The sequence below is a fragment of the Canis lupus genome, chromosome 17 (genome assembly GCF_003254725.2).
Source record: "Canis lupus dingo isolate Sandy chromosome 17, ASM325472v2, whole genome shotgun sequence".
Taxonomy (NCBI): Eukaryota; Metazoa; Chordata; class Mammalia; order Carnivora; family Canidae; genus Canis; species Canis lupus.
This window is the reverse complement of record NC_064259.1, coordinates 30,201,860-30,346,038: the sequence shown is the minus strand read 5'-3', so window position 1 is coordinate 30,346,038 and position 144,179 is coordinate 30,201,860. Positions and strand designations below refer to the sequence as shown.

At 40.3% G+C, this 144,179-nt stretch overlaps 2 protein-coding genes, 1 long non-coding RNA gene and 1 other non-coding gene across 12 annotated transcripts in view; 3 read left to right on the top strand and 1 right to left on the bottom strand.

Annotated features, from left to right (window-relative positions):
• The window catches only part of LOC112664510 (uncharacterized), a 17,771-nt gene extending 2,605 nt beyond the window's left edge, over positions 1-15,166 (top strand). Inside the window, exons 2-5 of one of the 3 annotated variants that reach the window (XR_003139777.3) lie at positions 2,850-2,916; positions 3,107-3,228; positions 3,517-3,705; positions 14,417-15,166. This is a non-coding gene — a long non-coding RNA (uncharacterized LOC112664510). Of the gene's footprint in view, positions 1-2,849; positions 2,917-3,106; positions 3,229-3,516; positions 3,706-5,584; positions 12,449-14,416 lie in introns of those variants that run through there. The other 2 variants (XR_003139776.3, XR_003139775.3) reach the window with 2 other exon arrangements.
• An 8,559-nt stretch (positions 15,167-23,725) lies between these two features.
• Positions 23,726-32,011, top strand: LOC112664509 (cytochrome P450 1B1). The gene is made up of 3 exons (XM_025454147.3): positions 23,726-23,860; positions 24,280-25,323; positions 28,200-32,011. The coding sequence occupies exons 2-3, from the start codon at positions 24,281-24,283 to the stop codon at positions 28,786-28,788; spliced, it is 1,632 nt and encodes a 543-aa protein (XP_025309932.1). The 5' UTR covers positions 23,726-23,860; position 24,280; the 3' UTR covers positions 28,789-32,011.
• A 29,777-nt stretch (positions 32,012-61,788) lies between these two features.
• Positions 61,789-129,554, bottom strand: RMDN2 (regulator of microtubule dynamics 2). 7 transcript variants are annotated; one of them, XM_025454153.3, is made up of 12 exons: positions 129,403-129,554; positions 116,146-116,613; positions 93,349-93,523; positions 91,929-92,031; positions 88,147-88,207; positions 81,787-81,862; positions 80,839-80,916; positions 75,651-75,749; positions 70,005-70,058; positions 69,606-69,686; positions 62,104-62,153; positions 61,789-61,998 (listed from the first exon to the last, which is right to left on the bottom strand). In XM_025454153.3, exons 2-12 carry the CDS (start codon positions 116,595-116,597, stop codon positions 61,929-61,931), a joined length of 1,299 nt encoding a protein of 432 aa, XP_025309938.2. In that variant the 5' UTR covers positions 116,598-116,613; positions 129,403-129,554; the 3' UTR covers positions 61,789-61,928. The 7 variants fall into 7 exon arrangements, with proteins under 7 accessions (XP_025309938.2, XP_048951631.1, XP_035556636.1 ...); XM_049095674.1 differs by lacking the exon at positions 129,403-129,554 and adding an exon at positions 126,056-126,212; XM_035700743.2 differs by lacking the exon at positions 129,403-129,554 and adding an exon at positions 124,180-124,222.
• On the top strand, positions 78,535-78,641 carry LOC112665169 (U6 spliceosomal RNA). Its single transcript, XR_003140262.1, has one exon. It is a non-coding gene; the product is annotated as a U6 spliceosomal RNA (small nuclear RNA).
• Positions 129,555-144,179: the final 14,625 nt, after the last annotated feature.

The following is a 144,179-nucleotide window of genomic DNA, read 5'->3' as shown; positions in this document are numbered from 1 at the left end:
AGGCAGAGACATAGGCAGAGGGAGAAGCAGGCTCCATGCACCGGGAGCCTGATGTGGGATTCGATCCCGGGTCTCCAGGATCGCGCCCTGGGCCAAAGGCAGGCGCCAAACCGCTGCGCCACCCAGGGATCCCCGGATATTTTTATTAGATCAGAATATTGAAACAAAATTGTCCTGCACTTAAAAAAATAAAGTTAAATTTTAAATTGCAATTATTCTGAAGCTCTAGGGGAAAAAGAATCTTTTTACTTTCTTTCTCTGTCCCTTGAAATTATAAATCTCATCATGTTTTTGAAATATAAACACAGCCCACAGTCTCCTGAGATTGAAGGAAAAAAAGGGTTGGTGGGGATGGGGGTGGGGACAAGGAAGAGGCCTTTTAATTTTTTTATTTAATTTTAATTTTATTTTTTAAAAAGATTTTATTTATTTATTCATGAGAGACACACAGAGAGGCAGAGACACAGGCAGAGGGAGAAGCAGGCTCCATGCAGAAAGCCCAATGCAGGACTCATCCGGGGACTCCCGGATCACACCCTGAGCTGAAGGCAGGGGCCAAACTGCTGAGCCACCCAGGGATTCCAGAAGAGGCCTTTTTAAAATCCAAACTGCTAAAAAGACTCTCAGGTCCAAATTCTAGCACATCTGAGGCAGGTATGTTCCAAATATCCACTTTAGAAAAAATAAAAAACTTGGGTACTTTCTCTGTGTTTTTGTGATGTAAACTACCTCGCCCCTATCCTTCCTTCTCCAGAATCTAAGAGGCATCCTTTGAAATAGAAACTTCAGGGAGAAGTTTTTCATGGAGTGAGGGGTGGGGTAGGGAAATATCTGGAAATTATATATAATGTTCTCTCCACAAATATTAGTGATAAAGCAAAAGTTGTAAAAGATTTTGTTTGCATCTTGTCTTTGTATTTGTGTGTGTGTGTGTGTGTGTGTGTGTATGAAATACTTTCTTTGTCTCTGGATGGTATTGCTAAAATTAATTTGTGAAAGGTCTCTTTTAGTCGGGTTGAAGGCAAGCACTTATAAGGATCAGGCATTCTAAAACTCGGAAAACTAGAAGCTAACCTAAATGTTTTTCAAGTTCATGTGATGTGGGGAAATGTCTGAAACAAAAGCTAATTTAAAGTTGCTGGCTTAATTGAAACAGACATATCTTTAGAGTTACCAGCATTAAACCTAAAACTTTTATTCTGCTTGTGTTTATTAAAAGTCAGATAGGTTCATGTTGACTCTCTTGCCAAATTTGTCAAGGAAAAAACCAAAAACCTTGGCATAATGGATGACTTTGTCTAAGGCCTCATGAAGCTTTGTGGATAGCCTAAGCATGATTGTTAGGAGTAAGTGAATTAAGTAGATGTCAGTAAGATAAAAAAAAATTTTGGCAAACCTTAAAATAGCTTCTGAAATCTTTGGTACCCTAAAACTTTAAAGTGTTGCTGAGTTAAATGATGACTAAAGTTAAATTCATTGATTATCAGATCATTTCCCAGTAAGATAAAATAATGAACATTAAATACTGAATATAACTTATCTATAACTTATTACAGAGAAACTCAAGATAAATTTGGGTCTATTCATAAACATGTTTTATGCTTTATTGACATATTATACTATGAAAAAACACGTTCTTAGAAATTATGAAATATAGTCATAAATTTGCTCCTCTGAAGAATTGTGGGAAAGCAGACAATTCACAATTTCTTACTACTTAGTTTTTACTAAAATTTAAAGTTTCTAAGCAAGAGGAATTCTAATAAATGTAATTAAGACTACTAGAGATATGGAAGAACTCTATGCAAGGAAAGTAAGATGTGTTTTTTGTAAGGAAAATTACGAAGAAAAAAAAGGTCTCTGTTGAAGGAAAAGAAAATAATTTTGTCCTAAAGTGAGACTGGTTATTTAAAGAAGGAAAACTTAGGGTAAAATCTGAATACAAAAATGAAAGTTGCAGAAGGTTTATAGAGAGACTCTTTGGAAAGGAATTTTGTGCGTGGTTAGTACTGGCTGAGATTAAGATAAATTGAAGCAAGTATATTAAGTTTAATATCAAAAATACACTGATACAAAATTAAAATTTTGTTTTCTCTTTGTGAAAAGGACAAAACTTCCTTAAACTACAGGTTTGCTTTTAAGGAAAAACTGTAAACAAAGGTTTTTCTTTACCTTTTAAGTTATCTGTCTAAAAAACAATGATTCTGTTTTGCCAAAATAATTTCCTAAATTTGCCAGGTCTTTTATTACTTAAGAAAGCTGAGTCTGTTTATTAAAGGAGTTAAATTTTGCTCACAGCCATGTAACCTGTATTTGCCTTTGAAATCTTTTATTGTCATTTTGGTGACATGGATCATTAGATATTGTTTCATAGTGAATTGTGATTTTTTTTTTACATACTTCCCAAAATCAAATCTAAAATGCTATTTTTGACCACAATCTAACTGAACGTTTCCAGAGAGCCCCTGGAACATTTCAAAAGTCAGTTTGTGAGATATTCAAGTAATTAGGCCTATTTGGTGTGTTAAATCACATGGGAAACATTGTCTGATAAGCAGTAATAAAGCCTTTTAGATGACATTTATGTAGATACTCAAATCAGTGTGTGTGTGTGTGTGTGTTTAAATCAGTGTTCTAAAAAAAATATGAAATGCCTAGAAATCTGATGTCTTGATATGTTATTATCTCCACCTGTTGTGGGTCACAACACTAACCAGATATCCTTGTCTATAGCATTGTAATGAAGTATGATCAGATTTTTAACTGTGGCCATTTTTATTGTTTCCTGACGTTATACTTTTACACAGATGCTTTTATAAAAGCTTCCCGCAAATGTGCTTTATCCTTAGGGAGAGTCATGGAAAGAACTCTGAGTACAGGTTTCAGACAAACTCAAGACCATAAAACTGAAACCAGGTAAGAAAAGAAAAAACAAAAATATAAGAAAAAAATTCCAGAACTAGTGAAAAAAAAAAAAAAACCAGACTCAAGGAGAGCAAGAATTAATAATAACATGGGAACTGAATAAACTAAGGAGAATAATTATAATTTTTATCATTTTTTATTTGAAACATTGCTGACTTCTTAAAAATACTGTTTCTTCCAGATTGAAGAAAATTTTTTCTCTTGGGCTAACCTGTAGCAATTTGATAAAATATACCTCTGTGAATAAATTGAAATGCTTCTCTTTTCTCCCTACCTGAATTCGCCAGAATTCAGAAACTCTCAGTGAGTATTCTTTTTTAAGATTTTATTTATTTATTTATTTATTTATTTATTTATTTATTTATTTGAGACACAGAGAGAGAGGCAGAGACACAGGCAGAGGGAGAAGCAGGCTCCATGCAGGGAGCCTGACACGGGACTCAATCCCAGGACTCTGGGATCATGCCCTAAGCCAAAGGTAGACACTCAACCACTAAGCCACCCAGATGTCCCTCAGTGAATATTCTTATATTTTTATTGCAATATATTTATTTGCTTCATTTCAATAAGAATCTGTTCTCGTTGTGACAGGACACAATTGGAAATCTTGGTTATATCACCAAGGCTTGAGTGAAATGGCATATTTGAGAGAGACATGCATAGTCTCAGCTATAAACAGACAGATTTAAGGAACTAGGGTTGACTTTATGGAGCCAAGAAGGCCTCTTCAAAATATCAGCATGGTGCCTTAATTACAGAGTTCCCAGGAGTCTTAACCAGGTGGGTAAAGATCACTTCTTAGCAGGTACAGGAGTTTAGGGTATTTTGGGAACCTCGAGAAGACAGGAATTCACCCAAATCTATAAGTATTGCAGAAGAAGTCAGATGGCAAGTATTTGGCTTGGGTTCTGGCCTCAAGAGGTTATTAAGAGTTCATTCTAGAGATTCCTTATGAAAAGTTCCAGCAAAGCAGAGTTTTAAAAAACCTGTATGGTCAACCACTATTGCTGCACATATGTAAATAATCAGGCCAACTTGTGGAGGTTTTTTTGTTTGTTTGTTTTTGTTTTTGAAGTGAGACTTATTTCGCAAACAAGTTAGTGTTGAGTTGGCTCTCTTTGGTAAAAATGAGGGTGATTATAGAGACAATAGGTTTCCACACACTTTGGTAAATATTAGATTTTGACGCTATTCATTATACACTGGACGAGACCCTGATTTCTTCTAGCATCCTCCCATGCCTGGCTACAACTCTCCAAACATTTTTTTTTAAATTGATTTATGATAGTCACACAGAGAGAGAGAGAGAGGCAGAGACACAGGCAGAGGGAGAAGCAGGCTCCTTGCAGGGAGCCCGACGTGGGATTCGATCCCTGGTCTCCAGGATCGTGCCCTGGGCCAAAGGCAGGGGCCAAACCGCTACGCCACCCAGGGATCCCCCAAACTAACATTTTTGAATGGTCTTCCATCTTTCTGACTTGGAATCATTTGAAAACGAAAACTCCCCTTTTTTTTGCAAAGGCTTGCAAACTTAATATAAATGATCTGATGTAAACTTCCAAGAAATCGCCACAGTGGCCCACGTAGTCTCTGTGCCTGCTGCTGTACGGGCCTCAGAGGATCCCCAGAGACATCTGAGCTCCAAGCCAGGAAAATGTGTCAGACTGCCATGGCCTGCCCTCACTCTACTTCGAGCCTGACATCTAGAAGTCTTCTCAACTGGCTACCCCCAGAACTCAGAGACTGGTTTATAATTTGATCTAATCATTAACCACTGCTTTTCCTCCATTCCCATAGAAATGCCTCTTATTTAACACCTCATTGCTCACTATATAAGGTCTAACTTAGAGAACGCACCTGCACCGGGACCTCCTGAAATGAGTTTAACTAAACTGACCTAATGTCAAGACCGAGTCGAGTGATTCAATGAGACGAGACAATCCACCAGTTCAGCTTTCCATGTGTGAAACTTCAGGAAGTTTCAGGGGATAGAACTGTATGGGCCACAGACAGGCAGCCCCAACACGGGCCACTTTGGCATGAAGGTTATTTTGAGCTGAAGGCAGTTGAGACCCTGTGGGTCCAGAGAAACTCTTTGCCCCTCCCTTAACTATACAGACGAATCTAAATGGGAAATCTTTCCTAGAATGGTTATTACCAGAGATAAAGTTTTATCTGAGTGACCCATCTGTACAGCAGGGCAAACATCTAATTACCAAACATCTGCTCTCTTTCCTACTGCCCCGTGAACTGCATTTCTTCCCTTCCAAATCCCAGACGCCTACCTCTTCTCCTGAGTTCAGGATGACGGATATACCTCATTTTGCCTGTCTTTGGAATTTCCACATCTCTGTGAATTCCCGATTCCTACACTATGGAATGTGATTTTCTCCTGTTAATCTGTTTCATGTTGACTTGATTCCTTTTTTTTTTTTAAGATTTTATCTATGTTTATTTATGTTTTCATGAGAGATGACTCGATCCCAGGATCCTGGGATCACGACCTGAGCCAAAGGCAGACACTCAACCACCCTGGTGACTTGATTCCTAATCTAGCTATAAGGACCTTTGGGGGGAGGGGGGAAGGACCTTTGAGGGGACAGGAATTCTTGCACTCTGATATTAAGGTAAACATCCTCTCCCATTTCACTTTTCTCAGAATCTCCAAGAAGAGGTTTGAAACCCAAAGAATTGCCTCCAGGGCCCCGAGGCCTCAGAGAAAGGCCTGCTTCTCTTGGGGTCACAGATACCCTCGGATTACTACAGTTGGCTCACAGAATTCTAATTCCAATTTCACAGAGTGTTGATAAAACAGACATTTCTCTAATGGCACCTTTAGAGCAGAGGTGCTCGTGGTATCACAATCTTTGCAGGATTGTTGCTGGAGATCGGAGCAGATGCCACACGCCTTCCTGGCATTGCTGGGGGCTTCCCTGTCCCTCATGCATGGCTCTTCTCAGCGTGAAGTATCCCCCTCAGATGCAGAAAAGGAGAACCCCCCGCCCACCATGCTGCTTTTCTCCCAAAGCTGTTCCTGCTGTCCTTCCATTTCTCTGCTCCGTCTGTGGACCTCGCCGCTGGCAGTCCTGCACCCAGGCTGCCAGATGCTGGCCTTGGTTCAGCCCTGTTTCCCCCTCCAGCTCCCGCTCCTATGCTCCTGTCCACCACAGGCCACTGCTACCTTCCTCAGTCCCCTCCTTACCGTTGAAAACCAGTTGGGCCCTGTTCACCATCATTGCTGAGACATCTTAAAAAATAAAACCCCCGACCCTTCCTTTTCTTCTTAGCCAGCATTCCAGGCCAGCCAGGAGGGGAAAGGTCAGCACTGCATTGCTTCTCCCCTCTGGGACCTGAGATTTCATTCACTTCCCCTCCAATCCTGGAATGTTGCCCCCGCAATCTGCACTTGCGGTGGCAAACAGGTTTTATCTGCTTTGTTCCCAAGCATGTATGTAAATTGTCTCAGCCTTTCCTGGCTCTCTCCTTTCTGAGAATGTTTTGTAAAGCTGCACCTCTTAGGTTTATCCCAATTATTAAAGCAAAAGGACACTAACCTGCCATCCATTGAATTCCCAACACAGCGCTCTCCCAGGCACCAGAAACGACGTCTGTTCCTCCTCTGGCTTTTCGTGAGCCTGGGTGAAATGAAATCCCCCCTTTCCTCACCATTAGTGACCTACATGTAACAACCACACAGATTCTTCTGCAGACATCTTTGGTGAGATAACTGACATATTTTAAGAAAAGGACGCCTCCAAGGACACAGTTATATTAGCTCTTCATTCTTTCAATACTTACAATATTTTTACCACTATTTTCAGCTTTTCAATTAAACTGATCCTTTTCTGAAGAAATTGTTCAAAGTTTGCAGCACCCATGATTCATTCTCCCATGAAAGAGCAACAATCAAGGGTAGACTTCAGAGCCTTTTCAGGGGTGGTTGCCACTCTTTATTACAATTTTTGTTTGTTCATTTTCATTGTGAAAAAGCTTTGCTGAAAATAAAATCACTTTTCCAATAGCACAGCTCTTCCTTATCTCTCTACCACTGTGTTTAAAGCACTTCATCCAAACCTTTCTTAATTAGGCTAACTTCAAATCCTTGTTCATTTAAAATTTTTGTTTTAAATCCTCACTCATTTTGAAATGAGAATCAGATTTTCTGCAAAACCTCTATCTAGTAAAAATTAAGGAATTTGTTCTAAATTAGAATTTATATTCACAAGAAAAAGAGAAGCCCATGCAGGGCTTGATGCCTACAAACATGACATTACACCAAAGGCAAGGAAGGTGTTGATGCATGCAGGGGTCCACCTTGGAGAAAGACATTCTTACAAAACATTCTGACAGGAGGACCGACCAGTTGGTTCTAAATAAATGTGGCTAGAGAGGGTAATATGAAGCCCCTCTTATCAAGTGAGGCTAGACCAACCTTTGCCCCCCACTAAGAAGCCAGCTTTCTCCTGCACCCCAAACATTTGCTCCTGGGATCCCAACCAGCCCCCCAAGCCCAAAGCATCTTCCGGTTCACCGGCTTCATCAGTGATCCTTGGGGGGATGGGGATCAGTGCTGCTCAGCCCAGGCTGTGAACTTCTAACCCTCTGAGCATTGTTATCCTACTGTGATAAAATCCACAGGGCTCAACAGTTTAATTCTTCTACGAACACTGAATGTATACCAGGTGCTGGGGGAAGGAGGGGGAAGGAGAGCAGCGAGGCTATGCTGTACAGACAACCAAGTCCCCACTCCGCAGGTCCTAAGGGTCTGGTTAAGCAGAGATGTATTGGACATGAAGCCAAAAATAACATAATAGAATGAAGTCAATGGAATAATAGTGCAAATGCTCAGGGGATTCAGAGGAGAAGACAATTGGTTCCACAACGGGGAGGGGAGCAAAAAAGGGAAGGAGGCTTTTCACAGTAGAGAAAGGGAGGGGGCATTTTTAGCTGAGGGAACAGCCTTGACATGTAGGCTGCATTTAGAGACCATTCTTCGCTGTCTGGCGAGGTTACAGGGGAAATTCAACAACGTGATGGGAATGAGTCGTGATAGAACTTTCACATCAAATCTTGCCATTGGAGGGGTCGGGCTAGTATCCTTCTGGTTTCGTGGGAGCAAGGCATATAAAAGTATTTTTTGAAAACTTTAAAAGAGGATTTGCCTGGCTAGTGAATTCTTTGGAATTATAGAAGAGACTCACAGATAATAATAATAATGATAGTTATAGTAATAATAGCTACTATTAATATTTTGTCGTGATTTAGGGCAGACATCATCTTTTAGAGCTGAAAGAACTTTAAACACCACCTCATCCAACTCGCTTATTTTACAGACAAGGAAACTGATGTCCAGAGAAATTTTGTCTCCAGACCCTGGCCAGTGAGGGGCAAAGCCAGGTTGAGGTACAGACCTCCCCCTTCCTAAACCAGTAAACCAGATTACTTGTCACTAAAAACGTGTCCATCGGCACCGCTCCCGGCTATTTTTCAGAGAAGGAAAAAATGGGTGATTGGAGTTTAAGCGGTTTGCTGGAGTCCTGCAGCCACCGGTGGCTCACGTGGGACTCAAACCCCAGACACAGGGGACAATGAGCCAGCGCCCTCCTATAAGCATTCTTACTGAAATTAAACCCATTCACGAGGGATGAAGCACGAGAAAGAAGAGTGAGTATGGTGATTAGAGCCCAAGAATGCATGTTTCTCCGATCACGACCTGGGTAAGAAATCCAGGGGCTGTGAGGAGTCTGCTTTGCCTCAGCTGCCATGCAGCCTAACCACACACACGCCAAGATGCAGGGAGCTCTCTTTCTTCACCAAAGGGCTTAGCTGCAATATGGTTTAAATTAGACATTTCTTGCCTGAGTAGAGCAAATCACTTAGGTTATATGCTGACAAAAAAGGAACAGTCTGCATGCTTGGAAAGCTTAGGGGGAATTAAATTATGTGCTGTCACTTCAGAGTTGTTCCTCTGTCCTCTCCACCACCATCTCTCAATTGCCTGCAGGAGTCCTGGAGCCTTGCGTGCAAGCTGAGCCATAACCCAAGGCTTAACATAAACTTCGGACTCTCAGGTCATTGGGAAATAACAGGTATATCCGGTTGGGCCTTTTGTGCTTGTCTGCACGCAAATTAAAAGTTCGTGCAAAGCTGAACTCCTCGGAGCCTCTGGTTAGGGAGAAGGGAGGCTGCCTTGGAAGAGAATTCTCACACGATCTCCCTGTTTATTTTTTCAGGGAATGGCAGATAGAGCTTGTTTATGAGAAGTTCGCACCTCTGGGAGCCTGAGCTCAGAAGGGGCGGGATGTGGAGGGGGCCTTGTGCCAGATGGTCCGTGGGGGAGCAGGGCTCTGAAGGACCCCAAGGCAAGGCGTTGAAGGGGTGTAGTTCTCACAGACCTTCAAGGAGGTGGGCTCGGGTGGGTATGCCAATTCCCACAGTTGCCCCGCTGGTGGCAAACAATGGCAAGATGGCTTGTGGGGGCCGAGTTGGGTGGGGAGGGTCATTGGGGGGCTCTGAAAGCACAGCTCTTCCTTATCTCTCTACCACTGTGAGTGTGCTCATACACTCAGAGCTGTCACCTTGGCTCCTCACTGTCCTGTCTTCAATGACCCCAGTATGATTGCAGCCTGGAAGCCTCTGAGAAGGTGGCTGGAGCTGGAAAGGGTGTGCACTCTGCTCCCCTGCTTCATCCAATGGGAAGCAGTAACATTCATGCCTCCTGCCCTCAAACTTTGATTTCTCTCCTTCAGGAGTTTGCCCACTTTGTGTGGCTGGGAGGCAGCAGAGAGTCTGGGCTGGTAGACCTGAATTCAAATTGTAGCTCAGCTACCTCAGGAGTTTTGTGACCTTGGTTGACAACTCTAACTGCTCTCACCTTGCTTTGTTTGTGTAGAAAAGGGATTATGGTTAATGGTTACCTCAAATGGTTGGTTGTGAGGGTTTAATGAAATGATTTCTGTTAAATGCTTGGCACACTGCCTCGCTCCAAGTGCTCAATAAATAGTAATTCGACATTATTGGTAGTATATTATCATTGTTGTCATTGTTAAGATTGGCTGAGCTGCCATCCAAACAGCTGCTGCATTTCAGGCTGTGCCTCAGATGCCCTCCTGGCCTCACAACTGAGCAGGATCCCCTAATCCCGCCCCCCACCCCCCTACTTCTTCCACCATGATCTCCCAGCCACCTGATTCAGACATCCCCTGGGCTCTGGCAGCAGAGATGGGGCACCAGCCTGCCTTACTTGGGAGTCAAGGTTCATTGTCCCAGCCAGACGCCTGGGGATGGTACCTCCGGCATAGCTCAGCAAGGTCGCAACATGATTTGAATGTGTCCACATGTGTCTCTAAGGCTTTCCTCCTCAAACCAATAGCTGAATCATGGCTGCCTCCAAAATTGATCCCCACTCCCACCAACTTCCTATATCAAGACTTTAGCCCCTTAGATATTGCTTGGATGGAGAGACGCTCCAAAGGAAAAAAAAAAATCACACTTTTAAGCTTAGACAGTAGTTCTCAAAGTGTGGTCCAGGGACTCCTTGGGAGTGTGGGTGGTCCCCGAGACCCTGTCAGGGGATCCACAAGTTTAAAATTATGTCGATAGGATAATCTTTGCCTTTCGCTCTCTCCCTCTCTCACCATTACCAGGGGCCTTTCAGGGGTCGCATGACATTTGTGATCTCAACAGACTGAATGCAGAATCAGATAGGAGTATTTATCTGTCTCTGTCAAGTCAGAAATTAAGGAGATTTGTAAAAATGTAAAACAATGCCACTCTCGTTAATATTTTTTGGTTTGGGAAAATATACTTATTTTCTCTAAAACATATTATTTATGTTAACATAAATGTATTAGGTTTGTTCTTTTCCAATGAATAAATATTTTAAACTTTGTTGCATTTTCATTTCTAAAATTGTGAATATTGATAGAACTTAGATTGGACAATAGCTCTTTGATTTCTACAGTAATTTTTTAGAGTATGAAGATGTCCCGAAAACAAAATACTTGAGAAGCACTGAGCTAATAATTTGGCATTGTAGTCTATGAAATCATCCCTTTGCTCACTTACTTCTAAATAAAACCATCGTTTCTGGAGATCTGGGATAGTGTGAATTTTATAGTAATCTCAGTATAATGGATTTGAGTGTAGCAGATCTAGTCATGAAGCCCATGTGGAATTTTCTTTCCAGCTCTCAGCATTTTCCAGCCACTGTTTTAAAGGAAAAATTTCTAAGTTCTCCCAAGACCAGACTGTAAATTATAGAGATTAAATTGTGCAGGGAAGATACCAGGGGTAGGTTCTGCTGCGAGCGGGGGACAGGAGTTGAATTGCATCTGTCACGGGATCCATGACTGCTTTGACTGCTGGAGTCCTGGCCCTCTGGAGGGAGTCATCTCTCCTGGCAGGATGGGTGGAGAGACTTGGGGTCACCCGGGGCCTTAGCAGCCATAATCCTGCCAGAGAGGTCTATACTCAGTGTAGAGTGGGAGGGAGGGGCTTCTGTAAGCTTCAGACCAGAGGCAACAATTAATGGATCTTTCCTGTTGGGGTATGGATGAGCTTTGCAGCCTGCAGACCTGAGTTCAAATCTTGGCCGCCTCTCTTACAATCTGTGTAACACTGGGCAAGTAGTTCACTGTCTCTGAATCTTAATCACCTTGTATGGGAAGTAGGCTAAAACCAGCAATACTTTCAGGATGATTAGGAGAGGTAAATAAAATTGTAGGTGTAACCACAGAAAACAGTTCCTGGCACTGGGGAGTATATTAGCTCCTTTTTTTCATCTGTCCCAACTTGCCTTTGGTGTTAGGCACTCTAAGAGCACAGGGGGCCTAAAGCACAGGCCCTGACATCAGAGAGCAGGATGGTCCCTCCAAGCCGGGCACTCACAGTGGATGTTTACTCCATGTTGAATTCAATGTTATGTGCAACTGGATTTTTACTTCTCTGGTCTGTCTCAGGTATGGTGCTCAGAGCCCAGGAGTAAAAAAAAAAAAAAAAAAAAAAAAAAGAGAAATGGGGGCTCCCGGTAGTCCAGATTCCTCTGGTGTCTTTGCTGGCAGGAATAAATTTCTATTTTGCCCCATGGAGCCTGGTGCTGGAACCTGAGAGCTCAGGTCTCCATCTCATTCTTACTGCATCAGGAAGTCCTTGATGGGATGAGCACTGGGTGTTACACTATATGTTGGCAAATTGAATTTAAATAAAATATTTATTTATTTTTATTTTAAAAAAGATTTTATTTATTCATGAGAGACAGAGAGAGAGAGAGAGAGAGAGAGAGAGAGGCAGAGACATAGGCAGAGAGAGAAGCAGGCTCCATTCAGGGAGTCCGATGTGGGACTGGATCCTGGGACTCCAGGATCACGTCCTGGGCCAAAGGCAGGTGCTCAACCACTGAGCCACCCAGGTGTCCCTACATAAAATATATTTAAAAAATAAATGGGCAGCCCTGGTGCCCATTTTTATATATATTTAAAATATATATATATATATTTTAAAAAAGAACAAATATGAAAATGGAAGGTGGGTTTCATATTACTTGAAAAATATGAACTTGTTCACTGTTAAAATTTGCTTCTTTTTCCTAATAAAGAATTATATTCTAAGATATATATATATATAAAGAAGTCCTTGAAATAGGGAACAGAGAGCTAGGGGCCTGAGGGCACAGCTGGTGGTAAGTGGCCTCACCCACACCTGAACAAACCAGGGAGGATGCCATGCTTTCAAGGCCCAGAAACTGCCAGGCCCCTCCTTCCTTCTGCATCCAAACCCTTAAAATGAACGGGCCACCAGGGACTGACTCAGTGCAATGGGGAAAGGAAAAAATGGAGATTAGTCACCACCAAAGTACAGACTATTGAATTTAACTTTCCATTTTGGATGGGGGAATATTCTGGATGATTTCCTCCCTGGCATTTAAGAAGGCGTAGCCAAGGGCCACCCCACCCTGCCCTGCCTTGTGGTTCTGGCCGGTGAGATGACCTCAGCCTCTTTAGGGTAGTTGTTAGATGTGCCTGGTGCTGGTGCCTTGGGTCTGGGGCCACCCCGTGCTTTCAGCCACACCTGCAAAGGTAAGAAAAGGAGGCTGGAGCCTTGGGGGAGCTGGAGAGCACCGTCTCATTTGTACACATCGCTGGGAGGTCTCTTGAGCTCTCTCCCACTTGCACCATGGAGAGTGATGCCTTCTGGACTTTCCTCCGAGGCCTGAGTGTTATCTCAGGGCTCATTACCCGAGAGGCCCAAAGCACTCAGGAAAGCCACAGTGGGACTGGCCCCCAGCCGAGCTCGGAGGACTGAGCCTGGCTCAGCCTTGCCGGGACTCCTTCAGGAATGGGAAATCCTTGCACCCGAAGACCTGCCTCTGTACTAGGGTCTGGAGGTGAAGCACATCAGAGGTGAGGGGACACGAGGTGAGTGCTTCACAGCTGCTGCCACCTGCCAGCAGGAGGAAAATGCAGATTGGCTCTCATGCTGAGTCTTTCTGCCAAGAGCACCAGTGGAGGGGTGGTCAGCCTCCTAAGGGCAGCAGCAAAAGGATTTGCACAGAATAATGACAATAGCTGACACTGTCTGAGCCCCGGCTGAGGGTCAGGCCCCATTCTAAGAGCCCAACATGTGGTAGCTCAGTCCCTACTGCAACTCTGTGAACCAGGTGCTAATCATTTTACCCATTTAACCCAAGCATAGCCTGGCCCTAGGGAAGTCATTTGCAGCAACTGGAGACACACCACCGTGGGTGGGAGAGCCAGATTCAGACCCTGGCTGGCTCTGTACCGGTGCCTCAGAAACATGAGGAGTGGGTGACTCGGGTCACCTTAGGCTTTCAGAAGCTTGCACGTGGGTAAGGGTGTGTGGCTTTCACATGGAGCCAAGAAGCCCATGTTCCTACCCCTGTGAGCTCCAAGTCCTTGCAGATGTCTGACTTTACTGGAAAGGAGTAAGAATTTATATCTGACCAAAACACACACACACACACACACACACACACACACACACACACGCAGGCTTAGTAGTAGTCATAGTGGTAGTAAACAACAACAATAGTAGTAATAGTAAGGGCTAACGTATTGACAGCTGGCTCTTTGCCATCAACCACACTAACAGGTTTCCTTACCATATCTCAACTAATCTCTAGGAGTGCCCTCTGAGATCATGATCATATTACCTCTTGCACAGAGGAGGAAATGCAGGCTCAGAAGAGTTAAATAACCTAGCCGAGGTCACTGTTTATAAATAAGAAAGTGGGGCCTCACACCCAAAAGTGCCTGCACAACCACCCCCCTCACCCCTCCTGGCTGCTGGATCCAAACTCCTAATGATGGCGGTATGCTGGCTTTACTGTTTTTAATCTCCTCAGGAGGATTAGACAAGCCTGGAAGGCATTTGGGCTTGTGCCCAGGAGCCTGTAAAGAATTGTCATCTCAGAAGAGATATCCAGGCACACCGAGGTCATCTCTCACCCTGGCGTCTGTGGTGTCTTCCACAGGGACGTGGAGCTCTGGAATGTTCCCCCTTTGACGTTTCACCGGCTATAATCTGGGGATTTCCCTCATCTGTCAAGAAAAGGAGACATCCAAACACAAGCACACATATTCTTTAAAATAAGGAAAAGTTCTGAAAGACAAGTAAGATTTTTGTTCTGTTTGTTCTCTTTCTACACTTGCAAAAGCTATATGAAAGCAATCGCTCTTTATAGAAGGAAGAAGATTTGGGCACATACTCCTCAGTATAAAACCCTAGGTTCCTGAGGATACAAACTGGCGCACCTTTCTGGAAAACAAATGGGGTGTAACAAGACCCCTTACAATGCACATGCCCATGGTTTAAACATCTCTACTGAAGAAACACTTGCAAGTGTATATAGAGTTGTGCAGAAAAATAAGTGTCTCCAGTGGAGTCTATAACAAGTGAGGCACAACACGAATGACCATATAAGGGTTGGTTATATATAAATTCTCTTATAGTCATTCTTACAGTAGTTCAGAAGCATGAGGTAGATCTGCACCGTTTCTTGTGGTCACCCAGACAACTATTAAGTGGGGGGGGAAAAGTCCGAGAACACTAATCTACAATCTCATTTGTATTAATCATACATACATATGTACAAACATATGCACGTACATAGACAGAAGGTACATGGTTCCTATGGTTACATCTGAGAAGGGATGGCAGTCTGGACTTTCCTATTTTTCTGCATATTCTTAGATTCTGATTAAATCATTTGCATCAAGAATCTATTTACCTGCTAATGTGTTTTAAGAGTTTATATCTGACTAAAACAGAAAATATACTTTATATATATATATGTGTGTGTGTATATATATATATAAATACATATACATGTATATGTATAATAAGTATATATTATATATATCCCCATATTATTTTCCTGCACCCAGTCTCTGGCCCTCAGGGTCAGCAAGAGTTTAACATGGCCTCCATGATTGGAACACTGTCTTAAAGCCCCAAGATGCATTTAATAGGAATTAATACAAATTAATTGTTTGGGGTTTTTTGTTTTTGTTTTTTAAAGACTTTATTTATTTATTCACGAGAGACACAGAGAGAGGCAGAGACATAGGCAGAAGGAGAAGCAGGCTCCCTGCGGGGAGCCTGATGCAGGACTCAATCCCAGGACCGGGGATCAAGATCTGAGCCAAAGGCAGATGTTCAACCACTAAGTCATCCAGGTGGCCCTGATTCTTAGTTTTGTTATTTTTTAACCAATTGCCTAAGGGCAATTAAAGACTCAGAATGGTATCAAGTCTTTTTTTTTTTTTTTTTTTTGTATCAAGTCTTATAACAAAAGAGAGATGAAGACTGGTTGATAACCAGCTTAGTGTGGGCAAAACAGTGGGATGCAGATTTTTAAACCAGTAGAAAAACTTTCGTTTGCATTAAAAGGAACACTGTGAGTCTGATGGGAAGTAACCATCCCTCTGGGCTGGACAGCATGTCATCTCTGGGGGTATGGTGTTCAGTTTCAGGTACGCACTTAGGCATATTGAAAAATTACATTGTCTAGAAGGCACAGATAAGCTAGAAACAGCTCTAGAAACCAAGTTATTTGAAGAATGACTTGAGGAACTGGGACGTTTCTTGGTTGGTGGAAGGACGGCTCCGTGGCAGCACAATAGCCATCTTCAAGTATACGAAGGGCTGTTACGTGAAGGGGAAATTAGTCTTGGTGTATGTCTCTCCAAAGGGTAGCTCTAAGTTCAGTAGAAGACAAGAACATTCACTCCAGATTCCTTTGTAACTTCTCAGAACTTCTCACTTCTAGAGCTTTCTAACTGAAGCAGTCCACAAACAGGACAGGCCACAGCTAAGAAGTGAATGCTTCCATCTATAGGACAGAAAAATCCTGGTGGGGGTTGATGGTCAAAAAGCCAATGTATAATTATCCAGCCCTCACGTTCCCTTTCGGGAATGGGCAGGGGAGGAATAACCACATAAGTAGCTATTTAACTATCAAATATTTTTTTAAGCCCTGGATGTGACTACAGTTTTTAATCTGAAATTTTGTCCCTTTGTGGAAAGAGGAAAACCTGTTAAGGAATACAGATCTAACCCTAGAAACTAAGAGGTTCATGGAGTAAAAGAAGACTGGAATCTGGATCCTCAACCAAGAATGTATCCCAGATCTGGACGCCATACCAGTCACCACACCTGTGGCTGGACGTTGTGATATAGCTGAACCCAAATGTACACTTTTGTATGTTTGCTGCACTTTACTTGCTCTGCTTTATGCATTTTCTTGGTAACCTGGTAAATATTCATTTTTTAGGAAACTAAAATGAAAAACAATATCCTTCATTTGCCTAGAGATTTTCTCTGCTTAATCAAAGTTAGGACATTTAAGGGGTTCTCTGTTGACCAAAGTGGTGGACAGCATGCTTGGTTCAACTGTTAGAAGGGTGAATTTCAGGAATTGGATGGGTGGTTGTCAAAACTCATGGAATGAATGTACAGAAGCAAGCCTAGACCTTGGCATCCCTTCCCTATCTTTGAATCATCGCTGTCCTGAGTTAGTGATTGTTTCCATCCCGCAAACACAGAGCAGGAGAGTCCTGTTGGGTGGGAGCCTGCATTAATGGATCACCGGGTTATCCATGGATATTTTATTTTTTTCTTTTCTTGGTTGTTCTATCTCCCTGACCCCTTTCCTTACTTTCTTCACTCCTCTTCTCTTTTTTCCTCTGCCCCTAACTCTACTGTTCCTGGAAGAGAGAAACGGTGAGCAGAAGGATGTAGAGAGAAAGGAGACGGTGGTAGCTCGAGAAGGGAGGTCTCGGAGGGAACACAGGTGCTCTGAGGTGAGGCTAGGCCCAAGGAAAGGGGAAGGAGAGAGAACAGGAAGCAGAAAAGGACATTTGCAGAGCAAGGGAAAGAAGAAGGCCGAGGAGGAGGAAGGAAATGGAAGGGAGCAGGAAGAGGCTGATCCGAGGACTGTGCCATTGGCCACTTCTACACGGCTGTGAAGTGAGTCATGTCTTGGAAATGAGAACACAGTGGGACTAGGGCATGGGCTGTTTACACAGTATATTCCTTTTATTTTCAAAAGGAATTGAAGGAGATCAAAGACCCAGATACACTTTAGAACATTCAAAAAGCAAGGATGGCAAGGAGGAGAAGGGGGCAAGTCAGATAGGAAGCTGGGGAAAGCCGTCCCAGCTGAACCCAAACTTCTTCCCAGCCCTGAACCAGGAGCACAGTGTCAGATGAAGGACATGCCAATCTCAGGTTCTTTTCACTGTCCTTTCTCATAAGAGACTCACAAGAGAAGCTGAAGAGACAATGTAAGGTCATAAAATTTCTTTCTCATGCTCCTATTTTCTATTCTTAGTAACTTAAAAAATTTTTTTTTGAGTAACTTTAATTTCAATACAATTTCAGACTTATAGTCACGTTGTGAGAACATCACAAGGAACTCCCATTTACCCAAATTCTCCATTTATGGACATTTTTACCATGTTTGCTTTATCATTTTCATCTCTCTCTCTCTCTCTCTCCTCCATCCCTCCCTTCCTCTCTCTCTCTGTCTTTTTAACTCGAACTATTTGAGAGTATGTTGCAAACACTGATGCCCATTGACTTCTAAATACACAAGAAAATATTCTGGCGGGGAAACTGGAATAATACACTGTAACTTTGTGGCTCTCACTAATACCAGACTATATGGAAATAGCTTAGTGGGCACTCACCTTGGAAAGAGAGGAGAGCTAAGAGACTGGGTCAATAAAATTAGCAAAATCTTCCAAAGCAACTTCTCCCTATGCTTTACATGGAATTGAAAAAGCATCAATTGTTATATCAAGTTTAAAAAATGGAAGGGGAAATGGCTTTGGTAGGTAACACTCCTGGCTCTATCTGCCTCATCTAAGAGCTCTCAGGACCACTACTATTTAATATTAAGGCAGAGAATCCAGAGGATCACTGCCAGTGTGCACAGTGCTCTGTCAATCCTAAAGCACACTTAAAATGTTAACATCTGTGAAAAGAGAATATGTCTTATTGATCAGTGGCATAACTACAAGTGGTAGCCCCCTGCATTTATATTAATGCATAAAATAACAGTGCAGTCCACAAATGAGGACTTCTTAGAAGAAATAAGAAAGTTTTGTTTTTTTCAGCTCTGTGCTTCTTACCCTGTGTATTACCAGGAGGAAGGAAGCAGAAGCAAGTCAGGTGGGGCCAGGGTGTTGGTATTACTTCCTCAGAATCCTCTCAATTCCCAGCATATCATTTGTAGCTTCCTATGGCTCATCCCTCTGCCATCCTCTCAGTCACAGTCACCTTGGTGTATCTCTTGATTTCTGTTTTCCTTCCCACTAGCATGGGTCTGATGACTAATTCTTGTGCATCCCACATGTCAAAAACTTGCCAGGGACTGTTCCTTCTATTCCACTCTCATCTCAGTGCCTGTGCCTATGTGTGCTTGGAGGGGCTTGGAAGAGCACAGCGTTCAGCCACAAAATTGACATTACGCTGGAAGATTATGATAGAGGGAAAGCCCATCAGGAAGATGGACTTCCAGCCTGATGACAGAAGTGCTGATGTTCCTGGCTATGGGCTCCAGGTGTAATGCATCTATCTGATTTGCTGATTTAAAATGATGATGAAAGGGGCACCTGGGTGGCTCAGTCGTTTATGTGTCTGACACTTGGTTTCAGCTCAGGTCATGATCTCAGGGTCATGAGATACCCGAGTCAGGCTCCAGGCTAAGCAGAGTCTGTTTGTCCCTCTCTCTACCCCTCTGCTTCTCCCCTACTTCTCTCAAATAAATAAGTACTTAGAAAAATAAAATGACCATGACGACAATAAGATATCCTTCAGCCCAAAAGGTAGTGATGGGCAAAAGTGAAATACACGAGGACTGAGGCAGATTTTTTTCTTTGGCTTCCTGACATGTTCTCTCTTCCTCACATCTCTCTTTTCCTCGTATCAGACCTAGACCGTTGGCCACAGGGTGTCCTGATGCTGGCTGGGCACGTCAGAGTCTAGTGTCTTGTATAGTGACCCTGGAAGAGAGATATTCTCTTTTTCTTGGGGTGGTTAATTTGAGGCTGCCAATGGCCAGCCTCTCCAGCACACAAGGGAAGTCTCCAGAAGAGATCAGCATAACAGAGACTGGGGAGAGCAGCCCCAGATCTTTCCATCCTGTAAGGTACCACATTATCCTTCCCTGCACATGAGCCAGTGCATTCCTGTTCTGCTTAAACAAGCTTAAGCTGGATTTCTGTTCTTTGGAATCAATACAAAATAAGGTATTTTAAACTTCCACTTTAAACTCTCTCTCTAGCTTAGCTGTTCTTTTGAAAGTTATTTGCACCAAACAATTCATGTTTGGGATTTGGGAGGGCAAAATTCCCATATCCTGTGCTGTTGATTGAAAGGAGATCCCAGGGCCTTAAATACTACTGGCTTTGGTGAGAAGTTGTGTTGATAAGTAAAGAACCTGGTGTGGATTCTCACTATAGGGAGAATCTTGAACTGAGCTGGGGTTCCACAGGGCACACTGGATTTACCCTATGTCTCCATCAAGTACCAGATGGGTCCTCCAACAGAGATCTGTGCCACCAAATCTGAGAGAATCTGAGGTCTGCAAATTCTGAAGAAGTTGTTACCATAGCCAGTTATTTTGGCTTGTCATCATCAATAAGGACCTGTCCTTTTTCATATATATAATGTTTTAAAGATTATTTATTTATTTCTTCATGAAAGACACAGAGAGAGGCAGAGACATTGGCAGAGGGAGAAGTAGCCTTCCTGCGGGGAGCCTGTTGTGGGACCTGATACCAGGACCCCAAGATCATGACCTGAGCCAAAGGCAGACGCTCAACCACTGAGCCACCCAGGTGCCCCAGGACCTGTCTTTTTAACAGTATGGGCGCAACTGGTTACTCTGCATTTTAAACCATGTCCTAGAACAAGAACTGAGCCCATGGTACCATAGCTTGGAGGATATGCTTAAACTATTCACTATGGCAAGAAGGTATGCATCTACTTTGTCTAAAAACTATACAGTATTATTCAGGAATTATTAACAGGAGGTCTTAGGAACAGCCTTGGGTTATACTTTTGAAAATAGTAATTTACTTGGTTTAAAGGCAACTCCCATTTGCTCTGTTTCTGGTAGAGATACTAGGTTAGAGGCTTTGAGATATGCTGATAGCTCAGAATTGGCATAAGCCCATGGACAATTCCAGTCTATTAAATTAAAAGCCTACTGAGAGATTGATGGGTGCAGCAATCTTGAACTTAATTATTAGGCAGGGGTTTTGCTAAAGCTGGACATTGTAAGGTTATGAAACTCATTTCAAAGGATGTATAGGCCAACACAATTCTGGGAAATTCTGGGAAACCAAAGCTTATTCACCCCGTTGCTCAAAAACAACTTTATCATGGATTGGGGTACTCCATTATAATGTACGAAATCATTTTGGGAGAACCTCTCAAAAAGTATTGGAGACTTTTACAAAAAGTATTTTCTGGGACGCCTGGGTGGCTCAGTGGTTGAGCACCTGCCTTGGGCCCAGAGTGTGATCCTGGAGTCCCAGGATCGAGTCCCACCTCAGGCTCCCTGCATGGAGCCTGCTTCTCTCTCTGCCTATGTCTCTGCCCCCCCCCCCCGCCCCGTCTCTCATAAATAAATAAGTAAAATCTTAAAAACAAAAAAGTATTTTCTTATCAGGTCAGGTATTTTGTTGGTTTCAGGCTCTCACAAAGTCTAATTTTCAGACACCTCTTCATGTGTCTTTATTTTTTTATTTTTTTTTGTCTTCATGTGTCTTTAAAATTTAACCACTTGGGGCACCTGGGTGGCTCAGTGGTTGAGTGCCTTCCACTCAGGTCCTTATCCCAGAGTCCTGGGATCAAGTCCTGCATCCAGCTCCGCATAGGGAGCCTGCTTCTCCCCCTGCTTAGGTCTCTGCATCTCTGTCTCTCATGAATAACTAAAATCTTATTTTCTTTAATTAACCACTTATTTCAAGGTCATAGTCCCCAGGTCTCTCTCATCCAATTTTATTGCAAAAGGTGACCACACGATTTCTGCTTTTTGATCCTCAGAGACCCCACTTCTGTAAACAAAAACAACCATTTGAAAAAAATTCTTCCAGCTGATTTATTTATTTTTTTTTTTGAGGCAGGAAGGATGGCATTTGTGCTTTTTTTTAATCTGAGGATTTCCTTCCACAAGAACTTGTACGATGGATCTGAAATGGGACTCAGATTCTGGATTCACCTCTTGATAGCTGGTAAGAGGTGAGGAGAGGTGAAAACCATCAAACATTTCAGTTACTTCCTTGAAAAGAGGAATCATTTAAAATTATATTGTATTTTTTAATTTTTACTTTTTCAGAGAGGGAGGAAAGAAGGGCAGAGGAAGAGAGAGAGAAAAATCTCAAGCAGACTCCATGCCCAGTGGGGAGCCAGACTTGGGGCTACATCTCACAACCCTGAGGTCGTGACCTCAGCCTAAATCAAGAGTCTGAGGCTTAATAGACTGAGCAACCCTGAGCCAGGCGCCCCAAGATTACCTAAGATTATATTGTATGACTGTAATTGTATCATTGCAGTGTGTGTGATCTTGGTTAAGTCACATAACCCCTCTGAACACCAGTTTCCATATCTATTAGCTAAGAAACAACTGAACAATAGAGATTCTCAGCACGAGGAAAACTCAACGCGCAGGACTGTCTCGAGGTCAACGCCCCACTTTTATATGGACGCTTGGGGATCCCGGAGGCCTGGAGATACAAGTCCCTCCTGGTTAGCTACCATCCATCCCACCCTTCCCGGGGCTCGCCCTTTCCCCAGCCTTCCGAGAAGACCTTTTTCTCTGCAGGGGCTTGAAAATACTTTGTGCCAGCCAGTGAGGAAGGGCGCAGCCCGCGGGGGAAGGTGCCGGCCGAGCACGCCCCGCTCCGCATCTCGCGATCCGCCTACCCGCCGCCGAGTCTGGGCGCCCGCCTCTCCGGCCAGCCCGGGTGCGGCCGTGCGTGCGCCGCGGAGGGTGGTGGCGGCTCGCACCCCGCCCTGGGCCGCCGCCGCCGCCGCCCCGGCGTGTCAGGTGCCGTGAGAAGCGCCCAAGGATATGACCAGAGCCGACGACTTTCCAGAAGCCGCGCACGCAAGGCACAGCTCCGCACGCAAGGGGGAGGCGACAGCAGAGGAAACTTTCAACCCCATAAAGTTCAGAGGCGCGAGATCGGCGCCCTCGCCTCCTCCTCCCCCTCGGCCCTCCCCACCGGGGCATCCGAGCGTGCTCCCTCGGCTGCGAGCCCCCGCCTTAGCCCCAGCGTGGTCCCGGGCTCGGGCCGCGGGTCCCCGACGCGGGGCGGGGGGCGGCGCCACCTGGGGGCTGCTGAGCGGGAAACCGCGACCAGCTGCGTCCCGCTGGCGCTGGCCTTTGTGTGCCAAGCGCGGCCGGGGCGCGGGGGCCGGGAGCGGCGTCCTTGGGGACTCTCGGTCTCGCCGCTCGAGGTGGAAGGAGAACCTGGCGCGCCGGGGGGCCTCATCCGAGGGGCCTGTTTGCAAGGAAGTTACAATAAAATAAAACAGCTGGGGATGCTGCGAAGGCAACCGCCACGCAGACGCGGCTTCCCGCGTTCCCCAAACTGACAGGTTCCCTCTCCGGGCCTCGGCGCCCAAGGATCCCGAGCGGGTCCATCTCGGGCAACGGAGCTCAGGCACCGAGAGGGGACGGGGGGTGTCAAGCTCCCCGGGGGGCGCGCTCCCCCCCGACCGGCAGGTTCTGTTCCCAGCGCGCTTCAGGGCAGCAGCGGCTACGATGGGGAGGGACGGATTAGAGTGGTTTTCCGGGAAACGGGAAGTCCGCACTGCCGCTTGCAGCAAAGCCGCCAGCCACCGACCGAGGCCGTCGGGGAGCATCGCGGCCGCCTCGCGTGACCGCGCTAGCGCCGCGACCCGGGTCGGGTCTGAGCCCCCGGCAGCGTCCCGCAGGCCCCGCCCCCGCAAGCCCCGCCCCCGCCAGGTTCCGCCGCCGCCTCCGACGCAGACCTTAAAAGCCGGGGAAGCGGGATGGCGCGTTTTGACTCTGGCGTGACTGCGCGCACACGGGCCACGCCCCTGCGACAGCAGCTGTCAGACGCGCGGGGGTCCTGAGGCTGGGAACCGGCTGCACCGGTCGACCCCCCGTCTCAGCGCGCACTCTGTGTGGAAACCCCCGCTTTGCCGAGGCCCCAGGTGCAGCGGGGCTCGCGGCAAAGGAGGCCGCCTGCTCGGTCCCCATCCCAGTCCCAGCGCCCCTGGCTCGGAGGCTCCAGAGTGGGTGCTCTGGCTCCCGGAGCAGCAGGTGTCCAGGCGAGGCCTCCGATTTCCCGGGGACTTCTGGCCCTCCTCAAAGGCCCCAGCCCTATTACGGAGCCGTCCATCCCGCGCCGCCGGAAACCGCGCCACCTCGCAGGTCAGTCTGTCCGCGGAGCCGCCTTCCCGCGGCCTCGCGGGGCGGGGGTGGTAGGCAGTGAGAGGGGACTGCGCGCCTCCGCCTGGATGCCCTCCGGCCTGCCCCGAAGTGCTGGAACCGTTACACAGCTGGGGGTTGAGGTGGGGACGGAGAGTCCGGGTCACGGAGAGGCGGAAGCATGCTCTTTCCCGTCTCCTCTAGGGGATGGGTTTGGGATGGGAAGAAGCGTCCTCCGCTGCTTCCCCGGAGAGCCCGCCCCGCCCCGCCCCGCCCTGCCCTGCCCTGCCCTGCCCTGCCCTGCGCGCGACCTCCTCGCTTGCCAACGGCTCGGCGTAGCCCGGCGCCAGGGGTAGGGGCGCGGGGCGCCCGCTCCTTTCCCTGCACACCTGAGGGCCACGCCTTCGCCCCTCTCTCTCCAGCATGGCCACCAGCCTCGGGCCCGACGCTCCTCTGCAGCCGAGCGCGCTGTCCGCCCAGCAGACCACGCTCCTGCTGCTGCTGTCGGTGCTGGCCGCGGTGCACGCGGGCCAGTGGCTGCTGAGGCAGCGGCGGCGGCAGCCGGGGTCCGCGCCGCCCGGCCCGTTTGCGTGGCCGCTGATCGGAAACGCCGCGGCGATGGGCCCCGCGCCGCACCTCTCGTTCGCGCGCCTGGCGCGGCGCTACGGCGACGTGTTCCAGATCCGCCTGGGCAGCTGCCGGGTGGTGGTGCTGAACGGCGAGCGCGCCATCCGCCAGGCGCTGGTGCAGCAGGGCGCCGCCTTCGCCGACCGGCCGCGCTTCGCTTCCTTTCGCGTGGTGTCGGGCGGCCGCAGCCTGGCTTTCGGCCAGTACTCCCCGCGCTGGAAGGTGCAGCGGCGCGCGGCGCACAGCACCATGCGGGCCTTCTCCACGCGCCAGCCGCGCAGCCGCCGCGTCCTCGAGGGCCACGTGCTGGCCGAGACGCGCGAGCTGGTGGCGCTGCTGGCGCGCGGCAGCGCGGGCGGCGCCTTCCTGGACCCGCGGCCGCTGACCGTGGTGGCCGTGGCCAACGTCATGAGCGCCGTGTGCTTCGGCTGCCGCTACAGCCACGATGACGCCGAGTTCCGCGAGCTGCTCAGCCACAACGAGGAGTTCGGGCGCACGGTGGGCGCGGGCAGCTTGGTGGACGTGCTGCCCTGGCTGCAGCGCTTCCCCAACCCCGTGCGCACCGCCTTCCGCGAGTTCGAGCAGCTCAACCGCAACTTCAGCAACTTTGTCCTGCGCAAGTTCCTGCGGCACCGCGAAAGCCTGCAGCCCGGGGCCGCCCCCCGCGACATGATGGACGCCTTCATCCTCTCGGCGGGGACCGAGGCGGCGGAGGGCTCGGGCGACGGCGGCGCGCGGTTGGACATGGAGTACGTGCCGGCCACTGTCACCGACATCTTCGGCGCCAGCCAGGACACGCTCTCCATCGCGCTGCAGTGGCTGCTCATCCTTTTCACCAGGTAAAGCCTCGAGGAGGCGCGGGCGGGCCTTCCTTTCCTGCCGGGTAAGGGGTGGGGGGCGGTAGGATATGCTGAGGTCTCCACGCACGCCCAGAGTCTGGGGTTTCGCGCCAGCTCCCCACCTCGCAAAGCTGAGATCGCGGCGCGAAAGCCGGGCTCGGGAAGGAAGGCACAGCGCGGGCCGAGAGCGCGCCCCCGCCCCCCCGGCCTCCACCCAGCGGGGACCCGCCCGCCCGCAGCTTTGATCTTGTGGTTCGCTACCTCTCCAAGTGGGGGACAAAGCTATGAGAGCCCCCTGAAAGGCACGATCTTTTAAGTGCCCGCAGATCAGCCCCGGATCTCTGCCTCCCTGGTACAGCAGGAGCAAAATTGGCACAGTTCCAAAGAAAGGGCAACGGGAAACTTGTTAAGTAAACCCAGCAGCTAGTCGGCTGGGCCGGCCTCGGCGCAGATCGGAGCTGCCAGCCCGGCGCAGGGAGCGCTCGGAGGCCGGCCCCGCCGACCCATACCCGGCACCGGAGCTTTCGGAGGGCGGCCAGAGGCCGGCAGGTTGCGCTGGGCTTAGGGGAGCGCCGCGCTAGTTGCGTTAGAAATCCCCGGGGGAGAGCCGGAGCGGTCGCTTCTCGGAGCGCAGAGCAGCGCCTCGACAGGCGCGCGGGAACCCGGGCAGCGCGAGCGGGCGGACTCCCCTGGCGCTCGGGCCCGCCGCCGAGGCAGCCTAGCCTAGCCCCCCGCGGCGCCCGCCCGGACTAAGGTCGCCGACCCTGGGAAGCTGCGCGCAGGGAGCCAGCGGGTTGCTGGTATAGGGTGCTGCCAGACTCAGAAAATGAAAAATAAAATGTACACAGGGCATATTCTTGCTGAAAGATGAACTATTGTTTACCAGAAATTTAGATTTAACATAGCAGCCTGTTTTTGTCTGGCAACTCTGCTCCAGGAGCAGGTGTCTCACTGTCTTACTTCACTCACGGCAAATGTTGGTTGCCTTGAAAGACCTGAGGTCCTGGTTGTGCCGTTTCTTGGCGCAGAAGGAAGTGGAGGGGGATGCCGAACTTGCTGGCAACCCAGAAATTGGAAGGCAAAGGCTGGTTCTTTTCTTATTAGAATACTGCAACCTATATATATATATATGTCCTTAGATCCTGTGCGACTACTTTCGTAAGTCGAATTTTTGTGTATTTAAAATTGCTTTTCAGTATTAAGAGCATGGAAACCCATATGGGCAATGAGCAGAAATCAAATAAAAACAAGTCGATAATAGATCAGGAAAAAGACATCCTAAAATGATATCAATAGGTCCTTTGCATCCCACCATAAGCTTATCATCTTCTGAAACTTCGTTTTTTTTGTTTGGTTTGTTTTGGTTTTTTCCCCATCAGAAACTGAATTGGGCAGCAAAAGTAAATAAAACAATTTTGGAGTCACTCTATTCAATATAGCTGATGAATACATTTTTCTTCTTTTTAGTGAAAACACAGTACGAAGGAAGTTGGCAAATTACACTGCCCATTTTGGTATGTGTTTAAGCAAAATACAACCATGGCCATTCATTTATGTATTGTCTGTGGCCGCCTTCACAGCACAAGGCAGAGCTGAATAGCTGTGACAGAGGGAGGGTTTGGTTGGCAAAACCTAAATTTTTAGTATCTGGCCTTTCATGGAAAAGTTTGCCGACCCCTGAAATATGATGAAGCATACTTCATGAAGTTCATGAAGCAATTTTTAAAATCACCCATAATTTTATACCATACACGCTTACATTTTTTTCAGAGATGCAATAATTATTTACTTAAAAAAAAAACTTAAGACATTTTCATTTAGTGTAATGGACATTCTCCCATCTTTTAAACTTTATTTTAGTGATTTCTGATGGCCCCCTAGTATTTTTGTCATAATAGCACCATTACGTATAATCGCTTCTTTTAACATTGTTGATTGCATTTTTAAAATTTCGGTGATTGTTGTAGTTACATATTTTTGTACCTGTTGTTTCCTGCACATACGTATCTAGGCGTGGATTACTGGGTTTAGAAAGTGGGGGAGAGTTACCCTTCTGCATCTTGCTTTGTACTCAGATTTTGTTTTCCAAAAGGACAATACTATTTGTATTGCCAACAGTAAAGAAGCATTACAGTTTGTACCGTAATCTTTCTAACATTGGGAATTTCCTTTTAAATTTAAATTTTGAGGATTTGTAGCTTTATCTATCAGGATAACCATTGTGTGCGAGAGCAGTGTGTATGCTAGAATTTATCCCAGGAGATGAGAGAAGAAAAGGGTCTGCTTTTGGGGCTGCTTTTTTGCTTTTCATGGGCCCTGGATGCTTTTGCCTCTTTAGACTGTTTGCCCCTCAGAAGATCTTAGTGACATTTTATTACTACATTGGAATAAAGATAAATATGTCAAATTACATATTAAAACATTTTCTTTAATCTAACAGGGTTTTTTTTGGTGTATGTTCTGATTTTGAAGGAAATGAAAACATTTTCACGAGCCCCTGAAAAATTTTGCAGGTCCTTGGCATGTCTGCTGTGCCTCATGGAGAAGCTGGCCTTGTCTGTTAGGAGCTTTTTCAGGCTAGAAAACTTCAGACTGTTTTTGACTTACGATAGGAAAGAGAGCATTACCCATATGAAACTAATTACGGGAAATATAACTATTGATTTATCCATCCTGTGATTTAGTGAGAAATGAGGAAACTGTTTTGGATTTTTTTTCTTTTTGGGGGTCTGGAAGTACTAACTCATTAATGAAATAATTCATTAATTCAGTATTCATTCAGATAAAGAAAGTGGAATTAAAGTGCCATGTGCTTTCTAGATGAAAGAAGAATCGATTTCCCTTACTTATTTTCTCCTGTGTTAACGACCAAACAGGTATCCACAAGTGCAGGCTCGGGTCCAGGAAGAATTGGATCAAGTCGTGGGTAGAAACCGGCTGCCCTGCCTGGATGACCAGCCCAACCTGCCCTACACCATGGCCTTTCTTTACGAAGGCATGCGTTTCTCCAGCTTTGTGCCCGTCACCATTCCTCATGCCACCACCACCAGTGCCTGTGTCTTAGGCTACCACATTCCCAAGGACACAGTGGTTTTTGTTAACCAGTGGTCTGTGAATCATGACCCAGTGAAGTGGCCTAACCCAGAGGACTTTGATCCAGCCCGGTTCTTGGACAAAGACGGCTTCATTGACAAGGACCTGGCCAGCAGCGTGATGATTTTTTCAGTGGGCAAACGGCGATGCATTGGGGAAGAGCTTTCCAAGATGCAGCTGTTTCTCTTCATTTCCATCCTGGCTCACCAGTGCAATTTCAAGGCCAATCCAGACGAACCCTCAAAAATGGATTTTAATTACGGTCTGACCATTAAACCCAAGGCATTTAGTATCAACGTCACTCTCAGAGAGTCCATGGAGCTCCTTGATAGTGCCGTCCAAAAGTTACAAGCTGAGGAAGACTGCCAGTGAAAAACCAGAAGCATGCTAAAATTTTACAAGTACTCAAGTTTTGGGGGGATAGGGAGTAGAATTTTCTAGCTCCTCTGGGCCACTCTCTCAATTAGCCTCTAAAGTGAGCATGAACCAACTGATCCGCAGGTGATGTGCTTCATGCGTGTGTGCTCAGATGAGCACTGGGCTCCGAAGGAGCTCCTGGAAGAATCAAAGAATGAAAGGATCCAAAGAATTTTTACAGAATATCGAGTTCTGATAATAATGTCTTGAGGGAGCATGTACACACACAAATGACCTAATGAAGAAGAGTTTTGATAACCATGCCTTCGTGTACGGGATCCAAGCTTGATGTTCTGCGTGCTGAAATCTGCTCCAAAGCAAATTGTAGTTAGCCAAGTTTCAGAATATATTGCTGAATATGCAAAGACAAATAATTTCCATGTAAGACATGTGATTGAGGGTAATAAGGGAAAAGGGTAAAGACCAGGAATTCCCCCTTTCTCACCTCTTCAATAAAAAATAGCTTAGTTAGGCTGTAGTTATCTATGGATGGATTTATCTTTTTGCCTACTGATACGCTTTCTTTCTTGGGGGGTAAGTCCTAAAGTCATTTACTCACAAAGAAATTAATGGTGGTTGATTCACTGATTATAGTAGCTGTTCCAGTGATGTATTCTGAATTTTAAAAGTATAAGTTGTTAAATTGTAAAAAAATTCCAAGCCAAAGTCATATCTCTGTTGTTGCCAAAGTACAATGTCAATGATGAGCAAAAAAAAAAAAAAAAAAAAAAAAAAAAAAAAAGATTTAGCAGCCTAGCTAGGCTTTATCTTATATGATTATAATGCACTGATTTCAGTAAGTCTTATAGATTAAAAAAGTCACCAAATACTATTCAATGTATTTACATATATAATTATCCATAAGCAGTATGTATTAGTTATTGTATTATTAAATAGTATTAATTATTTTGGTTAAGAAAAATTTGAATAAGATATGTCTTTCCAAAAGAAAGACCAATCAAAAAGTACAATTCTGGGCTCAAATATGTGAAATGAGCCTATTTTGACATCATGGAAACCAAGATGAAGCAAAATCCATTCTCTCATCTGCAACTTGAATGAGAACTGAAAAATCTCAAAATTGGATCTATAAGATGTATTCCTTATTACTTTACAACATATTTTCTAAAATGATATTCATAATCTAGAATCTTTTTATGAAATCAATGTAGTTACTATAATTCCAACCTCTTGGCATGCTTACATTTTAATTTTAAAACCATTCTGATTGTTGAGTTCCAGTTGAAGTTACTGGAAATCTGACCATTAGCCTATGCAAGGCAGAGAAATTTAACCTGTGTCTGCTTGATGAATAGTGAAAAATGCAATGAATTATCCGGATGTTCTCTTTATTAGAGAACCAGTGGGGGAGGTGGATTCCCATCATAAAAGGCCTAGTTTCTCTTTTAAGTTTTTTAAAAATAGCATTCATGTCTGTGTTTTGGAAAGTCAGAATCAGAAGGTCCAGTTGGGAGACTGTTTTGAAGATTGCATCACATTCCAGTGGAGCTGATCAGATCAGGTGTGCTGCTCAGGATGGCCGGCCCGGGAGCAGTCACTTTGGTAACTGTGAAAACATAAAGCCTGAAGGAAATACGTATGTTCCATTTATGTAAAGAGCCTGAAAACCTTAAAAACAAAAAACAAAAACAACACCACATACTGGAAGATTGCAAAAGTTCAAAGTGAAGGTTGGAGCTTTAACTTTCATTGTATGTGAACTTGCGGAGGAAGGTATACCGTATCCTGAAAGCTTACTGCTTCTTACATTCTATTAAGCTTTTGGAATCTTTTAATTAACATTATAAAGAGAAGAATGTCTGACGTATGTGTGTTGCGGTGGTGAGAAAAAAAAGCAAAAGAAGAAAAGGAAGAAATATGGTTAAGCCTTTCTCCACTCATTCCAAATTAATTCATCTGAAGCACAAAATTTGAAGTATGAACACTTAGAAAAAAGATGATTTGTAGGCCGATGTTAAATCCCAAGTAGACTTTAAAAAAAAAAGATCTATTTTGTAATTTGAAATTCTTTGATTAATAAAAATTTCATATAATTTTAATCAATAAAATCTCATAGCTCTGCCTCTTGAGTATGGAGAACTGTGCCAGTATTTTTAAAGGCACTAAATCCACCTGTAGAAATCAGGCTTACCCAATACCTTAAAATTTTTTGTCACCAGCCATTCCAAAACATGACTACCCCCCACTCCTAAGCAGGGCTGAAATAGTGATTGTTGGCTGCCCTAGCCCACTTACTCTGAGACATATGTGGTACCAAGAGTAATCATGTACCAATCTGGATGCCTCATTAAGTCAACCAAGTCCAGATGTGCTCTAATCTGTGCGAATGTGGGCTCAGTTTGCTTGGCACTTCTAGCAATGGAAAAGCTGTACTTTATAGGAGGAAGTAAGGTGGGCTCTTGGAGGTCACCTAGCTTATTTAATACAACTATTTTATGTTTTATAATCTAGTTAAAGGAAGGATAGCAAAACCAAAAACAAATTAAAATAACCAAACTTGGAGGCCACAATAATCAGGCTACTGGTTTAATCAGAAAACCTTATTTCTTCCAGAGAAAGAAGGTATTTGCTGGTCACTATTGTAGTCAGAATATCTACTCCAGATTATTGTTAATAGTTCAAGTATATCGTTTATTAAATACTTCCTTTATGTATTGAAGCTTTGACTTTGCAAGAAGATTGCTTTTTTTCCAAACAAAAAGATGTCTCAGGTTTGTTTTGTGGGTTATCTGAAAGCTTTTTTTTTTTCTTTTTTTCCTCTGAAAGCTTTCATGTCTCAGAACTTAGCCTTCACCTGTGAAATGCTATTACGGCCTTAATATGTCCTTATTAGATCTATATTAGATCAAATAGTTGCATAGCATTTATATTAATTTTATATTTTTTAGCTATGACACACTGTGATACTCTGGTAGATGCTTATAGATCAATGATAATTTTTTATTTAATCTTTTCTTATTTTTGTATTTTATCATGTGTGCTTTTAATATGTACAGAACAACTATAATACATAGTTGTAACTGAAATACATTTCAGAGGCACAGCGTTAACATGTACCTTTTACTGTTTGATATACCAGATTAAAAACATTTTGTATCTGTAATTACCTGTAACCGGACACCTTTACCAAGATAATAAAAATCACTCTTATAATCTTGTTATGGAATTTTACTTTATGTTGTAGCAAGTATGCTATATCTTTTTCAACATGCATCCATTCATTAATGTATCCATTCTTTTCAACTACCACTTATAAGTGCTTAAATTAAAATGTTGCATTATGAACATTTTATTTGGCCATTTGACATTTTAGGCTGCTTGCTCTTTTTAAAAAATAGGCTTTTAGCATTCAGTTTCCTACCAAATTCCTAGTCTCTATATTTTTGAGTTTATGAGAACCAACACAGAAGTTAAATTTCAGTGGCAAACATCTAGAAAAGTGGGAGTTAATTTTTAATTTTGAAAAATAGACCAGATTGAGATTTTAAAGACTCTGATCTTTTATTACTGCTTCATCCAAAAAAAATGCAGAACACATATTTGTCCCTCAGCAGCACATCAGTCCTTTCTGTTAGTATTTCATTCATTTATTTTTTTTCCTTTTGTCATGAAAACTTCTGTGTGTGTGTGTGTGTGTGTGTGTGTGTGGTGGTTTTGTTGTTTTTCTTTTTTTTTTTTTTTTTTAATTTTTATTTATTTATGATAGTCACAGAGAGAGAGAGAGAGGCAGAGACACAGGCAGAGGGAGAAGCAGGCTCCATGCACCGGGAGCCTGATGTGGGATTCGATCCCGGGTCTCCAGGATCGCGCCCTGGGCCAAAGGCAGGCGCCAAACCACTGCGCCACCCAGGGATCCCTGTTTTTCTTTTTTTTGAAAGCTTTTGTTTTCAGTTTGGTTGCTATACATTTATTCATTCATATTTAAGGTACGTGTGCTTTAATTAATAAATGCAATTCATGTCCAATAAAAGAAAAGAGGAGAGCATTCTGTCCTGTAGTATGTGGAAATATTTTCTGCTGACCTTTTTACCGGGTAAAAGATGTGACTTCACAGAGCCTCTGCTGTGATTCTCCAGGCTCTCACTGCCCCACCTGCACAGATGGCAGGGTGTACGGTGCCAAGGGTTCTTATTGCTTCCAGACCTAAGCTCCCATTACTGTGAAAACAGGAAAAGAAATCATGAAGTACAATTGCACACAGTGTCATTGATACTTCGGCTTGACAACATCACTTCAGCAACTAAAAGGTATGGCTATAAATTGGCTTAAGAGAATACTCACTTGTTTTCCAAATCTGCTAACATAAGATCTTCATAATGGCCGTAAAGTTTAGGATGAGTGAAATAAATTTTCCACAGGAGAAATTTTAACAAAATTATGATTAGGGTCAGGCATTTGCAAAAAACGTCAAGCAGAGTTGAATTCTACACAATCAATCCACTAAAATAGAAGGCGGGAGTGCAGGGCAGAAAATGACTGTAGCTTTAGAAAGAAGACAGCCGTGATTGCTGCAAACGCGCAGGGGTTATTTCTGTAACCTCAAAGCCAGTCCATTTTTCTGCAGCAGTTCGGCTATTAACACCCCCTTATTTTACCTCAGTGACTCACATGCTCTCTGCTTTCCAGTTCTGACCTTCTAGCTCTAATTCTTAGAGAAGGGAAGAAAGAAAAGAATACATTCAGAAGCATTTATTTTTAATGGGAAAGACTGGAGAAAATCCAGTTTAAATAGCTATGGGCAAGCTATAGGCAAACAACAGCTTATGCCTGTAGCTCCTAATCCACTTACAATACAAGCTGTGTGGTCTCCACTGACACTTCCCAACATGTGTCAGGTATGGGGGGAAGAAATGCAACTAGAATATGTTGAGCACTTCTTAGGTTTGAATCACCACGCTAAGCAGAATCGCACCGCAATTCTGTGCAGGAGGCAGTAATGTAATATATAACATGTCACAGTTAGACGTGGCAGTGTCTGGACGCTCCCAGAGATGAACTGACTCCAAAGCCCATTGTCCTCGTGCTGTAGTGTCACCTTCCGACCTGGCTGTGTTTGGGTGGATAGTCTAGTCTGTCTATTTTCAATCCCCATGATCCTTGGGTTTCACAGCAATGCATTTCCTTTGTCTAGGGCACATTCCACACTATAATCAGGGTGTAACTGACATTGTGAAGTGCCAGAAAGACTCACAACATTCCTCTTTCCTGAGGAAAGCGTCCTCACACTGTTCTTACTAAAAAGAAAGAAAAGGAAGGAGGGACAGAGGAAGAAAGAAAAGGAAGAAAAAAAAGAGAGAAGGAAAGAAAAGAAAAGAAAAGAAAGAAAGAAAGAAAGAAGAAAGAAAGAAAGAAAGAAAGAAAGAAAGAAAGAAAGAAAGAAAGAAAGAAAGAAAAGAAAGAAAGAAAAAGAAAGAAAGGAAAGAAAGAAAGAAAAAGATCACACTTTGTTTTGTAATCTTAAAACCCCTATCCTATAAAACTCTTTTTGGGCCAGGGATCCTTGCCTGAGCCAAAGGCCATCCATAGGAAGGAACAGTTGCCTGTGAAGTGGCCTGATTGAAGAATTCTCTCTGATAGGGGTGCACCACACTGGATGTTAGCTCATGTGACCAATCAGAACCTTTCGGGCTCTCAGCGAACTTGAGTAGGGTAAACAGAACCGCCAGAGAAAGTACAAAACCGAGGAATGAATCAGACAGGTGTGTTGACGGGAAGCCTGCCTTTGAAAACAGTTTCCTGGAGCTACTGGAACTGGTATGGGACTACTTGAGATCCCTTTGAGCGATAGGCTAAATAAACTAACTAGCTAAATAAGTATTATACTAAATAAACAACACAATATTGCACAAATTGCACAATATAACAGCACAAACCCAACAGCCACGGAGATGCCCTTAGATCAGAGCTAAGGGTCACTCCACCAGCCTGAAAAATCTTCTAGGCTCTTTAAAAAATTTTTAATTCTGTTTTTTCTTCCTACCTGCCTATTTTTGTTTCTCTCCCTCTTTTGGTGCTAAATGGGTACTTTTTGTTTGCATGTGTTCCAGCAAATTTCGTATTATTGTTTTGTATACATGTGGTTTTAATTTATGCAAGTACTCTATCTCATCCTGTTGCTTCGTCTTCTACTAGTACGATACTTTCAATATTGTCTAATCCCATGGCTTCTCCCCACTGCCTAGTGCTTCCAGGCATTCATCCACCACATTTTCTCTATCCAAGTCTCAGAAATGGGCAACCAAGTGGCCTCTGACTTCATGTATCCCCAAATAATGCTGCAAGGAACACTTTTGTACATGTTCCCTTGTGGACCTGTGAGAAGTCTGTAATATATTCACCATAACCACGATCAGCACTGGTCAGGCCAGCAAGTCTGGGTCTGTGTGATTTAGGGACTGTAAGCATGTTCTCCAGGATGCCACCCAGCCACACTCCTGTCAGCCGTGTGACGGTACCTCTACTATATGTATGCCCCTATCAATATGTGGAATGACCTTATTTTTTTTTTTACATGAAATATACCATTTAGGAAGGTATCATGCATTAAATTGATTTTTTTTAAAGAGACATCTACCGTCATATGTCAATACATCTTGTAGATGTATTTGTAGTTCTATCACCTCTCTTCTCATCCATGGTACGTTTATTAAAAGCCACCGGGTGCCAAATATTTGCTATTGAATGATAGTTTGCATGTAAAATTATGAATGAACAAAGGAGTGAGTTCTATTAAACCTGCTTCTCAACACTAATGACACCATCTTTGCCCTGCCTCCATTCTCAATCCGTGCCCTTAAGTCTGACCAGGTTCCCTTCCCTGCTGTAGGGCTGAGGTTGGTTAAGGTTCTTCTGAAGGTTCTTCTCGAGGTTCTCTCTGACTCACTCTAAGCAACGTAGAAATGCCAACCCTGGGTCTTCCTCCTGTGGTATGAACAGTGGCTTTCAAACATGTTTTACCATAATCCACAGCATGAGCTATGTTTTGTATTATGAATTAGTACGTACCTATTGTGTGTGACTATGTACTCACATACTTATATCAGAATAGTCTTTACCATTGTTTTCTGTGATGTGATCTGTTTTCAGATCTACTTTATTATTTTTCATTAAAAATATGCTGTAATGAGATACCACCACAAACCTTTGATTGAGGCCAAATGATCATGACAAAATGCTAGAGACAATGTGAAGCTCCTAGAGCTTTCAAACATTACTGGTGGGGAGTACATACTGGTACAGTGTGAACCAGCAATCCTACTCCTAGATTTTATCCTAGAGAAATGAAAATTCATTCGCATAAAGGCTTTACATTAATATTTATAGCAGCTTTATTCATAACACCCCAAACCGGAAACAACCTAAGTGTGCTTCCACAGGGGACTGGCTCAACCAACCTTGGTTTATCCATACAAAGGAGTGACACTCAGCAATAAAAAGCAATGAACTCAACTGAGCTACACAATAGCTTGGATGAATTTGGAGGGAATACCACTGAATAAAAGAAGCCATCCTCAAATGGTTATATACTTTGTGAATCCAGTTTTGTAACAGTCTTTTTTTTTTTTTAAATATTTTTTTTCAATTTTTATTTATTTATGATAGTCACAGAGAGAGAGAGAGAGAGAGAGGCAGAGACACAGGCCGAGGGAGAAGCAGGCTCCATGCACCGGGAGCCCGACGTGGGATTCGATCCCGGGTCTCCAAGATCGCGCCCTGGGCAAAAGACAAAAGTAAAGTGATGGAGAGTGGATCACAGGTTGCCAAGGGTTAGGGGCAGGCATATTCTACAGAATATGGTGGAGTTTGGGGGTATTTTCTGATTGTGGCAATATAGTTACACAGAGCTATACGTGTGTTAAAATTTCTAAAATTATACTTTAAAATAGACTGAAAAATATTTTTGAGGGAGAGTTGGTGCAAGTGATCTTATCTTCTATAATTTCTAAAATTATACTTTAAAATAGACTGAAAAATATTTTTGAGGGAGAGTTGGTGCAAGGGAGAGTGGTGAAGTGTGGGTTGGTGGATAGCACAGCAGGTGCTGGCAGACAGAGTAGCACCAACAAAGAAGGTCAAGTCCAGGTGTGCAAACCAGGGTCATGGCCTGTGTTAAGTCCTTGTAGACTGGGGGGAAAGGGTGATGGCAGGCTCTCAGAGCATAATCGGAAAGAAGGACGCTAGTGTTTGTGATGAACAACAGCAGCTAAAAGCCATGAGTTGGAAGCTGCCACTGGGTACAATTTAAATTCAATATCGTTTAAGTGTTCATGGAGCACCTACTGTATGGCAGGCACCGTTCTGGGCACTGCAGATATAACAGCAAGGAAGATACTTGGCTCTGAGTCCTTGAAGCTGATCTTCTGGTGGAGGGGGCATGGAGAGAAATGAAAGAAAGAAGATTTAAGTTAGGAGTAAGTGCCCTGGTGTGGTAAAGACAATTAAACAGTGTAGGGTGTGTGTGTGTGTGTGTGTGTGTGTGTGTGTGTGTGTTGGGGGACTCGAGAATAAGTAGTCAGGGAAGCCCTTCCAAAGGAGGTGGCAAGAAGAAGTAGAATTAAAGACAAGTATCCTCTTCCTCCCACCCTATGTGAAGGAAGTAACCGGCACTGAGCTTTCAGACATAAATTAGTTACCTTAAAAAAAAAAAAACAAAACAAACTAGTTACAACTCATTAAATTGATTCTATGGTCACTAATGAGTCACAGGCCACAGTCAGAAATAAAATAATTTCAGCACACCCAATGACAGATGTGGTAGGCTGGCCCTTAGTCAGTTTTGGCTTTTGGTTTCGCCACATGGCATCCCTCTGGTCCAGACCGTTTCCTGCCTTTGACTCCCAAGCTCATTCCAGATCCTAGTCCTCTGGGAGCATTGAAACAAGTCCTGGAGCATCCCCAGCGAGTAGGCTCTCTATGTATGTAAATATATAGGCGCTGACATGCTTGACAACGATGCTTTGAAAAACACAAGTTAACATGGCCTGCGGATTCTTTAACTTTACAAGCAGTGAAGGATTTCAAATGGATTCTTTGGAGCACTAATGGGTCTTCTGGAATATTTCACAGACGCTACCTCTGGCCCTTGAAGGAAACTTTTATTTTATCTGATTGAAAAGGGTTTCCACCCTAATTTCCGTGGGCTTGCTGAGAAGAGCAAGGAGTCTGTGCCCAGGATCTTGCATCCCCGGTATGGTGCCACACATCTGGCAGAGCTTTCTTTGTGTGCCTTGCTTTGCTGTTGTATCCCGCAGTTCTGGCTGTCGTCGAGGCCCTGGGACACCAGAGCGCGGGTCACACCCAGCTTGAGAGTTTGCACAGCTCCATCGCCCACGCTTGGACAAAGTTGCTGGAGTCCCGTCTGGCTGGCAGGCTCTGTGCTGGTCCTTCTGACGCCTCCTCGGGTGCTCATCCCCCACATTTCACTGTTGCCCCACTTCAGGGAGCCACGGGGGCGCCTCGGTTCTCCTACTGCCTTCCTCTGCAATCATCATTTTATTTATTTTTATTTTTTTAAAGGTTTGTTTTATTCTTTTGAGAGAGGGACAGAGAGCACAAGCAGGGGGAGAGGCAGGCGGCGGGGTGGGGGGGGCGGGGGGGGGGGAAGCAGACTCCCTAATGAGCAGGGAGCCTGACTCAAGGTTCGATCCCGGACCCCGGGATCATGACCTGAGCCGAAGGCAGAAGACGCTTAACCATCTGAGCCACCCAGGCGCCCCAGCAATCCACATTTTAATTTAAGACTCTGCTTCTGCAATTTCCACAGCCTCCGAGCAAATCCTGTTGGCCCTCTGCTTTCCTAGCACTTGGCATTGACGTTGAGGGGAAAAAACGGGGGAAAACATGCTGGACAAAGAGGTGGAAGAACAAGATTTTTTTACTGTTGTGTTTTCCAACGTGGTTTCCAGAAACTCACTGCGGCAAAAAGCTGAGCGAGCCTGCTTGCTACTTAGTTTTAATTTTTAACTTCAGGAGATGGTTCTGGAAAATACATATCAAGGCTTTGTTAACAAAACCCAACGAAAGCTGTCTTCCCTTCACAGGGCCCTACCAGGCTCCTTTTCTTTGTGACTGTGTGGCTGGGGGTTCAGTCCATGATCCAGAGCTGCTACTTGGCTCTGCAGTGTCAGCTCCTTGGGCACTTTCTCTGCCCAACCTGCTCCCTTGCCCCTCTCTCCAGTGAGCTCAGCCCTCAGCTGCTTGAAGAAGCCTACTTTGACCACCCACCAGACACTCTCAGCTCACCTTATCTTACTCTACTTCTCCTGTGTTTCTGTTTTTCTTTTTTTATAGCACATATCTCCTGCTAATGTAACATAAATTTAACTTTCCTTTTATTATGGTTTATTGTCTGTCTCTAAAAGACCTCACTCCACAGAATGTAAGGATGGGTGTCTTTATGTTGCTTGGAAAGTAACATCCAACCATCTTGCTAGGTTTTCTACACAACACCTGTATGATCTGATCACTGCCCTAAATAAACAATCCATTCACGCACACACAAAAATAGTTAATGGATGTCATATAGATCTGTGCTGTCCAATAAGTTAGCCACTAGTCACGTGTGGCTATTTAAATTTAAAGTAATTAAGGTTGAAAAAAATTAAAATTCAGCTCCTCAGTCATACTAGCCATATTTCAGGTGCTCTGTTATCCATGTGTGGCTAGTGGCTGCTGTTGTGGACAGCACAGATATAAAATGGTTCCGTCATAGCAGAAAGTTCTATTGGACAGCACTGCTAGAGATGAATCAGTTTGTCGATCCATTGGATTTTTTTCTTTTATTTGAATGGTAGATATCTATTTAGTGTCTACCTGGAGTAAGGTACCATGATAAGAAATACATGTCACTCAGGAAGAATTCAGAGAACTTGCTTCTTTCAGCAAGTGAGTCTGAAGATAAATATAATATGAAAAGAGATGTGTATCAAAAGCCTTGAGGTAGATACAAATAAAGTACTGCAGGAATTCAAAGGAAGGAGAGTTTATATTTTCCAGGTCAGGGTAGGAAATCAAGGAAGACTTCTTGGAGGAGGGGAGTCTGAAACAGAAAACTGCCCATTATTTCCATTCGAAAGCACAGAACACTCAACACCTTGGGATAATTGGAGGAGAGGACCTGTATATAGTAATAATCTGATGGGAATGTTAACTCCAAACAAGGAGGTTATTTTTCTTTTAAAGATTTTATTTATTTATTCATGAGAGACACAGAGAGAGGTAGAGGGAGAAGCAGAGGGAGAAGCAGGCTCCATGCAGGGAGCCAATGCGGGACTCGATCCCGGGCCTCCAAGATCAGGCCTTGGGCTGAAGGTGACGCTAAATCGCTGAGCGACCAGGGCTGCCCACAAGGAGGTTAACAGTGATAGTTCCCATGGTCTCGAATTCTACTTTTACTTCTCTCTAACCTTTGCCTCGGGACAACGAATCCCCCAGAAACAAAGGCGTCTGGTCTGGATGTCCTCTGCTCCCACAGAGCTGGGAAAAGCAGGTGAAAACTAACACTTGAATGGTTGCTTCCCTGATTCTTCCCTCTGACTGGGAGTTGCAATGCAGGGAGAATTTTCTCCTAAGGCTGCTTCCCCTTGCTGAACAAAGCTTGAAGTCTTGACCTAAAGAGCTACATTGTAGGATGATGAATGATTGAATGTAATTTTTCAGATATCTGAGATTTTCCACCTGGGCTCATTGACCCCCTCCCCTGAGCCCACAGGTACTGGTCCTGTTAGCCTGGCCTTCACTCACAGGTGGAGAATCCCATACTCCTGGTAGAAAATGAACTCAGCGCAAAGGAAAAAGGCATATGAGGAGCACAATTATTTCTACAGAAAATAAATTTCTAAGAGCTGGTATAGCTCTCTAATGCCATTAGTACGATTTGAATACTTCTCAGAGTGCTTATTCTGACATGGCTCAGATAGTGGACTCCACTGGCCACCAGTCATCTAGACAGATACCATCTTGTGTAGTTTACACCAGAAGTCAGCAAACCACAACCCATGGACCAAATCTGGCCCATGGCTTATTTTTTCCCACCTTTTGAGCTGTGACTGGCTTCTATGTTTTTAAATGGTTGGTAAATATCAAAAGAAGTATAGTATTTAGAGACACATGAACATTTTATGAACCTTGGAATTCCGTATCTATAAATAAAGTTATGCTGGAACCAACAACACTCATTTCATTTGTTTGCTTTTTGTCTGTGACTGCTTTCCTTCCACAGAGGCAGAGTTGAGAAGCTGTGACAGAGACCATGAGGCCTACAGAGCCTAAAATCTTTACTGTCAAACCCTTTACAGAAAAAGGTTGCCAATCGGGGTCTTTACCATCAACCTCTCCAGGCACCAGCAGATATTGATCATAACTTCCTCCTGTTCCTCAAATGCTCTATGGCTGACAAAACACTTCCCCATGTACCATTTTCATTTTTTTCATCAATTGTCTTGGGCTCTGGCTTCCTGGGCTGCTGCTGCCTGTCTCACAGACAGACATGAACCCACAAAGCCAACACCCCAGGGGAGCTCATTAGGGAGCAGAAACAGGTGACAGGCATTTTTTTTTTTTTTTTTTTTTTTTTTTTTACCAAGGCAATATTCCAGATTGTCTGAAAATGTAGGCATTTAATCACAGATGAGAGAACACAAGCAGTTACATTCAGGCAACGTTCAGACCTATGCAGTGTAGTGACATCACTAAAACAAAATGAAAAAATACACAGATGAGTTCATTAAAAAAAAAAATAGATTGTGGCTTCAGGACTTGAAGATCTTTCTCGATTATTTTCCTCTCCCCAAACTATTTGGTTTCTGTAAGTTTACATAATTTGAAAGGTTGCCCTTCACAGTTTTAATGCATACCCTGAGATACTGCAGTCAAACAAAATTCTTCCTCTTATATGGTCACAGGGGACACTCTGAAGAGCGTTTTTTAGGAATTCTCCTGTTGTCTTCAGGCAGAGCATAGTATTTTTTAAAAAGATTTTATTTATTTATTCATGAGAGACACAGAGAGAAGCAGAAACACAAGCAGAGGGAGAAGCAGGCTCCATGCAGGGAGCCTGACGCGGGACTTGATCCCAGATCCCAGGATCACGCCCTGAGCCAAAGGCCGACACTCAACCACTGACCCACCCAGGCGTCCCCATGCAGAGCATAGTAAATCAAGTATAATCTTATTTGAATTCAGATAATTTATTCACACCCAATGTATGCTTCTAGCCATTGTTAAGCACTGTTAGCTTTTGTTATAAGAGAAAACTACTATAAAAACACATTTCCTGATTTGGTGATCGTTATTCTCTGTCTGAGGAGACACACTCAAGCACCCCAAATACCGTGGGATGGATGCGGCAACAATTTCTTCTGAAGTGCAGTGGGAATCAAAGTTAGAAAATACCTAATTCTCTTAAGGAATGTGAGGGGATGAGGGTTGGGAATGGCTCTGCAGAGGAGGCTCCATGTGAGCTGGGCCTAGAAAGATGCTTAGGGTAGACCAGAGAGACACAATACTGGGAGAGGGAGGATGAAAAGGTCCTGGATTGGCGCTGAGGTGAGGAAGGGCCCGGTGGTCTGTCTTGTTCCTCCTGGGCCTTCAGTGCTTGTGATGGTGCTGGCGCCTCCCACGTGCTCAGTACATACCCGCCGGCTGAATGAATATGATGTGCTTGGGGTAGTGACAACCCAGATGGAGTGAGGGGTTGTTTGTATGCTTCATAATATGCTATTTGGAAACCATTGCAGAGACCTGATGAGACTGACTTTTTTTTTTTTTAAGATATTTAAAATTTATTCATGAAAGACACACACAGAGGCAGAGACATAGGCAGAGGGAGAAGCAGACTTTCTGTGGGGAGTCTGATGTGGAACTTGATCCCAGGACCTCGGGATCACAATCTGAGCTGAAGGCAGACGCTTAAACGCTGAGCTACGCAGGTGCCCCAAGACTGACTTTTAATTTGACTTTGTATGTGACTTTCATGTGTCAAATCACTCATCTTGCAGCCCCTGGAAACAGCTTGTACTCTCTCTTCAGGAGCATTTTTGAAGCTTTCTTCTGTTCTGGCACATGTGGTAGACATTGTGTATGCATCTGACATTCCTGTGAAACCTCCCCAGCTGCTCAGGACACTTCAGCTAATAGTACTGAGATACCCAAATGTTAACAGTTGGCCAGTAACAGCTACCTGTGGGCTGTTTGGTCTTAGGTAAGACCGGCTGTGCATCTCTGGCAATTGTATTTGGAAGGCATTGTTCTTTCTCTCACTCAAAAAACCTATCATGATTCAAATGAGAAAGTTTTTATTATAGCAATAATCTTAAATCAACTGCTCTCAATCAATCAACCAATCAATCAATCAATTAATTATTTATAGCATGCCAAGGAGGGGGCAGAGGGAGAGAGAGAGAATCCCAAGCAGGCTCCAATGTGGGGTTTGATCTTAAGGCCCTGAGATCATGACTTGAGCTGAAATCAAGAGACAGTGGTTTAACCTAATGAGCTACACAAGTGCCCCTCACTCATTTATTTTTAAGGGACATTATTATTTGTATTTGTTGGTACTTTATTTTATATGAACAAAGTTCTTTCAGTCTTTCGGTGAATTGGGATGTAGTAACAGATTGAGAACCAGTGCTTTGTATTACAAAGAGCCTTGACATTTATAGATTTGGCAGTCGTGGAGTTAGTGACAGAGGATCCATTCGATATAGTGATTTTTCTGAGGCACAAATTTGAATCCCATGGCTAGCGAGACTGGAGGATGGAAATGAATCCATTAGCTAGTGAACCCAGCCCACAGCCCACCTGCTCATGTCAAAATAGTATTAACATTTTCTACTTGACTTTAGAGTCCTGTAATTCTTGGGAACTAATTAAGAAAAAAAGTTTGTAGAAACGTCCCCAGAACAAACAATTGCTGGTGATGACAATAAAAAGAGAAGTCATGAGACAAAGAAGGAACCTCAGGTGGGTTCGTCAGTGCTTGTGGAGAATCATTAAGAATATGAAGGTCACTCAGAATTTCCATTTCCACTTGACTGCATGGTACAGAGGGCATGTAAAACTCTGCTGCCATTCACAAACCCCTCCAGACACATCCCACCTGACCGCGAGGGGTCAGCTCTATCTTCAACACTCCCCAGCAATTTGGTTTTGTTATGAATCTGCATGACCCTGAAGAAAAGGGTTGGCAAATCAAAGATAACATCAAACCAGACTTGGTCTAATTGCATAAATTCCAGGTTGATGAAGCCTGAGCTAATGAGGTTTCATGCCCTGAAGGAAGTCTTAATCCTTGTCACTGGGCTTGGGGATGTCTTTCCTGAAGAGGCTGACTCCCCAGGGCACAGCCAGCCTCCTGAAGTCACGTTCTAACTTGCCCTCCCTCTGCATATCCGATTCTGGCCCTTAAGGGGCCTTTGTGATACTTTCCAGGTAATTCTTCCAGGTGGAAGATTCACAAAAGGAAGGGATTACCCATGAGCCTTCTTTGGATGCTGCTTCTCCTCTCATTTCCTTCTGATACGTAGACATCAGCCATGGTGGGGTGGGGGATGGTTGTCTAAATTGAGTTTAAAGTTGGACGAATATCTCACAGCCAAGAAGCTAGACTCAGATTAAGAACTGCTATTCAATTTCAAAATATGATGCTTCTACTAAGCATGTTGGGAAGAAACCATAAATAACGATCCTAGGCCTAATCTCCCGAAATAAGAACTCGTTTCAGTTTGTTAAACTCAGATCTTTTAAGAAGCAGATTGATTTCGAGAGTGGTTCTAACTTTTTAAGGTCTTTTTGGATCGACTGTTTTTTTGTTTATGTAGATCCTATAGATAACAACACAAATCACAGTAATCCAATAGAATGATAAGTTATACCAATACAGTAGATAAGGTAGTGAATGGTCCTCTGATCTTTCTTTAGGAAATACATGTGGTATTCTTGCAGAGTCATATTTTCTCTTGGTTCCAAGTTCATAATGAGGTGACCAGGAGCTCTATTAGAAATAATTGAACCATGGGGCGATATCCAGGGCCCTTCTGCCCAATTTAGAGACTAGATTGCAACCCCATTGATCAGGGCAGAGGTCCTATGGAGTTTTTAAGACTCCACGAGAACATCTGAGATCTGAAAACAATGTAATGGACTGGTTGTATTGCTTGCTTTTTCAGGAAACATAGAGGAGAATCAGAGAAATTGGGGCTGTATGTGGGGATGTGCGGAAGGAGATGTATGATCAAGGGATGTGTTTTGTCAAAATAGGTAATACTTAGGCAGGTGTGTGTGCTGGCGACAGCAGTCCTACAGGAAGAGGAGAGGAATGAGGCAGGACAGAATGGAGCTGGTTGTAGGAGAGAAGTTCCTGGGAAGGCAGCAGAACACGGGGTGCCCAGCACAGGGGAACACTGGGCCAGGGACAAGGAGTTCATATAAGGTGGGGCTAAGAGCTTTCATCAAATCTTGGATTCAAATCTGGTCTCTGTCAGTGTAGAAATGTGTGAATTTGTGCGAATTAACCTCTAGAAGTGGCCATTCTCTTCATGTGTAGAATGGAGGGAGTAAGATCTCAAATTCAAGTTCCTACCCCTGAGTCATGCATGCATGCGCACAAATCACTCATCTGTGATGAAAAATGACATCCTCAATCTTTCCACAACTCGCCTTCTGGTATTCTCTGTCCTCCCATCCCACATTGGCCTTCCCCCCACTTGAAACCTCTCATTGCTACTGGCCCACTGGGCGCCAGAGGGCCAGAGTCCTCACCTGCCTGGGACACGATTGTGCTGGAAAAGCAGAGAGCCTGGCTGGGAGAAGGCCGTGGCAGGACAGCCCGAGGAGAGGAGGGCAGGCGGGGAAGTGGGGAGGGGGTAAGTGGGGCTCGCTGTGTGTTTGTCCGACACTGCGCTGGGCATGTTCACATTCCTCATCTCATTTAATCCTCACAGCAAGGCCCGATCCCTGGTGTCCGGGGGCAGGTGGTGAAACAGGACCCATTAGGGCCTTAGGAGGGCAGGGCCAACCCCGCATCTGTCCTAACCCCTTGGGAAGCAAACACGGTTCAGCCTCAGCCAATGGACGAGTTTGTAGCGAGGCAGGAAGAGGGGTCTTCCTTGTCTGTCTGCAAACCTGATTCCTTTGTGAGTGGAGGCAGGGCCTTCTGGTTAACAATGGGAGTGAAAGGGATGGTGAATGTTTCCATCAACACAAAAATGATGATCAGAGGAGCAGGGGGTGACTTAGGAGGGTCTGTGCCCTTTAAGTAAAGGAAGTCATGGCTTCGGAGGAAGAAGTGAAAAAACAGGAGTGCCTGAGGATGCTCAGGGAAAACTTTACAGACTGCGTGTCACCTGCCAGCCATGGCCGATCTATGGATTTAGGAATCAGACAGTTTTGAGTTAGAATCACATTTTTGTGACTCACTAGTTCTATGGCCTTAGAAAAGTTTGTTAGCCTCTCTGGACAATAGTTCCAGCACTTTAGAATGGGAACACTCCCAAATGACTAAAACCCTAAAGGACGATCCTAAAATGAAGATTGACTTCTCCAGGACAATTGTATGCATTAAAATTATATATATATATATATATATATATATATATATATATATATGCATATATAATAGCATCTGGTTTTTAATTGTTGCTTTAAAAAATCGTTACTGTATTTTCGTCACTACTTAAAAATTTCAAATCAAGTTTGGGTGCAAAAAAACTGCGCTCCCTGTTTGGCTTCTAGGGGACATACCCGAACCCGAAACACGGGCCTAACCCTTCTAAACCCTTCTAGTGCTGAGGGGAGTAGAACCTCTCAGGGCAGGGCTGGCAAGGGGAATGCCAAGAAATGATGCCCGGTCCTCTGATATGGACTCCAGAATCGGGTCTGGTGAGACCGAAGTGTCTGCCTCTACCTGTCCAAGGTCAGCCTGGTACTCTCAACCCTGTAGGGGTCCAAGAAGCTCCCAGTGCCCCCCAAAAGACTTTTACCAGGTGCCTACTATGTGGCAGGTTTTATTCTAGATGCTGTGGGTACAGAGACTAAAGACGTGTGGTTTCTGTGTGCTTGCACCACAGCTCAGGAAGGTGGAAGGAAGCCACCGACCATGCCCCAAATGTGGAGGCCCTTGCCCTGCAGACCCAGACGGCCCCGCGTGCGGGGAGCAGACAGCGGGCTGTAGCCCTGAGCCACGCAGGAGACAGTTCTGAACTTCCCAGAAAACAGCTTACACAACACGGAGTATCAGTTTTCTCCTTGGCTCCTTCCCCTCTGTACCGAGATAACCGAACCAGTTACACAGAACACTCTGTTTATTTGATTGTTGGGAAAAACCGAAAACACCCCAAGGGAAGGCAGGCCAAAGTGGCTTGTGCAGAGACTGGCAGCTAGTGGTGGCCTTGCTCAGAGGCTCCCTGCCCGCCTGGGGACGAGGCCTGCCTCCCTGCAAGGCTCCCCCCAACAAGGCCAGGCTGAGGCCCTCCAGCGGAAAGTCCCAGAAGGCCTCCTTCTGGGCTTGGGAGACTTCTGCTGGCTAAAAGGAGCCAGTAAGCGCCTTCCATGTTCTAACGGCGGGAAGAAATGGAAAAAAAGGAGAGGAACGACGCAGAACAGAGATGAGACAGAGAGGGAAGGTAGCCAGCGTCCCGGGTGCCAGACTCACAAGCGAGGTCAGAACTACCAGGCTCCAGAGCTCTACAGGCTCACAAAACACTGCAAAGGATTGCATTTCATCTCCCGTTCGAGTTCTCTTTCCCTAACAGCTCTTTCTGGATGCGCTGGCCTGACTCCCCGCTCAGGCCGCGAGGTCTGTCCCACAGCGGGAGTGACTTAGCCTCAGGGAGCTGGTGCTTTCTCACCTGTAAAATGGGCATAAGGACCTCGTGGGGAGAATTAAAGGGCCAAAGTGTGTAAAGCATTTCACCCAGTATCTTCGGTGAGCAACTGGTGAGTTTCCTGCCTTGAGTTTCTTTCAAGCTCTCAGTAGCCAATGGGAAACTGAAAATGCTATCGAACAAAATATATGAATTCAGGAAAGACTCACCAGGATTCTGAACTATTTTCGAGATCCAATTAAGTCAAGAAAACCGACACAGATTCCCCAGCTATGTGTGCAGCATGGTATTGGTAGTACCACCAAGGTCCTCCTCCAGGATTTGCAGACTCCTTGGATGTTGCCAGGCCCTTCTCCTGGGCTGCTGGGCAGTGAGCTCGTTGCCCGGCCTGTCTCTGTAGATACTCACTCAACAGCCAGAATCTAGAGGAGTAGTCAACAAGCACTTACCACATTCTTTTTGTTTTTTCAAGAATTTATTTATTTATTCATGAGCAACACAGAGCGGGGGGGTGGGGGGGGCGGAGGGCAGAGACACAGGCAGAAGGAGAAGTAGGCTCCATGCAGGGAGCCTGACATGGGACTCGATCCTGGGTCTCCAGGCGGCGCTAAACCGCTGAGCCACCCAGGCTGCCCCATTGACCACATTCTTACGTACGTGGGGGCCACTTTAGTTACATGACAGGATTCTAAGGATTAAAAGCAACATGGAAACATCTAGGAGAGATGTGAATAACCGGCAGAGGCTCTGTCTCCACAGGAAGGAAGCTGAGAAATCCTCTCCATTTCAGTATGTCAATTATTTTACTTGCGTTTATTCGATCTTTCTCACAAAATCTTGCATCATACGGATTTTTAGCACCATTTTATGAATGAGGAAACTAAAGCTCACAGAGCTTAAGTCACTCATGCAACTTTGTGCACGGATCAAGAGCCAGGTCGGGATCTGAGTCTGATTCTGAACACAGTGCTTGTTTCTTTTTTATATCATGCCACCTTTCCCTGGAAGCCTAAGTTTAGGGGAAATAAATGAACTCTAGGGATAAAGCAGCATGTTCTTTGCTCTGCAACCCTTCCTACTCTTTCTCTGGAAATAGATAATGAAGCCACCAGGACCCCCAAGGTAGCCGTGGCCAACAGCACAGTGGATTTGGGGCCTAGTTGCTTCTCATCAGACTTTTGCATATCTGCCAGGTCCGTACAGCACATCATCTCTGGCTCTGATGTTTCCCCACAGGAACCCGAGAGTCTGTCTCTGTATGTGTTATCAGACCAGCTAAAGAGTTACACATGTCAGCGCAGAAAAAGAGAGCTTTGATGTTGGCTCCGCGTCCAGGAAAGCCTCACTGCTCCCCTGCTCTGGCTTGAGCTCTGCGTCTTTCATCAAGTTCCGCAAGACGCCTCGCTGCCTGCCAAGACGAAGGCAAATGAAGCAGGACGCTCACAGGGTGAACGCTCCTCCCTGGGACCTGCCTTTGGACGGGGTGCTGATTATTCCATGGCTCCCAACCTTAACTTCCTTTGGGGGAGAGTATCTGAATTCTTGCTGGGTCTACATAGCCCATGGCTCCTTTAGAAATAAAAGGTGACAACAGTGAGAAGAGTGCATGTTCCAAGCAAGGCTCAACTCAAAGTGAACACCTGCCTCTGACCAGAATTTGCAACGTGTACTCACATTTGTCATTTCCATGCCCTTCTTAGGGGAACCCTATAGCTGGTCATAGCAGGAAGAAGTATCCCCAACAATGTGTACTTGGCTTGCTAATCACCCTGAGCCATGCCTCTGGGCCCCTGGTAAGAGTGTCCTGCAGGTGATGAATGTTCCTGGGTGACACCTCAGATTACTCTGTGATGAGATCTCCATGGTTCTCCATCACCGGCACCTCTTTCCTTATCCTCAAGTTGGGCCTATCAACAAGGGTCCTCTGGGTGTGTGCCCAGTGAGGCTCTTTTCCCACTTGTCCTCATTCCCTCTGAATCTTGAATTCCTTCCTGGTTGGTATACTTTTCCCTGCTGTGGTATTCAGGGCGAACGAGTGTCTGAACTTCACTGACCGGTTATTGCGTGTCACTCCAGACGCAGTGGTGCAAGCCTGGAATGTGATGATCCCTGTGACACCTGCGATGCCCAAAGTGCAGCTGTGAACAACTGTGCCACGGGAGGACGGATTTCAGGATGCTGCTGCTTCCAGCTGGGAAACAAGTTTACTGTCTTTTCCACCCATCTTTCTTCTCCATCTTTCCCACTCCCTTTTTCTCCCAAGGGCTCATTTACTATAAAATCCATTTTATGTGCCCCCTTTATTGTATATTAAATTTGCATGTGTATCTGGGTGTATTTACAGCCTTTCTGTTTCACTGATCAGTTCCTGTATTCATTCAAAATACTGCTTTAATGTGTGGAGCTTAATAACACATTTTTTCCTATCTTGTAGGTATGCTTGCCCTTCCTTTCTCAACCTTTCAGAGTCTCCACAGCTCCTCTTGCTGTTGTTTTTCCATTTGAATCTTAAGACACAAAAAGATCTTGTTGGGAATTTTAATGGGAATTGCTAAATTTGTAGATTAACTGAGGAAGCTTTGGTAACTTTAGGATGCCGTCCTTGTAGTCAAAATACAGCAAGTCTTTCTACTTGTTCAAACCTTTGAGGTCCTTCGATTTCTGCTTGTCCATCAAGCACGGTTCCTACATTTATTCCTAGAGATTTGAGTCTGTCTTGTGGTTATTGTACATAAGGCCTGACCTGCCATTACATCCTTGAACCAGCTACTTGTATTTGTGATGGTTGTTGATCTCTACACATTGGCTTGTTATTGCATGAGTCTTAGCAAACTCTCTCTGTTTGAAAGTAGTTTTTCAGTTACTCCTCTCAGGTCTTTTGTGTATACAGGCTGACTTACCTAAGTAATGATATTTATTATACTCTGTTAATATATTACTTCCAAATGGACTCTGTAATTTAAAAATTTGTCTTTTTAAATTAGAGCTAGCACCAGGGCATATTCAGTTGGTTAAGTGTCCAACTCTTGATTTCTGCCTCTGGTCATGATCTTGGGGTTGTAAGATTGAGTCCTGCATCGGGCTCTGCACTCAGCCTGGAGTCTGCTTGAGATTCTCTCTCCTTCCTCCTTCTGCCTCTCCCCCTGCTCATGCTCTAGAAATAAATAAATAAATAAATAAATAAATAAATAAATAAATATCAATCTTTAAAAAATTCAAGCTAGTATCTCTAGAACAATATTAAATAATAGTAGTGATAATGTCATCTTTGTCTTGTCCCTGACTTCAGAACAAATGTCTCTCAACTCTGTGTTAGCAGCATGATGAACTCAGATAAATATCTTTTATCATTTTAAGAAAGTATCTTCTTATTTCTATTTTGTTAGGAATTTCTTTTATACCCAAGAAAGGAGGCAATCCTAAACTTTGAAAAGTTCTATATATGTGTATATTTTATCATGAATATTTTAAGAGTTTCAATATTTATAATTTATAAATAAATGAATATAAATACGTTGGAGGATGCCAACTTTTAAAAACTGAATCAAGAACGCAATTGAAAAAGCTTGAAGATCAATGGGCTTACAAGATTGTATAAAATTACTTACATTAAAATATTAACATTTACCATATACAATTTAGCTTTTTGTTTTTAAATACAGAAGGCCCTTGAGGATCTTGAATGCTGTAGGCTCATCATTTTGGATATTGGTTATCTTATCAGTTGATAGAGGATTGGCTAATCAAGCATCAGTCATTAGAAGGCCTTAGTTCACCTCTGAAAAAGTCTAATTTCTGTGGCCCTCTGAATGTCCTCTTCTACATAAGATGGTTTCAGTGAAGCAGCAATATGCTTGGTTTCCCCAGCCACACTGCCGTTGTAGAGGCACCATAATATGACAGAGGAGAGATAAAGGGTGGGCCTGCCTCTCTGAAGCATGCCTTGGATAAATAGAGTGTCCTGGTGGAAAGATGCTCTTTCTGGCAGAGGCAAGGTGGTGACACACCTATGGGCAGACCACTCAAAGAATGGGAATGAACCAGACCTCATAAAGACTCATTGCTTCAGCACAGTGGGACTTCCTGTTGGGGCCACTGCCAGAAGTTTTTTTGAGTAGAAGATTCTGACAAGTAAAGAAACACAAGTATTCTCTGTAGTCATAAAAAAGGAAAAAATGGCTAGAGGGATAAACATCTCAACCAACAAATTCTTTTTATGGGATGTCTGGCTTTCTGCAAATTTTTACTGAACCAAGACATGTGTTCTTTTTAAATTAATACATGCAGTGCAAAAACTCAAAACAATATGCTGATTTATTCCATAAAGATAATTCCCAGGCTAACTGTGGTTTGTTTTACATTGTCAACAAGAGTAGGGAATTGGGGGAGGAATCTTGTAAAGTCCTGGAGATGAAAAGTTTGGGTCCACATGGAATGACTACTCTATAATCTAGAGTAAGTTCAACCTCAGCCTCCTTCCTTCCCTTCATGTTCCTCCCTCCCTTTCTCCCTCCCCAATTTTCTCTCTCACTCCTTCCCTTCCCCCACCTCTCTCTATGTAACAAGCATATATGTTGAACATTGCAAATTTAATTTAACTTTACAAGTACTCATTGAGCACCATGGGAACACAGAAGCAAGATAAGATGGAGTGCCTTTTAATCTACTTAAGGAGGGGAATACATGTGCGTATAGGGGTGATAACAATTCAAAGAAATACAGATTTGAATAGCAGAATAAGAAGCATGGACTGTGTTGCAAGAGGTCAGAAAACTCATGACTGGCTGATGGGATTGTACCAGTGGGGGTTCCTGTAAGTATAGCAGAAAGTATAGCAGAGCAAGCAGGGGAAGAGGGACATATGATTTATCTTCCTTCTCCCAGTATTGTTCCAATGTCACAGGCTCAATCTACCTGCTAAAGTTTCTATACATGGGGCTTCTGAAGATCTGTTTTGATGACCTCATCTTGCGATGAGGGGGCAAATCAGAGCTCCTGTCAGCTTTCTTATGTGCTGCCAGTGTTAAGGCAAGAAGGAAAAAGTAACAACCTACCAGCAAGTGACAAGGATGCTTTTGGCTGTCAGGATGCTTTTTGGCTGATTATTGAATTTAGTGCCATCTGCTGGTCAGAACAATTGAGTCAAGGAAGAAAATGCCCAATGAGCACATGAAAAGATGCTCAGCCATTAGGGAAGTGCAAATTAAATCCACAATGCAATGCCGCCTTACATCCATTAGAATGGCTAAAATTAAAAACAGGCTAACAGTGCCAAGTATTGGTGAGGATATGGAACTCTCATGCATTTCTGATGGGAATGCAAAAGGATGCTGCCATTGGAAAAGCAGTATGACAGTTTCTTGTAAAGCTAACATATGCTTACCAGGTACTGACAATTCCATACCTAGGCTTTGGTCTCCACCTTCCAAATAAAAACGTGTCCTTGAAAGACTAGTATATGAATGTTCACATCAGCTTCATTCATAATAACCCCCAACTGCCAACAACCTCAAATATGTGAATTGATAAGCTATTTTTTTAAAAAGATTTTATTTATTTTTTCATGAGAGACACAGAGAGAGGCAGAGACATAAGCAGAGGGAGAAGCAGGCTCCATGCAGGGAGCTCAATGTGGGACTCAAACCAGGGACTCCAGTATCAATGCCTTTGGGCCAAAGGCAGACGCTCAACTGCTGAGCTACCCAGGTGTCCCTGATAAGCTATTTATGACACTCCAGTTATATGATATTACACAGCTATAAAATAGAATGAACTATTGATATACGCAATACCATGGATGAATCTCGAAAGTATGCTCAGAGTAAGAATGATTCCATTTATGTGATATTCTAAAAAACAATTAACCTGTAGTGCTAGACAGCAGATTTATGGTTGCCTGAGGATGGGGTGGGGGCCGGAGATTGAGTGGGAAGGGACAACAAGGGAACCTTCTGGAGTGATGTGCATATTTTATATCTTGATTGTGGTAAGGCTTAAACTGGTGTATAAATTTGCCCCACCTCATCACACTGTACACTTAAAATGAATGCATTTGGTTGTATGTAACGTATACCTCAATAAAGCTGATGTAAGAAGAAAAGGACCCCTCCTCTGATGAATGGGCTTGCGGGACAGGTGAACCCCAGTGAGAGATAGCATTCACTTCTGAGAAATGCCTGGGGGGTAATGGGACAGTGAACATCTCACCCCCACATCTGCTACGGGGCTGTACAAGGATTGAGACTGAGTGGTAGGCTGGCAGCCACGGCACACAATCTCCTTGGTTGGATATGTCTTTTGAGACCCAACTCAATTAATTGGCTCCTCTCTTGAATCTTGAACAAGAAACTTAAGTTGGGGTCTAGCTAACTGTGGTTAAAAAAAGCATTTCCCCTGGGCCCTGTGCATTCTGCAGAGGGTCCCTGCCCAGAGCATTTCCAGTCGGAAACAAGGTGAGAGATCAGAAGGAGACAGGCAGCTTTTGCATCTGTGCCCCTCACAAGTTATCCTCTCTGTAAAGAAAACTGGGTGTTAACAGGACATTGCTGAGTTTGGGAAAATCCAAATAAACTTCTTCACCCTTGAATTTTTTTGGCCAACTCAGTGAGTCACATTGGAACAGTCTAGATGTGGGGAGGGGAGATTTGCAACTGTGAGATTGATCATAATCTCCACTAAGTACATTTTGAAATGTAAATTATAGTTATGGAAAGTGAAGATTCACATAATTACATCAGAATTAAAAGGGAAACAAAGTATGAGCAGCATCTTGCAGAAAAATTACCACAACCAGATGTATGTAAATTGTTCCCTGAGTAGAATAAGGCATCTCTCCAGGACATTCCCATGAATTTCTGTTATATGGACACTGAGCTCCCTACCCAAAGCCCATCTTAATTACTATTTTCCTTTCCAATGAACCATTTCTCCCACTGTGGGAGATATGTGTGTGTCCTTGCTAAATTAACAATTACACGAATTTCCAGAAGTCTATCTTTGTAAGATAGACTACCATAAGCACTTTTCAGTAAAAAAACAAAAATAAAAACAAAAACAAGGGAAAATGAAAGAGTTCCTAAACACATTGAATATAAAATGGTTTAAAGCTGATTATGTGGATCTGAATATGATTTCTTCCCTCACTGCACATGGCAGGGCTGGGAGTCAGGGGACCTGGGGCCCGTCTCCACTCTCTCATTAGCTGGGTCCATGATCTCCAGCATGTCTAACCTTGTTCCGGTTTCTTCTTGGTCAAGATGCCACCATGTCCTACCAATCTCAGCAATTAAAGAGTTTGCAAGGAAATGTTACATCTAGTGCTAATACTCTGAAAAAGTGGAAGTCTGATATGAATATAAAGCAGAGATTTTTTTGCATTTAAAAGACAACTTTTAAAATGTTATAAACATATGTGCCATCACTATATGTACGTGTTATAGGATCAATCCCCAAAGCAATAAAAATCTTGTTTTCAAATTTTCCAATCTGTTAGCAACAAGCATAAGGGCTAAGTGTTCTCCACGAGCAGTGCTCACTCTCACTGGGTTGTTAGGAACAGTCCTCTGTCGCTGCTCTAAATCAGTTTAAGTTCAACACTGGGGTATTGCAGGAGTTATTTTATTACTAAGCCAATAGACTGCAAAGTGAAGTCTAGAAATGGAATATGAATTAAAACTTGAAAAAGAAAAAGAAAGCGATTGGGTCATAGAAACGCCATAATGATAAGACTAATATATGATCCATATTCCATTTAATGCAGGTCTAGTAAAAAATAAAATGGAATGTCCAGGATCTGTGTTGTTTTGGGGGGAGTAAGAGAGTACTAGGAATTTGAAGTCAAGGGCTGGTCTTGGCATTGCCTCAAGCTTACGGCCTCTGGCCAGTCCCTGAGCTGCAGGGCTGCTCCATTTCCTGCCCTGCTCTGCCTCCTGCCCTCTGCTTGCTCCCTGTCCCATCATCTCCGAGGGCAGAAATGACCCTACATTTTCTCTTTTAGGAACCCTAGGAACTGTGAAGCGCTTTTGTATTTCTTGCGTTGGTTTAGGTGAACACATGTTAACTCAGTATATACTGCTAGACAGGCAAGTGAGTAATCCATGGTCCTTGCCCTTGCCTTGCAGGAGATCTGATGGAAGACACAGGAAGTGCCTTGCTATTTTGAGGAAGGAGAGAGCATATTGAGTTATGTGCATTGGGAAGGTTTTATGGTAGAGCTTCCATCACTTGAGCCAGGCCTGGGGGGGTGGGCGGGGGGGAGATGTGCACAATGTGAGGCTAGATGGCAGGACCCTGAGAACATGACCTGAGCTGAAATCAAGAGTTGGATACTCAACCGACTGAACCACCCTGGCTCCCCTGACTGGGACTTTTTAAAAATGAGAACAGCCAATGTTGGGTTCCAGATGAATTCCATACACACTATGGTGGGACTAGTCTACCTCACTGGAAGTGGCTGGCCAACCAGGGCTCTGCTAACAGCACAGTTAAGTGACATTAATAATTCCTAATGCTGTTTCTACTTGCAATTTATAGCAGATTCTTTTCCCAGTCAGGTTTCTCAATTTTAAATTAGTTGAGTTGGGTAAATATAAAGTATTCAAGAAGGAAGAAAGGTATAATTTAATTCTTCATATGCAAACTTTGCCAAAGCTTAATAATGCTATTTAAAAACAAACACAAATTATCTGAGTTGTAACCAAAGTCTAATTAAATAATTTCATAGTACAATTGCTCAACTTGTTTTATATTATAGAATGGAATGGGTACATCTGAACATCATAGAAACTTGTTTTAAAAGCAATTTAATATGTTTGCATTTGTGGTATACAAAATAATGGTTTAGAGGACTGGAAAGTGCTCCAGAATTACAACTCCTTGAAGTTACAATTTCTGTTTGAAACAGAACATGAACATGAACAAAATGACCTAATTTTTTTTTAAAAGATTTTATTTATTTATTCATGAGAGACACAGAGAGAGAGAGAGAGGCAGAGACATAGGCAGAAGGAGAAGCAGGCTCCCCACGGAGAGTCTGATGTAGGACTTGATCCTGGGATCCGGGATCACACCCTGAGTCAAAGGCAGATGCTCAACCACTGAGCCACTAGGCATCCCAGACCCAATAGTTTTCAAGTTATTGGACAGTAAGAAAGAAGGACAGTAATCAGTCCCTGAGAGATTATAACAAACAAGATAAGCCCTACAATTGCTTGGGATCCCTGCCTTGAGAGACTTGCCAGGCAACAGTGAAAAAAGCAGAGCCTGAAAGGAGTCTCACAATCTCCTTAAGGAGCCAAATTGATCAACAAAGTCCCAATCAAAATCCTTGCTAGATTTTTTTTTTGAAATTTTAAAAACTGATTCTAAAATTCATATGGAAATGCAAAGAATCTAGAATGGACAAAACAAATTTGAGAAGAAATAAAGCTGGAGGAATAACAATATCTGACTTCAAGAGAATATAAAACTACAGTAATCAATACTGTCATATTGGCATTAATATTGATAAATAGATTGATGGAAAAAATAGAAAGTACATACATATATGGAAAATGATTTTTGACAAAGGTGAAAAGGCAATTCTGTGGAGGAACTATAGTCTACAACAGATGGTACTAGAAAATTGTATATCCGTATTCACAATGAATGAACTTTGATCCATACCTCACACCATATGCAAAAATTAACCCAGAATGGATCCCACATTTAAATGTAAAACCTCAAATAAAAAATTTTTAGAAGAAAATATAGGAGAAAATTTTTATAATCTTGAATTAGGCAAGAGTGTTTAGATATAACACCAAAACAACATACATGAAAGTATAAATTGATGCATCGAAATAAAAAACTTTTGTTCTGTCAAAGACACTGTTAAGGAAATTAAAAGACAAGCCACAAAGAGAAAACATTGGCAAACTGCATATCTAATAAAGGACTTTTCTCATACCGGATATATACAGAACTCTCAAAATTCAATAAAAAAGAAAACCAGTATCTCAATTAAAATAATGGATAAAAAATTTGAATAGATACTTCACGAGAGATAATACAAATGGCAAATAAGCACATGAAAAAATGCTCATTGTAATTTGCCATTAGGGAAATGAGAATTAAAACCAAATTAAAAAAATGCAAATTAGATATTCCTACACATGTAGAGCCATAGCTAAAATTATGGAGAATGACCATACCAAGTATTGTTAAGAAGGTGGAGGAAGTGGAACGCTCATTCATTGCTGGTGGGAATAAAAAAAGGGATAATCACTTTGGAAAACAGTTTGACCACTTTTTAAAAAATTTAACCATAGATCTATCACATGATCCAGCCATTCTACTCTTCATGTATTTATCCAAGAGAAATGAAAGCATGTGTTCATTTGAAGAATTTATGTGAATATTCATAGATTTGTTTGTAATAATCAAATACTGGGAACTCCCCAAATGTTCATCAACAGATGAATGGAGAGAAACAACTGTGGTATATCTATGCAATAAAATATCCCCAGCAATAAAAAAGAATGAACTCAGTATACACTATGAGATGAACAAATCTCAAAATAATTTTGTTGAGTGAAAGAAATCAGACAAAAAAAGAGAGAACATAATGTATAATTCCAATTATATAAAAGTCTAGAAAATGCCATCTCTGGTGACAGAAAGCAGGTCAGTGGTTGTTTGGGGATAGGAGGTGCAGGAAGAGGCAGGAGGGAGAGGTTGCAAAAGGGTCTGAAGAATCTTTTGGGGATGATGGAAATGTCTGGGGGTAATGGTCTCAGGGAAACATGTATATCAAAACATCAAGTTATACACCTTAAGTATGTGCATTTGGTATGCCAATTATACTTCAATAAAGCTATTTTGAAAAGTTATCACTTGACTTTAGCCACTGAGAGCAAAATCCTGGTTTGGGAGCTGCAAGTCACAGAACCTCAAGACATTAAGTATACTTGGTTCTAACATGTAACGTCTTTAACTGTAAAATAAAATATTCCTGTTAACTGCCCAACAATAGGCCATAAAGGCTCTACGGAGGTTCTCCCTCCACACAAATCGAATGGAACAAGTCATTGAAAGCAGGTTTCACCATCTCCTCTCTCCCTCCTTCCTTATCTTGGGAAAGGAGATGATGGGAATACGAAAATAATATAAGGCAAGATACACAATAGGTTGTTGGAAATTTATGCGACATTAGAAAATGAGTATCAGTATCCAAAAAATAAATACAAGGAAAAAAATTTTTTTGCTCTCTTCTTTTCCTTCTTTCCTTACCATCTCTCTCTACCCCCATGCTCCCTCTGCCCCCCACTACCCTGGCCCCGTTTGCAGGCAGGATTGCACAGTTCAGACTACAGCGTGGACTGGAGCAGACTACCCAAGTTCAAATCTAATTAGATGCCCTATCTGTTAATAGGGTAACACTGAAGGTTCCTTTTTATTGGGCCACTGTGAGGATTAAATGAGCTAATGTAGGGAAAGCACTTAAAAAGGTAGAACCACGGGTTAACCCCATGCAAGCGTTACCATTCTCAGAGCCCCTAATCTACAACAGACACGTTGGGCTCCAATCAGTTAAATATAAAAAACCCTGGGCTCAGAGAAGACGGAGGAGGGCACAAGGTCCCTGACCCCTTCCCTGTTAATTTTGCACCAGAGCTTAGACTTATTTACAAGGGAAGTGAGAAGGCTGGTCTAGAAGACTGTCTCTGTGGTTCCATCCAGCTGTTAACACTGCTCCTTAGAATTCAAAATTACACAAATATTATCAAACGAAAAGCCTTTTGACCACTGTAAGGCACAATGGGGTCTTTTTCATGTTCCAGTGAAGGTCATTCATTATTTAGTAAGAAAGGTAACTAACCTTGCAAATTAAATGGACAGGACAGTTGCTAAAGTTTTAGCAGAACACTGACTTCTTTAATGTGTTATGAGAAATTTTAACACACAGTTTATTATCTTCCAAAATCAAATATATTCGAAATTCTGGATCAGATCTTCTCCTTTTCAAAGCTGAGCATGAAGTCTCTTGAAAGTTTAGGAGTTTATGTACTTTGCAGTAGATGGCACACCACTAGGTTGGCTTCAGTGACCTCTCCCACCCCCCAAATCATTTCAGAAGTGTTCTGTAGCCATTGGCTTCTCCCAGGTCAGCAGCGGGAGTGGCGAGTGGAGTAACCATAGAAAGAAAGCTACAGTCAGTTCATAGGACTCACTTCATGAGAAATTCACTGGAGTAAGTGTAACAATCCACATATAGTGCTGCCATCTGAGAAAACCACTCTGCTTTTAAAAGGGGGCAGATTTAATGTGGAGGCTGTCTTCAGTTGTGACCTCGCCAGCAGGGCTTTAATGTTAATTTGAAGGGGGATCCAGTATAACCATGAGGAGGAGGGAGATTTCCTCTGCTAACATCCTACTGAAGAAATTGTCAAGTGTGTCAGGAATTCCTAATGCTTTAAAGAGTCAAGTAACTTTCAGGAATGTTACACTCCCAATGGGGCATGTCCTTATCCAAAAACTGGATCACTCAACCCAGGGACATCAGTCTGTCTGCTGAAGACATATTGACTACAGGGACCAAACAGGAATTTTGTTTAAACAGAGATGGATTAGATGGTCCTCATAATTCCCGGCAGAAGTCTTTGCATTGCTCTTTGCTGGGATGAGCTGCTCCCACAACATGGCTGATTTTGTCTTTTGCTGGTAGTGACAATCACCTGCCTCAACTGGCCCATTCTTTTAGCTGTTTAGAGAAAACCAGAGGCATCTATAGCCTTGTGGACACTATGTATCTGTGCAAAGACCTGCCAGACTCCTGTCCTTCTAGCCAGTAGGGTCAACATTAGACCTGTTGTCAAGAGTTTGGGCCAGAAGCAGTTAAACTGATTCGGGTACCTTGATGGGTCATTGTAAACGACCAGAGGGAGGAATTAGCTTAGTTTGATTAAATGCCATCTCTAGGTCAGGGCTTGAAATTTTGAGTGTATCAATGTATGTGTGTGCCCCTGTATTTGGGATAGAAAACAGGAAATTCAAGTTTTGATCTGATTTCCAGGATGAGGTTGGTTAAAGTGTAGTGAGGAATCTTTATAGATCATTGCTAGTTAAGTTCAATGAAAAAATCCTTTTAGTTTATTAATCAGAGAGTGAGACAAACCATCATAGGAAACAAACTGAGGGTTGCTGGGGAGAGAGAGGTGGGGGGATGGGATAACTGGGTGATAGCTGTTAAGGAGGGCACGTGATGTAAGGAGCACTGGGTATTATAAGACTGATGAGTCATTGATCTCTACCTCTGAAACCAATAATACATTATATGTTCATTAATTGAATTCAAATAAAATTTTAAAAAATTTAATTATCCATTACAATGGATAATTAAAGTGTTATTTTGGTAGTGAAAAAAATGGGAGATACAAGAAATAAAACCTAACTCCACAGAAATATGAACTGCTACCAGATTAGTATCTTTCCAATAGACTGTTTTTCTGCAAATATTTTCATATAGTTGAGATGTTTTGTATACACTATTTTGCCTTGTACTTGCACTTAACATGCTTTGTGCATTTCACAATTTTTGGAATTTTTTCAATGTCAAAATAATACCCTGTTGTAATTATTTATATTTTAATATGGTAAACTGCTTTTCTATTGTTCCACATAGTGTTTTGCTAAAATAAATAATGCTGTTATAAACATTTGTGCATAAATAATTATACTCTTTCTCTTTAGAGCTATTTCATTGAAATCACCTTACAAGATTAAAGAGTTAATACATTTTTAAGGCTCAGGATACATTTTACCAAATATTTGTGTCAAAATACCCTTCTGCCAGCTGTGGTGGAGAATGTTTCAAGTCATGGCATCATTATTAGCACTGAACATTTCTTGAAAGAAAAAAAAATTCTTGCTAATTTGATGACAAATCAGTATCCTACTGTAATTTTATTCTCATTTCTGAGTACTAGTTACAATATATTTACTCTTTTGTTTTTCTTCTTCTATCAATGACTTGTTCATGACCTTTGCCTATTTTTCCCATTTTTCATACATAGTAATGAAATTTTGTTTTAAAAAGTCTCCACTGAAGCAGAAATAAAAGAATCGCTAGGGGTCATTTTATTGAATTGATTTAAATATTTTATTTAAAGAAATATTCTGAAGACTATGTTTATTGATAGGAAAAATATAATCATACATGTTTAAAGATAATTTTGTACTGACATTACGGGAAGTTGATTTCTTCAAATAACATGATTAGTTTTGTCTACTTGTGGAATGCATTCTGAAGAAATGTGATTTTACCTTCAAATCTGAGCACATCATCCTTACATCAAAAAAGAAAAAAGGATAATAAAAAAACACAACTTGGATTAGTTTGAATTTTAGTAGACCACATCTGATTTGTTGAAGAGTAAGTTCTTTTATTTACCTCTTCAAGGAAGTGCTTATTTTTTTCACTTCTTTCTGTGCATCTTTATCCTATAAAAAAATACAAATACATAATGAAATTTCACACATTAATCCTGCTACTCTGGGTACTTGGAAACAATTTTTGGTGGAGTGAGGTGATACATTCTAAAGGACCATTAAAAAGAAATTACATATTTCTTAGAACCAGGCATGATTCAGATCTCTGAGAACACATATAATGTGGAGAGCTATTTCTAGGCTCTTCCTCTACCAGGTTTGGAGTGGTGGGATACAGGAAAAAGAGAGCCTTCCCTGTAGGCTGACATGCTGGATCTTACTAGTGTGTTAATGGTAACACTATTTTCTTCTTCAACTGTATCATGTGCAAGAAGTCCTAACCCTACTAGGAGAGCTTGAAGAAATGTGAGATTCCACTGCAAGATCCAGACTAGCAAATACGCATTTCATTACTGACTTTATCAAGTAGTTTATATTTAAGATGAGAAACCAAGTATATTTTATAGTACTCCACATGTATTGTTATTCCTTTAAAACAAGAGTGGAGGTTGGAAACAGTGGCGATAAATTCAGATGACAGGGAACTCCTCTACACTTTTGCATTTGACATTTATTGAGAGGCGCCTGTGTCAGTAGGTTAAACATCTGCCTTCAGCTCAGGTCATGATCTTGGGGTCCTGGGATTGAACCCCACATCAGGCTCCCTGCTCAGCGGGAGTCTGCTTCTCTCTCCCCCTCTGCTCCTCTCCCTTGATTGTGTGCTCTCCCTCTCCCTCTCGCTCCCTCCTCCCCCTCAAATAAATAATCTTTAGAATTTTTCAAAAAAAAAAATACCCCTTGGTCTTTTCCCCTGCCTTTAGGAAAAAGGTACACAAGGCTCTCATCTCTTCTCTCCCTCTAGTACTCAATGTTTCAGCCATATTGTACATTTGGTTCAATGCTTTTAGGCATATTTCTCAATTCCAAGCCTTTGCTTTTAGTGTCTTATAAAGTAGGGCCTGTAAAAAAAATTTTAAAAAAATAAGTAGGGCATGTACACCACCCACATCAGTATCCTGAAATATCTGAATCACATAGCGTGTGTTTATGTGTTCATGTTTCCATTCACCCTTGCCATGTAGATACATATTTCAACACTAATATAATCATTAGAACACATTATTTTGTATTCTACATTTTTCAATTACATTAAAAGTTGTTTTCTGTTTGAACAAAGTCTTTGTAAATTTGTTTAGAGCTGCATAAAAAATAGAAACTAATCAACTTTCAATAGTGATGAAACAAAGAGAAAATGGCCTGATTACTCAGCATAACATTTCATGATTGAAGACAAATGCCAATGTATTAGATTTTCTATCAACAACTTTTATTAATCTACTGAGGAGGGACTATCTTACTGCCCATTACATTTTACCTATTCTGCATTCAACATTTCCAAGAATGCATTACAGTTCTACCTTTTTACATGACATGATCTTCAGTGCCACACCCTTTGCCAAAAGTCTAAATTATAGGTTGAATTGCTAAATTGTGTTCTAAAGGGTTCTTGATCATTTTGTTCTCCAGTAGGAGTTTTCTTACATAAATGGCAGATAAAGGCATTCCTACTTTGACTAGAAGCCTGAAGGACTCCCCAGTGTGAGAACTTGAAGGTATGTGTGATCATTGAAGACTTTCCTTCATTTGTGATACCAAGAGTGTTTTATTCAGTAAGAATCCTTACATGTCCTGGAATGTTGCTCTATGAGGAAACAGTTTCTCATGTTTATTTCATTGAATTGCTGCTCTAACATAAATTATCTGGTATTTCTCTTTTTTTTTTTTTTTTTTTTAAAGATTTTATTTATTTATTCATGAGAGACACAGAGAGAGAGAGGCAGAGACACAGGCAGAGGGAGAAGCAGGCTCCATGCACCGGGAGCCCGACGTGGGATTCGATCCCGGGTCTCCAGGATCATGCCCTGGGCCAAAGGCAGGCGCTAAACCGCTGCGCCACCCAGGGATCCCATATCTGGTATTTCTCAAATGGCTTCCTCCTCCTCGTAAAGACTTGCTGTTCCCCATCTTGTTTTGCTTCCAAAGTTTGAGGTTTGGCTAAAGGCTGTAGGGTGTCTCCCCTGTGGAAACTCTTGTGTCTATAAAGGTTAAAGCTGAGGCTGAAGGCTCTTCTACACTCATTACATTTATAGGATTTTTCATGATGGCTAGGGTTAGAGCATCAGCTAAGGGCTTCACCACACAGATGACATTAGGATAGTTTTTCTGCAGTGTGAATTCACTCATGCTGTTTAACAGATGAGTTGTTCCTGGAGGCATTTCCACACTGATGACAGGCCAAGGGTTCTTCTCCTGTGTGAGTTCTCTCATGTAAACAAAAGTTAGTTCTTCAGCTGAAGGGTTTGCCACATTCATTACATTTGTAAGGCTTCTCTCCAGTAACACAGGCTAAGTCAGTGGAGCTATGGCTCTTTCCCCAACCTCATTATATTCAAAGACCTCCTCTCCAGTGTGAAATCTGAGGGAAAGTAGAGCCTGCTAGAGAACTGCCTATATCCATTCATCTATTCATTTTTCTGCATATGAATTCTATGCTGATCCTTGAGTGATAATCTCCAATTAAAGTTTTTGCCACATTGGTTACAGCCATATGGTGCGATACTCTCCTGCATGTAAGTTTTTTCCTTCATAACATGTCAACTGCACAGCTATGTGATTAATTCTGAGGTCTTCATTATGTTTCAAGCACTCGGTATATTGGCCATTTTTGTGCAAATGTCATCTTCTAAGGATTTGGGTTATGGTTTTGAGTTCAGGTTATCCTTTCTTCCCCAGATTCAAACTACCCAAACCATTCTGTTGAGACAGCACACGTTCTCTCCATAAAACACTGCAGTTTCAGATTCTGGGAATACAAAGTTGTTCACATGCATGAATCTAGGCCCTAGAGCCCACGGGCTGACATTTTCAATATCAAGTGCAGTGTGATGAGCTTAGAGCTCCCTGAAAGGGACAGAAGACATGTCACAAATAACTATCGTGCCAGAAAGAGATTTATAAACACCACAGGAAAGAAGCACATATGGGAAAATATGTCAATACTCTCTGCCAAAAACTTCAGATAAGTAGGAGAGAGAAAGACTTACTTATATTATGTTGTTATACTCCTGGCATTTGGAGAATGATTATCAACATCAATTTGATTAGACAGGGTACATGTTAAGAATGGCTGATTCCAAACCGATGCTGTGTCATCAGTTATTTTAAGAAAATTATTAAAAGGAGGTCTAAGAAACTGCTTTCAGGTGTTTTTAAGATCAACTTAAAATATACAACCAAGGCCATTATATATGGAGAAAGCTCAATGAATATTTTAGAATGTCAATCAGTAAAAGATAAGAGCCCAAAGAGTAGAAATAGAGGAGTATAGACACAGTAGCACTCTCCGCCTGCAACTCATGAAAATGTCTGTTCAGAGAGTGGGAAAACTCTGTCCATCCTCTAGTGGCCTTATTAATTTATTTTAAAATGTACCAGGAATTGTATTACTAAGAGTGGTTACTACTCAGAGGGATGATTCTTAATCTATGTAACAGCATGGAGATACAGCCCAGGATTTTAAACAACACATTAACTTCCAAGAACTTGCTAGGCAGGATGAAGTATTCCTTACTGTGAGCACTCTCAGAGTCCTTAAAAGAGCAATTAATGTCACTTTCAAATATTACAGAAATTTAAGAACAGTTTGTTTCTTTACCAGATTAGCACCTCCCTTGTCATAAAACATGATATGACATAGTACTTTTTGAGCGGAGCTTTTGCAGCATACTCCAGGTCAGTATGACTTGGACCATTCCTCCAGGCAAAACAACTCCCAAGCTGCTGGTGTGGTCATGACTTCACTCATCAAGCATTCTTACACTGCCTTAGACACAGGATCCCTTTTATTTTAAAAACGGGATGTTTCTCAGGACCTGAGATTACCTTCCTAGGGTCAAGAAAAGTCCACATGAATAATAAAATACCGCAATTTCAAGTTCTGGGAATCCAGAGCTGCTCACATGCATGAGTCTGGGCCCTAGAGCCCAAGGGCTGATGTTCCCAGTATCAAGGGCAGTGTGATGAGAGTTCCCTGGAAGGGATGGAGGACATGTTACCAGTGACTCCAATGCCAGGAAGAGGTTACAAGTGCCATGAGAAAGCAGCCTATAGGTCCTGCGAGGTCACCTGAGGGAGAGAGCACTGATGGCCGGGCCAAGAAGGGGTGTTCAACCGTAATTTGTGGCTCTGCTAAGCATTTTGGGTATGAATAGACTGGTCAGCAGAATCACTAGCGGGATATATTTCAGTCAGGAAAAGCTTACAGAGAGAAGGGGTACTACAGATAACTCTCCTCAGCCTAGTTTCTAATTAAAAAAGAAATTGAGATATTCCTGATAGGACATTTACTACTTAAAACAAAACAAAACAAAATCTCCTAGAATATACAAATGGAAACATCACTGGAAAAAAAAAGTAACATGGAAAATATTCACTACTGCTGTTTTATTACATAAATATTTCCACAGTGCCCAGGTCTCTTAGCTACATTCATAATCAGTCTTATTTATTAGCACTACTGGCACTAATATTTTTATTTGCAGGGTATTAGTCTTCTGATTCTTCCTGCCATGAATGAATGCTTATGATCTGCCAGGCATGGCAACTGGTGCTGGGAACAGAGGAGTGAATGAAACACATCTAGCTGTGACTCTCATGGAACAATCAGACAAATGACTATGCAACCACAACCCTGCTAAAAAATATGAAAGAAAAGTACGAGGTACTTTCTTGCCTGGGAGTGTCAAGGAAGTCTTTCCTAAAGAAATGACATTTGTGGTGAGGCTAGAAGGGTGAGTAGCAATAAAGGTAGTAAAGGGAGTGGAGGGCTCAGGGCGGGGGCGGAGGGTATTACAGGAGGAGGCAACAACAGGTGTAAGGCAGGGAAGAGCAGGGTGCAGAGGTGGGGAGAGCGGGGAACATACATCAGAGCCATGATGGACATGCTAAACACTTCGGACTCTGAAGCAGCAAAGCGACATACTGAGGTTTGTTTCATCTGTTGCTTTGGCTGCTATTGAGAGCCAAGATGACCAGGAGGGAGGAAGAAAGCTGTGAGACCAGTGGGAGGCAATGTAGTTTGGGTGAACTTGGGTGTATCCTGCTTGGAGTGGTGGAGTAGAGCAAGAGGGCAGTTGGATGACTCATGGCATGTTTTAGAAGAGGAATTCTGAGAACTTGGGGACTAGGTGGATGTCTGGGTTGAGGGCTGAGGGAAAAGGAAGTATCTAGGATGATTCCCAGCATTCCCAACTGATGAATGAATGTGCCAATTAGTAGATGGGAAGATGGAGAAAAGCAGATCTAAAGGCCTGATGATGAGTTAAGTTTGAGATGTCTGCAAAACCTCCAAGTAGAGATGTTACATAGGAAGTGGGATAAATAGGTCCAGAGCTCAGAAGAGAGGTCTAGAGATACAAATATGAAGACTCCTGGCAGGTAGATAGCATTTGAAGTCATAGAAAACAGGCTTGTGAGGTAGGGAGGAGGAAGAGTGAGAGGAGAGAAGAGACTTAGGGACCAAGGACCAAACCTTGGGGGTCATTGATATTTAGCTCTTGTGTGAGCACTCTAAATTTTATGCACAAATATTTGCATGTCAAACCAGGTGTTATGCCTCATTATCATACTGTGTTCTAATCTCAAATTCTTTTTTTTACATTTTTAAAATTTAAATTCAATTTTCCAACATATAGTATAACACCCACTGCTCATCCGCTAATCTCAAATTCTAATAAGAACGCATAGGCACTCAGTTTAAAATGACTTTATGTAACCTAAACTGACATTCCAGGAGAGGTGGAAAAGATGGTAGGGTCCCCATCACTCATATGAAGCAAGCAACCAGAGGAACAAAATCTATTTTCTGCCCCCCAAATCTATAAAGCATCTTCTGGAGAAGTGCCACTACTGATCCTGCACTGTTGTGCTCAGTACTGACCAACAAAACCAACTCAGGGATCTGAGTTGGAAGGATGATCGACCTTGTAGGAAATCCCAAACACAGAAGTCATCTAAGACATTGTACAGGTGGTTGCTGGAAAGGTCCATGGACGCCTAATAAGTCCTGTGTACAGACGTGGGCACTCCTGAACCCTGAGGCTCCTGGCAGGTCTTGTTCCACTCCCCCACCACCACCGTCATCCTTATTTCCCATGACCGTCCTGAAAACCCCCTCCCCTCCAGGCGAACAAATCTTTGCTTTTCCACCTCTATGCCTTTGTTCATGACCTGAGATGTGCTTCACGCACAGCTCCACATATATCTTCAAAACCCACCTCTGATGCTACTTGATCTTTTCTAGGTGAAAATAATTTCCATATTCACTATTTACATAACCAATTACTTGTACCTCTCTTAGCACTTTAGGCTTTCCACCCTGAGCTATAGTTATTTGGATATATAATTTATATTCTAGGCTGTAAGTTCCTAGAGGGCTGTGGGTATGTCTTATATGTTTATATTCAAGATCACAACAAATAGTGAAGCCACCGTTGCTCCAACAGAGAAGAAGAAGGATGCTTATTTCTGAGGCATTTTTTCCTTTTTTTTTTTTTTTTTTAAACATAGGCTCCACACCCAGTGCAGAGCCCAACATGGGGCTTGAACTCATAACCCTGAGATCAAGACATACTTTTGAAATTAAGAGTCAGACACTTAACAACTGAGCCACCCAGGTGTCCCTTGGGGCATTTCTTTTAGATGTGATTCAGAGGATGATAACGTTTGGTGGTATGAGAAGGGAGCAGGAAAACATTCATCTATTTTTCTTTTGTTCCCACACCACCAATATATGGCTCATAGGAACACTGAGTAAACACTGAGTGTTTACTCTGAAATTCCTAAAACAGAGCACATCCAGAATCCTGAATTTGTGAACAAAAGGACAAGAAGCAATATGATAGTTTCTTCTTCATTAGTGGTAGGTTTTCAAAGACCAACACAATGTTAATATATTATTTTAAATCTTCTTCATGGTAGAAGATAGTCACACTCTGCTGTGGGGTTGAAGTTGGGGATTGAAGATGGCAGCCATGTGGACAGTCCTCTTGCTCCAAGGTGGGCAGCCTACTTGTCCGTTGCCTCTCACAGTTTAATCATTGGCTTCCCAGAATTAGGCTTTCCTCCTTCGTTCTCAGTGGGGTTGGCCTATTCCCTGCTGTCTAACATTAAACAGACATCAGGATGTTTTAACTGCTAGGCCATGATGTGTGTGTCCCTTAAAGATACAGGGAGTCTTCTGGTAAAGGGTTACCTACAGCAACTTTAAGAACCTCATAGGATGTGTTAAATACAACACGTTTTAGTGTGGAAGAAAATCCAGATTTATCTAAGCCAGTTGTTCATGTTTGAAGCCAGAAAAGTACTAATAATATAACAGCCCTCATTGTCACTGTTGGGACTTACCTCTTTGGTAACACAAGGAAGCAACACTGCCAAATTACAAAACTTCACAGCGTTATCTGCTTGTTCAAGATCAATGTAACACTAGAAATGAAAAATAGTCAATATGAAACACAATCACATCTTTATGTAATGGACTCAAAGTGATCTCAAAACAGCAGGCTTCCTGGGGCGCCTGGGTGGCTCAGTAGGTAAGCCCTCGGACTCTTGATTTTGGCTTGGGTCATGATCTTGGCGTTGTGGGATTGAGCCCCATATAGGGCTTCTTTCTCAGTAAAGGGTCTGCTTCAAATTCTCTCTCTCCCTCTCCCTCTGCCCTACATCCTACTCGTACTCTCTAAATAAATAAAATCTTTTAAAAAAAAAAAAAACCCAAGCACCCAAAACAGTAGTCTTTCTTACCTTGGCCAAGTACAAGTAATTGGACTTAGAAAAACCAGGGTGTAGTTCTTCAACCTGATTTTAAGAGAAAACAGAAAAGAGAATAACGAGCCAATATTGAAACAACCAGCAAAGATGATATATCTTAATAAATCAAATATTAACCAAATTGTCCTAAAAATTTAGGTTGATTACATTAGCATCATTTTATCAGTTCAATATCTTTTAGATAGAAATACAGCTTTTGAGGTTATACAGCTCATAGGGCTCATGAAACAATGAGACACAATACATTAAGATTTTGAGATTCCTTTGTATAACCTATCCTTTCTCTTCTATTCCTCTCAAAAACAAAAACAATTGGTGATACACTCTCCCAGGACAAGTCCTATACAATTCACAATCTATTTAGGAAATGAGTAGAGGATAACTGGTATCCCATGGCTAGCATCCTCCACTCCACTGCATTAGTACTTGATTTCTTAGGATTTCAACACATCTCATGAGTTGAATCATATTTGAAGTCCATCACATCAAGTATTTTGAAAGAAGAGACAGACTTGTGAAACAACCAGTCAAAGTAGCAGACCTACTTGCAGATTTTAATAAGTGGGTATTATGTAGGCACTTTACTCCTCATCTACTAAACTTTTATGCACCAGTTCCCTTTCTATATCTCTGGTGAATAAGAACTTTTTTTCAGGCATCTGGCACTGCTACTAGAAAGCACTTCTTAACCTAAGTCAATCTTCGGTCAGAGTCAGCTTCTGCTGTTGTAAAGGCCTATGCAAATAAGCTCCCAATCTGACCCTGGAACTCAATCCAGAGAGATGCAGAACCCAAGAGAAGGTTTCTTTAAAAAACTTACAAAGATGGGCTTGTTTTACAAGATACAAATAATATGGACATTTTTAAAATTAAAAAGTGGAAGTTTCTTTGTACTAATTTCATCTTCAATTTCAATCTCATTCCCCAGGGGTAACCAGTAGCAACAGTTTGACATGCATCCTACCAGACCTTTTATCAAGTAAACACAAATTTTTTAAAAATTCACTTTTGAAAAAAATTAATAAGGGAACATTTCTACATATTGGTCCAAAACTTTTTTCCCACAACATATCACAGACACATTTTTTTGTTAGCATACACAAATCTACCTCATTGTTCCTAAGAGCTGCATTTCATACTACACATATGCCATAATTAAACTGAGCATTCTCTATTAGAATTTTTTTTTTTACTGTTACTAATAAGGATCAATGAACATACTTGTTCCTATATGCTTGTGCACATGTGTGATCATGTCTGTAGGACAGATTTCTGGAAGTTGAATCACTGAGTCAAAGGATACATACATCTTAAAGATGGAGGGGAAGCTAAGAACTAGGCATTCCTGTGCTAAGGAATGCACATCTTTAGTAAAGAACATTTACTGGCTATAAAATTCAAAAGGCAAGGATTCTAGAGGAGGTGGAGGACAAAGTCTTTTGGACTAGGGAACCACATTGGGTATAACTCTTTAGGACCAAGTAGATGAACAGTGTATGGATCTGGCCAAGAACTTGCTAGTGAGATCACAAGGCTGCCAACAGATGAAAGACATTGTCAAGCCCAGTCCTAGCCAGAGCTTTGAAAAGCCTGGAGAGTCATCCATGGTGCTGATGGATTCTGGTTCTGCTGCTCCACTCCTGTCCCATTACTTTCATCTCAACTCTTTGAGTCTAATAAGTGCATTTCTTGAGTCACTCTAATAAGAAATACCTCAATTAAACTTTGTTCAGTTGTACCTTCTATGTCTAATAGTTGTCCATCTCTGTCCAAATCCTGTCTGGAAAATGTGCTCCAACATATGAGCATAAGCAGCTTATTTTTTTTAATGTTGGCATTTTAATTCTGATACATACCTTAGCACTTATGTTTAATTATCTGTAAGGACTATAAATTAGAACATCTCTTATGTGCTCATGATTTTTAAAAAAAGTCAAAGGAATATATACAAGCTACTAACAATACCAACTTCCTAAAATGGAGCAGAGTCTGAGTTTTTACCAAATGGCTTACCCGAATAACAAGGAAGGTAGTGTTGCTCAGTAGAATGTTCTAGTTAAGGAGCAGTTTCTAGCTAGGCTCTTCGAACACTCTATAATAACACCGGGCAGAGAATATTGTGGTTGTTTACTTGGTCTTGGCTATACAAGTCCCTGGAGGCAGGAGCTGTGTTGATCATTTCTGTATCCCCTACATTTGACACGCTGGTACTAAGTATGTGCTTAAAAAGATTACTGAATAAACTAGCATTATTTTAAGATCTCATAACCTCAAGCAGCAGCCCTCCATTGTATCAGGACACAGATGATGGTTCTGCAGGTGGTAAAACCACTAAGGGAGATCCAGGGATCATATGTTACAAAGAGTGGGGGAGACCAGGGCCACCAATCCCCCAACATTGCCACACCTGTTACCTACTACACACACTCAGGTACTGGTCCTGGGCTGTCAATCATGCCATAGACTGTACAAGAAGAGCTTTAAAAACACAGATCAAGTTTTAAAAATACTTCCCTTATGACCCAACAAGTCCATTCCCAGGCACTTACCAAAGAAAATTCAAAACATATCTACATAAAAGCTTGTATATGAATGTTCATAGGAGCTATATTCATGGTAGCCCCAAACTGGACACAACTGACATGTTTACCCTACCTACCAACGTAAATGCATAAGCAGACCATGGTATGTACACAAAATGCAGTATTACTAGGCAGTAAAAAGGAACTACTGATACATTGATAAAATGAATGAATCTCAAAACATGTTGAACAAAGGAAGCTGATATACACAAAGTACAAGCTCTATGATTCCATTTATATAAAATTTCAGAATAGGCTAAACTAATCTATAGTGACAGAAAGCAGATCAGTGGTTGCCTGGGGCGGGGAGTGAGGGAAATTGACAGTAAAGGGGCAAAGATAACTCTTAAGGGTGATGGAAATGTTCTATATCTTAAAATGGTGGTGGTTACTCAAGTATATAAATTTGTCAAACTACAATGATCTGTAGACTTCAAATGGGTGCATTTTATTGTATATAAACTATACCTTAATATATTCAAAGATTCTGAAATAATTAGTCTGGGTTGTGGCCTGGACTGGCCTTTTTTAAAGCTCTCCAGATGATTCTTGTGTATAGCCAAATTTGAGAACCACTGCCTGAGGGAATCATGCCAGAATTTTGGATGAGGTGGAAAGCATGCTATAGTTTGAGAAAATTCCCACAGAGGATTCATAGATGACTCTTGGCCAAAAACCACCTCCCTAGTGGCTGTGATGCTGTGGAGGATCAGATTTCATCAGTTGGAGGAGCTATATAATAACAGCAGCTAACATTTATTTTTAGTTAGAGTACTTAATGTGCTAGACCCTGAGCTAAGAAAATTTTATGTATTAATTTATTTATCTTCACAAAAACCATATAAAGTAGGTATTATTATGTCTGCTTTATCGATGAAGAATTTAAGACTAGGAGAAATAAAGAAACATGGCCAGGTCATACAGATAGGAAAAGGTTCAGGTCTCAGACTGTCTGATTTCTAAAGCCAGTGCTCCAGATCTCTACAAAACGGAGCTGGATGGTCTGGGGACACATTCCTGGCCCCTGTGAACCCTCTTTGGAGGGACTGAGTTGGGGACAGGAGTCCTACAGTCTGGGTTCCAAAAACATGACCTCCTGCTGGGACCACAGGTTTCAGACTCCCCTTGGGTGTGGGATACAAGTTTCTTTCTCACCTTCCACCTCCCAGTTTTCTTACATCCTTTCAGCCTTTACCCTTAGCACTCTGGACTCCTCAGCACCCTCAGCTGTGGCAGCTGATGCAGGAAGAAGCTTTCCTGATGCCTTCTCACTCCTTAGCAAACACCGTGAAGCACATTTTCAGATGGAATCTAAGTCATGACTGAATTGTCAGGTCCCCAAGATGGTTTGCCACGGTGTTGACAATTTCATGGAGTTAAAATTCTTACTAGGTGTGGAGTACTAAGCAATTTCCTTGCGTTTACTTATTTAATCTTCACAACACACTATATGACTCAGGTACTGTTATCTCCATATTATTGATTAAATTGAGAGGGGGCTAAGAAACTTGTTCAATGAACTGGAAAGGGGCAGAACTGAGATTTAACCAGGTGGTCTGGTTCTAGAGGTTGTAATCCTTACCTCTACATTATTGGGCCTTTGATCATTTTTTATTTATCTGGGTAGTATTTCAGGTACACTAGCAACTTAAGAATTTCTGTGCAATGTCCTAAAAACCTGAGCCCCTGCTTATAACTTTATAATATGAATAAATGAGTTTCAAGTCCAAATGATATTTTTCCTAATTAGCTTAGCGTCTTCTATTGAACTATTTATCTTAAATATACCATGATCTTAAATTCTTATAAAATGTAAAATAAAAGAACAAATTCTCAGGGGTAGGAAAAAAGGTGAAGAAATTGGAATGATATAATCTTAGACTACATTCATATCTTTGGTCTGCCACTGTGTAACACTAAAAAAATTAAGTTCCTGAGGTACTGATTTCCTTTTATAAAACAAAAAAGATCACGTTAAATAAAAACTAAGACATGTCTACCCCTTGTGCTTTTATACCCTGCATTCTTTTCCATTGGGCTCGTACTTGATCTCAGAACACTTATTTTTACCACAGAGCACTGGAGGTAGGCACGAACCATTCACTCAGTAATGGAAAGTATAAATGAAACCTATTTGCGATCTGAGAATACATATTCTTTAAATTCCCTTTCAGTTCTATAAGATCAATCCCTAACATACAACAGAAAAATATGAGCATGTACAGTATGTTGGATAACACAGTCTAGAGCCTGATTTTGTCTGTCTGTTGTTACAAATCTGAAATAGGTAGATCAGGAAAGAAAAAAACATCTTAGGGTCTATAAGATTCTATAATTGCTTCCTGAGAAAGACACAGGGATTAGCCCATGAGGAAGCTGATTATGTGCACACACACATGTAACTCTTCAGAGTTTTATTAGCATAGCAATTATACATTTTAAGATAGGAATGAAAATACTGGTTTTGTCTGATTCTCCAAGAATATTCCATAAGACTATCTGCAACTTATGTGATGGCTTTTAAAATAATAACTCTTCCTTCTGGCACCTTTTAGTTCTTCAAGATTTTTTTAAAAAGATTTTACTTATTTATTCATGAGAAGGCAGAGACATAGGCAGAGGGAGAGCAGGCTCCCTGCAGGGAGCCCAGTGTGGGACTGGATCCCGGAACTCCGGGATTACACCTTGGTGAGCGGAAGGCAGACGCTCAACTGCTGAGCCACCCAGGTGTCCCTAGTTCTTCAAGATTAAACTGGCTCTCTAGTAGGCTAATTAGTAGTATTTGGGAACAAGTCTAATAATCACAAATGCTTTTGCGTATACTCACATGACCTGGAGAGCTGCTCTTGGATTTGGTAGTAAGGGCCATGCAGCTAGGACCCAGGGCATAGCTACTGCTCTGGGAAGCAGTTTGGATATGCTAAGACTAGGGTTCAACCACAGCTCCCATTAGAGAGCTATTCACGGAGAGGGGTAGGAGGGACTGGTACAGGCAGCAGCCTGTTTGATACTAAAATAATGGATAGACAAAGTATACCTTAAGGAAATTTTGCAAAGCTTCTTCCACTGTTGAGGATGGTATTTTTCCAAACAGAGTAGCAGCCATTTTTTTCTCAATCCAGCTCAGTTTGGAGACCTGCAAACACAGAGGCAACATCATTCTTAGGAATTTGTGTACATTTTGAATAAATAATCTCTCCTCAGTTAGATGTTTGATGTATGTACGTATATGTATATATATAAATATCCTTAAATAACATATATGATAGAGATCACCTTTATGGCATTAATATTCTACCTTTTTTTTTTTTTATAGTTCTAACAAAATATGAGCTCTAAAAGCACTGGTTACCAAACCAATTTGAAACACTCATGATAAGATTTGTGTTCAATCAGAGAAAGGGATGGGAAATAAAGCTGATCCTGTTTATTCAAGTGATTCAAGATTCTGGGATAACCACCCAGTATTTCTTTGCACAAAATGTAGGAGCTACTAGACCCCATCTTTGTTCCTTCCTGATTACTCTGTGTTATCAACCTGACCCAGAACACAGCATCTCAGAAATGTACATAGAACAAGGATCCTCAACCCAGAAGGAGTATAGAGTGAGGGCCCAGTATACATATTTACAATCCAGAAGAAAATTTTTTTAACCAATAACCACCAAAATTAAATTTCATATTATCATTTATTTTTTGCTTCCTTCCCCTCCCCCATTTTAATTCCAGTATAATTAACATACAGAGTTATATTTGTTTCAGGGATACAGTATAGTGCTTCAACAATTCCATATATTACTCAGTGCTCTACAAGATAAGTGGACTCATAATCCCCTTCATCTATCCCCTTAATCCCCCACCCACCTCACCTCTGATAACCATCTGTTTGTTCTCTATAGATAAGATTCTGTTTTTTGGGTTGTCTCTTTTTTAGTTCTCTTGTTCATTTATTTTGTTTTCTAAATTCCACATATGAGTGAAATCATATGGTATCTGCCTTTCTCTGACTGACTTATTTCACCTAGCACTATAGTCTAGATCCATTCATGTTGCTGCAAATGGCACGATTTCATTTTTTATGGCTGAATAATATTCCATTGTATGGTATAATATACCACTTCTTCTTTATCTATTCATTTATTGATGGACACTTTGGTTGCTTTCATAATTTGGCTATTGAAAATAATGCTAAAATAAACAATGGGGCACATGTATCCCTTTGAATTAAAGTTTCTGTATTCCTTGGGTACTCAGCAGTGTGATTACTGGATCATAGGGTGATTCTATTTTTTAATTTTTTGAGGAACCTCCACATTATCTTCCACAGTGTCTGCACTAATTTGCATTCCAACCAATAGTGTATGAGGGTACCTATTTTTCTACATCCTCACCAACACTTGTTATTTTTTGTGTTTTTGATGTTAGCCATTCTGATAGAATATCAGAAGTGATATTTCAATGTGGTTTTGATTTGTGTTTCCCTGGTGATGCTGAGCATCTTTTCAAATGTATCTGTTGGTCCTGTGTACTTCTTCTTTGGAAGAAGATTTTCTCTTTATGCATTCTGTCCATTTTTAAACTGGATTATTTGTTTTTGAGTGTTGAGTTGTATCAGTTCTTTATGTTTTTTGGGCACTACTGATATGTCATTTGCAAATATCTTCCCCATTCAGGAGATTGTTTTTTAGTTTTGTTGGCTGTTTCCATTGCTGTGCACTTTTTATTTTAATGTATATACAATAGTTTATTTTTGCTTCTGTTTCCTTTGCCTCAGGAGATATATCTAGAAAGATGTTGTTATGGCCAATGTCAGAGAAATTACTGTCTGTACTCCCTTCTGGAATTTTTATGGTTTCAGGCCTCACATTTAGGTCTTTAGTCCATTTTGAGGGTTTTGTTTTGTTTTGTTTTTTGGTGTATGATGTAAGAATGTGGTCCAGTTTCATTCTTCTGCACTTAACTGTCCAGTTTTCCCAACACTGTTTGTTGAAGAGACTTTTTCCCATTGCAAATTCTTCTCTCCTTTGTCAAAGATTAATTAACTATGCAATTGTGGGTTTACTTCTGGGATTTCTATTCTATTGATCTGTGTCTATTTTTGTGCCAGTATCATACTGTTTTGATCACTACAGCTTTGTAATATAACTTGAAACCTGGAATTGTGATACTGCCAGTTTTGTTTTTATTTTTCAAGAATGCTTTGGCTACTCAGGTGGTTCTATACAAATTTTATGATTGTTTATTCTAGTTCTGTGAAAAATGCTATTGGTATTTTGATAGAAATTGAATTAAGTCTATAGAATGCTTTAAGTAGTATAGACAGTTTGACAATATTTGTTCTTTCAATCCATAAGCATGGAATGTCTTCTCATTTCTTTGGGTCATCTTTAATTTCTTTCATCAACTTTTTATAGTTTTCAGAGTACAGGTCTTTTACCACTTTGGTTAAGTTTATTCCTAGATATTTTATTATTTTTGTAATTATAAATGGGATTGTTTTCTTACTTTCTCTCTCTTCTTTTTAGAGATACAATGGATTTTAGAAATGCAACAGGATTTTGTATCCTGTGACCTTACTGAATTCATTCATCAGTTCTAGTAATTTTTTGGCAGAGTCCTTAGAGTTTTCTGTATATAACATCATCTCATCTGTGAATAGTGAAAGTTTTGCTTCTTCCTTACCAATTTGGAAGCCTTTTATTTCCTTCTCTCGTCTGACTGCTGTGGCTAGGACTTCCAGTTGAATAAAAGTAATGACAGTGGACATCCTTGTCCTGTTCTTGATCTTAGGGGAAAAATCTCTCAGTTTTTCACCACTGAGTATAACATTAGCTGTGGATTTTTCATATAAGGCCTTTGTTATGTTGATGTATGTTCTCTCTAAACTAACTTTGTTGAGGGTTTTATCAAGAATGGATATGGTGCCTGCTTCGGCAGCACATATACTAAAACTGGAATGATACAGAGAAGGTAAGCAAGCCCCCTGCGCAAGGATGACATGCAAATTCGTGAAGTGTTCATACTTTTATATATAAAAAAAGAATGTATATGTACTCTTTCAAATGCTTTTACTGGATCTATTGAGTTGATAATATGGTTTTTATCTTTTCTCTTAATAACAGGATGTACCACGCTGATTGATTTGCAAATACTGAACCAACCTTGCATTCCAGGAATAAATCCCATTGATCATGGTCAAAGATTTTTTGAATGTATTGTTGGATTTGTTTTGCTAATATTTTGTCAAGGATTTTTGCATCTATGTTCATCAGAGATACTAGTCTGTAGCTCTTTTTTATTGTCTTGTCTATAACTGGTTTTGGAATCAGGATAATGCTGACCTATTAGAATGAATTTGGAAGTTTTCCTTCCTATTTTACTTTTTAGAAAAGTTTGAGAAGAATAGGTATTAACTCTTCTTTAAATATATGGTGGAGGGGATCCCTGGGTGGCTCAGCAGTTTGGCGCCTGCCTTCGGCCCAGGGCGTGGTCCTGGAGTCCCAGGATCGAGTTCCGCGTTGGGCTCCCTCCACGGAGCCTGCTTCTCCCTCTGCCTGTGTCTCTGCCTCTCTCTCCCTTTCTCTGTGTATCTCATGAATAAATAAATAAAATCTTTTTAAAAATATATGATGGAATTCACCTGTGAATACATCTAAACTTTTTTTTGTTAGAAGTTTCTGGATTACTGATTCAATTTCATTGCTGGTAATTGGTCTGTCCAAATTTTCTATTTTTTCTTTTTTCAGTTTGGGTAGTTTATATGTTTCTAGGCATTTATCCATCTCTTCTAAATTGTCCAGTTTGTTGGCATATACTTTTTTATAATATTCTCTTATAATCCTTTGTATTTCTGTGGTGTCAGTTGTTATTTCTCCTCTTTTGTTTCTGATTTTGTTTATTTGAGTCCTCTTTTTTTTTTTTTTTGATGAGTTTGAGGTTTATCAATTTTATTGATCTGTTCAAAGAACCATTTCTGGTTTCACTGATCTGTTCTATTTTTTTCTTTTTTTTTAGTTTAGTTTTTATATCATTTATTTCTGCTCTAATCTCTATTATTTCTTTCCTTCTCCTGGATGTGGGTTTTGTTTGTTCTTCTTTTTCTAGTTCTTTAGGTGTAATATTAAGTTGTTTGAGATTTTTCTTGCTCCTTGAGGTAGGCCTCAGTCGCTATATACTTCCCTCTTAGAATCACTTTTGCTGCATCTCAAAGATTTTGGATCATTGTGTTTTCATTTTCACTTGTTCCTGTGTATTTTTTTTATTTCTTCTTTGATTTCTTGGTTGATCCATTCATTGTTTAGTAGCATGTTATTTAACCTCCATGTAGTTGTGGTCTTTCCAGATTTCATTTTTTAAGAAAGAAATCTAAACAAATATAATGTACATCCAAGCCCCAGACTCATGTGATGTTGGGTCAATGGTTTTTAAGCCTGAGGATTTTCCTACCTTAATGAAGATTCATATTCTTAATATTTAAAACTGGCATAATAAAAATTGCTTACAGAGCTGTTTCAAGGGTTAAAGGACATAAGAAATAAAAAGTATAAACTGCACATTTGTTACATAGCAGGTGTTTAGTAAAAAAGTTTCCTTCTCCATTCCTAATCCTCAAACCTCAATTAAAAACTTCCTCTTTTGCTTATGCTAATTTTCGCATTCAGAAATAGCATTTCTCTTCAGCATAATTTTTTCATGCATCTCTTAAGATAGATTTTCACATTCTGTTAATTTTCTATAAACTAACATCATTTAAGACACCAGATTTTACACTTGCCAGCTGCCTTGATTTATTTCTATAGGTTTCGTGTGCCTTTCTAAATTCAGTTCTTTGAAGACAAGAACAGTGGGCATGTAATTTATGCTCAGTATACTCTGATAAATGAAAAAGTCCTCTCACAAAACAAACAGTAATGTGCCAATATAGGACACATGCAAGTAGATGATTGGTCACCACCTGAGAGCACGAAGGAGACAAGTGATTGCTGCAAGGGGAAATAGAGAGATGGTAAAGGGAAAAAATTATATACTGTATGTAACACAATACAGAAAACACAGTAACACAGTACAGAAAGAAATCAATCATAAACTCATAAAATATGTATGGATTTTACCATTTTCCTTATAGTAGGCACTAAGTAAAACACTTAAAGAATAAGGCACTGAAAATATATCACATAATCATAGTGTATTTAAATAAGACTTATAGATAAAAATACTCAACTCACAGTATAACAGTATCTTCCTTTGAGGTAATACAAAAAGGGTTCTTCAGGTAAAAATTGGATTGCTTTATCTAGATGTTCCTGAAAGAAAATTCAAAATAAATATCATCTCTCAGATTTCAAGCAGTGTTGAATGGAAGTGTGCCTAGTAAGTTCAAGGGGCTTTACGTGTTGTTTGGTCCTCCTCCTCAATCCCTATCATTAATACAAGTAAGTCTTACCAGTAATTCAATTATCAAAAATGATTGCTCACAAATAGAACCAGACTTTGACTATGATTTAATTAAGCTATGGATAATTTAAAGCCAAATGTGTCTATGAAAATAGAAAATATCTGGCTGACATTTTTGTCTGCCCATGCCTTGCCTAGCTAATACTTATTAGTAATGGAAGCATGCTTGCAAATATCAAATGATTAGGATATAATGGAGGAAAGAATAGCAGAACTAGGTGGTGGAGGAATCTACTCCCCTGACATTATTAAATGGTTTTAGAGAGCTGGAAAACAGATTCTGACCATTTATATTGAGTTATCAAAGCTAAAGGCACATTATAAATGATGTACACATACATTACTTATTTTATTCACTTATCATGTTAAGTTTAAGCCTTAGATTGGATTCTATTCCTTCCACCAAATCAATATGCAAGAAATGTTAACTAATTAGTCCTAGTCATGTTTATGATGTTGGTGAGCTAATGACCAAAAGACTAATCCCCCATCTTTGAAAAAGTAATACTCATCTACTATGTGACTTCTTTCAAGATCCAGAATAATTATCTTCAATCTCCCAAATAGTTTTATTCTTTTTGCACAGTACTATGTAAAGACTGTCACTTCATTTAAATAAAAAAGATAAATTCCTTGAGATTAAATTGTTGAATAACTTGATTTATATCTTTAAGGGGAACATACAGCTATATTAAAATATTTTTAATTTTAAGGAATACCTTGAAGCGATGTCCATAGTTGATTTTGTTTTGTAAGCCCTCAAACTCAGATACATAGCCACACAAAACTGCATACCTGAAAAGGATAAAGACAGTGGATAGTCTATGAACTTCTAATCAAATACCACCAAATGTAACATTAAAAAAAATATCTCTAAATCATTCATTAACACTTGACAGAAGTATTCATATAGAGGCAAGGGCCCTAAAAATAAAAAATACCTGACACTACATGAGGCCAGTTTCCTCATCTGTAACTGGGGATACTGACACCATCCATCTCACATGTATGCTGTAAGGGCAAAACACTTCAAACACACAAAATTGCTTAGAGTACTACCTGGCACAGAGTGAATTCCAAGAAATATGAGCTGCTGCTAACACCAATATTGACATCAACGTCACAAAGAGGCTCTCTGAAAAAGCCTAGTCACACAAGTAATAAATTGAAAAATATATTGCATCATCATATCCCTATTCCTCCTTAATAAAAATAAAAATTTCACAGCCTCCCTTAACGTCATCTGAAAACAAAAATAAATATCATGACTAAAACAAAGTCAAAGGTGACTTCAGAACACACTTTTCTGAAAAATTCCCTTCAATTCCTTTAATCCTGCCTTGTTAGCACTGCATACTAGAACAGGGCATCCCATGAACTGTTTACTTTTTTTTTTTCCCACTGAGAATACTAAAAGTTACATTAATAATTCTTTGACATACATTCTGTGCAATATTTGTTCAGCAATTTGCTCACTCCAAAATCGGGGGATATGTTATTTTTATATCCAGAATGTTTCTGTCTGTGCCAAGTCTCCAGAGTATTTCAGAGTGTTTCTGTCTGAGGCAAAATATTCATTTACCTAAATATTTTAAGAGTAAGTATTAATTATTACTTTCATTGTCATAGCTGAAATGGAAGATGTAATTTTGGGTATTTATCTCATCATTTCTGTGGATAAGCATAACTTTCAAGTACAAAAATGAAGTGAACGATTTTATTTAGAACAGTAAGACCATTCCTGAACACAAAAGATCACATAATTCACACAACTTAGGACAACCAATAAAACAGTCAGTTTTCAGTGCTGACTTGTGTGACCTCTGAATTTTCAGTTTCTATATAATCAACCAAATCTGCTACAGTAGAAACAAGAGTGAAGACCAAATCAACCTATCAAAAGTGGTCTGAGAACATAACTAGAGTAGGAGATATCACAAATTCTATGATCAGACTACTTTACACACACATCTCTACACCCATCAGAGATTGAGCATGTAGGAAAGGATTACGGGAAAAACACTTGTGAATTCCCTTGTAGAAATGCTATGGTCACCATGTTCTCTTGACATGCTGTCATTTTGTTCCATCATTCCTCCTAGGGAGTTCCAGAAAATAGAACAAAATTCCATACAACTACATCCCCACATTCCCCCATTTCTGTTATGGGCATTATCATTTTCTGACTTATTCAGACTTAAAGCCTTAGGTCATCTTTTTTTTTTTAATAAGCTTTTATTTTAAAATAGCTTGAGATTTATAGAATAGTTGCAAAGATGGCACAGATGGTTCCTACATACGCATATTCAGTTTTCTCTACTGTTTTCACCTTACATTACTAGAGTACATTTATCACAAGTGTACTGATACTATCAAACAATACTGATACCTAATTTTTACAATGTACCAATATTAATATATTATTAACTAAACTCCATGCTTTATTCAAATTTTCATCTATTTTTCCCTAACTTAAATTTTGATGCTTTTCTCTCTATCCCTCCTTCCACATTTATCCCTATTAAATCACACATGTGAAGATCTTTGGAATTACTATTGTCATTTTTTTTTTTTTTTTAGTAAGAGATCAGTTTATGGTTAACGGTATGGGACAGACCGGGAAGATACCAGGGCCCATAGTAATGAGCTTCCCAGGAATAGACTGACAGACTTACAAGTAAACAGAGGGGCAGGGAAACAAAGCCAAATGGCTGAGAGACCCAGGCCCAGCCTCGGTGGCTGTACCTGGGCCCTAGTTCCAGTTCTGCCCTGGGAACCTGGGGGATGAGCAGGACCTACAGGTGCCTCAGTTCTTGTAAGGCTCCCATCTCCTCACTCCCTCCTGTCCCCTACCAGCAGGCTGGGACTTCTCACATGTGGTGTATTTCCAGGGCTAGGGAATGGCTGGTCTGGGAGTGGGAAGGCAGAGGCCTGGGTAGTACGGGGTTAGCAGCAGCACTGGGGGGAATCTGGTCAGGCACCAGGTCATACACTCTGTTCCTCCTAATTTTATGTTACTTGCAACTTTCATAAACATATGTGTTATATCTTTACCAACTGACAATTTTACACAACATATCAGTGTTTATAATGAAGACCTGGAGCCCTAGAATCACCTCCAGATTGACAAAGATGTTGCCAACAGTTACTCTGTTGAATAGCTGAGGCTTGAACCCTCCTCTCTATACGGGTAACCCAGAGACTTGCCCACATTTCTACATCTTGTCCACAGGAATGTTAGACATAAACTTACCTTAATGCCTTGTTTAAATCCAGATATACTAGCTCACTTGCCCTATTCTATATGCTGACAAAGAAATAAAAAACAAATCACGCCACATTTTTAGAAAAATTTGTTGGATCTTTTTGAACTTCCTCCTCCAGAGACTTATGGAGCAACCCAAATATTTGTGCTGGAATCAAAAGAAAGGAATCTATGTTTGCCAATCTAGAATGGTGGGATCAATCATCTATTTCCCAAACATTAGCACCAGAACGACTTAGTGCACACCACTAGGTATATACAGTGCTCTCTCAGCACACTCTCTTCAAGCTATTCTGAGTGAGGAAAAAAAAAGGAAAAAAAAACCCTATGACTTATGAATTCCATTATATGAAATATGTACATTTTCCTTGTAAATAATGTCATACAGTTTTATGCTTTTCATAATTTTTTTGAAGTCTGTTTTTGTTTTTTTATGTTTTTTGAGCTAAGATCAAGAGTTGGATGTTTAACTGAGCCACCCAGGCACCACTTGAAGTCTGTTTCTTTAAAGTTTAAAATATAAAAAAATAATAATAATAAAGTTTAAAATATTATTTATCTTCCTACATACCCTAGTTCAAAGTTCACCTAATCAGTTTTTCTCAAAGGATCATCGCTTCTTTTCTGGCAATTAGTTCCACTTATGTCTCTCTGTGTGTGTGTGTGCATGTGTGTGTGTTCTTTTATGCTGTTCATCTTTTAAAACGTAATTTAAAATTTTATTTCATAAACCATCTCAAGTGGATGGGAACGCTAAAGTATGTTATTTCACAATATGGTCTATTAACTCCATCTAGAGGTCATTCTCATCATACATGCTTTGACAAAAATTCTGTGTTTTCTTTGCATTGATATTGAATATATCTTTAATAAATGACCAACACTCCTGTTTCCACAACTACCAAAATAACTCCATTAGTTTATTATTTATACTATGAGAAAGCAGTAGAAAAATAATGTAATAGAAGAATTACTGAGTATCTAAGAATAAAAAACCTGGTTTTTGTTTTTCTATTTATTGTGTGACTCTTGCTTACTATTCAGCATGACTCCCCCACCCTCACCACACACACCCTAGGCATACTACCTTGCTCATCCTTATCTATAAAATGGAAACAGGTTGTTCTGTGAATCATGTGCTGCAAGGCATATGGATATAATTTGTGAACAGTAGAGCTCAACAAATATGTAAGACATTATTTGTAATTAAGGTCAGGCCTATTCAGCTAACAAACTGCAAATCCACAGTGACTTTACTCTTTTGATTCTGGAAGTATTTGAGGCTGAGTATAACAAAAACAACAGAATTTGTAGCAAACATTTTCAGCTTTGAGGTCAGATAGTCAAGGTTGCAACTATTCAACATCATTGCTAGGCACAAATCCAGGGGAGTGGCTGTGCACCAATAATAAATAAAACTATTTATGAAAATAGGCAGTTGGCCCAGAGCCATAGATTGTCATTTATGCTGAATGAATGAGAAAATGTCTTAAATACTGAAAAAGACTTTTTGATGATATTTTCTTACAATTAATTATGGAATCAGTTAACCTAAATTTTAACCATGGCTCCTCTAGTCAGTTTTAATTTCTCTTTTTTCATTATGCGAAACTTCTACTATTTAAATGAATGAGAACTCTTGTATTTATTACATATAATACATTCTAAGAACAAAGATAATATTGCCATTTGGATTTATTAAATTTTATCAACTGATTAATTTTAATATTCTTTAAATTAAAAACTGATACTGAATAAGAAATCATGTGTAACACAACTAATCATTACTCTGTGTGTGTGTGGGTATGTATGGGTGTGTGTGGGGGTGTGTGGGTGTCCATAAGATTTAAACTTGGAGTTAAATAACATAGTTATAAACAAGGCAAATCCATTCAAAACAAAAAGTGAAAGAAGATAAAAGAAAAGTAGCCAGATTAGTGCAGGCCAACTGGGTTACCTACTAGGGCAGAGTTACATATACTTTCTTCTTAAAAAATGGATTTTAAGGTACTTGTGAAGCCTCCAAAGAAGACTTAACATTGTTCCTCTATGAAAATTTGAAGTTTACACAGACAAATGCCCCCAGATTGAGGATTAAAATCAATTGTACGTTTTAAATGTGATTCTTCATGGATGCAGATGTATGTATGGGAGAAGGAAGAGAGCGACAGAGGAAGAGCAATGCAGCGGGAGGGTGAGGAGGAGCAGCTCAGAGTTAAAAGTAGGGCTTGGGAATTTATTCTGCATGTAAATCTGACCAACCAGCTCCCAAACACCTCCAATATCAAAGGAGATGAGGAGTGTGTGGTTTGATCAGTACAAATTCATCGCAGTTACAACTAAAAGTAGTACAACAGAAGTACCTGAATGCATACATATATTAATTTATTAATACTAATGTGCAAAGTAGATGAGAAGGTATATTTGGCTGTAGAAATAACAGCCAAGACTGTTACATACTGGGAAAATGATCTTAAAGATATGTACTAGGATGTTAACTACAAAACTACCTTTCTCCTAAAGTTGTGGTAGAAGCACCAAGGGCATAGAAGAATACTCTATTAGGTGCTCCAATTCCTAAAGCAAGATGCTCTTGCATGCTCTTGTATGATATGCTAAGGAAATGATCCACAGGTCTTGCCAGGCTATTAGCCCTTTACCCTTCTCCAGGCTACAGAAGAAGAAGGTAAAGAAGGATTCCTGTAGATAAAATTGTTAGGGGACTGTGGGTTCCACCTCCCACCTTCTCAGGGGAGGGGGCAGAAGGAAGGCTTGCGCCTCATCTTAAGCCAAAACGAGGGCAGATCAAAAGATCTGTTTTTATTTTGGCTTGTGTCCCTTAGGGGACAGAAAATAGGTTACTTGACTCGTAAGCAGAAAAGCTTTCAGATAAGAGTGTGAGTGGAGCTCCCCCTGCTGGTGGTACAGTAAAGAAACTGGTCTGCTTTGGGAAAATTGGTTTGCATTTCAGAGTCAGCTGGTGGAATGAAAATGAATTTCCTGTGGGGCAAATGTGGACCAGCAGAATGGGAGCCATTCTGAGAGAGACTGTGCCTAAAAGTGCTTCAGAAGAATAACAAGAATCCTGAGAAGGGGTGGATTTCCAGAAACCTAGGTCTGAGAGAAGGGTCATAAATTAACTTATCATTATCTTCCTAGCACCTAACGTACCTGTATTGCTGTAAGGAACTAAAAGATGTTGTAAAAACGCAGCCACAGGATGTTAATTTAAAATGATATATTTCTTTTTATTTGTGTTTTATAATTCTAAACATAAAAAGGATCCAAAACAAAACATATTCAAGAATAAATTTGTTTCCCCAAGGATCTTCACCTACCAAATGAATTCCCTTTGTTTGAGCTTTCTTATATTCTATTATATTTCTTATATTAAAAATGGCTTCTCTTTGACCTATAGAATTTGTACACATGGACTCATTAAGGTATAAGAAATGAGTGACGTGCTTTTATTCTTTGAAGCATTCTTCCTATATTTCATTTAGAAACAGGACATCACTTCAGTATGTTTTCAAACAAGAAGTTAAATTATATTTAATTAGAATTTAACATGTTCAAAGGCACTGCGCTTGCTAGATTCACTTATGAAATCTTCAATGAAAGTTTACTTTGGATATATTTAGAATATGCATACTGCAAAACACATGAGAATAAGAATAGTTACTGTGCTATCTATTAAATATACTTTTCAGTGAACGTGACAGGTTAAATGGGTCAATAATATCTTAAAAATCAATTGTAACTTAGGTTGAGGCCTATGAGAATTTAAAAGACTGGATAAGTTCTTTGTACTTACCACAAGTGACAATGTCCATTCGTGGGTGCTCTAGTAATAGCTCTTTCTCCTAATGTCTTTCCTGAAAAGACAAATGTACTTATGTTTAGTACTTTCATGTGAGTTGGTGGGGGAGGAGGTGGATTATTGAATTAAGTCAGTGGCTCCCAAAATATGGTCCCAAGACCAGAAGCATCATCTGGGAACTTGTTAGAAAAGCAAATTTTGGGCTCCAAGGGAGACTCATTCCATAACAAGGTTTGGTCTCGGCAATCTGTTTTAACTAGCCTCTAGAGATTCTGCTGTATGCTCAAGTTTTAAGCTCACTGGACTAAGTGATGTAACCAAGTGCAAGAAAAGTCATTCAGTCATTATTTAAAAGTATTAATTTAAGAGATTGTTTTGTAATTAACCCAACCAACATCTACTGCGTGCTTTGTACGTGCCATATAACCTCTGGGAATAAAAAGTCAAATTAAGACACAGTTTTTGACTTCCAACGTTCACGTTTTAGTAGAAAGTAGGTATATAAGCAAATAAAACACATGCAAAAATTAAAAGCAAGATGAAAAAAGAGAAAGCATGGCAGAGAAGAGAGTGACTAACTCAATCTAAAGGGAAGGCTTCCCAGAGAAGTGCTTACCTAATCATGCACTATTAATAATGAACAGGCTCTGTACATAAATAATCTTCCCAAATCATTTCACTTAGTTTTAGGATAACTTTCATAATGTCATAATTACTTTGGATAGAGGTTTGTCTATTTTCCTGAAAAGTCAAAATTCTTGCAACAAAACTGAACATTCTGAAAATCCTTCTCAAAAAGGGGCTGCTTTGTTTTATGCTATCTCCTTTTACCTTGTTCCATTTTTCTGTTGTTGCCTTGAAGAGAACATCCAGTGATCTGCAAAAATGTTCTTCTAAATAAGTGGTTGAGACAATCTTTATAAATAAAGATCTTTTATTCTAAACCATATTATTTGTTAATTTGTTAAGGTGGTACACTCTGTATTTTATAGCTCTATCCATTAAGAGAACCATTCTGTGTAGAAATCTATCTAAACTGGAAAAAATTAAAAAGTGAAGTGTTTTAATACTGATATTACATTGTAGACATATATTAAAAGGGTATCTTTTAAGTAAATGACTGAAAAACATAGTTTAAAATGTACATTTAAATATTAAAAACATAACCAACATTTTAGCTGCTTTGCCAAAGGAACAAAAATAGCTTTTAGTGCACTACCACAAGCCTAACATAGAGGAGAGTCCACTACCCTGAGAATATAAAAGGAAGCTGGGTAGTATATAGACTGGTTTGGTAGTCTCATTTTTGCAGCTGAAGTCTGAAAGGAAAGCTGTTTTCTGTACAAAATTATACTTTGTGATCTATTTGAGGCACTTGTATTGATTATTTAATTCTGGAAATTATAATAATATTCCTTTAGATATAATATTCATATTTTATTTGGAATACAAATCATGATCAGAGTACTTCAAAAGATGTACTGCACCGCAGCTACAACCCAGCTTGAGGACTCTGAAAGAATTCTGCACTCCCCAGTGATCACATCTGCCCTTAGTATAACAATTTTAAATATGCTATTATGAGGAATAACATTTAGCACTTCGTCCTCCCTCACGCTGAGTTCCAGTGTCCTCTAACACTGGTCTCAGCTCAGTGCACTCTGTCATCACCTTTCCCAAGAACTTATGACCTGAACCCTTAAGTATGATGGGCTGTCTCCATGCAGATCTATCTAGTAAGTTCCTTAGCACAGCATCCTCTTAATCATATTCACCTCCCTCCTCTCTCCCTTCTCTTTCCCTCCACCTCCTCATTTTAACATTGTTCCTGGACACACTAATTTCACATAAATATTTCTTAAATGTACAAAAAATATTTTTAATATATTTTAATATCTGAACAAATGCATTTGAGGCTTTCACTCTTTTTTCTTGATATTTTAAATGTTTCTCTCTTCAAAATATATCATATTCCAATCTATGCTCCATTTTGTCCCTTGATTCCTTCCAGCTCATTTCTTTTTTCATTTTTATCACCTCATACATTAACTCAATCAAACTTCTATTCCATTTAAAAATAGAGATCCCAAGTAATATCACCTATGTGAAACTCTTACTTCCCCAGGAAAGACTCCTGGCCCCTGCCATCACATTCTTTCTGTTATTACTCTTAGCATCCTGCATTCTCTTTTACTCATGGTGGGTTTCCATCCGCTTCTTTAAGTGTATGGTTACTTCTATAATAGTGCTCCCCTCACAGAGCTATCAGTTCATCCAGAGTCTGAGAACGTGTGATTTTGCTATCATTTCTACCTCCTATCACACATAGGAGGAGCCCTGATGCCCGGGGTAGGAGAGGTGCTTATGGGAAATAAAAAGAACTTAATACTGATACTGTGATTTTCTCAGTAGATACGAACATAAGCCAGTTTTTTCTCTTTGTGCAAAAAAAGAGAATCTACAAGTAGAAGGAATATAATTACAAGGAGTTTGAAGATACTACCTTCCTTCTTGGAAATAAAAATGACAGGGAATGAGATTGGAATGAAGTCTGTAGTATCATCATGTTTTGCTGTTTCTTCCTTGTGCTACCTTAGAGAAAGTAAGCTTGGAAAAGGGGAAGTTTGGAATAAAATAAGAATTAAATAAGTTTTGATGTCAGATTACTCTGCTAAAACTCAGAGAAACGGCAGCTAAGGGGATTTTTGCAAGAAAGAGTTTTGATATTAGGTGAGAGTCAAGGTGAGACATATATGCATAAGAGATTTGACGTTCTGGGTGTTTTTCTTTTGTTGTTACTATGGAGAATTTCAAAAATACACAAAAAAGTATAAAGGATAGTATAATGAAATACCATGTACTGTACCCCTTAGTTTAACTGATGATCAACTCAAGGCTAATTTTGTTTTATCAAGATAAATTTAGAAAAAAAAAAGCACTGAAGTCTGAGTAGTTATTTCTCTGCAGCAAATAAAGTTCTACCTTATGGAATCAAGGAGGGTTATTTTTATTTCTTTAAAATATTTTATTATTCATGAGCGACAGAGAGAGAGAAACAGAGACACAGGCAGAGGGAGAAACAGGCTCCATGCAGGGAGCCTAATGTGGGACTCAATCCCAGGACTCCGGGATCATGCCCTGGGCTGAAGGCAGCTGTTCAGCCACTGAGCCACCCAGGCATCCCTCAACCACTGAGCCACCCAGGCATCCCAAGGAGGGTTATTTTAATTCCGCTGAAGACAGCTATCCTCTGCCTCTTATTGCTCCTCATATATTACCTCTTAAATGTTTTGCCTTTCTGTGATTTTATAAACTTTAATATCTGAAATTTGAGTTTTACAGTTGCCTATTCTAATATGCTCAAACATTTTTAAAGAATATATACTTCTGGGGTGCTTGAGTGGCTCAGTTGTTTAAGCATCTGCCTTTGGCTCAGGTCATGGTCCCAGCGTCCTGGGATCAAGCCCTGCTTGGGCTCCCTGCTTAGTGGGGAGTCTGCTCCCTCTCCCTCTGTCTCTGTGTATTCTCTCTCTGTCTCTTCCTCTCAAATAAATAAATAAAATCTTTTTTTAAAGAAAAGAATATATATATATCTTAGTCCTAAAAAAACCTTTCTGTCCTTAGGCTTTGTATATTTTTCAGTACTAGGATATATTAAAATAGATAAAACATATTGGTTTTAGCTAAGATAATTTAAATTTAATTAAAATTCATTAATAGGTTATTATAGATAATGATTGTCATTTGAGGATAATCAATCTTTACAAAATACTTACCAATATTGGCAAAATGTTTCTTTTCTTGTGCATTAGTAGATAGCTCATACATGTCTCCATAAGCACGAGTTAATCGCCAAGTAAACTCTATTTCATCTCTAAACTGAAAAGAAAAGATAGAACTGTATATTAGATTAACTCAGTAACTTGGCCAGGCTATATGAATGTTTTGCAGTACAACTTCTAAAAAATTTAGGCTGGTGAACTGGAATTTATAGATGACTGAATCTACTCATGTGCATATAACATTTTAAATTCAAATATTCATGACTACAAAATATGATTTAATATAGAGTTACAGGGATCCCTGGGTGGCGCAGCGGTTTGGCGCCTGCCTTTGGCCCAGGGCGCGATCCTGGAGACCCCGGATCGAATCCCACGTCAGGCTCCCGGTGCATGGAGCCTGCTTCTCCCTCTGCCTGTGTCTCTGCCTCTCTCTCTCTCTCTCTATGTGACTATCATAAATAAATAAAATTAAAAAAATTTAAAAAAAAAAAAATAATAATATAGAGTTACATTTGGATCTTAAAACTAATGAATGTTATCCAGATACTAGCTCTACAACATAGAAGAGAATTGATAGGTGCCAGAATCTTTAAGTTTTTCCTGGGTTGTAGTCTCTTCTTATTTTCCTTTCTAAATTACTACCTTCAATATAATGCCCCAGTGAGCATTATAGATCACATATAGTCAAAAGAGCAGTCACATTTCTAACCTAAATTACCTATAATCATAATCTTTGTATTTAGAGTTGCTAAATCCTCACGCAAAGGGTTTAAGACTTAAATTGCTCATAGGAAGGAAAGATTCATTGCTCAGTGGGATACTGAGAACTTCCTTCCTTCCTTCCTTCCTTCCTTCCTTCCTTCCTTCACTCCTTCACTCCTTCCCTCCTTCCCTCCTTCTCTCTCTCACTCCCTTTCTTTTTGGTGGTAGTAGTGGGAGGGATGGGCTTTCCCAATTCAGTCCAACGATAAATGCTAAAAAATGATCATTAGTAGAAATACACTGAAATACTGATGGCTTATTAGTTACACTATAACTATAAGGCAGAAAATTTATTTATTTATTTTTGTTTGTTTTTAAGGCAGAAAATTTAATATGTAGCTTTTCCTGTCCCAACAGAAGCAGTAGGTCTTACTCTTTATGTTATAAAGTATGTATTAAATACGGCAAATTAATAAGAATCAAATAAAGATAGATGTGTATAATCATACATCTGGGTCTCATTTTCATGATCTTAGGGCCTAATAAATTCCTATAATTTATTTTTTAAAGATTTCAGTCAGATTATAGAAATATTTTGCATCAACTATTTAGCTTGTGTAAACTGTAACACAGTTGTTAACAGTCATACCGTGAATGGGATAGCAGATTAAAAATTAAAACTATATAAACATTATTGTCTCATATCTCTTACCTTTTCTTTGTGATCACAAAGTAGTTCAAAACTCTCCATCTTGCCACATTCATTCATACGTAAATTATCAGCCTTTTGAAGAAGGACATCTAAATTTAATTCCTCTATGTGTGTATTAAATGCCTTAGAGACTGGAAAACTCTGTTCTTCTGTGTCAGTATTAGCTGTAATATACCTAAAATTGCAGAAATAATAATGATCAAATCTCTTGAAAGTTATATAATAACCAGAGTAATTCTTTTAAAATATAAGCCAATATCTATAAGAACAGATGAGTGACTGATGAAATAAAAGAGGCCAGAGGCAGATCCAAACATATATGGAAATGTGTATGATGGAGTTGGCATGTCATATCACTGGAAAAGTAAGGGAATGGGCCCGAAAAAAAAATTCCTATGGAAAACAATGAAATTGAATCTCTACCATATAATATAAAAATAAGTGTGGAAGGAATTAAGTGTTAAAATTTTCTAAACCCTAAATAGAAACTATAGGTGAATACCTTAGTCTTTGGAGTAAAAAAATTTTCTTAACCAATATATGAAAACATTAATTATAAAAGATTATTAATTATGAATGATTAAGAAGTTTGGCTATATTAAAATGAAAAACTGCTGCTAATCAAAAGACACTCAAAAATATAAGAACACAAATTGAAAACCAGGAATTGATGTTTTGAAACACACACAACTAGAAAACATTGATACAAAGAACACATAAATTCTTTCCTAAAATAAACACAGTGAACTCAACAGAAATTTGCTTGAGAGATATAAATATATTGGTTTCCCAAATGAGAAAATACATACAGTTAATAAGCTAAGAGAAGATGTTCAATGTTCACTAGCAATTAGAGAAATACAAATAAAGACCACAAAGAAATATTGACAAAATGTAAAAAGTCTGACAATAGCAAATGCTGGGGACTGTCAATCCACAGGATCTGATTTGAATGCAAACTGGTGAAGCCAGTTGAGAAAGCACTTTGGAGTTATCTTCTAATATTGAACTTTCACATACCCTAGGACCTAGTAACCTAGTCTCTTGCAGATGTGGAAAAAAAAAAAGGTATGTATAATAGAGACAGTAGTACTTTCAAATAGCAAACACCAGGAAACAACCTATATGCCCATCAAAGAGTGGATGAATACTATACAAAAATCAAAATGAAAGAAATACACTGATGTGCAAAATATGGAGGAATATTAACAAATTTATTATTAAGTGGAAAAATAAGCTCTTAAAACTATACACAACACAATCCTCTTTCAAAAAAAATCAAAATTAAATGTGCATCTTAAGGCATATACATATACATGCAATAAAATGGTATATTAAAAAAGGAAGCAACAAACAATATAGATTATACATTCAGGATAATAGTTACCTTCAGGTGAGGGAAGAAATGTGTACATATGTTTATCCAATCATAATAGTCCATAACTGGAAAGTACCAAATGCCTGTTAGGAATAGGAAGCTTATATATTGTGGTAAAGTAACACAATGGAAGAGCATTTAGTAGTGAGAATAAATGGACTACAACCACACATAACAAAATGGATGAATATCACAAGATAACGTCAACTGAAAGACGCTAAACACAAATAAGTATGTAGTGTGTTATTTATATTAGTAGAAACATAATTTTAACTAATGTATGCATTTAGAAATCAAGGTGGATTATACTGTTGGTGCCAGGGAGTGACTGAATGAAAGAATGATGGGAATATGTGAGGTACTGATAATATTCTAAATATTATCTCTAGTCTCTAAATATGGGTTCTGACTTTACCATTGTATTCAGTTTGAAAATCCATTAATTTAGTCTCTAAATATGGGTTCTGACTTTACCATTGTATTCAGTTTGAAAATCTACCTGTGTACTTGTTGTTTGTATGCTTATCCACATGTACTCTGTATTTCATAAAGTTTTAAAAGAATTTAAAAAAATACACCTCCCATGTAAGAGAATGTAAAAAAAAAAAAAAAAGAAAAAAAGCAGAAGTCATTATAAACACCATCAGGAATGAAACAAAGAACCATTGTTACTACAAATAGAGTATGGATTTACATAGCAGACTACCATGAACAATTTTATGCTAATAAATTTAAACTTTGAAATGAAAGGCAATCATCTAGAAAAATGTAACTGGCTAAAACTGTTCAAGAAAAAGAAACAATCAATTTGTTCAGAAATAAAAGGTGCTCACATTGAAAAGAAGTAATCTCTAATCACAGATGATATCATCTTGTTCATATAGAATCCTAATGAATCCATAAAAAGTTATCAGAACTAATAACAAGTTCAACAGGTTGCAAAATACAAGATCAACTTATAAAAGTCAATTGTATTCCTATACATCTAGCAATGAACAATCCAAAAAGGAAATGAAGAAAACAATTTCACTTACAACATTATTAAAAAGAATAAAATTCTGGGGCACCTGGGTAGCTCAGTCAGTTGAGTGTCTGACTCGTGATTTCAGCTCAGTTCATGATCTTATGGGTGGTAGACTGAGCCCCACACTGGGTTCTGCACTTAATAGGGATTCTGCTTGAGATTCTCTCCCTCTGCCTGCCCCCAAATAAATAAATAACCTTTTTTTAAAAAATGGATAAAGTTCTTAGGATTGAATTTAACAAACTATGTGCAAGACTTGTATACTGTAAACTATCAAACAATTGTTGAAATTAAAGAATAGGATCTAAGTACATGAAAAGAAATATAATGCTCATGAACCAGAAGATTTTGTTAGGATGACAGCATTTCCCAAATTCATCTACAGATTCAAAGTAACTTCTATTAAATCTCAGCTGACAATATTTTCCCCCCAAAGCTGACAAGCTGATCCTAAATTCCATATGGAAATCCAAGGGACCCAATATAGCCAAAGTAATGCTGTAAAAGAAGAATTAAGTTAGAGAATTCACACTTCCGGGTTTCAAAATTTACTAGAAAGCCACAGTAGTCAAGACAGTACTGGCATAAGGATGATAGACATATGGAATAGAGATTAAGGAAGGGTCTATTAAAAATTAAGAGTCCAGAAATAAACCTTTATGATTATGGTCAATTTGTTTTGACAAAAGCATTAAGACAACTTAGTGGAGTATACAATTTTATTTTCAACAAATGGTACTAGGACAAATATATACCCACATGTAGAAGAACGAAGTTGACACTTTACCCCACACCATATGTAAGTATTGACTCAAAATGTATCAAAAACCTAAATGTAAGAGCTAAAATTATAAAACTCTTAGAAGGAAACAAATATTTGTGACCAGGCACTAGGCAATCATCTAGCACAAGTGACAAAAGAAAACATAGACAAAAGAGATTTTACAAAATTTAAAACTAATGTGCTTCAAAGGAAATTTTCTTCATCAAGAAAATGAAAGGATAATTCACAAAATGGAAGAAAATACAAAATCATATATTTGATATAGAATATATAAAGAACCTTTACAACTCAATAATAAGAAACAAATAATTCAATTTAAAAGTGGAAAAAGGACTTAATAGATATTTCATCAAAAGATGATAACAAATGGCCAAAGAACACATGAAGAGATGCTCAATATCATTAGTCATTAGGGAAATGCAAATCAAAAGCACAGTGAAATATCACTTCAAACCTCCTAGGTCAATGACTGTTGACAAAGATGTAGAAAAACTGGAATCCTCCTATATTTCTCATGGGATTGTAAAATGGTACATCAAGTTTGGAAAACAATTCAGTAGTTCCTTAAAATGTTTAACATGAGTTATCATATGACTCAGCAATTACACTTCTAAGTACACACCCAAATGAACTCGAAGCATATGTCCACACAAAAACCTGTATAGGAATGTACATAGAAACTTTATTCCTAATAGCCAAAAAATGAAAACAATCCAAATGCCCATCATCGGACAAATGGGTAAACAAAATGAGTAAACAATGGAATATTATTTGGTAATATAAAGGAATGAAGTACTAGTGCATGATACAACATGAATGGACTTTGAACACATTATGCCTAGTGAAAGGCCTGCCACATATGGTAAGATTCCACTTCATGAAATGTACAGATTAAGCAAAGCCATGGAAACAGAGAGTAAGAATAATGGTTGACAGGGCCTGGGGATGAGGGGAAATAGACAATGTGTGGATACAGGGTACATAGCCTTTTTTTTTTTTTTTTTTAACTGATGAAAGTGTTTGGATATTAGTCAGGATGGCCTTACAACTCTATGAATAAACTAACCCCCCACCAAATTGTATACTTTAAAGAGGTGAATTCTAAAGTATATGAATATATCTCAATAAAAATTTTATTTTTATAAGAAAAAAATCCCAAAAAGTGTGAGTATTCCTGTAGCCATTAAATAAATTAAGCCAGATTCTATATATTATTTCAACAGACACACACACACACACACACACACACACACACATGGAAAGAGGGAGACAGAGACAGAGATTGAGAGATAAAGAGAGAGGGTCAGTTTTTTTCATGGGGAATTTTACCAAATATCCAAAGAATTAGATTTACTCAAATTCTTCTAAGGAATTCAAAAAGAGGGAAGGAACACCACTTAGCTTATTTTTTGAAGCTGGTAAACCTAACACCAAAATCCAACCCGGACAAGAGCAGAAATGAAAATTATAGACCAATTTCATATATAAATATAGATGTAAAAATATCAAAGACATCAAAAATATCAAAAAACTGTAACAAACATGAAAGAATGCATCATAACCAAAATGGATTTCTCCCAGGAATTACAAGCACAGTTTAACCCTAGAACATTTCTTTAGCACAATAGATAGGATGTGAAAAATTGCATGATCATTTCAGTGGTTACCAATTTTTTTTTCAACAAATTCTGTTCTATTTTAGGACAAAGAAATACCAAAGCCATAAACGGAGTAGAAGGGGACTTCTGAACAAAAAGTTATATGCCAAAACTATAATACATTTCACACTTAATGGTGAAACATTAGAAGCATTCTTCTTAAAATAAGAAATAAAGAAGAATGTTTAATATTGCTTCTATTCAACAATGTAATACAGGTCCTGTTAGCACAATATTAGAAGAAAACAAAAATTATAAGAATTGAGAGAGAAGAAACAGAACTATTATTATTCGGAGTTTATGGAATAGAATACAAAACCCATCAGAATTTACAGATAAGTAAATAAAACTAATCAACATTTATGATCAATTTTTGAAAATCAATTATGTCCCTATATCTATAAAACAAGTTAGAGAATCTAATTTCATAAAACATTTACAGGAAAAATATAAAGTACCTAAGAAAAAAATTCCACATAGGTTTTTTCTTTTTTCACTTTTCTATATAAAATTACAAAAATATTATCTGAGGGCAATAAAGAATATCTAAGTAAATGGACAAAGATACCATATCCATGGATAAGAGAAGTTAACATTAAACCAATTTCATATGGCCCCAAATTTAACTATACTTTAATGCAATTCTAATCAAAACCACAATGGGGGCAGCTCCAGTGACCCAGCAGTTTAGCGCTGCCTTCAGCCCAGGGTGTAATCCTGGAGACCCGGGATTGAGTCCCACATCAGGCTCCTTGCATGGAGCCTGCTTCTCCCTCTGCCTGTGTTTCTGCCTCTCTCTTTGTGTGTGTCTGTCATGAATAAAAAAATAAAATCTAAAAAAAAAAAACAAAAAAAACAAAAAAACACCAAAATGGTTTTTCCTATGGAACTTACCTGATTCTAAAATTAATATGGAAGGGCAAGTGCAAGAAGAGCAAAGACACTTTTAAAAAATAGCTATCAGGACTACAGTATATAAAAGATAAAGCTGTAAGAATTCAACATGGTATTGGTATTAACAATAGACAAACTGACCAATAAAACAAAAGAGAACATTAAGTTAGTCTTTTCTCCACATTTAGAAACACTCAAGTGTTTTCCTCCTTTGCACAAGAATCTTCTACCTATTACTGAGCATTTATCAAAAATTATAAGAAAGTTTTAAAGCAAATTTTAAAAATAGGGCATATCTAAATAGGCTTGGGAAAATTCAAACATATGTATTAATTTGGGGTTAGAGCTTAGATTTGTAGTAGGGAAAAAAAAAAAAAAAGGCAGTTCATAGCCTATCTGTGGGAAAACAGAATTTTCCCACAGTGTTTAAGCAGGTCTGGAGAGATTCATCCTTAAATGTTAAAATTACTTACAAGCATTTGGAATTTCGTATACTTTTCTGGCCCTATTTTCTGCTCCCAATTTGAATAAGTACTATGCCATTTCCCTTATCCTTTCATTTCTTCTGCATAATCAATTGCTTACTTCAATGGCAACAACAGCATCTCTGAAGGTATCACTGCACAATTTAAAGGGAAGATGACATTATTTTCTATGAAAATAAGGTGATGTATTTACAAAATCAATCTGCGTTGCATCAGAATAGGCCTACCTACAGTACTGTGCCATCTCTCTATATCAGGCACCCTGATCTAGTATCTTTTGCTCAGCTTTACCCAATACCTCATTTCCCAATTTTTAAAAAATATAGATGCCAAGGGAGACTGAAGTCAGCAAGATAGCACAGAGGAATCTCTAGGCCCTCATTTCTACATGGAAACACTAGATGAACAATAGACAGATTGAAACAGCTTTGTGGGAGATTTAGAAGCCAGTCAAGGATTTGCAGCAACCAAGAGAATGCCAAATCAAGAAAAAGCCATACTCAAAATGGTAGGAAACTTCATAGTATTTTTGTTCATCCTTGCCTCACCTCTGGCGTCATATTGCATAGATGGAAAGTTTCCAATTCCCAGCTCCTCCCCTGGGACAGAAGGAAAAGAGTGGAACTTGTTTGCAATGTTTTAGCATGTCTAACTGCTTCCTGAAAGACTGTTTTCTGTTTTGCTTGCCTCAGAGCTCAGACAGAAATGAAGGCATCATTTCAATATCAGATTGGAGGTGGTTGAAAGCAGTAGCAGGTACTGTGGCATATGAGAACTACAAAGGGTCCTACAAACTCATGGGTGACTCCATACAAGACATTATGGGGAGAAGAATACAAGAGATTATACGGAGAGAAATACAATGAGACATCTAAGAACGGGGTAAGACTCACTGAAATTAAGATATTTTAAAACAGTCATGTATATGGGATAATTAGAGAGGGGAAAAACCACACACACACAGGTCCAGGGAAAACTAGTGCCTAGAAAACACCTGAGAACACTGGGCTAATTAGCAAGGTTCTTCTGCTGCATGGAGCCAATCAACAAAGGCTAGGATATATGGCTGTTTTTCCAAATGTGCAATTTTCTTTTCTTTCTTAAAGTAGGCTCCATGCTGAAGCCCCACTGTGGAGTTTGAACTCATGACCCCAAAATCAAAACCTGAACTAACGTCAAGAGTTGGACGCTTAACCAACTGAGCCATGCAGGCACTCCAAAATGTGCAATTTTGAACAAAAGATCACAAACCATACAAAGAAATAGGATAGGAGGGACAATTTAAATGAATAAAATAAATTTCCAGAAACTGACTCTAAAGAAATACAGGTTTTAGACTTATTAAGACAATAATTTTAAAATAATACTTGTAAGTGTACTCAAAGAGCTAAAGGAAAACATGGAAAGGGAGCAAAAAGAAATCAGAAAAACAATATATGAACAAAATGAGAATACCAACAAAGAACTAGAAATTATTTTTTAGAATCAAACAGAAACTCTGGAGCATAAAAAATAAAATAAGTTGAAAAATTCACTAGAGGGAATTAACATACTCAAACAAGCATTATTAAGAATTGGCAAACTTGGAGACAGATTTTAAGTTCTTGAATTTGAAAAGCCAAGAAAAAAAGAAAAGAAAGAAATGAAGAAAAGTGAACAGAGCCTAAGAAACTCTGGAATAACATAAACGACCAACATACATATTATTAGAATACCAAAAGAAGAAGAAGAGAGGAAGGGGTTGAGAGCTTATTTTGGGGATAATACCTAAAAACTCCCCCAAATTTGAGAAAAATATGGATATACAAATGTAAGAAGCTCAGTGAATTCCACGTAGGATAAATTCAAAGAAATCTACAACAAAGACACACCTTCAAACTGTAGAAAGTTAAAGACAAATCTTAAAAATCTTGAAAGCATCAAAAGAAAAACTACTCATTTCATATAAGGGATCTCCAGTAAGATTATCAATATAATTCTTAGCAAAAAAAAACTTCTGGCATGAAGGCAGTGGGATAATATATTTAAAGTGCTGAAAGGAAAAAAAAAAAACAGTCAACCAAGAATTCTATATCCAGCAAAACTGTCTTTCAAGAATAAGAGAAAAATTAAGACAATGCCAGTTAAACAAAGCTGTGGCAGTTCTTTATCTTTAGATCTGTTCTCCAAGAAATGATAAAGAGAGTCCTTCGTGTTGAAATGAAAGGATATTGGCAGCAACTTGAAGTCATATGAAAAAATATGAAGTTTTTTGCTGTAGCTAAATACATGGATAAATATAAATACCAGTATTATAATTTTGGTTCAGAACTCCATTTTTTATTCTCTTACCGTATTTAAAATAGAAAACCATAAAATAATGATAAATTTATCATTATATATATATTTAATATATAAAGATATAATTTCTGACATCAATAACTAAATGAGTAGAGCTGTTAAATGAGAAGTTTTTCTATGCAATTGAAGTTATGTTGGTAGCTGTTTAAAATAGATTGTTATAACTTTAGGATGCTACATGCAATGCCCATGGTAAACACATGGAAAATATCTACAGAAGACACATAAAAGGAAATGAGAAGGGAATCAAAATGTGTCATTTCAAAAAAATCAAGTAAATACCAAGAAAGGCAGTAACAGGAAATGAAGGCCAAAAGCATAGAAGACATACAGAAAATAGTAAAATAGCAAAAGTGAATTATTCTTTTTTAAAAAGATTTTACTTATTCATGAGAGACACACACAGAGAGAGAGAGAGAGAGAGAGAGAGAGAGAGAGGCAGCGACAGAGGCAGAGGGGGAAGCAGGCTCCCTGCAGGGAGCCCAATGTGAGACTCAATCTAGGGACTCCAGAATCATGCCCTGAGCCAAAGGCAGATGTTCAACCACTGAGTCACGCAGGTGCCCCAAGTTATTCTCTATTAATCAATTTAAATTAATAATTTTGGGGGTGAACATGGATGGCTCAGTTGGTTAAGCATCTGACTCTTCATTTCAGCTCAGATCATGATCTCAAGGTACTGAAATTCAGCCCCACATTGGACTCTGCATTCAGTGGGAAGTATGCTTGAGACTCTTTCCCTCCACTCATACTTCTCTCTCTCTCTCTCTCAAATAAACAAATCTTTAAAAAAAAACAAAATAAATTAATAACTATTTAGTAATTCATTTAAATTACCAATTAACTAATTTGTAATTAATTTAATAAATGGATTAAATTCCCCAATAAAAATACACAGGTTGGTAGAATAGATTTTTAAAAATCAGGATCAACTACATGTTGTCTATAAGAGACTCACTTTAGAACTGAAGACACATATGAGTTGGGCATAAAAAGATGAAAAAGATGATTCATGTAAATAATAAACAAAATAAAATAGGGTTGGCTATACTAACATCAAACAAAATGACTTTAAGTCAGAAACTTACACAAGACAAAGGAGATTACATAATATAAAAGACTCAATCTGCCAAGAGTATGTAATGATAATAAACATATATGCACTAAATACTAGCCATTCTAAATATGTGAAGCAAACACTGACAGAATTGAAGGAAGAAATCGACAGTAACATAGTAACAGTAGACTCTCAATCTCTCTCTTTTAATGATGGATAGAACAACTCCATAAAAAAAAATCAATAAGCAAACAGAGGTCTTGAATATCATTATTGATCAATTTGACCTAATAGACATATATGGAATACTCCACTCAACAATAGAAGAATACACATTCTTCTCAAGTAAACATGGAACATTCTCCAGCATACATCATATATTAAACCACAAAAGAAGCCTTCATGAATTTTAAAAGATTAAAATCATACAAAGCATCTTTTCTCATTGCAATGAAATGAAAGAAGACATCAATGGCAGAAGGAAAACCAGAAAATCTACAAATATGTGGAAATTAAACAATACACTTAAACAACAAATGAGTCAAAGAAGAAATCACAAGGGAAATTAGAAAATATCTTGAGTGAAAAGAAAGTGAAACACAGCATACCAAAATGTATGTGGATTCAGTGAAAGAAGTAGTAAGGGGGGAATTCATAGTTATAAATGCTTTCATTAAAAAGAAATATATCAAATCAACAACCTAAATTTATAGCTTAAGAAACTAAGAAAAGAGCAAACTAAACCCAAAGCTAGCAAAAGAAAGGAAATTAAAAGATTAAAGCAGAAATGAACATAATACAGAATTTTTTTTAAAAAAGAAAATCAATGAAACTAACAGTTCTTCAAAAAGATCAACAAAATTGACAAACCTTTAGCTAGACTATGAAAAAAGAACAGAAAATCAAATAACTAAAATCAGAAATGAGAACTATCACTATCAATTTTACAGAAATAAAAAAGTTATAGGAGAGTATAATGAAAGATAATATGCCAACAAATTGGATAACCTAGATAAAATGGACAAATTCTTAGAAACATACAACCTACCAAGACTGAATTAAGAAACAGAAAATCTGAACAGATCTATAACTAGTAAAGAGACTGAGTTAGTAATCAAAAATCTAACAAAAGATGACAGAACCCATGACCACATGGCTTCACCGTTAAGTTCTACCAAACAGTTAAGGAATTAACCAGTATTCCTCAAATTCCCTAAAAAATTGAAGAGAAGGGAATATTTCCTAACTCAATTTATTAGGTCATTATTACCCTGATCCTAAACCTGTATAAATACAGAATAAGAAAACTAGACCAAAATCTTTGATGGCTATTGATGCAAAAATCCTCAAAAAAAATGTTAGCAAACAGAATTTGAAAACAATTAAAATGATTATACACCATGACCAAGTGGAAATGCAAGGATGGCTCAACATATGAAAATCAATGTGATACACCACATTAACAGAATTAGGGCAAAAAAAACACATGACCATCTTAACTGGCACAGAAAAAAAAACCCACTTGGCAATATTCAACACTCTTTCATGATGAAAATGTGTAACAAACTGGGCTCCATGCTAGGTGTGGAGCCTACTTAAAAACAAAAACAAAAATGTGTAACAAACCAGCAATAGAAAGAAACAACCTCAACATTAAATAGAGGCCATATGTGAGAAGCCCATAGCTAACATCATACTCAATGGTGAAAGACTGAAAGCTTTTCCTTTAACATCAGTAATAAGACAAGAGTGCCTGCCTTTGCCACTACTATTCAGTACAGTACTAAGAGTCCTAGCCAGAGAAATTGGACAAAAAGAAGAAATAAAAGACATCTAAATCAAAAGGAGGAAATAAAATGTCTTAGCAAATGACATGATCTTTTATGTAGAAAATCCTAAAGATTTCTCTCTCTCTCACACACATACACACACACACACACAAACTGTAAGAATTAATAAAGTCAGCAAAGTTTCAGATTATAAATCAACTTGTAAACTCAGTTGTTTTGTTTCTATACATTAACGAGAAGCAATCTTAAAAACAAAGAAAATGACTCTATAATAGCATCAAAAGGAATAAAATACCTAGGAGTAAACTTAACAAAGGAGATGAAAGATTTGTATACTTAAAACTATAAAACATTGATGAAAAAAATTAAAGACACAATTAGAAATCCCATACCATGGATTTGGAGACAAATATTGTGAAGATGTCAATACTACCCAAAGCAATTGATAGATTCAGTATAATCCTTCTCAAAATCTCAACAATGTTTTGTGTTATGAGAAAAATCCATTCTAAAATTCATGTGGAAGCTAAAAGGACCCTGAATAGCCTATACAACCTTGAAGAAGAATAAAGGTAAAAGTCTCACACTTCCTGATTTTAAAACTTATCACAAAGCTACATCAAAACAATGTGGACTGACATAAAATCAGATATATTCATCAATGGAATAGAATAGAAAGCCCAGAAGTACTCTCACATATATGGTCAAATAATTATTGACAGGGGTGCTAAGACCATTCAATGGAGAAAGGGTAGTCTCTTCAACAAGTGGTGCTGGGAAAACTGGATATTTACATTCAAAAGAATGACACTGGACCCCCTCTATACAAAAATTAAAAATTAACTCAAAATGGATCATTTACTAAATGTAAAATCTAAAATTATAAAACTCTTAGAAGAAAGCATAGAGGAAAAGCTTCATGACATTGTTTCTGGTAATGATTTCTTGGATGTGACAACAAAAGCATAGGCAATAGAAACAAAATAGATAAACTAGGCACCAAAATTAAAATAGAGAATTTAGACATCAAAATTAAAATGAAAGCTTATGCATCAAAGGACATAATCACAGAGTGAACGACAGCCCACATGGTGGGAGAACAGATTTGTAAATCATATATCTGATAAAGAGCTAACATCCAGGATATGTTAAGAACTCCTGTAACTTGACAACAAAAAGCAAGCAACCCAATTAAAAAAATGGGTAAAGAACTTGAGTAGACATTTTTCCAAAGAAGATATACAAAAGGCCAATAAGCACAATATTCAATGTCACTAATTATTAGGGAAATGCAAACCACAACGGGATACCACCTTGTACCAATTAGGATGGTTACTGTCAAAAAAACAGAAAAGAACAAGTGTAGGCATTCATGTGGAAAAACTGGAATCCCTGTGAACTCTTGGGGGAACATAAAATGGTGCAGCTGCTCCTGAAAAAAATGGCAGTACCTCAAAAAAATTAAAAATAGAATTACCATATGATCCAGTAATTCCATTTCTGAATATACAAGCGAAAGAATTGAAAGCAGGGTCTTTTTTTTTTTTTTTTTTTTTTTTTTTTAAATTTTTATTTATTTATGATAGTTACATCAGAGAGAGAGAGAGAGGCAGAGACACAGGCAGAGGGAGAAGCAGGCTCCATGCACCGGGAGCCCGACGTGGGATTCGATCCCGGGCCTCCAGGATCGCGCCCTGGGCCAAAGGCAGGCGCCAAACCGCTGCGCCACCCAGGGATCCCTGAAAGCAGGGTCTTAAAGAGATATTTGTACACCCACTAGCAGCATTATTCACAATAGCTAAAAGGTAGAAGCAACAAAAGTGTCCATCAACAGATGAATAAATAAGTACAATGGGATATATACATACAAAGTAATACTATTTAACCTCGAAAAAGAAGGAAACTCTGACATAAACTACAACATGGATGAACGTTGAGGACATTATGCTAAGTGAAATAGCCATTACGAAAAGACAAATACACATAATTCCATTTCTTTTAAAGTACCTAGAGGAATCAAATTCACATAGAAAGTAGAAAAGGGGTGGCCAGAGGCTCGGGGGATGGAGGAAGGGGAGTGATTGTTTAATGGGTCCAGAATTCAGTTTGGAAGATGAAAAAAGTTCTAGAGACAAATAATGATAATGGTTGCATAACAATATGAATGTAATTAACGCAACTAAACTTAAAAATGGTTAAGATAGTAAATTTTATGTGATCTGTATTTCACTACAATTTAAAACACTGAAGTAGAAAAAAAATTTTAAGACACATGCTAAAAGGTGGAAAAAGCACAAAAGTAAAAGTAACATCTTAGCCCAATGATACAGGTTTAGGGGGCATTTTATCATGATAAATAATTGAAAATAATGCCAATTTCTTCCTTCTACAAGGACCAACTATATACTAATATAAGTACTTTTAATTGTTCATATGCATTTTTCCTTCATTATTTGTTCTGAGAAATATATGTGTAAACTTTAATATAATGGAAAAAATTGAAAGATATTTATGCAAAAATAAAATTTTGGGAGATACTTTTTAAAATAAAAATTTTATTTAAAAGTTTTTTAAAGTAAAAATTTTGGAGAAAAACTGAAAAATATTCACTCTGAAAAATAACAACTAATATATGAATTTATTACCTCTGATCTCAGAGTTCTCTGAAGTCTCAGACGTGCACATACAAATGTGCATTAAAATTTTTTAGTTAAAATACCAATTTTAACTATATTAAATTTCATATATTCTACAATATATTCTACATATTTCAACTATAATATTTTTTTATTTATAATTTGATCCTTGTATTAGTAAAAATATCTGTCAGTGGGCTATCTGGCATGAGAAATGTACCAACAAGGCCAATATAAATGAAAATTTGTGAATTACTTAATATAGCTCTATAGATGACATAGGAATACTGTCTGTAATGACTAGAGTAGGATAAAAGAAGATGCAAAAACTCTCAGAGAATGTCACACATGTAGAAGACTTCTATATCAGTGCTTGATGTTATTTTCAGACCACCAAAATATTACAATAGTCATCCAGAAATTTGAGACAGGTCAACCTGTCAGCAGTCAATCTGTTAAAAGCCTGAAACAGATTAATAATCTGTGACTTCCAAATTCCAGTGATGTCAATAAGCTATCTTTCAAAAAAAAAATACAGCAATTAAAATTAAATTTAGACTGCAAAGTGGAAGTCTTTTTTTTTCGAAAAGGCAGTAAAACTTAGTGAGATAGGAGACTTCTAGGAGGGCTGAGCTGTGACTTCTACAGTGTGTCTGGTGGAAAAATTTCTGATTTGAGCTACCTTTCTAAGAGAGGGGAAAGTCTGAGGTGACCTTATTTTAGGAATTGCAATAGATGAAGATCTGTCTTCATCTTGAGATGAAATAGCAATGTTTTCATCTTCAAAGGAATCTGAAGCAACATCATTCTGAGGTGGAATAAAGCGAGTAGCATTTTTATAAAGTGAAGAAAATCCAACATTACACAAAACAGGGGAAGTTACTCTTTGAGAGGGATGCTGCTGAATCACAGGTAGAGAATGATCTGTACGGTGACTTTGAGAACCAGGATGAAGGGAAACTTTCCTTAATTGGCCTCTTTCTTCAATGTTGGTGGCAGTTTCATTTTGTTGACAGGAATAGGAAATAATAGCTGGAAGAGAAAGGATGGTTGCTGTGCTGTGTTGACAGGTGTTTCCACCAATGGTGTTCGGAAAGGTTGAAGGATTAGCTTTTACTCCCAAACTCATAAAATGTGTAATATTATATCCAGAAGAACGAGAGCTTAGGTATTTTTCAGCACCACTAATACTTGGGTTTTTAGAAACTATTTCATCTGGATTAAAGATGTTATGCCCACTTGATTGAAGATCAAAAAAACCAGCAATATCATAACAGGAGATTATACTTAGTTTAGGGGCAGAGAAAAGTCTTTGGGATCTAAGGCCACGATGGTTTGAGGACGATTTCGAATCACTGGAGTTTCTTTTTTCTTGAAAGTCAAAGTTAGCTCTACCTTGTTGATGGTCAGGGAAAATATTGCTTTTCTGTAATTTGGCAAATAAAGAATGTCTTCTTCCAAAGAAAGATGCATTTGATGGAGAACATAAATTTTTACTTTCTCTACGTGAACTGACATTAAATATTGCAGATAGATGAGCTCTTTTAGGATCAAGAGATAGAGTTCGATGAGTAAAAGAGGTTCCATGGTGCAGGGAGTCTGAAGGAACTTGATCTGCAGGATAATTTAGTTGGTAGTTCTCATCCTCTTTGTAGTGGCTAGAGTGAAAAAAGTGTCAAATGAGGAAAAAATAGGGAGCAGAGGTGGAGACCTGCCAAGACTCCTGAAGAGTAATATGCACTTTATCAATATGGAAACAATAGGGAATGAGAAAATTATGACAGCTGAATTGATGGTCACACAGATGTATCCCCCCAAAATGCCCTAATCTAAAAGATTATCTCTACCTACGTAGTACCTGCCCAAACAATTAAACCTTAGGAAGACCATTTAAAGATTCAGGGAACTACTATATTTAAAGGAGTGAAGTAGAATAAATCTATGCCCTGTTGACTAATACATTTTAAAATATTAACCATGGATAAAGCAGACCTCTCTGGAGAGAATACTTCAGATAAATATCCATAGTCCAGATATTCAGTTACTGTGGGAAACTAAAGAAAGCATTAAAGCTTGATTTCTGAACATGTCCATGTTCTCGCTATTAGCACATGAAACATGGGAAGAGTGGGGTGTTTTTTCTTTTCTTTTTAAAGGCTTACCTTAAGCATTTTCCCATATTGAATTTAATCCAAATTAAATCTCTCCTTTCCTTCCTAAGCCATCATCCTTAAGCCATAAAATGCCCTGTGTAGGTGGAACAGGTCAGAAGACTGAACACTTAAGTTGCATGTGTAATTAACACGGCAACAGCACAGAATGTGATGACAGCAGACTCTAGAATCTCATGACATCAGGTTTAGATAAAATTGTTCTGTGGCTTGCCTTTCTGAGAAGTGCGAGTCACATGATGGGGGAATGTATATTCTAACCTCACCATGTTCAAGGAGTCAGCCAATAAATCAAGGAACAAGAAAACAGGATGAAGGCAGTAACATATATAATATCTACATGATCCTTTGCTTGGGACTGTCTCTCTCACTAGCCGCCCTACACACCCCTGGCCTACTAATTCATTCTACCTTCACACGAACACTATTCACCCCAGTTTTTTATACCCTTCAGTGATATGAAAAAGTCACCAATACAAACTTTGGTCCAAAAATATATGGAGAAGGAAAACAAAACAAAATCATACCTGATCAACATCACTGCCCCCAGAATGAAGTAAGCTTCATCTTCATCGGCAATAAAGCATGCCATCTGATCGTGTGGGCCACATGCACAGATTATGGAGATCGGCTATACTACTGTTTCTAACCTCACCCCTTAAAACAACTCCTACTCATTTAAAGACAAGGGTAACAGAGTTATCAGGAAAGAAATATTGCTCTCTCCTTTTCCAAACCAACTTGGAGCACTATCCATATAATAGGTATGTGTGTCAAGTCACTGATGACATAAAACACTGCCTCGAATATAAACTTTTTTACTTCTCAATGTCCTGAATACCCACTACCACCTTGTGATTTTGTTCCCTTCCTAACAATCTGCTTTGGGAAACCTTTGGACAAATTATTCTTCAAAGGCCTAACGCTCTCTCTTTTTCATTATATAATTGTCAATTTGGTAATCTGATTTCACCCTACATATAAGCTAATACATTAATCGGTTAATGTCTCACACACAGTTCTTAGGTCAGAGGGAGAGGAGTTTATTATGCACAACAAATCCAGCAGTAAGATCGCTGGCATATTTGAGCTGGTTTTCCCAGACCCCAGGTCCCACAAGGGCAATGCAGAGGGCCCCAGAGACTCTTGCATTTACACTGACTTGTGTTACAAAGAAAAGAATGCTGAACTTAGGGAACCCACTACTTTTACCCCAAGCAGTAAGAAAATTTGCTAAATGTGCTTTTGGGTCTGGAGGGGACCATCACATCATTCCTCATGGTTTCTCCCCACAATCCTGTCATATGGCCTAGACAAAGGGAGGTTGGTCATGCAGACCTTACACCCTTCACAAACATGAACTCAAAATGGAACAAAGACTTACATATAAAATGCAAAACTATAAAACTGCTAGAAGATCACGCAGGAGAAAACTTAGATAAATTTGGGTCTGGCAATGACTTCTTAAATAGAACACTGAAGGCCTGCTCCCACTTCCTTGATCATCAGTCTTCTGTCTTTCCTTAAAGGCTCACCCACCTCTGCCCTCTCCCTTAGTACTGGTTCCAAAAGGCTCTGCACTCCGCCATTTCACTCTTCTCATGCAACATATTCTACCTAAGTAATGCTATCCATTTCTATAGCACTCTGCATCATACACATACTGGTGGGATGCCCAGCAAAGGAACAACTTCCCCTGAAGAAATGCTTCTTTTGCCCTTCATCGGCTTCCTTTCACAGGCTACCAGTGAGTGCATGCTCATGCTGGCCATGGCTTCCATCTTTTGGCAAGTCCTGCCTAGGAAGGTTTAGAATGCAAGAGGACTTGGCCCTTAACTGATCTGTTCTTGGCTTTTGGGGCTCTGGTTAAAGCTAGAACACAACATCTCTCTTTAACATTTTGTTAGTTTTTTTTTTTTTTTTTTTAAATCTGTTTGACTTGAAAGACTTTGTTTCCTAATGTACATGGAGAGCCTACACAGTGCCTGGCACAGAGTGAACACTCTCATTGAATGAATAAAGAGGACCCAACTATTAGTGTTACCTTCCTCTATTGTTTCATTTTTAAAAGAAATTTATAGATGAGGAGACCAAAATGCAAATGAACTATGAAGAGATGCCCAATCTTACTAGTGCTTGGGGAAATGCAAACTGAAATAATAATTAGTTACTACTTCATCTCCATCAAGTTGCCTAAAATTAAAAAGTCTAACTATAAGAATTTGTATGGAAAATAAGAATTCTCAAATACTAGTACACCCCGAAGAGTAGTTTAGTAATACAAAATAACACTATATTTGGCCGATAATTCTGCCTCCACTTCTAAGTAAATACTTTAAAATTATTCCACACGTGCCTAAGGAAAAAGGAAGGCATTCAATAAAGCATTGTTTAGAAGAACCAAAAAATGGTGACCTAAATAAACATCCATCCATAGGGAAATACATTAAGGCATATTCATACAATGGAATGCAGCATAGCAACTGAAAAGAATGAGATAAATTTACTTACATCAATCTGGAAAAACCTCAAAGAAACATTTGATGCAAAAATGAGTTACAAAATGTTATATGCCATATATCACCATTTATGTAAATTTTAAGAACCAAACATGATTTATTCATTTCTGATGTAAACATACACATATAGGAGAAAAATCCAAACTTTCAAAGGAAGACTCTGTACCAACTTTAAGATAATGGCTACCTCTGAGAGAAAGGACTACAAAAAAGGATTTCAATTATGTGGTAATGTTTCATTTTTGAAAATTCTAAACAAAAAACAATTTTTTGTATACAAATGTGCTCTTCTACAACATGAAAGAATACCAAAGCACCACATCATGAATATCTGAATTTGTCTTTCTCTCAAGGCCTTGAGAAATTGAAGTCCAACAGTAAAACTGACTTGGCAGAAGTAATAGAATAAAAAAAATGTAAATGAATAAAAAGCAAAGACTATATTTGGCTCATGAAATGAAAATTTAAGTTTTTTCTTTTTTAAGATTTATTTATTTAAGAGAGAGAGAGAGCGTGTGGGTGTGTAAGTGACCAAGGGAAGGGGCAGAGGGAAAGAGAGAATCCCAGGCAGACTCCCTGTTGATCATGGAGCCCAATGTGGGGCTTGGTCTCACAACCCCAAGATCATGAACTGAGCTGAAGTCAAGAGTTGGACACTTAACCAACTGAGCCACCGGCACCCTAAGAATTTAAGTAGTTTTAAATAAAATCTCAAAAGCCTGTTTCTGTCTATGGTCTTGCTGGCATCACCATCCTCTATTATTTGTAGAGTAATATCTAAGGTTCTAGGTATTGTGGCTTGTATTACAGCTTGGTGCTCTTTTGGTGGTAGATTTACGGGGTTTTTCTTTTCAAATAATCCTAATTGTGCCTAGTGTCAACAGGCGCAAAAAAAAAAGAAACAGAAGGCCCGTAGGGTCACTATACAACCCTGATTTTCCTAATAGAAATGTCTCATTTTGAAACACATCTATTCTTTGTAAAGCTCACTTAGAATGAAGAACTATGAGTTTATCATGGGATATGATTTTAATCTAAAATGGAATAAGATGGAACTTTTGAAAGAGAGGTTTCTAAAGCTTTACATAACATTGTCATATAATAACTTTTTAAACTCGTGGTTTGATAGAACAGTACAGATAAAGGCTGACAGAGAAAAAGCAGTGAGCAGCTTGAGAAAGAAAATGAGCTAAAAAAGTTTTCAGAAATAAGGAAGGGCTTCCTTTTAAGCTGAAAACACTGATGTGAACTTATAACCTTGAAAATATTTAGAACAATTTTTCTTTACCCTGACCTAAAATGGGCCCAAACAAGCTCTCGTATCACCCTGCCATGTCTACACACCAAGATGCTGCTGTCTAGTACTATTTGTCACTGAAAGGAACCAACGCTGCCAACGCAGTGACTGTCTCCAAGTCATGGAGCAGGGGAGAAAAAAATCAGTTGAAACATAATATTATCAAGAAGCACAGATGCTTTCCAAGACATTCACACTAGCGCTAAGAAAAAAAAAGGCCCTCTGATGGCCACAGTATAGGAATCTAAGCCTCAGGCACCATCACCCCCACAACCAAGATAAAATTAGCTAGGTCTAAAAAGGCATAAACCCCTTTGTCCCTAATGATACTGTGTACTAAGACAGGCATGCAGAAGATACTGTTTGCAGAAAATGCATTCTACTGATCTATCCACTCAAGTTTTTGACACTACCTAAGGACATAATTCATTTTCTCCCCTTTTCTTATATAGAACAGTGTCGGCAAATTGTGACTGTCATCTTCTTTACTAAGAGAAGTCAAAAGCTCCAGAAACCTTTGGCAAAAGTTAAATCTAATGTATGGAACATGCAATTATCATTTGATGTTTTAATTTTGCTGCAAGGACACTGTTGTATCAAGGATACATCTTACGTTAAATATGCTAATGGGGCTAAGACTGTATCTTACCATGACCAGTCACTTTGTACTGTGGGAGGTTTATCAGGACGGGCAATGTAAAATTTACACAAATATACTTTATAAAGACCTTGTTTTTAAAAAGTACATTATTTATTTTAAAAGTTTGTCTCTAGGTTTTTATTTAGAAAGAGGGTATTAATCTTTGTGTCTTATTCCTCTCTCAAAAAAAAATCCACAGTAGGTGTTGGTTTGCTTGTTTTGTTTATTTTATTGAAGTATAGCTAAATAGGAAAGTTTCCCTCTATTAAGAGCCATTTACTATAATCTAGTCCAAGTCATGAGGGCTCCCTTGCCTCAATTCTAGTATTCTATTGCTAACAAAGGCACCAGGATTGAGCAAGAAGGGGCAATGATGTAGGCAACAACCTACATCAATCTTAAAGTTTTTCTTATTAGCTGTCTGTGACTATTATTCACAAATTTCACAAATCCTTCCTGAACTCACATAAACAATTTATGCCTATACTATTACTTGAAGTTAATTAAGTCCCACAGTTATCTTCTTTTCATTTGTCCCAAACATCTTAAACTTGTCAAAGGTTGCCTCTCTTCCTAGAATTTTAGAATTTCTTGAACAAGCCTGTGCTCACCCTAACCCAGGTCTTTTTAGACTAAGGTCCACTCAGCCTTTTGGCCTCCACTCCTTTACCAGGACTGCCGTTTCTTCTCTCGGTCTAGGGGATCTTCTCTGGCTAGTCCTTAGCTCCATTATGTCCTTTTGAAGATGAGATTGCCAAAGTTGAACACAGGATTCCTTAGGAGGAAATGCCATAGATTTACATAAAGGTATAACCATTGGTGATCTTCAAGAACTCTCCCTGATGTCCTATGTTGTGTTGGGATCTTTGTTCCTCATTAGAGTACTAGGTTGCTATTCTCTATACCCTTAATAATTAATAGTGCCTTTTTCAAGTTACAGTCCTGGAGTATTTAGAAATATTGTGAATTCCTTTTAAACATCCCACTGCCAGTTTTAAAATCAGTCTATGACTTGTGTTCAGGAACACAAATGTTTAAGACCTTCCTGTTATCTAGATCTATCGTTTGTGACTTTTCTCTATCTGAAAGATTTTTCATACAGTTATGTCTCCAGTTCATACATAAAAATACTAAGTAATTCCAGTCCTCGCATGATGTCAAAGACTTGATCAACCATTTACATTTCTTTATCTATGAAATCACACTTTTATCCCTACCCTTTGTTTCCTCTCTTCTTCCCTCTCCTTCCTTCTCCCTTCAGATCCCTTCTCCCAATTCCATGGTGACTTAGCAGAACATTCATTCATTCGTGAAATATTCATTGGTGTCTACTCTGTGCTAGGTACAAGAACAATGTGTTAAGAATATAACAAAGAAAACATAGTGTCCTTGCCCTAAAGAACATCTAGTGATTATATGCTTGCCTTTTTTATTCTTCAAAAACACTAGTTGAGCATGGGTTTGTTTTTTGGGTTTTGTTTGGGGTTTTTTGTTTTTTTGTTTTGTTTTGTTTTTACTTATAAATCATGTTTTTCTTCTAAAAGAATATTATTTATGTTCTTGGTTTTAGAATTCAAAGGATTACCATTGAGGATGGTGAGGATGAAACTGAATCACTTGTACATTATCAAATCTATTTTAGGTCTGCATTGCTCAATTCAGTAAGCCACTAGTTCCATGGCTATTTAAATTAATTATAATTAAATGAGATTAAAAATTCAGTTTCTCAGTTGCACTAACTACATTTCAGGTGCTTAATGGCTAATGTAGCTAATGATAATTGGCAGCATAGATTTGTTGGACAGATTCTTACATAAGGGGTCACATGGTAGCCACATATAAAAATAGGCTACATATTCTGGTAAAAATTACTGACTTTTTCATTAACTCATATGAGGTCACGAGGTACTAGTCATTTACTTATATTCTTTTTGTCAATATAAACTATCTTAAATATAGACCACTACTGAATAGTTTTAATTATGATGTAAGCCATACAATCATTTCTTTTTTTATCTTATTAGTAGCAGTATATATACCTGGAAGTACATAATGAAAGAACCTAAAATAATAGCAATAATGAAATAAATAATTCGACATGGGAAACATCGTCAAGAAACTTACCCTCCTTCACTTTCTGCTTCCTCGGAACTATTACTTGTTGCAGAGCTTTGAACTGTGGTAAGCCTTCTTTTTCTAGCTCTGTGCTGAGGACTTATCTTATGAACAGTTATCTTCCCTCCAAGTTCACCTTGTATATATTCCTCCAGCTTTGGAATGGTTTCTTTAAGAACTCTGATTTCCTCTTTGAGTTCTTCCATATTTGTCAGTAATTCATTTAACTTCTCCAATATCTGAAGCTGCCTTCCTTGAAAGATTGCTGCTGTTCCTTGGCCATTATACATTTCATCTTGAAAAGTCATTGAATCAAACTTACTACCCAGGGAAAGAAATTTAGGTAAATTCAATGTTTTCCTGGATTTACGAACTTTGTGGTACCACAAAAGAAGCAAGCTGATTCCAGTAGTTCCCACCATGATGCCAAGTATCAGCTCTTTGTTTGTGGAATGAGGCATTTCTTGGGTTTTGTTTCTAAAATTGAAAGCACAAATGTAAATGAGTGTTGTTTCTGTCTTTGCCCAAGACAAAAATATTAAAGCTTTCTCAATCAACAAAAGCCAAGTCTACATCATAGACACACCCACCTAAACACACACGATAAATCATAAACTAAAATGTATTATAAGCAAAATACATTTACCTCTAAAATGTATGTGGCCAATAGAAATATTTACTTTAAGAATATTACCAAAGACCATTATAAAGTATCAGTTTTAATTCAGAATTTGTATTCTATATGACTGGCCTGAAATTTACTCTTTATCATATATTTTTAAAGAGTATGATAAATAATGGTAAAAGCATCATCATACATTTCTGGGAAAAGAAACTATTTAAGAATTCAAATTGTGCTTAACTGTGTTTGAGCCCCTTATCGATATAAAATCAGTATGCTGACTTCTGAGTCTTACCTACTCTTTAAGGAAGTCCAAGGAACTTTTTCTTAGCACCTAATTCACACGTATACTTAGAGTAATAAACATTTTAAAAGCTCAAGGATTTGGAATGTAAACTATATTAGAGAGCTCTGTCAAGTTTGGAGCTCACCTCATCTCTGTTTTACTCAGCATGGGGAACAAAAATGCTGACACATGCAGGCTTCATCTCCTTTCTCCTTTTGACCCAGAATGCCTCTGCTCCTTACATTTCTATTTCTGTCTGAGGTCTTCATGTTATTTTTTTTCAAATGATCCTTTTTTAAAAAATAACAAAAATGTCCTCTTCTTAATTCTTTTCTCTGAACTTTCACTGTTTTGCACTCAAGGCTCAAGCTTTAGCCTGCCTAATTCCACATAAACTCAGCTACTTTGAAACGCACCATAATCTTTCTTTGGTATATCCCATCTTCACTAGTTTTATTGTTTATCTCTGTTCTTAAAATCAGAAGGCCATTAACAAGAAACAATAACATAAAGCCCCCTTTTCTTCCAAGATTTTAAGATAGCAGTAAGTATATTAGCAGTACAATAAACTTCTGTGGTTAGAGCAAAATATAGTGAGGCTTTTTTTACAGACTTTGAGGTTCCAAAAATTATTTTCTCACCAATATCCACTACATTGTAAACAGGTAAACATCTGTATTAAATTTTGTTAGCAATTTGAGACAAACGTTACAAGTAATGGTATACTATCCATTACAGGAATTTAAATTCACAAAATTTTTTTGTTTTTCTTGACACCTCTTCAAGGAGCATACTAATGCAGCACTGCCATCTTTGATCCCCAAGATAAAGGAAACACATGAGGTAAATCCTATGACCTCCCCAGATGTTTACTTAGAGGCAATTTCTGGACTATGGCGCTGGAAGGGGAAAACCAAACAAAGCCTAGTAGTCTTCCGAGTTGAACAGAGAATAGAGCTCAGAGAAACTGAAGCAACCTAGAATTTGTGTGGCACGGTACTGTGAGGAAAGTACGTAGAGAAAGAGCCCTAGAAATATGCATAGGAGTCTTCTTAAATCTTTAACTGAATATCAGTCTGAACATGTACAGAGGAAAACCCCATTAGGCCAGGCAAAAGAACAATTTCCAGGAATAGAACAAATACCAGGAAGCTGTAAATGGAACTATTCCTAAAGACTACACAAATTGCCACCAGAGTAGAGAGTATTTATCAAATATCTGAAGCTTTCAGTAGAGATCTCAAAAGGGTAATGCCTTAGAAATGAGGCCTAATTAACCCAGAGTTAAGATCTATTTAGAGTTGTTCTAAAACAGATTAAAAATGGGCCTCCAAAGGATCAAACTAATTCACAAATAATTTAACTGCCTTCAAGAGAAAGTCCAACTCTTTAAAGGAAATGAAAAATTCAATAACATAAAATCACAATGTTGATCATCCAATCAAAAATTACTAGATATGTAAAGAAGCAGGAAAATGACAGAGATGATGGAATTAGCAGACAGGATGTTAAAACAACTATTACAAATATGCTCACTATTTAATATAAATATATTTTTAAAAGATTTTATTTATTTATTCATGAGAGATACAGAGAGAGGCAGAGACATAGGCAGAGAGAAGCAGACTTCCTGCAGGGAGTTTGATGCGGGACTCAACCGCAGCACCCAAGGATCACACCCTGAGTCGAAGGCAGATGCTCAACTGCTGAGCCACCCAGACATCCCTATTTAATATAAATATTAAAAATATGTTAAAGAAAAACATAATCATGATGAGGAGAGCAACAGAAGTTATTAAGCAGAACCAAACAGAATTTCTGGAGATGAAAAGTAAAATATCTGAAATAAAATTGTATTAAATGGGATTAACAGAAGAAAAACCATGGTGGGAGAAAAAGTGAGCAAATCTGAAGACAAAACAACAGATACCATCTACTACAGACTAAATGTTTGTGTCCCCTCTAAATTCGTATGTTGAAATCCTAATCACCAATGTAATAGTATTAGGAGGTGGGGCCTTCAGGAGGCAGAGCCTTCGTAAGTGAGATTCGGGCCCTCATAAAAGAGAACCCAGAGATATCCCCCCACTCTTCTACCATGTAAAGTTACAAGGAGACAGTGCCATTTATGAACCAGTGAGCATCTTAATATGTATATATACATATTAATATATTAAGCACAGCTTATAGCAATATCAAGCAGTCTAAAACATATACAGTTAAAGTTACAGGGAAGAAAAGTGTAAAAAAATATTTGAAGGAGGGCACCTGGGTGATTCACTGGTTGAGCATCTGCCTTTGGCTAAGGTCATGATCCTGGGGTCCCGGGATCAAGTCAGCCTCTCTGCAGGGAGACTGCTTTTCTCCCTCTGCCTATATCTCTGCCTCTCTCTCTGTGTCTCTCATGAATAAATAAAATCTTTAAAAAATATATTTGAAGGAAAGATGGCCAAAAAATTTCCAAATTAGACAAAAATGCTGACAACCAGTGATAAAGAAGAAGTGCTAAAAGTAGTCAGTGGGAAAAAAGTGACATATCATGTACAGAGAAAAACGGATAAGATTACAGCAGTGATGGTCTCAGAGACATCACCTTAGAAACTATTCATGTAAAAATACAATGGAGTGACACCTTTAAAGTACTGGAAGAAACTGTCAACCTACATTTCCATGTGCAGTGAAATATTTTCCAAAAACGAGGGTAAAACAAAGATTTTTCTAGACAAAGAAAAGTTGAGAGAATTCATTGCCATCAGACAAGGACTACAAGAAATGCTAAAAGAGGTCCTTTAGGCAGAAGGAAATGGCAATAGATGAATTAAAACAGTAGTGGCAAATAGGGTAAATATAAAAGTCATTTTCCTCACTTTAAGATTTCTTTATAAAATCTTTGCTTATTATAGTAAAAATGATATTTAACCTATTATGGGGTTTATAACTTATGTAGAAGTAAAAGGTTAGAATAATAGTCCAAAGTATGGGAGGGGACAAAATAGATACACTGTTGTAAGGGTCTTAGATTATAATGCAGTATCATAATAATAAACTAAAGATGTACAGTCATAAATCCAAGGGCAAACATTAAATAAACAAACAACAATAACAGCAAAAAAAAAAAAACCCACTAAGGTATAAATAATAAGCCAAGAGTGGAGATAAAAATGTAATACTAAAGATATTCAATTAGTCCAAAATTAGTCAGGAAAAGAGGAAAAAGAACAAACGGGCATACAGAAAGCAAGTAAGGAGAGAAGAAATGATGTCGTGACTATATTGGAAAATGGTGCCAAAAAGATGGAGAAATAACAGCATTTCTGTTATGGGAATGGACAAGATCCAATTTTTTTTCAAAGGAAGATAAAATGATGAAGTAAAGAATCAGAGAATCACTGTGGCAGTAAACTTGAGAAGGCAGAGGGATGGGTGGTCTGCAGTGTACAAGTACTGACGTTGACCTTTGATGGAAACACAGGCCATTCATTCATAGAAACAAAAGAAAAGGCAGATTATGTGAGCAGATTCAGGAAGGTGGGTAGATGTGACAGTGGAAGCTGATGGAAGTTCTCTGTAGTTGCTTCATTGTTCTAAGTGAACTAGGAAACAAAATAAACAGCTGGGAGTGAGAACAGGGTAAGGCTCACTGCAAAGATGCAGATTCTGAATTCAGCTGTGTACGTGAAATGTGCCTTCCTATGGTCTATATCCCATGATCTCATATACTTAAGCAAGGCATTGTTTCTTATACTCTAAATGACCAACTAAATGTGACGTTTCAAATGATGCCCTATGGGAGAGGGAATAATATTTCCAAGAAGTCTCCCTAAAAGAATGTCTCATTAGATTCCGAAATCTTACAGTAGATGATACGCACTGAATGCAGGGAGTATCCTATTTCGATGCTCCACTTCATTATAGGTGTCAGTGTAAGAGAGAAGGATTAATGATTTTAAAATGATAATTTTCCAGAAATTACCTCAGATGTTGGTGAATATAATATCCAAAAGAATTAAGACTCCTTTCTAAAGCCAAAGATTCTAATAGCAAGGCCATGTGCTTAATCTTGCCTGCCTGACCTCAGGGAAGTTTGCCTGGAATTGATTTAAAAAAAAAAAAAAGCATTTTTACCTAATTGGTAGAACAGAACTATAAGTCTAACCATTTGTCCTCCCCTATCAAATGCAGGAGACATGCCAGCAGTAGATTAGGATCAGTTTGTAACTTCAGCTGAATAATACTTATTATTGGCTTTACACTTTTATTTCCACACACAAAAAAATAAAACTAAATTTTGAAAGATTATTACAAAAATGCAACAGATAATAAGAAAAGCTGTTACATGCCCAGGATTCCCATTAGCATCACATCTAATAACCATGCATCAAGCTTGATCTTGGCTTCTTGTCAATAAAAAGATTAATGCAGCATGTTCATATGCTAATCTGGAGGTCTATTAAAAGAAATCTTCTTATTGTGATTGCTTTCTTGGTTCATTCCTGCTGGGCCTTCCTTGAATTTTACATTAAAAAATATAGCCTAGTTTGAAATTCTTTTCATTTGATAAAGTAAATAAATAGGAAGTCAAAGTCTATGTAGGAAGGCGATCTTATCCCTGAGACCATACCAGGTTTAAATAGGTGGCCAGGAGCATTAATTTTTCTTTCACCTTTTGTTTAGGAATTATACCAATTCCAAATTATCTCTTGGAGGCAGGTCCTATTATTATCTCTATTTTGCAGATAAGCAAACTGAGGCATACAGTTGTCATTTACCCAGGGGCCATCTGACTAGGACAGGAAAACTGTTACCCTGATAACTCTTAGATGTACTGCTGCATGACGAAGATTCAGAATCAATAAGGACATGAAGGAGAATGCTGACTAGGCAGAGATGCTCAGAGGTGAAATAGGATTTTAGAACTATAAAAATCAACTACAATCAATCAATAGAGCAGGTATTGCTTTTAAATAACCACAGTTAGAGACTAATAGTACAAGCTATTATCAAAATAAATGTGCTTCTAAGCCACCAATTTGAAAAATGCCACTCATTAAAAATAGTAACTAGTGGGGGCACTTCAGTGGTACAGCCTGTTAAGTGCCAGACTCTTGGTTTCCACTCAGGTCATGATCTCAGGTTTGAGATCAAGCCCCTCCTGCAGCTCAGAGGCAGAGTCTGCTTAAAATATTCTCTCTCTCTCTCTCTCTCTCTCTCTCCCCTTTCCCTCTGCCCCTCCACCCCACACACTCTCTCTCTCAAAATAAATCTTTTAAAAGAAACAGTAGTTAGCAAGGTAATAAATCAGAACACTTGCTTAGCTGCGGTATAATTTCAAAGGTTATATTACATTAAGTAACTTTTCTATGTGTAATTGTCAAATTAGTACACACCTATACTTTTGTATAAAAACACAGTAATCAAAAGATGTATTGACTAGATGATCAAATGCTAAGTATTATTCCCATTACATGTGTTGATTTGTAAGGTGCTAGTAATATTGATAGAAAATGAAACATTAACAAAAATTATTGGCACCTAAAATTAATGGGTAATATATAATTAAGTTACTAGCAGATGAGAACAAGAATCCTACTGAATAAATCAAAATTTTAACGCTAAAGAAATGTCTACATTAAAAATAATTTTGGGGAGCGTCTGGTGGCCCACTTGACTATTTGGCTGCCTCCAGCTGACTGAGGTCATGACACAGGGTCTTGGGATGGGGCCCTGTTGGGCTCCCTGCTCAGTGGGGAGTCTCCTCCCTCTGCTGCCCCCCTTGCTTATGCTCTTTGTCAAATAGATAAAGTCTTTAAAAAATAAAATTTTAGAAAAGGAAATTGTGCTTTACACCAAGGTAGTTACTGTGTTTTCAGCAATGTCTAGGACATATATTCATTTAATGCATCAGCAGACTCTCAGCGGGAAGTACATAAAATATTTAACTCTGGTACTTGGAAGACGTACGAAAGGTCTTGTAAGAACGATAAAGGCACATCATGGGTTACACTCGAGTGTGAGGCTTGTTTCCCAGAGGGTTATACCTGAGACCTGAAGTGGCCATCAGATTCCCCACGGCGACCTGGATGATCTAACACTTCCTAAGTGAACTCTAACTCTGTTTCATCAGGTTCTCACTACTTTTCCTAGTTTAATAACTTCTTTTAAACTCAAGGGCTTGCTGATGTCTGGCGCATTTGCAAACGTTGGTGGCACTACCCAGCCCTCCTCCCGTGGAGGGCGGGTGGAGAACCGGACGGAGGGCAGAAGCCGCCGCCGCGGGGTGTTTGCGCGCGGCTGGGAGGGAGGGAGGGAGGGAGGGCGGCGGCGCGGAGGCCAGCGGAGGCCAGCGGGGGCGCAGCGGGCGGGAGCGGGGGCTCCTGGGGCTTGCGGGCCCGCCCGGCCGCCACGCAGCACCCGCCCGCTCCCGCGCACCCAGGCCGGCGGCGTCCCAAGGCCGGCGTCCCGCGTCCGGCGTGGACACACCGGCCAGTCCCAAGGCCGACGCTCTCAGACGCCGGCCGACAGGGCAGCGCGGGCGCGGGAAGCCCCCGCAGCCGCCGTGCCCCGCGCAGTGTCGCCGCCGCAGCCGCCGCAGCCGCCGCAGCGAGGATGCCCCCGGGACCCGGAAGTGCCGCCGCCGCGCCGCCGGAAGTGCCGCCTCAGCCCGCCGCAGCCCCGCCGCGGCCCGGCCCGGCCCGCCGCCGAGCCGCCCAGGGCCCACCCCCGCACGCACCTGAGCTCGCCGCGCGGGCCTCTCCGCCGTCGGGCACCGGGGACCTGCGGCCGGGAGCCGAGCGGCGGGCGGACAGCAGCCCCGAGCCCGCGGGTCCCCGCGGCCCGCCCCGTCCTGACCCAGATAGCGGAGGCGCCGGGGGAGGAGCCCGCGGCCGCTCGCCCCGCGGCTCCCGCCTCCTCCCGCGGGGGGTTCGACTTACCCGGGCGGGCTCCCAGCGCACCCTGCCCGGGAGAGACCGCTCCGCCGGCGCGTCTGCGCGCACCGCACCCCGTGGCCGGACGCCGCCTCCCCGGGGCCCCGCGCCGGCCCGCCGCCTTCCGTCCGGTCGCCGCAGCCCCGCACAGCCGCGGCCGCGGCCCCCGCCCCCCGGGTCCCCCTCTCCGACCCCCTCCCGGGCACGACCTTGACGTTCGACCCGCGGTTCTGGGCAGCGCCGAGATCGCTACCGTCAGCGGGCGGGGCCGCGACCACGGTTTCTTCGCTTTAGCTCACGTTCCAGTTTAATGACTGAAATCCCCAACCGCTACTCTTTTTTTTTTTTTTTAAAGATTTTTTATTTTATTTATTTATTCATTCATGACAGAGAGAGAGAGAGAGGCAGAGACACAAGCAGGCTCCATGCCGGGAGCCCGACGCGGGACTCGATCCCGGGACTCCAGGATCGCGCCCTGGGCCAACGGCAGGCGCCGAAAGGCTGAGCCACTCCGGCATCCCCTGCCCCCGCCCTTCTGAGCTGCTGTTAGCTCAAGACCGCGGCCCCCTCGGATCCGTAACGTCAGCGACCTTACCAGACCTTACCCAGCTGCATGGGCTGTGGTTGGTACGATGAAGGCAAACTCTTGACAAACAGAAACAACGCACTCCTTTCCGTATTGCCCTCACCTTGAGTTTTATTTTATTTATTTATTTATTTATTTTTTAATTTTTATTTATTTATGAGAGTCACAGAGAGACAGAGAGACAGAGACACAGGCAGAGGGAGAAGCAGGCTCCATGCACCGGGAGCCCGACGTGGGACTCGATCCCGGGTCTCCAGGATCGCGCCCTGGGCCAAAGGCAGGCGCCAAACCGCTGCGCCACCCAGGGATCCCCTCACCTTGACTTTTAAACGTAGGCTTGCGGAGAACTTAGTTTGGATTCCAAATCCCCCACCAATGTGTACTAAGTGGAATTAAAACCGGAACATTCCTATTTATCGAAGAAAAAAAAAAATCCTGCTCTCTGAACAATAAAAAGGCTCATTTTATAATCTATACAATGCTGTTTACCGACGGGGATTCTATAGGATTCCCGAGACTCTAAGCAGGCCGCATTAAAGAATTCAGTAAGCCTTGGGGATCCCTGGGTGGCGCAGCGGTTTGGCGCCTGCCTTTGGCCCAGGGCGCGATCCTGGAGACCCGGGATCGAATCCCACGTCGGGCTCCCGGTGCATGGAGCCTGCTTCTCCCTCTGCCTGTGTCTCTGCCTCTCTCTCTCTGTGTGTGACTATCATAAATAAATAAAAATTTAAAAAAAAAATTAAAAAAAAAAAAAAAGAATTCAGTAAGCCTAGCCATAGCCACGGTCATTTTGTTGAAATAAAGTTGTATTTTGGAATACAGCAGGCTAATACTTTTAAGATTTGAAACTAGAATAGCCCTCCATTCCAAAAACCACTTTCATCTCATTTATGGTTTGCAAGGATGTATTACAATATAATCCTAATATTTGCTTTATTTAACCAGAATACAATAAAATATTATTGTATTTATGTATTATACATATAATACAATAAATGTATTATACATAAATACAGTGATGCAATTATACATAAATACAAAAATACAATACATATTATTGTAATATGTATTGTATTTATCCTGTTATGCAGGATGATAATAAGTGTTTTTTGTTTTGTTTTGTTTTTTTTTTAGTTAGTTAGAGTCAAATGCAAAAGAAACTATACTGTCAGGGATCTCTGGGTGGCTCAGCGGTTTAGCACCTGCCTTTGGCCCAGGGCCCCATCCTGGAGTCCTGGGATCCAGTCCCACTTTGGGCTCCCTGCATGGAGCCTGCTTCCCCCTCATCCTGTGTCTCTGCCTTTCTATGTCTATCATGAATAAATAAATAAAATCTTAAAAAGAAAAATACTATACTGTCTCTTCTGTAGTACTTAAAGTACCTATCAATTTAAGCTTTTCCAGAGTAGCCCTCTGAGCGGTCTGCTGCGGCCTCAGCACACAGCACAGAAGAGGTCCAAAATAAAAATATGGAGTATAGGCTGAGAACAAGGCCTTACCCCTCTCTGCTCCTAGAGGAGGATGGCAGCTGGTGCTGACTGGTTAGTCAGGTTCAGGAAGCAGGGGAAGATAACTGTGGACTCCTGTGTGTGTACATGACACCTGTTCCTTCGCCTGGCACCGGTATCTTTGATTCTGTTCCTGGCTCTGTAAAAATTACATGAGAGGTAGAAACAGAGATAGTGGTAGCCGTTGATCTTTGGTAAAGTTCAAACTAAATAACATAGAGAGGACCTACCCTTGCCAGGCTAACTAAAAAGAAGAAATGACTGCTGCACCCTTATTCGCAGAATAGCATAAAAGGAACTGCAACAGCCAGGGGAGGCTGCAGGAAACAACTGCTAGGACTTTCCAAGTTGCTGATCATCATGGACACATGTTTGTACTCCCCCAAAGTTCATATATTTAAACCCTAATTCCCAAAGTGATGCAATTTGGAGGCGGAGCCTTTGGCAGATAATTGGGTTACAGGGTTGGAGCCCTCGTGAATAGGATTACTACTCTTATAAGAAAACTAAGAGGCCAGAGGTCTCTTTTCTACCATGTGAGAGTACAGTGTCTGCAACCTGGAAAAAGGAGTCTTACCAGAACCTAGCCATACTGGCACCAGGATCTTGGATTTCCAGCCCCCAGGACGGTGAGAAATAAACGTCACTTAAGCCACTCAGCCTATGGTAATTTGTTATAGCAGCTGGACCTAATTAAGACCCTTTTCTCCATCACAACTAGCACAGTGCTACAATTATCTGGCCCTTCACAATTTGTCCTCACTGGCTTTTCCAGCTCTTCCCTACCAGGCATCATCCTATGCTTTAGCTATAGCCAAACTGCCATATCCTCTTTCCGTAAGCCACAGATTTTCCAGTCTCTGTGTCCTTTTCAGATGCACTCTGTGCCTCGAATACCCTGCTGTTTACCGCTTGTCAAAAACCAACTCATCCAGCAGATTAATTTTAATCTGCTTCCATTGAGAGGCTACTCTGTACATTTTCCTCCTCCCCAAAAGATGTATCCATCCATGCCCCCATCAAAACTTTCGTAGAAGGATAAGGATTTCAACAAACCCGAAACCCTTCTCTGCCTCCTTTCATACACGTCTCTCTCATACACTGAATTATTACTGCTTGGTCAGTGACTGTTGGGTCCTTGAGATTGAGAATCTTTTCAAGGCAAGGATGCATCTATCTTGATATCCCAGTGCCTGGCACAGTGCACATACCCAATGTTAAATAAATATTTTGAAAAAAATTTTTAAAGTAATATGTATAGTGAAAAGAAAAGCATTAAGAAATGTGTAGTCCTTCTTGTAGTAAAGCGTGTGTTATGGGTTTATCAGGTTTTTTTGTTTTATTTTTACTTCTTGGGTTTTATCTGTGTTTTTATTCCTGGAGCAATTGAATGACCAAGTTGATCTTAGCCCTATAACAATAATTAATCTAGTCTGTAGTTAATTATTCTTATATTTCCTTATGTAATCATTTCCATTTTTTTTTTTTTTTTTTTTTTGTATCACCTATCAGCTTACTCAGGGAACGGACCATTAAGGGCAAAGGAACTATTTAGTTGGAAGGCAATCAAGGGTTTTGCTTGCATTTCCTTGAGAAGATATACTCTCCTTTTGTTCTAGAAATTTGATCTAGATTTTATTTTAAGGCTCAGGAACTGGTGATGGTCAGGTATTAGCATTTACATCCCAATACATTATATTGTTGCTCTTCAAGTTAATTTACCACCTGAATTTCTGTGAACCGCAGATTGAGCTATAAACGTTAAGTACTACTGTCACCCTCAACTCCTATCTCAAAAGAGCAAAATCTACCTTCTTCTCCAGGCTTGGGTCAGAGAAGTATTTTGTTGCTAAATAATTGAAGAAATTATTTTAAAATTAAGAACACACTAACCACGAAGAGAGAGAGAGAGCATGCATGCAGAGATCTATGGCTGGCTGTGCAAAGAGCAGCAGTGGAGAAGCCAGCCAGACACAACTCAAACTCCAAGTTTCCCAAATCAGATCTGGAGACCAGAGGAGAACCAATAACAGCAACAACCACAGCATAAATAGTGATTGGGTCTTACATCCAGTTCCTGCTTCCTTCTTCATATGGATTGTCTTACTCCATCTCCTCAGCAATCCAGTGAGATCAATAACATTACAGGTAAGGAAACAGAGGCTTGCAGAGGTGAAGAAACTTGGCCCCAGTCACAGTCATTTTTAGAGGCAATAACCAAACTTAGCATTGTCTGAGAGCCTTTCCTCTCAACCACATCCTGTGAGTCCAGACTGGATGGCTGGCCTCGATGCCTGAAGAACATTCGAAGGAGGTTCATCAGAACACCTTTCATAAGCACAGCACAGAAATTCGCACATGATATTGTCCTGTCTGCATCTTCCATATCAGTTATCAATGGAGCCTTCACTGCTCCATTTACAGGAGGGCCTGAATCTCCAGATCAGAGCATCTTACCCATGGGAGCTTCTCAGTAGAGGTTAACCATTATCTCTAAGCCACAGGGTACATACAGAATTATGGTGGGTCTAGATGTTCAGGTTGGTGTAGGAATAGACTTGGGGACAAGAGGAAAAATAATACCGTGTCTAATGCAAGTGGGAGTGTTTTGGAGGGCATTTTTCCTTTTAGAGGACACCTAAAATACAAGAAAATTACCCCCCCCCCAATTATAAAAGTAGTATGAAATTACTATGGCCAACTTGAAACTTCCAAGGGAAAAATGCTGTCTTTGAAAAAGGCACAAAAGTTAAATAAAATCTTAAAAATAAATAAATAAATAAATAAAAGGGCAGCCCAGGTGGCTCAGTGGTTTAGCACCGCCTTCGGCCCAGGGCCTGATCCTGGAGACCCAGGATGGAGTCCCATATCAGGCTCCCTGCATGGAGCCTGCTTCTCTCTCTGCCTGTGTCTCTGCCTCTCTCTCTCTCTGTGTTTCTCATGAATAAATAAAATCTTAAATAAATAAATAAATAAATAAATAAATAAGAAAAAGGCACAAAAGTAAGTTTATTAACTGTTTCCACAAGACTAAGTAATGAGTGTGATAAACTATTAATCATTTAAATATAATAAAATAGTTGGCCCAATATTCCTGTGCTGAATAAAACTTAAATGGTATTTAAGAAAAATATGTACAAAAGAAAAATTAGCAACAATATTTATGTAACACTACTTAGCAATCCAGTGTTGAAACCATTTATTAAAAATATGATGACCTCATTGAAATATGGAATTCTTATTAGAAACTGTTGATTTGGCTAGAAAAATTAAGTTTTTGTTCAATGAAGGAACAGTCATTTTCAGAAAGGCGTATACTTTGCCTGATTGATACCAACCTTGCTCAATGATCAGCAGTTTTCCTGGGGCACTTGAAGATAAGAATGAAATTTCTTCAGAAATTGCAGAAAGCTTTCTAAGTCACATTCTTACACCAATTTCCTGTAGTCAGCCTGTTCAAAGCACGGTCTTGCATACACTTGAAAATGGAACTCAACAGATTCAGAGCAAAGAGGAGTCTTGCCCCTCCCTTCTGCATTTTTTCTTCATCTTGAGAGATAATGTTCAGGGACATTCTTGATGATTTGTGTGTCAACTTCAGAAGCCAAGGTCAGTTTCCTCAGGGCAGGTTCAAAATGAAGTCAAATGTTCATCAGTTAGGCAAAATATTGTTACTATATATATACATATATATATAAAAATTAGTTAAAATAACTGGATAGTTTTAATTATACATAAGTAGAAAAAAGATTCCATTTAGAATTTGGGTGGTAAGTCAATTTTGTTCAAGGTTCTGCTGGAGAAAATTTAGGTTAGCAGTTTCCCAGACCCACTGTTCTCAGACTATATAAAGACAAGTTATTTTCTCCTTAGAAGCAAATCTCTCTCAAAAAATTGTTCAGGAGAGGCAGCTTCTTGGTATGCAAATAAATCTATACAAGAGTTCACTCTTATGGCTCAATAGAGACCTTTTTAAAAAATGATTTATTTATTTATGTTAGACATAGAGAGAGAGGCAGAGACAACAGGAGAAGCAGGCTCCATGCTGGGAACCTGACGCAGGACTCGATCCCAGGACTCCAGGATTGCGCCCTGGGCCAAAGGCAGGTGCCAAACTGCTGAGCCACCCAGGGATCCCCCACAATAGAGACATTAATTCATCAACCATTGTTAAAAGTTTATCCATTTTATAAAGATTGTAATTCCATCATTATAATTAAGACACATAGAAAAGTGAAAAAAGTGAATCTAGGAAAAGATGAAAATTGAAATTCACCACTGTTATGATTTTAGAAGAAAGCTTGCCTTATACAGGCAAGTGACTAATCCATAGTTATTATGACCCAAAATAATTGTAGTTAGTTTGGAGCTTGGAACATATCTTATGAAAACCACGCTATAAATTGTGGTTTGTTTTCCAAGTAACCCCACAAAATCCTTCATAATCTATATGAAAACATACTATACAGTTTTAGCTGAATTCTCACTTAGAACTGTTGATGACAGGATATCACCAATCTGTAGCCATGGCCTTAGCTGTTTCCACTTAGGAAAAAAAAGGGGGGCTTATCCCTGCCAGCTGCAGTAGCTAATAACTTTCCAATGAAAAAAGAGACCCCCATCTTCCAGGTATGGCATCTGCTTAGCAGCTACTTAAAAAAAAAAAAAAACACCTTCCTACCTCCAACCACAGCCTTTGATGAGTTTTCTAGCAAGAAAAGAACTGGGATCGCTGGGTGTACTATCCATCCAGCCACAGGGCTCTTTGATTTATCACCTGAGGCAAAACAATTCTTCCCTGCTCCTTTAAAAAAAAAAATAAATAAATAAATAAATAAAAGACAATTCCAATAGTAGTGACATTTACTCTCTCTCTCTGTAATGGGAACCTCCCATTTCTCAAACAGAAGGGCACTGGGAGAAACTTTTCTTCTAGACATAATGACAGGTTAGTCACTCATGGTCTAGGAAGACACCCCAAGGGGTGTCTGTATTTAATAAATGAAAGACTGTTAAACTAATTTTAATCATTTAGATATTCACATAGAAAAATGTAATACAACTTTATAGAGTGACAGTAATTTCAAAAAAAATAATTGCGAGATGCCAACTTTCAACATAAAGGCATTTTTATGCTTTTCCTTTACTAAGTATCTACAATTATTATTTTTTCTTAAAGATTTCATTTATTTATTCATGAGAGACACAGAGAGAGAGGCAGACATAAGCAGAGGGAGAAGCAGGCTCCCTGTGGGAAGCCCCATGTGGGACGCGATCCCAAGACCCCGGGATCACCACCTGAGCCAAAGGCAGACGCTCAACCACTGAACCACCCAGATGCCCCAATATTTACGATTATGAAGACATGACCAAAAATAAGTAGCATTATTTTCTCCCCTTTTTTTTTAAATTTTTATTTATTTATGATAGTCACACAGAGAGAAAGAGAGAGAGGCAGAGACACAGGCAGAGGGAGAAGCAGGCTCCATGCACCAGGAGCCCGACGTGGGATTCGATCCCGGGTCTCCAGGATCGCGCCCTGGGCCAAAGGCAGGCGCCAAACCGCTGCGCCACCCAGGGATCCCTTTTCTCCCCTTTTTAAGGTGTAAACACTGTAAAGCCACTATAGCTTAGGTTAGGGCTTCAGCAGCATCAAACATCTAAAGGAAAAATGAAAATTATAGTTGATCTAAATACTTTAGTACCACCAATTATCCTTCCTTAAAAATCTTCTTAACCCTGCCTCCCCTCTGGTGTTTCTACTCTATCTCACACCTGGCACTACCAAAGACTGTAAAAGAAAACTTTCCATTCACAGACTTGTCTTCCTGATTCCCCTACCATTTATCAGCCCAGTGCAGAAACCACAAAAACTGCTCTTACAAAGGGGACAAGACAAAGTTTTCCTGATTTCCCAAATTAGTGGCTTTTGACTCTTTGAAACAGGACTTTCAACCTCAGTGGTATAGACTTTTGGCACTTGAGAATTATGTGTTGTAGGTTGTTTAGCATATTCATGGCCTTCACCCAGCGGGTGCTGGTGGATCTACAATGAGTAACCCAGTCAAACACAGGTACATTTTCCTAAAGAATTAAATACTCCGTGGGCAGTCTTGTTAAGCAATGCCCTGACATGGAAAGAATGTGATGTGAGTTCTTAATTTCTAAGTTTAGGTCATTTTTTCTTAAAAACATCAGCCATGTCTTATTCATTTTCTACCTTCAATTCTTGACATTCAGTAATATACACCTTGAATGAAATAGATGGATGGATAAATTAAAATGCTTCTGCATCTGAATTCCTTACTTTTCAACCTGAAGTTTTGACAAGTTTACACATATGTAACTGGCCTACCGATTGCTTTAAATTTTGTTGTTGTTGTTTTTAATTGGTTAATCCCAGGTAAAGTGGGTTACAGAAGAGAAAGGCCCATTGGTCATGGATTATGGAACTGTTGGAAGGCTAAGAAAGGAGAACTCAAGTTCCCAAAATTAAATGGGAATTTTTTGCTTCACCTCAAAAACCTAAATTTTGCCTAAAGCTAACTCTGTTTATCAAACTACTTTTCTCATCAGAATTATACTATCCAGTGTTTGGAATTCTTTCTAAATATGTGTATAGTTCAACAAGATTTAGTGTTACTGGTTTCTGCTTTACAAGGCCCACTAAATCTTTTAGGTAGCATTTGTAATTAAAATGGTAAACTGAAAGATTGGGATATTTATGTGCATGTACATCAGCTGGGTTGCTTGCTTATTTTATAGATTCTCTGACCACCAAACCTTCAGATTCTTAGCTCTGAGATGGAGCCCAGGAATTTGCATTTCAAAATATTATTCTGACTTGATGTTGCATGGACCACCCTTTGAGAAACATTGCATGTAGCAATAGGGATGATGAGTTACTGCTGAATTTCTAAAGTAAAAATGAGGTCAGGCAGCCTTATACTGGAGGATACACTGTTAAATCTGTTCTTTATTCATTTTTGGTGTTTTATGCAAAAAGAAATTCAAAGACAATATTGAAAGAAACCAAATGAAATTCAGATTTGGGAAGTTGAACACCTCATTAGGAGGTTCTTCTTGCAATTTCTCCTGCGAGTGAGTGAGAGGGAGAGAGGGCACAAAGATAAGGAAGGATAAAAAAGGACCACATTTGCTACAGGAATCACTGAGGAACCATTCTCAAGATTCCAACTCAAAGAGAATATGCCTCTTGGTACTTTTTGTTTATCCTGTCCATACGGTTTAAGGAACTTATTAGACTCAACTTTTTGAGATCATCAATTAGATCATTGAAAGTAATACACAGGCAATCCTTAAGAGTTGTGGAAGAAAGAAGAAAACCATAAAGAATGAAAATCTAGGTGGAAACGGGGTGACAAACAATAGTACAGAAGCTCACCACCTTGTGCTCATGTAAGTTTGCAACATCCAAATATCCAGGATAATAAGGAAGTCATTTATTTGGTCTGTCGTGGTACAATGCAAGAGCCATCTAAATGCACTGCAAACAGAGTTCCAGAGAAACCTCTATTAGGAACAGATCCAGAATGGGAAGAAAGGCGCTGAGAGATGTGGAACAGGGAGCTGGGAGTCAGGCGTGTGGACCCCAAGAAAGAATGAAGCATTTACCTCTGGAGAATGGGATGGAGGGGAAAAGGAAGAGGTGTCTAACACTAATTCTAGAGAATCACAGCAGGAAAATTAGAACACAAATTAAAATATTTTTATTCCATTTTCACAGTTTATGGAAATTAGATATCTTTCTTATGACTTTTAATGTATTGCTTGGCTGCAAGTAATAGAAAACCAACTTGACATGCCTTAAACATCTAGGGTTTTTCTTTCTCAAGTCTCAAAAAATCTGGAGATCTGATTGATTCAGCATCTCAACAGTATCATTAGAAGCCAGATATTTTCCATATTTCCAGGCTGCAACTCACGGCACACTGACTTTCATCCTAGGCCTGCATGCTCATGGCTGCAAGAGGGCTGCCACAGCTCCGGGAATCATGCATCTCACAACTGCTTCAAAAAGCAGGAGGGAAGAGGCTATCCTCCTGCATCTCTTTCTTTTTATGATTAAGGAAAATTTTGTCTCAAGGCCATAACTGCTCATATCCTATGTTATCATTGAAAGGGAGCTGTTTTAGAAAAACAAGTGTCATTTGCATGTCTGTTGTAGGAGATGAACTCTGTCAAACAGCCAGAATAGGAAGGCTATCCGTGCAAAGAAACTTGTGGGTGAGCAAACAAAACTGCTTCATGAACAGATCTGGTGCCTCTCCTTAGATGTTTCAATACAAGTGAGTCAGATTTCTAAACCTGACTTTATATTATAATAGCTCAGGCCCAGATATTTCCTGTCTCCTGAGAGTAATTCTCTCTGATTAACTGACTTTAGAGAACGGGGTGCTGATCATGAGCTAGCTCTCCTGCTAATGTGCTTTTGCACTTGAAGGAGCAATGCCTGTTATGAAAAAGGAGAATGTGTTCCAATATATCATGTTGCCAGAAACATAATTAGCAGAGGTCTAATAATAGAGGAGGTCAAGAAGGAGTTTTGTTTTGTATAAATCACATTTGTATTCATACAAAAAGAGCTTTTACTGTTTTTTCCTTTGTACACATATAAACAAATTTCCCATTGGACATGAAACATTTGTGGAGGTGCTCTATGTCTAATGACACTTTAAAAAAAGAAAAAGAGATTCTGGCTTTCACTTTCAACAGTGTAGGAGTTAGGGCATTAGTGCATCCTTCGACAGGTCTACTACAACATCCTTCAGTCAAACAAAATACTGCTAGTACAGCAGATAAGACTTGCAGTCATAAGATTCAAATATGCAGAAATGTCACTTGCATTCTTCATCTGTCACTGAACTCAACTGTGGATCTTTTCATCTTGGCTGGCAATGAAATGGGAGGGATCAAAATCGCCTATTATTCAAGGTAATTCAGTTACTTCTAGATTTTGAGTCTGGGAATCTTCCACTCTGATGCACCTTCTCTCTCTGTCCCTGAGGCTGAGCTAAGGGGAGGCTCTTGGGGAGGCTCATGTATCATCCTGGCACCTGGCCAATGGAGCCATGCTCCATTCCCATTCACTTCTCATGCCAGAGAGCTTGTTTTCTGCCCCTGAACCCTGGCCTTGGGTTCAGGCTCTGGATGCAGCGGCTGGTGCCCCGGCCTTTGGTTTCAAGGTCTAGCATTTGGTTTCTTTTGTGTCCCAATCATAAGCTTTTCTGCTCTCTGTCCTTCCCAGCACTATGCTCCCTACCTCCTCACTTCATCCCTAGGGGTTCTAGAAACTCTTGCCCACTTTCCTACCTGGGTGGGGTAGCAGAACTTTCTGAGACAAACCAGTCTACTCATAAAAATAATAGTGACACAATAGAGCACAGATATCTAAAGAGAGACTTCCTGACCACACCAGATTTTCCAAATCCCTACCTTCCGTTAACACACTGGTGTGCCAGTTGTGGTTATCCTTGAGGGAAAACAAGAAATCAGCCTCGTTTCCAACAGCACAAGCATTGCTCTGGGAAAGTAGGAAGAATTTGATCCTCTCTTCTTAGATAAGGGAACAAAGTCAGAGATAAGATAATGTTGCCTTGGGGGAAAAAATGTTTGCTTTCAGTGATTTTCCTCCTGGGAGCCTGACTGGTCTGCAGGGACTCACTACTCCGCTGAATCACTGTGGGTTTTGGTGCCAGTGATCTGTGCATTTAAAGCATTCAGCTTCTTAAATGAATACTAAGTACCTCCACATGGAATCAACGTTGCCAGGACCTCAGTGACGTGGGGCTGTGTACTGAAACTGAAGTTCTTGTGTTTTAAAAAATAAAGCATGGAAAGAAAAAGCTGATGGATAGTTTCAGTTTCCAAATGTTCTTTCCTACAGGCTAAAGGGTTTTGAATGATGACCCTCTATGTTAAATATACACCATGTGGAAGGTTGAAACTTAGGTTAGAAAGCAGGTTTGCTTTGGTGTTGAACTCCGAGGAATTTTTATGGGGATGGTGGTGGCAGGGGTTGTTTATAGTCTTGGGAGCTGGCTTGATGGAACAAAGCTGGGAGGGAGAGCTGAGTGGCTATTCCAGCTTCTGAAATCCATTTCCTTGGTGACTTCAAGCGAGTCACCTTAAAAGACAGTCACAGATGAGTCAAGGACCTAGGCTTGAACTTGTAATGGAGGACCAAAGCCGACAGACTCATTAGTCCGAATGCCTGGAGCTTCTCCGAAGGGCGGGCGGTGCTACAGAAAGAGCAGGTGTGACTATCTTGTGCCTTCTTGATGAACCTGATGGTGACCTATCAGAGCTGCAAGAGGCCTCTACGGCCATCCAGCCCCACCCCACCCCTAACAGATGAGGAACCCAGAGAGGTTAAAATAACTTAGGAGGGTCACAGAGATGAGAAGTGCGGAGCAGGACCCCTAACTCAGGTCTCATGGTTGCCGTGAGGATCCCGGTGTCCTCTGTGTCTAATGATGAATCAAGAGTTTATGCTAGAAACGGCGTGAGTGCTCACGGTGTTCTCAATAACCCGCCAGGCTCTGTGTCCTAGAGATCAGAGGGATGACTTGAGGAAGCATCCCCAGTGAGCCAGGCAGAGGCTGCTTCCAGGGGTGCGTTCCATCAATGCTGTCATCCCTAGGGATGGGCCATCTCACAGGCCTGGCGCTGCCACCTTCACGGGCTCCTCACCCTAAGTGCTCCCTGCTCCTCACCCCGGAGATTTGGCTTGGGAGGGCAGGAGGAAGAAAGAACTGAGTAAGCAAGGCAGGGGGGAGGGTAGGAGCAGAGGCCTGGGGGGGTGGGGGGTGGGGGGAGGAGTGTTGAATGTGGGCCCTGAGGGTGTCACACCTGAGCCTATCAAGAACATCACTTTTTTTTTTTTTTTTTTTTTGCTTTCTTGTTTGTTTTGTTTTGCTTTCCTGGGCTGCTTTGAAGAGTTGCTTTGAGGGATTCAACTGTTAGATCTGAAGCATGTCCCCGAAGTGACACTGGATTCAGAAGCATAGTGATAGCTGCACATGGAAGCCTCAGTCCCCAGACTCTGTGGGACAACAGAGGATGTGTGGATATATGGAAAACTATCTGCTGAAAGTGTTAGTGAGGAGAAAGCGGTGGGAAGGGGAGGGAGGGAGCCAGCAGAGAGCAGACAGAAAGGGGGCTCCCCTCTCCTGATGGAGCAGGGTTGTGGCCCATCTGATGGACAGGAAGGGCTGGTGATCCCTGGGCTTGAGGTTCCAGCTGCTGGCCCGGGGCCCTGATGGAGTTTGGAGGAAACGGACAGGATGGAGTCACACTGGAGCATTTTCCAGGTTGTTCCAAAAGGAGCCTTTGGGCAACAGATACTTCTAAGGTCTCCAAACAACTCTGCCCTGAAGATACAGCCCTTGGAGTCCTAATAGGCCTGGATTTCATAGTAAATAATAAGTATATTTGCTAAGTACTTCCATGTGTATGAAATGTGGTAAGCATTTTTTCATGCTCTGTCTCATTCAATAATCACAACAAGCTTTAAAAGTTAAATATTATTATCCTTGTTATACAGGGGAGGAGACTGAGGTTTAGAGATGTTCAAACAGTGTCCCAAGACTATCAAGCATATAAGCAGGCAGAGATTCCAATCCAATTCTTATTCTAAATTCTTTTGGGGGATGCCTGGGTGGTTCAGTGGTTGAGTGTCTGCCTTCCACTCAGGTCATGATCAGGGGTCCTGGGATTGAGTCCGGTATGGGGCTCCCCACAGTGAGCCTGCTTCTTTCTCTGCCTGTGTCTCTATTCCTCTCTCTGTGTCTTTCATGAATAAATAAATAAAATCTTAAAAATAAAAAAATTATTTTCCATCATTACATTATACTATCTTCCATTGGGCAAGTTATTGGCTCCTGGGAGCAAAGTAAGAATTTATTCACTCAAGAGGGGTCAATGACCACGTACAGCAAACTCAGGATTCTGACAGGGTCTAATCTGGGGACAGAGATTGGGCGAACTGAGCAAGGACCCTACACACTTGGATTCTGTCCCTGGGGTTGGTTCCAGGCTCTTCCTTTGAGTTATACCAATTCTATGACTTTTCTGCATGAACCCACCCATTCCAAGCTCTGTCAGGAATCAGAAACCCTGACTGATTGGGGAAAAAGAAAGAGAAAGGGAGGAGGATGGAGGATGGGGGTGAAGAAGCAGCAGGCACCGAGTGTGTTCAACGCAGCCTCAGGGCATTCATCTGCCTCAGGGCTGCATTTCTCTGTGGCTTTCGATTCTCAGCCTCTTAATAGCTCTGGTCTTGTGGAAGCCAAAGAGCAGGATAGAATAGTGCAGGAGGGCCCAGGACCAGGGAGGGTCTAGTTAGACCAGATGCTTGTTCAGGCAGAAAAGGAGACCAGGTAATTTGGGCAGGGGTGTGCAGATGGTGCATCCAGGTGGGTAAGCAGGATACAGAATCAAGCCCTCTCTGTGGGCAGGGAGGACCAAGCATCAAGAGGGTCTGGAGCAGGTAGGAGAGGTTTTTGGGTCCATGAGGTTTTTGGGTCCTCCTGTCAGGAGGAGCTCGGTTTAAGTTATAAGCAAGTAAGCCAGGCTAGAGCACTTAGGACTTCAAAGAGAAAAAGTAGACAAGCTAGTGGGCCCTAGGTACTGTGTTTTGGCATCTAGTTCAATTGTACAAGTCCTCAGAGCTGGCACCAAGCCTGTACAGACCACTGATCCCAAGGCAGAGTCTGCACCCTGGCTCATGTTGTCTGGTTTACTCTGTTCCGTTTGGATGAAAAAACTGGCCACGAGAGGGCAGTAGGGAGCCATCCCTGAGGCTGTGTACTGTGGGGGACTGGGTGCTCTCAACCTTGGGCAAAGTGACACAGATTCCTAGGCTGCATCTTAGACGTTCTGATTCAGTAGCCTGATGGGGGCGGGGGGGGGGGGGCTGGGGAAGGTGAGGGGTGGCTGGCAGTCTGTAGTGACAAACTACGACTCTGATGTGACAAATCTACAGCTGGCATTTTAAAGTGTTCTGAATCTTCTATTCAGCTCCCTTAACCCAGGACGATTGTTCAGAGAATAATACCTGTTAAAATGTTTTATTGAGAAAATAGATCACATAACAATGAATATCTAAAACATATGCTCATTTCAAAGAAGAATAATGAACGAAAAGCTGTGCAAACACCTGTTAAGGTGAGAAGTAGAATGTCAGCAGCACCTTAGAGGCTCCTGTGTGCCTGTCTCACCTCACATCCTCTCCCTCCCTCCAGAGGTAACCATAATCCTGAGGTTTGAAGAATCACCCCCTTCCTTCTCTTTAGAGCTTAACACCTCTGGGTTTTTGGTATTTTTTTAATCCCTAAATTACATATTATTTAACTTGGGCTGATTCTGAATTTTTAGTAAAAGGAATTATTTTTTTCAGTTAACAGTAGGCTTTTGAGACAAATCCATATAGACACATGTGTTTGTATTTCATTACCATGTATGGACATGCCCCGCTGGATTTCTCTCCTCTCTCTCTCTCTCTCTCTCTCTCTCTCTTAATATTTTCAAGTAAACTCTACCCCTAGCGTGGGGCTCAAACTCATGACCCCCCAAATCAAGAGTCACATGACCTACTGACTGAGCCAGCCAGGTGCTCCCATCTCCTCTCTCAACAGACATTATGGAGCATCTAGGTTTCTCCCTTTACATTTCTGTGAATATTCCTGTACCTGGAGAATTTTGCAAGGGTTTTTCTAGGATATACATCCAGAAGTAGAATTGCTGGGTTTTAGTATGCATAGTAAGCATTAATCATAAAAAATAAAAAAAAACCCTGATAAATCTTTAAAGATCATGGAAAGGCAAGCCACATCCTGAGATAAGATGTTAATAATACAAAATACCGATAGAGCACTAATATCCAGAGTATACAAAGAATCACGAATCAGTAAGTAAAGGGGAGACAACCCGGTAGAAAAATGGGCAATAGTCATATGTGCTTCAGAAACAAGGAAATCCAGAAGGCCACTAAAAATACTAGAAGATGCCCAACCTCATTAGTTATCAGAAAATTGCAAAGTAAAGCCACAAGAAGGTATCAGCACATAGCTTATGGATTGTTCAAAATGAATCAACCCGTATTAAGTGTTGTTGAGGTTATGGGACAATAGAAAAATCCACTCATTGCAGAGTAAATGGTATAATCACTTGGAGAGATACCCTTATTGAACTAATCCTCTCAAGACTGTGGTCTTACAACACAGGTTGGAGAATGCAGTGGAATCTGAAAAGCCAGGTGCACAGTGCTGAAGTGGGGCTATGAAGGGGAACTCGTAGGGGGGATCTCTAGGAAGCTCTTGCCTTGGTGTAGCTAAGGCCTCTGTGGGTTCACAGCCAAGCATCTGATGAGAGGCCCAGGCTGCCATGGCTCAGCAGGGCCTGTAGTCTGGAAGAGCTAGACATGTAACACAGGAGAGGAGCATACAAGCATCTGATGGACCCTCCAGGGCACCTTATCATGAAGACTGTTGAGAGAAATGGCTCTTGCTTCAATTCCTCCCACTTCCCAAATCTTGTCCAAGTTTGGCTTTTGGCCAACTCTAACTGGGACATATAGGCAAAGGGATTCTGGGAAATGTGGTTTCCACTGTATTCGTTTCCTATTACTGCTGTAACAGGTCACCAGAAACTCGGTAGCTAAAAATGCAAACTTAGTAGCTTACAATTGCTGAGGTCAGAAATCCAAAATATGTTCCACCTGGTTAAAATCAAGGTATTGACGGTGCCTCACTCCCTCTGGAGACTCTGAGGGAGAGTCCACTTCCTCATCTTTTCTAGCCTCCAGAGGCTACCTGCATTCTTGGTTTGCGGTCCCTTCCTCCGTCTTCAAAATGTGCCACTCCAACCTCTGTTTCTGTTGTCATATCTCCTTTCTGACTGTGATCCTCCTGCCTTCCTCCTGTAAGGACCCTTGTGATTATATTGTGCCCACCTGGATAGCTGGGATAACCACCCCCATCTCAAGATCCTTAACTTAATCATGTCTACTAAGTCCCTCTTGCCACATAAGGAAACACATTCACAGGTTCCAGGGAATAGAACATGGGTGTGTGATCCAGATCATCGCAGCAGCACAGCTCAGCTGCCTTCTTACCGACTGGAGCCTTTTTTACTGGATGATTTTCAATTTGCTCACCTAGGTTCTCCCACAGAGTCTGGCTCTCTTCTTTCAGGGATGAGTTAGACTGGTAATTTATAGATCTTCTGGCTCATAGATCTTTCCAGTCTTTCTTTCTTCTCCAAGCCTTGCTGCTATCCCACTTTTTAACATACCCAGCCATATCCCGAAGATGTGGGAATTCCTTTTTACCTTGTTTTGTTGAAGGTGTCCTCTGCATTTTTCTTTCATCATCCTTGTAGCTATGTCTGTTTTTTATGATCTGAGGGATTAAATAAAGCTCTACTGCCACCAGTTCTTGCTGCCTGAATGGTCTGCACTCTTGCATTGGTTTTGAACCCATGTGTAGACTACTATTTTTTTTAAGTGAAGTTAGAAGATGGGTATGATAATAAACATTAATGAAGGTTTTGAAAAGACCTTTTCTGAGGATGGATTTCTTAGCCAATCTCTTCTCAGTCCATCCCCCTAAATATGGCTCAGCACTAAACTTCAAAGCTGAGTAGCTACTTATGCTACTAGAAATAAAATTGGATATGAGGGTTATGTGGCCAAGATATCCCTCCATTATGGTCAGAAATGAATTTGCAAAGGTTTAGGGTCATGATATTTTCTCAGTTGAAGTATCAGTTTCAAATACCTATTTTAAAGATTCTCAAACAAAGTGGTTTGATTTCTTGGTGTCTTATAAGTATTTGGTTTCACTTCAATCCAAGTGAGATTTTAGACTATGAGCCACATTGAAAGAATCCCCTGGACCACCTACCTCAAAACGTTTTCTTGCAACCACGGAACACACACACACAGAGACACATACACACCCCACCACCACCACAACCACACCATTTGAAGTGTCTACTTAGCATGTGACCTTCATTGTGGTTATAATCATCAAATATCTATTTCTGTACACTTTTTATGGAGAATTCAACTCTCTTGCAGAAAGTACTCTTTGAACAAAACCTACTCATTGCATTTGGGCTACCACAGACCACCTGGAGGGCCTTCAAAGACCAAGTTTCAGAAACTACAATTTAGAGCATAAAAAGAATCATGGTGCCTTGAGTTGAGGAGAACCAAAAAGATACCTGGTACAAGCTCACCCCAAGTTTGAAAACTAGCAAAGCACACAACTTGTACTGGTACAAATATATTTTTAAAAATGTCTTAAAGGGATTAACTATGGAACCCAGATGTCAGCCTAGGATCACCTACCCTTTAGAGATTTAGGCTGTGCTCCTGCATGCATCAATGTTTTTCTGTTTTGTCTCCCCCTCAACCTGGAAACTCAGACCCTTGGAAGTTTCTGTAACTGGTACTTCCACTCAATCATCTCTAGAAGTTAATGGCATCAGAGAGATGTCAAAGGGGTCATGGGATGCCACACCTCACATCTTCCCTCCTCCTCTTCCTCCTCCTCTTTTCCTAATTCCACCTCCCACGGAGGTGTGGCTTCGGCACCAGTCCTCCCAACCTGGCCTGGACTAATCTGCAATGAGTGGGCCCTGGTGAGTGTTTCCCCAACAACGATGGGCTTCCTGTGAAGAGAAGTTCACCTACCAGCCACTGAAAGAACAGAAATGTCTTCACCTCTTTACACATATGGCAAGCAAAATGATCATAAAACCAGGGAACTACATGAAAAGTTATTCAGTCTCTTTCTCCACAGAAGAACTTCCACACAGAAAGCCCAGACAGTCAAGGACAGAAGTGAGAATGTCTGAAGCTGCTCTGAATCCTACCCTTAGCAGGCTTAGCAAACTTGTGTTACCTGAATCTTTGCCTCTCCCAAAGCTTCAATCAGAATACGCTGTTCTTTCTTCTGTGTTTTTTTCTTATTCTTTTAAAATTTAAATTCAATTAATGAACATATAACGTATTGTTAGTTTCAGAGGTAGAGATCAGTGATTCATCAGTCTAGTATAATACCTGGTGCTCATTACATCACGTGCCCCCCTTAACGCTCATTACCCAGTACCCTGTCCCCCCACCCACCTTCCCTCCAGCGACCCTCAGCTTGTTTCCCATGGTTAAGAGTCTTCTATGGTTTGTCTCCCTCTCTGATTTCATCTTGTTTTATTTTTCCCTCCCTTCCCCTATGACCCTCTGTTTTGTTTCTTAAACATTCTTTCCAAATCCTGGGAAATCTTCTTTGCCATGAACTATATCTGCCATCCTATTCTTTCTTCTTGCTTATGGGTACACATCCAGAACTTTCTAGTGCTAGGTTTTGTGTTTCTTTCACTTGTCAAAACGGAACGTTGCGACAAACTGTACTTATCAGCAAAGAAATCAGTTAAGTTCTTACAATAAAAGAAGAACAGGCTTTTGTATTTTTCATTAGGAGTTTCATGCATCTACGTATCCTTTTACCGACAAGGCAGAAAGTGCCTGATACCGGCTTACATTTCCTTGTAAACTCCGCCTCCCTCCTCTGGCTGCCTGAGAAATGAACAGACATCACTAAGCTTGATGGGGCTGCTTCCCACTAAGGCAGACAAAAGAGGGCCCTATCTTTATTCAAAGGACTTTAGGAAACAACATAATGCAAAAGGAAACATTGGATTTAAAGTCTGAGGACCTGGCTTCAAAAGGAGTGCAGGCAGGTTATGGCAACTCTGGGAGTTTCTTTGGTTTCCTTGTTTGTAAAGTGAGTAATAATCATCACTGCCCAGCATGGGGTTGTCATGAGAAGTGAATACAAGTGTGCCTGTGAAAGTCCTGTGCAGACTGCAAAGCATTGTACAATATTGAGATCTTAAGCCAGGGTCTCACCATTAATACAAGCCATATATCCAAAAAGGAGGTAAAGGGAAGGAAAAGTGGATGCAGTTAATTCTCTGAGTCTGCAGGTACATTTTTATGGACTGGAGCTTCAAATCCTTTTCTGCAGCTTGAATTTTGATGCAAACCTTTTCTTTACCTCCAACAGTAGTCTTGAGTTTGCAATGGATT

Coding starts and splice junctions, on each gene's coding strand:
- LOC112664509 (XM_025454147.3), top strand. CDS start 24,281: ATGGCCACCAGCCTCGGGCCCGACGCTCCTCTGCAGCCGAGCGCGCTG. Junction 25,324..28,199: donor CTGCTCATCCTTTTCACCAG/GTAAAGCCTCGA, acceptor ACGACCAAACAG/GTATCCACAAGTGCAGGCTC.
- RMDN2 (XM_025454148.3), bottom strand. Junction 80,917..81,786: donor ACTATGGACATCGCTTCAAG/GTATTCCTTAAA, acceptor ATTTTCTTTCAG/GAACATCTAGATAAAGCAAT. Junction 61,999..62,103: donor ATAAGCACTTCCTTGAAGAG/GTAAATAAAAGA, acceptor TTTTGATGTAAG/GATGATGTGCTCAGATTTGA.